Here is a 144,179-nt window from a genome sequence, read left to right on the forward strand (position 1 = left end):
AAATGTAATTATACACAGTAGGTCAGGGCAGGAAATTAAAAGGGATGTCATGGAATGGATCATTGTGGACGTATCTGCGAATCTCACACAGTGAACGAGAGCATGCCATTCTTTAACTAGCTTAGATTCGCGTTCCCACTTTGATCAAATTGATTGCCAGCTGACATTAAGTATTCTCAATGCTATTAAGCACCACAGAATGAGTTGAGGCATTTATTCCCTGTGCCTGGCTGCTAAACCGAAATAAACCTTGGGATAATTGCAATAGAAGTGTACGGGGGTGGCAAATTGAGGTTGTGCAGTGCCCTACAGACTATTTATAGATGTGCAGTGAACTGCCTTATGAAACTGATGTGGGTGTGCTTGTATGCGTGCTTGTGTGTGTGTGTGTGTGTGTGTGTGTGTGTGTGTGTGTGCTCACATGTGGGAGTGTGGGTATCTGTGTGTGTGTGAAAGTTATAGAGAGAGCGTGTGCAAGAGTTAATGTACAAATTAACACATATACACGCACACACACACACACACACACACACACACACACACACACACACACAAACACAAACAGCGCACACGTACACAAGTTCAAAAGCACATCTCAAAAATGTCCAGCTCTCAGATTTGCTAGTTGTAGTTTAATAGACGGCCACAGACACGTTAGATCAATATGAATAAAAAATCTACTGCTGTCTAGTTGTCTCCTCTGAAGTAATCAGCTAATTAAATTGAGTCGTCGAATGAGGAATTGATTTCTAAGATGCCAATGTGGTTGCTTTCCCCCCTATACTTCTCCTCCCAGAGGTCTTTAAGCTATGTCGTGAGACGCGTTCGTCCAATTTAATCTCACGCTGATTCAAAATTACATTTTGCTTTCACACCCTACTAAATTAAACTATTTCAATTGACTTTTCAATTCCCATTCAATTCATGATGTGGCGACGCAACGATTTACACCATCTAACAACAGAGCCCCCTTTTGGCTGTCTCGTTTTGTTTGGTTCATTTCTGTGGCAGAATTGAGGGCCTTGCGAAAGGTTTCAGGCTCGCACCATAACAATCGAGACGAACTGTACTGTACTTGTACATTTCATTTCACAAAGTGAACGAAAGAAGAAGAACACAGCCTGACTAAACTCACAATGGAAGTGCCAAGGTGACTGCAGCTAAATCAGTTATATAAATTGTGTTTGCATCAGGAAGTGACACTCGACCCATTTATTTGCTGTACGGGAGATGCCAAGAAACTGGTAAAGATTCACAAATATATTAACCTTTCATGACAGAAGATAAAACAGTATGTTATTTTGCCACACCGTTTATAAAACCTATTAAGTGAAACTGTAACTTAAGTGTTCTTACTTTTGTATCACACAGCACAGTATTGGCCAGCCATCTAGGCATACTATTTTCCATCACATACTGTGTCACACTATAAAGTTTTCTAACATTCAAGTAATTTGACTTCTCGCATCATGCTGATGTCGGCTAAGAAGACGTTTAGGGATTATACTGTATTTATAAATTAATAAACTGACAAACACTGGTCTCGCAGGTAAGCATCTAAAAATGGACGTTTAGCCGCAGTTACCTCCCTTCACCTTAACTCACTCCGACTCTATTCAGCCGACGTACATCCCTACCTGCATAAAGCTTTCCACAGGCACCATAATAAACAGCGCCGCCCCGGAGGAGCTGGGAGATATCTCGCTGTGCTGTCTTGCATGAGACTGTTTTAATTTCACTTGCTCTTCCCTGTAAGATACATGCCAAGTGAGATAAAATGAAAGCAACTATTCATGTGATGGTAATACTTTACTTTTCCCTATGGGCACAATTAATAAGTGAACAAAAGAAACAATTGCATTATTCAAACGACTTGAAAGGTTAAAACAATTAGTGTGATAGCAAGCCCTGTGGTCATGGGGACAAAAGTAAAGACAAATGTGAGCCCTTGGCTTTGAAACAGACACAACGCTTCTTTGTCTTTCCAAACAAAAACACAGACCCTTTTCCCTTCCTAGTCTCTTTCTTTTTACCTCAAGATCGAAACTCAGATGGGTGCTGCTGAGAGAGCTGCCATTGCAGAAGGGCGGAACGATCCAACCTGAGTGAGGATGAAGAAGAGGAGCAAAATACAACAGTCTTGTGCCGATCGAATTGACTCTTACCTTGTGCAAGTGTTTTATCTGTATTATTATTATTATTATTATTTATTATTATTATTATTATTATTATTATTATTATTATTAGGAAACAATGGCTAAACCACACTTCAGTAATATTTATAAAAATATGTTAATCATTGATTAAATGCACAATGCTGTGTGGTAATGCAAAGTATTAGATGGGCACAATATATGAATCTGTACTAATCATTGTATTACCCTGTTATTACAAGGACCAAGGCATTAGGATAGAAAATGTTACCCAAATAACTTAATTACTTAATACTAGTTGTCATTGATGCAATGTAGCGCTCGGACTGAAGGTCCAGTTTTCCATGAATTTGTGACCTCCAAGAACTCCATCCGAAAATAGGCAATTTACGCACAGATCATGCCTTCGCCCGTCAATGCCAAGGTGATTTTGTACGCCTGTCAGTTTTAGTTTGTGAGCAGTTTGATATGGAAATCAATACGGGGATGGGCGTCTATCAAGCTGTTTCTTCTGCTGTTCGAGTGGATGGAGCTGTTTATTAACGCTCCCGAAAAAAAGATGAATATATGAGTAAGACAAAAACAAAGGAACCTCGGCCGTGTGTCTTGAGCACGATAAGGAGTAAATCGTCAGGAGGCAGCACTCGCGCAGCAGACGACATTAATGTGCACAAGATGGCGCGGGCTTATTCATATTTCATTGTGCCTACTTCATGACTGACATTTTCTAGTTTGGGTTTTGAGAGCTAGTAAGGGGGGACGTTTCCTCCCAGACTGCCCCAGTGCCTGCTGTAACCTCGAGTCTTGAGTGGGGATACACAGGAAAAGTCATTGTTTAAGACCCTGACTCTGGTTCTGGGGCCTGTGAATCTTATTACAGAACACTATTATTGGACATGGCCTCCAGCTCTGCATACTAATACACAACAAACTCAAAGAGCAGGACTCCCACAATTGCTAAGGAAGTTGGATGAGATTTGTTTGTAGTGATGGCCGCTGTTGAGTGATAGCTGTCCCCAGGTAGCGTCCATCATTACTGTGAAATACGCTGTCAATCAGTTTTAATATGTCCAGTCATGCCACTGTGTCATCTAACACTTGTTCTCATTTCACAAAGTCTGCCATGTGTATCCAGTAGAACCTCGCAGCAGCTTGGCCATGAAATGTACTAATAGGGAGTTGTTCGTCAAACAGGTGTGTGCGTATAAACACGTCCCATGCAACACAATAAAACACACTCTATTAGAAGCTAATTGAGCGGCGAATGAACAAGTCGTAGATTTAGATTAATGAGAACCTGCTGTGAAACTTTGACTACAGTCGCCGAACTTCAGAAAGTGTGTTTTCATCAGTCTAACAGCCGTTCCATTACAATTTATACCCAACCTATACAAACCTCATACTAGCAAAAAAAAAAAAAACACAACGGATAAATCAATACAGGCAAATAAGAGAAATCTTCTCGAGAGTGCTTCATCATTCTTTGTATTTACCAGACTCGACTGTGGACGCTCCGTATTGACACATTTAACTCTCATGGATTGCACCAGATCTATGTTCTGCTCCTTTGAGAAACAAGCCTTCTCTGACCCACTAAGTGAACGCTGACTGGAGGAGACTTATCTCAATATTCCCCATGTGTTATTGATGCCATGCGGGCACACTCAAGGCATCTGTCTTACTTTTCTATATGTTATAGAGCTGCATTCAGCATGTCACCAGCTCAGTGGACACTTCAGTGCTGAGAGGTAATACAGTCTCCTCCGATGACTGACTCAGTCACTGGAGTACACAAGAGTAGAGCTAGCACACTTCTTTTGTCCAATTTAGACTTTAAACTTTAATCACAATACACAAACATATCGGGGGTGGGGGAGGCTGCCTGCATGAAGACACGTTGTTTTTGCTGTGGCACTTGGGATGTGATTGGAAATGTGGGTAATCTAGGCGCAGCTTTTGTTCATTTGCGTGTCCATTGAAAGTCTTTTCAGTGGATGTTGTACGATGACTGCAGGGATTAAAAAACACCTTACCATCCTAAAACTCTGTCACAGACACACGTGGTGGAATGCAATACAGCACTCTATGACACCATGATGGAGAGATTCCTTGGTGGGGACAATTTAAGATTTGGATTTAAAAAATAAAATAAGTATAGTTATTCAGTCATTTTCTAAAACTAAAACGTGTGATTTTACATTTACACTCCTGCTGTTGATGCAAAAACATTGTGACCCACAAGGTGAGTCTCTCATAAGAAGAGATGAAGATAGCATTTAAAACTGCTATAAGTCTCATAAGAAGAGATGAAGATAGCATTTAAAACTGCTATAAGTCTCATAATAAGACATGAAGATAGCATTTAAAACGGCTATAAGTCTCATAATATGAGATGAAGATAGCATTTAAAACTGCTATAAGTCTCATAATAAGACATGAAGATAGCATTTAAAACTGCTATAAGTCTCATAAGAAGATGAAGATAGCATTTAAAACTGCTATAAGTCTCATAATAAGAGATGAAGATAGCATTTAAAACTGCTATAAGTCTCATAATAAGACATGAAGATAGCATTTAAAACGGCTATAAGTCTCATAATAAGACATGAAGATAGCATTTAAAACTGCTATAAGTCTCATAAGAAGAGATGAAGATAGCATTTAAAACTGCTATAAGTCTCATAAGAAGAGATGAAGATAGCATTTAAAACTGCTATAAGTCTCATAAGAAGAGATGAAGATAGCATTTAAAACTGCTATAAGTCTCATAAGAAGAGATGAAGATAGCATTTAAAACTGCTATAAGTCTCATAATAAGACATGAAGATAGCATTTAAAACGGCTATAAGTCTCATAATATGAGATGAAGATAGCATTTAAAACTGCTATAAGTTTGTAATGCTTCAGAGAGAAGCTGTAATCACTATCTCTGTGTGACCATTAATGAAAAGAAGTGGAACACTGATAGTGCACCCTGAATGGGTTTGTCCTTCAGGTTTGCTTCGAAGTTCAGCTTTCAGTGGTTCTGAGAACACTGATACTCCCCCCCCCCCCCCCCCCCCCCCCCCCCCCCCCCCCCACACACACACACACACACACTCATGTAGGCCATGTCACGGTATTGATTTGCGGGGAAGAAAATACCCCGCAAAATTGATAAAATGTGAAATAAGAGTTTTTTGGTCTGACAGACGAGATGCCGTTCGCTGTCACCCTTTTCCGCAGCCTGCGCATCTGCCAGCGCCGTCATTGACTGTCTGAGAGCCAGCGGGGTCACGCAGGGGTCACGCTGCCCACTTGGCTCTGGCATCTGGCGCGGTAAGAATGCGGAATATTCCGCCAAAGAATGCATAGATTGCTTGACCAGATCACGGTGCAGGGGCCGGGGCCCGTCACCTTGTGCAAGGTGCAGAGACTACAATTCCGGCTGTAAAAATGAGAAGTGACAGTATATTGATTTACTTATCGCCACTCTGCAGACGTGCAGGCATAGAGGGTGAGTCGGGGAGGGGGGTTTGGTTATCAGACGTCCACCTCCGATAAAGAGAGAGAGAGGGAGAGAGAGGGAGGGAGAGAGAGAGAGAGAGAGAGAGAGAGAGAGAGGGAGGGAGGTAGAGGGAAAAAGAGAGGGAGCGAGATCTTGACTGATTGGTTTGGGTGGTAGCACTCGTCTAATTTGTTACAAAAAGTTATGAGTTTGTAAATAGAACGCAGGCTCTCGGTGCTGATAAGGTTATTAGAGAGTGCCAATTAAATGTAAAAAGACTTATATCTTCATGAGGGATTGGTCAGTATTCCATATAATTAGATATTTCGACTTCACACACACAACTTTGCAGCGTTATCTTTGATAAGATGAATTCAGTCAATAAACATTAAATATATATTTGAACACATCTGAAATCCATGCAAGATATGAAGCATGGAGCAGGGTCGAACACATGACGGAGGAGATTGCATGTAGCTCATTTAGGTGTGTGTGTGTGTGTGTGTGTGTGTGTGTGTGTGTGTGTGTGTGTGTGTGTGTGTGTGTGTGTGTGTTGGCAGCACATGGGCTATCTGCATGTCATCTTCCCTGGCCTCATTTGCATATTTTTATAATGGATTTGGCCTTAGTGCTCTTTGATCAAACAGAGGACTTGGCAGAAATATCAGAGCTAAGAAAATAGACTTGGTCAGTGCTTCAGGTGCTCTTCCTAATCAACGTGAAATGGAAAATGTTGGAGATCAATATCGAGTCAGTTTGCGTGCCCGTCTCAATTCTTTTCTATTCTTTTCACCCACATAGTCATTTATTTTTTTCAAGAAGCCAGACTTTAAGAGCCTATACAAACATGCAACATGGCTTCAGTTAGGCCCTTGATTGCACAGATACATTCTGTTCAGGAACGGACTGGGGGAGAGATGTTGATTATAGATAATGTTCCATTTTAAAATGCAAGCCAGAGCAAAAACGGTTTTGCTGTGTGAACAGTGGACAACAGGAACTCATTACTGAGCTCTTTTTCGCCTCCGGGTTTTCACTCGTCCCCTCACATTCATTTCACTTCCCATTTGTTTGATAACAAATAGAAGTTCAAAGCCCAAATGGGCAATGGCACCATTAATGAAAGCTCCGCCGTGGCACACACCAGCCCATGGACACCCACGGTGTCGGCGCTACATTAGCATGGCTAAGCCAGCAGAGTTCATTGTCTTTGCCTCCCTTGTCAGAAAGGAGGACATTGCTTTTTTAAGCAAACTGTTAAAACACAGTACCTTCAATGTTGAAATAGCTGATGATCCACTGAGACGTATACTCCTCCGTCTCTATCATTATGCAGCAAGGGGAGGCCTTAGCAATACTTCCAAATCAGCTGTTTGCAAGGTTAGAGAGAGGGCTGGAGAGGGGAAAGCCTAAGACAAAGAAATATCATTAGAGGAATCTATTCGGCATAAAAAAAGTGTCAAAACAAAATAAAGCAAACAAAAGAATCCTATGAATATAATTACAAAGGAAATCAAACTTCAAGCATGGTAGTTTTCCATAAGCCTTATCTAAAAGTGTATGTACGTTCTCCAACTGTAATTTCACACATTCTGGCTTTTGCTTCCGTTGAAATGATGTTTTAGAATTCTATTTTATAAATTCATCTGTACCAAGCAAGAAGCATATCCTCTTATAAAGAATACCCTGTGTAATCAGGGTCTGTTAAAGAATTCTTGTATTTCAAAATTCCTTTGTCTTTTTCAATGGAATAGCTCCTGCTGTATCCCAACCTAATCAATGTGCCTGTCTACGTAGAGGGTAATTAATAGGAATTGTGTTAACCATGTAAAAAGGAGGGTCAATAATGTCAGAAAACTCTCAGATGATCAACTCCTCTTCCCACCTCCCTAACCCCTTGATATGAATACCCAAGAGATGTGCCCCATCTTATCATATCTGTGGATACAATTGGATTAGATCAAATTGGATACCAATACAATGGCATCTCTCAGTGCAATAGTCTAACCTTAGACAAGTAGTAGGTATCATTTACATAAGCGACAATCCACATTCCATCGCCATCTTATTATGAACCAAAGTGTTCAGACCACTTCACCTCACGGCAGCTCTCAAACGTCGCAATGACAAAGAGAATACAAATGAAATTATGTGCTTTTGAAACACAACGTTCCAATATGCTGCTCAGTCTTCAGCTGTTAAAAAAAAAAAAAGGTGAGATCAGCCACCTCTCACCTGCCTGCCTGAACGTTCACGTTCTCACAAGGTTAATCTCCGAAATCTTTGTCATTGAGAAAATAGAGTTGTCAGCCTATTTAAAAACTCTAAATTGATCCCTCAACCATTCCGTTAATAGAAAGATCTCGAGGACACAGGGGAAAATGGGTATGAAAAAAAAAAACACAGTGGGCTGATTAAATCGACTTCATTTACTTAACTTGCAGCTAATATTTCAATTAGAGCATCTTGAGGCGGAGGTAGGGTAGGGTTAAAATTGGAGCAGGGTAGAGAATGAGTTCCTATGATTAATAGGAGGAAATGAAGACTCCCCCCCACGCATGATACTCCCCTCATCCAGTTCATCACTGCCACTTCCACCCTCTCTCGTGTCACTCAGCCTAATACAAGATGAGCCTTTATCATTCTATTTGCTCCGTCCCGCAGCCTTTCCAATGAGACGACTTTCGGCTGCGCACAGCTTTTCAGAGGTGCTCCCCTGCTGACAAGTTGTTGTGTGTTTATGTGTGAAAGTGAGAATGCGTGTGTGTGTGTGGGTGTGTTTTTTGTGTGAAAGTGAGAATGCGTGTGTGTGTGTGTTGCAGGGCGGGGCGGGGGGAAGGGGGGGGGTGGTATGGAAATTTGACAAAAAACACATTTGAGACTTCCTGCACAAACCATCCCCCCCCGTTCCACCCCCTCCCGCTGCCTGTCCCCATTACCATAAACCCACTCACTCATGATATCCATTAATGCAGCGTCTTATTAAAAACCTATCAATACGCGTGCTGCCAGCGCACTAATGGCCAGGAATTCCTCTCAGTTAAATCTCGACTTTCGTCTCTCGCTCCGGCCCTAATGAGTGCCATCCCTCAGCATCTCTTTGGGCTAAATCACCTTTATTTGTATCTGCCTACTCGCGCTGCCGCTAATTTATAGAAGTGTGCACACTGGGAGATGCATTACGCCAGGGCCCCCGGGCCCCTTCGGCGCTTACAGGGTGATTCAGCTCCGCGCGGGGGCCCCTGCGGTGAGCCCCCTAATTGTTCAGGCCAGAGCTGGAGCCCATAAAAAGGGCACTTGCCACCACCGCCGTTGCCCATTGATAAAGCATTGTTTGCTTTTTTTCAGGCGAGTTTATTTTTAAACGCAGAGTCAAAGGGAGGGCAAAGTTACCGATGGCCGACTCATGGTGGTTTGCCCTCTAACTCAGGGGAGGAATTGGATATTGCTCTATCAATCGGAGCGTTTTACGGCGCCGGCTCTCCCGGCGTGAGAAATGTGGGGGTGTATTTACACTGTCATTTACAGTGCGAGTCCGAGGCAGACGTCAGCCTCCATAAACTTGGCCGGGAGTCAGCAAGGCAAGACATTGCAAAAGCGGCCGAGACACACTCCTTCATAGCAATGTCCACCGCTGAAGGCACCTAACACAGGCATAAGAGTGGACAAGGGGGGCATGGGACACAAATAAAATCAATTTAAAATCCTGCCTGCAACCGAGAGAGGAACTTTTCGACTGCAGCAAAGAATTTCTATGTATTCACTCTCAGCGTTAATGAGTGATAGTTAAAAGGCTAAATGGGGCCCTCGACTTGAAATATATAATTTCCATTTTTCAACAATGTCACAGTCACCTACTGCATGGCATTCCGGGGGGCAAAGAAAAGTACATTTTGTTGGTGGCAGTAGTCAGGGTGAGAGGAGATTAGCGGAACCTTTACTTAAACTGTCAACAATGACTGGCTCCAAAGACATTGGGACAAGGGTTGGGGGTGAGGGGGGGGGGGGGGGGGGTGGGGTGGGGCTCACTGGCAGCGATGACAACTTTAGCGCCGGCGTTCACTCCAGGCTTCTGATGGAGTGGAATGACCCAAACAAGTCATTTGTCTAGCTTAAGCCTTTACCTGTGGCAACGTGCAAAAGCCTCCGGGAGATACATGTGCGCGGGCCCTCAATATCCTCGTAATAACCCAGAAAAACAAGCCTATAACTGCCTTTATGTTACAGCCATCGCAATCATCATCAGTTCTGGGGCCACTGCGAGCACACAGCCAGGACGAGCTCTTGCCAGCAGCAGCAGCAGCAGCAGCAGTAGTATAAATGCTCTTTGAGGGATGGTATGGATGGCGTGCGCTTGGACAGGAGCCAGACACACATCCAAAGCTACTAAAATCATGGCCCTCGCTGACTCAGGCAGTTACACACATGCATTATACATACGCTCTTTCTCTCTCTCTCTCTCTCTTTCTCTCCCTTCTACCTCTCCCGCCGTCTCTTTCTTCCTCTCTCCATGTTCCCGCTGCATGCTTCATCATTATGTCCCCACAAAATGCTTGTCTGTGTGAATCAAAGATGCAATACAGACAGATGTAGAGGAATGAGCGGAACCTCGCCTGAGACTTGACTTTGAGAAACACCAGGGGGACGTGAGTGTTGGTCGGAGGCAGGAGGCGGGTAGGTGTGTGTGTGTGTGTGTGTGTGTGTGTGTGGGTGTGTGTGTGTGTGGGTGTGGGTGTGGGTGTGGGTAGGTGTGTGTGTGTGTGTGTGTGTGTGTGTGTGTAGGTGGGTGTGTGTGTGTGTGTGTGGGTAGGTGGGTGGCAGCGGGGGTGGGGGGCTGGGGAAGGTGGCGAGCTCCACACACACACACACACACACACACACACACACACACACACTTGAAGGCGGAGGGCTGGGGAGGAGCAGGCACTGGGGGGCAGCATTGCAACACTGAGGCTCTTGTGGGGGAGCTGCTCTGGAGGCTAGCGGTCATGTCAGAATGAACCATCGCTCAGTCACAACACATTAGGGATATGGAGGTGGGGATGGGATGAATAAAAAGCCCAGCTTGAGCTGACATTTGGAGTCAGATTGGGGAGATGTACTCTAAGTAACTTCCCTGGTTTTTGTCTGCGCCGTGCAAGTCCTCTGAGTGTTTTATTTATTAGTGCATAATAAGTTGATGGAAGCGCAGAGGCGACGAACAGACACTCATTAACCACTGCCTGTCTTTATTTTCCGGCTGTGGGAGGGAGAGGATTTGACAACATTTCCTTAAAGATGATACCATGTAATAAACTGTCGCAGCAAACCAAGAAAACAAGTACGTATTGATTTTAATGAGCACCTTGCTGCCTTTTTTTTTTTTTTAATTGAAAGGCTTCAAAACGACTCCTTCCCAGCATCGCATTCACGAGCATAATAGACATCTCTAAGAATTTAATATTTTATTCAGGCTCAGTTTGATATTGTGCTTCTGCCAACTGTTACTATGCGCCGGCTCTCAGGGAAGCTGTGTCCCCACTGTTTTAATTCCCTGCCTATCGCTATATTTTATCTCGTGGCCAAGTTAACAGAAGCGAGGCTGCAGTCCCACAGCAGATTTGTAAAACCTTTTATTGCAAATGTATGTAAGGCAGTTAGAGCTTGCAGATGAGAAAGATCCTATCCGATGGGCTGTAAAAGTCCCAAAATGCATAAAACAATCCCCAAATGAATATTTTGGGACCGCATGCGGATGAGCCAGATCACAATGTGCCCTCAGAGCCTCGTAAGCTCCAGTAAATGTCGAGGCTGTCCATAATGTATTGCCACCAAACACACATACTGCATATTAAGAAAGCATCACAAATTTAGTGGACATCAGTTGCGAATTAGCTTGTGCATTATTGCTGTCGCGGCAACCATAAATTGCAGCGCTTAATTTGGGCTGCGGCGTTCGGCGCCTAATGCTCGGGGATCCTCCTCACCCGCATGCAGAGGTCACAGTGTGACATTGCGCCGAGCCGCAGACACATGGGCTCTGAAATGACTAAATCCCTCTGTCAGTGTCTCTGACCCCCAGCGTGGCTGATAGCGCTGAGGCGTCCACACTCTTTGATGTGCCCCTACATGGGCCTGGTCATTGGGCTCGTCTGCGGATTGATCTAGTGCTGCTGAAATGCCCAGAGGTCTATAAACCTCCCCCTCCCCAACACCAAACCCACACACACACACACGCACGCACGCATGCACCCCCTCCCCAACACACACACACTCACACACGCACGCACGTCCCCAACACGCACGCACGCACCCCCTCCCCAACACACACACACACACACGCACGCACGTCCCCAACACACACACACACACACGCACCCCCTCCCCTCATTCGCTTGATTTGCCCATCGCAAAAGGGAATCATGGGAATGGCACCCTGATGCAAGTCCTCCTTCAGCACTCTCACTCCCGCTGTTGCTTCATCTCATCCTGCTCGGACGCCCACCAACACTCACACAAGGGCGGAGGGGGGAAAAAATAGTGCAAAGTATGGAAATAAACAGCATGTGAGACATTAACACATTTATAGGGCTTCAAATGAATGCAATCAGCATCACATTAGTCTGGGTGTGGAGTTTCTCGTCACGAGCGTGGTTCTTGTAAGTAGAAAATGTGGGTCAAATCTTCCATGCGCTAATTGTAAGAGATGGACAAGCTTGTTTAATGGTGGCATGTGGGTGGAATGATGACATCCGTCAGAAGAAATAGCTGTCCAGTGAGTGAGTGAGGTTTTCTAATCCAATCTAATGCACTCACGGACACTTTCATACTTAAATCTGTCAGCTAAAACATGTGCCCCCCTCCTCCATACTTAATAACAACCCTTAAAAGGCTTTAAGCAAAAGGAAGACAATACATTATATCACATCAAGAATATGTACAATGATTTAATGGGAAGAATGCTGCAATTACTGCTCTCTGTTCTATTATTTCATTTAGCTTCATAATTAGATTTAATTATTTAGATCTATCTTTAATCTGCTTCCTTCATTCCTTTATTTCCCCTTCAAATTAACACTGTGAATTCCTATCGGTGCCTGGTTTGATCTACATATCTGCACTCGGTGACCAAGCATGTTTTCTTTCATTCTTGGGTGTATAAAGTGGCAGATGGTGGCAAAATATCCTGCATACCAACAGCACACACGGCCTCTTTCCCCTGCAGATATAAAAACAAAATAATCCTAAAAAAACGCAAAAGCATTTTCATGTGGCATGCTTGTGGCACCGCCACCTTCACTGTACTGTGGAGACATTTTGATTGTATGCGAGACATCCAACTCAATAAATGCCAGTGTTTCACGAACATTGTATTGTGTCTTGAATGTCAAAGACTAAATGAAACTAATTAAGAGAGATGGGGGAGAAAGAAAAGGTGTAGGCATTTGGTTTTTAAAATATTCAGCAGACCTTTGGCAGCCCAAGGGCATTTCATAACAAGCAACATCCCCTGAAGGTTGCCATGGCCTTCAGCTTTGTGCCTCAGGGGAAGCGTAATATACAGGAGATAATGAGGAATGACTTATCATACCTGTGGCATCAATCCCCACACTCCGACCAATGCACCAGTGACACGCCTTAATTCCAACAAGGCACCATGTTTAAGACACTCATTTAAAATCCCCAATAGACCCAAGATAATTAGATCTTAATCAAGACACAATCTATACTCTGCGTGAGACATTTCTGAGAAGTGTACCGTTGACATACCATGTGAAAATGAATTATTCAATTATAAATAAATCAATTATTTGATCTTTTAATGTATTTATTATTTGTCTCTTGGATCTGCAGTGTTTCTGTTTTGGAAGCAGCCATTTTCTTTATCGCTGCTCGACACGCTCCGGCATAGTCTGACACCGTTCTTGGTTCTTCAGCAGTGGCACGGAGCTCCACCATGGAACGTTCACCAAATCCCTTACTAATTGTTTCCGTCTCCTAGGTAGCAGGGCTCGTCTTTGATGTTCAAACCCTCCGTCCTTACAAAGGGAGGCTGACTGCGGGAGCAGAGAAGGAGCCAGATGGGCCGCGACAGGATGCGGCGAACCTGACGTCTCTCTTCCCCTTTCAAGTGCTCCAGTTCAATCAGCCCTCACCATACAAGCTGTTGTGGAGCACCTTTGAAATCAGAGCGTCTGCACAATAGTCTTGACTGCTAATGACTTCTTGTAAAGTTCCAAAGCAGCTCTGATTACGCACCCTAACAAGCGCGGATGAGAACACATATGGCAGTGACGCTGCACGTGCACACACACACACACACACACACACACACACACACACACACACACACACCAGCAGTGTTTCTCCGGCAACACTCATAAAACCATCATGAGGATGCTAGTAAACAATTAATATGTTAATTCCAGAGTCAATACAGAGCACTGAAGCAGGTGCAGCATTGAGGAGAGAATGGCACCGCAAAAAATCCCAACTCTCTCCATGCTCTGCCGAATTTTTCCACAGCAGACTCTATGGGAAGATACCGGAGCCCTCAACGGATGAATATGGGAAAACCACACACACCACGTAAATGCATTCCATAACCTTAAGCCACTGACCCAATACGCAGGTGAACCTAATGAGCTTTATGAAATTCACACAGCTGGATGAGGCTAGTGACGCGACAGAGGACCTTTTTTGGACTCCAGGTTGCCGCCCTACGACACTGGGGGCCGACCCGCCATGTTTCCGCTTCGATATCCCACCTCCATCTCTCAAAGTCACACACTCTTTCTGCTTCGATATCCCACCTCTATCTCTCAAAGTCACACACTCGCAGATGTGTTGGTCTGTCTCCAGACGTGATAATACTCTTTCCACCCGAGGATCATCAGATGGCCACACAGGTCTACAGAGGCAACTCATCTTCTGAGCGAGTGCCTTCACTGATCGCTACTGAATACCAAGTATCCGACCCTAGTGATCAGACAGTGTGTGTGTGTGTGTGTGTGTGTGTGTGTGTGTGTGTGTGCGTGCGTGCGTATGTGTGTGTGTGCGCGCTTTGACTAGGGATGGCTCGTTATGCTCACATTGCGTCATTTCCTTTTTGACACATACGATGCAATTAAGTGTTCATGACAGTTAATTCTATGATTACAAGCCCATATTACGGTGTATTGAGTAAGCGGGGCATTGTTGGACAGTCCGTCTGGTCTATTCATCTGGAGGAAATACTGCATGCTCCCACTGTGTGATATGCTGCCATAAGTCAAATTTGGATGTCAGTAGTAAATACACGGTGAAAAACATTACCCGTTCAAATATCAATACAAAAGCAACCAATGTCATATCAGGGATTTAAATCCATGGGATACGAATCAAACATGCTGTTGCCAGGGCAATATGTGGCACCTTGAATTGAGTGTCTTGAAAATAGAAATGCACATGGCTACCTTGAAAGGGCTTTCCTCTTTGGCCAAAGCTTCAAGGACTCTCTAAAATTGGGTAAAGGAAAAAGGGTTGGGAGGCTGTGAGGAGAAAAGGAAAAGTGAGTGAGCGGGAGACGGAGAGAGAGAGAGAGAGAGAGAGAGAGAGAGAGAGGAGAGAGAGAGAGAGAATTACCTGCTGTCCTCAGCACTTGAGAGGTTCAGAATTCCAGTCTTAAGCTGATAACAGAATAAAGTTAAAGTACTTGTCAAAGGGGTTGAGAGTCAGAGCCAGGGAAGAGTGTACATAGTGATCTGGTGGTGCAGTGGGCAACAGCTGACTGCCTCAAAGACCCACTCCATCTGTGCTGCCATCTTCTTTTAAAAACAGAAAAGCAAACACTGTCATGATGGACAAGTTCTCCTTTTAGAAACAGAAAAGCAAACACTCTCATGATGGACACGTTCTCCTTTTAAAAACAGAAAAGCAAACACTCTCATGATGGACAAGTTCTCCACTAACAGCCTCCGCCAGTAGGGGCGTAATCAACATTCTTTTGCCGAGCCAAAGATGGAGACAATAATCACATGGCATTTTAAACATAGCTAATAGTGACAACAAAATTCTTCCCGAAACGCCCAGTTGGTCAGACGTTCTGTCTCACACATTCACTGGTTCACGCTAGCATGGAATATTTTTTCACACAATCAATTCATCTGTCCATTTAATGTTGAAACAACTTTCGGAGCAAAATCGTTTTTGAACCCCCGGGAAATTCAATTACATTGCTCAAGGAGAAAGTAATGATTGATGTTAAGACTTGCCAATTTGCAGTCATGTGTGGGTGTCAACAAGTGAGGCGGCATGAGTTAACTAATGCCAGACCGAACACATGAGCTTTGCACACTGTAATTTATAGCCTCAGTTGTACTGTTGACACGTGAGAAGAAAGAGAGGTCCACAGACTCCCAACATATTACCCTTGCAATTGAGTGTGGCCAATTGCAGCCATTTAGTCATTCATCCTGGTTAAAAAGGGTAATTAATGGGTAGCCTGCATAAAATGAAGTCTTGGAACAACTGGGACACAACCTTTTATGAAACCCTGACATGTGGGGGGGGGGAGGAAGAGGGTGTTTAAAAACAACTCAAAACACAAATATCACTTCCGACAGAGTAATGCAAAACAGCAAACAAAAACACTGATTTGACTTAGTGAATGTCAAGCTAAGGAGTATTTATTTCCCCTGCCTCCAAGGCTTTGGGTGCTGTCAGTGTGATGGCGGTGCTTTTCTCTGCTGCACCCTCTATTTCACAGAGGTGCGCTCCTATGGTAAACCAAGCCAGCTCAATAAAGAAATCAGTGGTCACCAGAGGAGAGCTCCTGCCAAATTAGTGAACTAATTACCTGTGACACTTGTCTTAATTTATGTTCCTCTCACTGCGTGTAGTAACAAAATATCAATAGCAAATACCTTAAGTGAATAGAATCCCAATAGCACCCTTCCTTGCTGTGGAGGAACTAAATGATTCAATCTTGATGCACCAGGCACTGCGACTGTGTAGCAGAGCACTGCTGGAATTCTAGGCCAGTCCCTCATGCAACATTGAAACAGCACAGAAGACGATGGACACGCTTTGTCTGCGAGGGCAATGAATGAGCCATAACACCAGACTGCATGCGTATCCCACAGCTCCGCTCGAGACAGGCATTTCACACGATGAAACAAAACTCTCTGAGCGTTTTGTCGTGGCCTAAAAAAAAAAAGAGTTGGACCCAAATAGCCGAGTTTCCTGATTAAAATCTAATTACTTTCTCTCATTATTTGGGGAAAGTGAGGGCCCAGGAGTAAGGGGATATCACAACGAATGTGCACCATTTGATATTTGCAGTGTTGTGGAGAAAACATACACAATTAACAGCATGCTGATAGACCAAATTAATACTCTTCCTTTGAAATAAATGTATTACCTGCCAGCACATTTAATTGATTTCATGCCACTGCATTAATTTGCTGGACTTTAATTTTGTGGTGCAAAGAATGTAAATACACTCGATTTTTAACCTTTCCCCTCCCCATAACAGTGAATGTGAAGATGGAATTTGACTTGGCTAATTTAGCAATACAAAGCCCAGCATGTGTCAGTTTTGCCTTATAGCGTGCTGCTGTGCAGGCAGTGCTAGCTACTGCAGTCACACCAAGGCACTGAGCATGTATCTCCTTACAGATCTCTCCATTAAGAGAGAATATATATATATATATATAACCATTCCTTCAGTACAAAAATACTGCAATCATGTTTTTAATGAGGTAAATAGACCTCTGTCTTTTTTTCATTCTCGGAGTCCATGAAGAGCAACACAGACAAAGAGGCACAAACACTGCAAAGCCAACACATGCTCAAAGCTGCACAGGAAAATGGCTTCTTTAGATATGTGAGTTTAAACTCAAAATGGATACGGGTACATGATGTACATCCACATATGTATGATCAAATAGGTGGCCAAATACACTGTAGGTATTCTGCGATCAAACATGAACACCATGCACACAGTCTGCCTTTCTGTAGACACAGCGAGCCAATGTTTTCATGTTAACATAATGTAGCATATTGCTCTGAGGAACACCAGACCTAGTGTTGCTGTGAAACGAGTGAACGAGGAACAAGGCCAAATAGCCTACGATTCACTAGCGAATCAATGAATCGAGCCGATGAAAGGGTTAAACGAGTGAAGTGGAAACATGACCGTCGTGGGTGTAATTAACAGAAAATTGGCCTGGTCTGCTCTTTGAGTGATCACACAGTGGCCTATCGTCATTAAAACAATTAGGCGTCATTTTTCACAACTTCCTGCACTGTCTGATGGACCTCTTGGTGAAAAATATGAGTCAGGCTCCAAGACCAATTATGCCACTCGTGCCAGATGTTCAGACAGCTGTATTCACATCAATGGCACAGAGGGTTAAATTAACCAGCGTCATTGAATAATAAAGTCAAGGCCTCTAAGTGTTTCCTATTGCCCTGGCTGCACATATTTAATCGTTAAAATAACCTTTTAAATAAATAAAGCAAGAAATGAATATATTTGGCAAGGATGGGTGTTGCAAAAATATGTTAACATGCTATAAGTGCTTACATAGGTCCTTAAATGTAACTGAAATAAATACGAGGCAATGAATGATACACTGTGCATTCATCAGTATGGATGGAAAAGGCTGGACTATTGTTTCTGTTGGAGTATATGCGTCATCATGCGCTCCGTACAAACGCATGGAGAGAGATCCTGGTGAGAGAGGCTTTGTTTTGTGCTTTCAATAAAAACTCTGACCCCATTCCACTTCCTAAACATCAAAGTTTACATCTTGCTTCAAACCGCAACGCTATTTTCCAGCAATTAGCTGAAACAACCCCTTAGGAGGAGCAGGCTGTAACAGATATCCATTTTCACACACACACACTTAAGGGAATGTATTTCTTAAAATCTTTAATTGAGATGGATCAGGTCATCCAATTAACCCAAACACTCTTGAGCTTTCCACCATTTGGTAATTTGCTCGCTCGTGGGTATTGTCTCCATTCTCAAATCGCCGAGCAGCGAACGATCGTTCTGTTTTTTCTGTTAAAGTTAAAACAGCCCAAAATCTCAAGCAGGTCAGATAAAGAGTGAATACAAGCATTTCAACACCTGCAGGTGCTAATGCCACAATCAATCTAAAAAGCAACAAGACATCTAACCAGAATTGTGCATTCATTGATTTAATCAGGGGTAGTAGGAGAGAACTCAATAGTCAAGCCTTTAGTATAGAGCTATGTTTTATTTTACCAGCTGAATTTGAAAGGGTGAAAGCTGCCATGAGCCATGTCATTGTATCTGGGGTAAAAGTGTTCTGGGCTGGCTTTCTCTTAATGTTTTATGAAGACTTGAAAGGTATACCTTCCTAAAGATGTTTACTTTTCTTTGCATTTCCCAAACCATCTCTTAAGAGGTCCCTTAACAGAAACCTTCCTACGTACCTTAACTGGCTGAATGAATGTTTCTGGCATCGGTTATTGACATTCATGTAGGTCTGAGCATGCATGAGATGAGTTTCATGGGCATGACTCAGATTTGGAGAGCAGGTGAGCATTATTAAAAAAGTGAAAAATGAGTTCAAGAATTCCAAAATAAGGATGACTGTTGGCTCGATGTTACTCATAGATTTGTATTCACAAGGGATTACAAATTAACGGCTAATTAATTCATACCAGTGTTGTTTTCTTTTTATTTAATGAAGCACAAAATAAATTGCCACACATATCTTGGTCTTACACTGCCGCCAGTGCATACATCCAGGCAATCACACAACAATTTTTAGCCCTAAAACATTTGTTTTATCTGAAAACTGTGTTAAAGTATAGCTAAGAGTGGTCCAGACCAACCATACAAATTATCTCTAAGTAAACTTAGCTAAGGACGTCCTGGGAAACACCTTGAAACGTTAAGGTACAGCCTAAGGTTTAACTTACGAATGACGAAGTGTCAAGAAGGCTCTGGGAAACCTACACAGACCTACACAGCAAAAAGGTTCCAAAGTAAGAAACACTTTCACAAGAACAAATTTGATGGTCTTCCTTTTCTCTTTTAACAGGGAGACCTTGACAAGTTTCCTGCACATATTATTGAAAGTATTTTAAAGTATTTATACTTTGTAGTCCAGCTGGCATGGATTTCGGAAGCTGTGCCATCTAAAGCGGAGTCTGGCTTGTCTAGTTGTAGAGGTAAAAATGGCCCTTGAAAAATGTTATCGCCTAGACAGATGTCAGGACCTGACCAATTCAAAGCACAGGGGAGTTTCTCCTGTTCAGGACACCTTAAAGGACATTATTTTGCTTTGCTCAAAATTATGACAGTTTAAAAGATATTCTGTTCATATTTCCACCCAAAGTGCGCTTCTGGGATTCCGTTTCCCCTTTCATGCACATTTGTTGTAACATTATTATTATTATTATTATTATTATTAACATAGTCCAAGTCCATTACTTAACACTTTTGCTTTTCTTTGTCATACAGACTATTAACACAGAACAGTGGGGTAATATTTTGTAATGGGTTAATTATCAGTCAACCAGTAGGCTGCAAGGACATGAGCTATTACAGCTGGAAATAGCTGATTTAAAATGAGTCATTAGTTCATACAAAACAGCAAAGCCCCATTTTAAGCAACTATTACTTTGTATCCTAATGCTAAAGTCTTAGCTCATCCATGAATACCAACATACCCTTCTAATTGTGTTAGCCTTCACTAAACCCATTCGTCTGTTAAATAAATAAATGTTTTTTTTCCCCCTTGGACTGCAAGACCTGGCTTTCCTAAATGTAGTTTTTGGTTCAAAAAGGCTGTCCAGTTCTGTTGTGAAAGAAGAGGGCAAAATTGATCGAAGCAGAAGCTGAGGGTCCAGATGCACGTATGCTTGAGAGGGCCTTGGGCTACTGCTGCTTCTGAACCGCACACAACTAAAACCTGTTTCAAAGGAAGGGAAAAGAAAAGCTCAAAACGGCCAAAAGGACGCAGGAGCGGACAGTGGATAACTAGGCAAACAAATATTAAGGTTGGATGAGTCCAAGTGTGAGGGGGGGCATGGCTCAAGGAGTAGACAGCATGATGGAGGAGTGTGTGATGCCTTGTGCTAGGCATGGAGGAAGATGTTAGAGTCTTGGGTACCGGTCGAGTGGGAGATTCATACAGAGTTCAAGAAATAACGAAGCAGAAAGATTACTTCTCTATTTTACAACGTGCCATACCTGATGGTCGTGTTTTGATTGATGCAAGTTTTGCCATGTTGCAGGACTATCATGAAGCATGCTTCTAAGCTAAACAAACCTATTTGGTAAAAAAAAGCGGGAACCCAAAGTGCTGTTTTTGATAGACTGACGTGCACAGTAATCAGATCTGAACCCTACTGTGGTCTTGTGGGAAGAGAAGGACATGCTACAGAGGGCATTGGTTGAAATTTCCCCCCAAAACTGACTACAGGTCTACAAAGCTGTAATTGCAGCAAGCTGTAATTGTGCCTCTGACGAATACGAAGTAATAAATGACTGTATTAAATAAACTGAAGGTTAAGAGGCTCCCCGCCAGGCTACCATTGTGAAGTATCCCATTTTGTATTGAAAACCTTTCCAGTTTTAGGGTGATCACAAACTTTTGAATGTAAGTGTCATTGAGAATATACCACTGCAGTGTTCAGACACTGCTTCTCATTGTGTCCTGTGGCTGTGCACTTGTAATGTACATTTGCACATTTCCAACGAACAACATCCTCTTGTGTATTTACAGAAGTATTATATAGCCCTCATTATATTGCAACAGTACATTATTATCTGCGTCAGAGGTTTGATGCTCTGTCCTCAGCCTGTCCTGATACATGAAAATAATGAACACCTGCTTGACAATCAGAAACAAATGGCCATGCCAAGGAAGAAAAATGTAATCACAGTTTAAAGGTGCAATGAGCAGCATTGTTCACAGTGGCTGACGATCATCCAGTGACTGATGTTCATGAGTCTTCCATTCTTTGGTTCTTCTTCCAATCTCTGTGCCCACTATTGTGTTTCTATTAAAAGAAATGCCAGGTGATCTGGCCTGATGTCGTTCTCCCGGTCCTCTCCCCACCTCTTCTCCGCCTCGCTTCCTGTCATACAACTTCACTGTCCTATCCAAATAAAGGCATAAAAAGCCCAAAATAAATCTTAAAAAAAAAAAAAAATGCCAGGTGAATGTTTAGAATGAGCTTGAATGAACACATTTTACAGCACACTGACAATCAACCCATTGAACCATACTGAAAAGTCCCTCAAAACCCTCCCAATCCCAGTCCCTGATAAAATCACACATTTAGAACCTTGTGGAAGGTAAGGTTGCATATTTTCCCTGGCAGTGCAAAGTGTCTTATTTCTGGAGTTCACCATTCAAAGGATGACAGACACCACAGGCAACTGAAACGAACAGGCACCAGAAACTAACAGGCAGCATAACAACTCTCACAAACATGTAAAATTTGTGCATCGACTTGTAAAAGGGCGTCTACGTATCTTTTCAGCACTGATGTTTCCTCATGCATTTATGCATGCATGACTGAGGGAAACGTTACTTCAAACAAAAGTCTTTCAGTATAAAACAGACATGCTTTAACCATCCTCGAATACATATGGAACACAGAACTTGATGCCAGCACGTATCTACTGCACCAATTAGGATTTGGGAGCCGATATTTACGCTGTATGAAATGTTTGCACCAGACTGAACATAGAGACATAACGTCATTTTGGTGGAGGGGAATAAATGACTATGACTGCAGTGACTCTGAGAAAACCCTCATATTCAAGCCAATTTGCAAAAAGGCCTCATGAGATTAAAGCCAGGTCCCACCCAAAGGTCATAATTAACCCCACAGCCTGGTAATGACGCAAGATTTTTGATTTTTTTTTGGTTGATCCCAAGCTTTGTACATTCTCAGAGCATTGGGTTAGATTCCATGTGTCTATGTCTTCGACAGGCTATGGCTCCTATAACTGATTGCAGGGCAGAGAGGTCTAATAATAACTAGTGGTATAGGTTAGTCTTTATGCTGATTGTATGTGTGCGTGGATGTCTTGCCTCCGTGACCACTGTAATAAATGGGGAGAACCCATATAAGCTCTGGGTGTCGATGGCTGGTTCTGTTGTGCTGTCTCCCAGGTGAATGGGCTTTCCCCTTCGCCCGTCACAGGGCACGTGTTGAGACGCTCACCCCAGGTGAGACGTGCACGAGCGCACGCTCAAACAAGCGCAGGCTTCGTCCCCAAGACGCGGCGGAGACATAGCGGGATGAGAATGAGACGGTGAACTGCTGACGAGTGAGGGCCAGTGGAGAGGCCTTAAGGTGACCGGAGCTGACGATGAAGAGGATGATGGATGATCCACTTTCCTTAACAACCAGGAAATTAATTCATAAATGCACAGATATGAATTGTTATTGCACTAGATTTATGTCAGAATTGTAGCATGCGGTTCAGTCTTGCAGTTTATTTCAAATTTGATCAGTAAGATTCCAGAGGAGGATGCCATTCATTCATTCATTTAATCAAAATGTCACTTATTCAGGATCAATCCCCTAAGCAGAATATGGTTCCATATCCCTACCGTAGTATAGGCCACTTCAAGGAATAAACGGAATCAGGAGAATACAGAGGAATGTATCAAACCCCTAAATACTTTAAACAGAAACATAAAACAGTTTTAATCTCATATTTCCTAAACTGAAAAACATGTTCATAAAAAGCTCAAATTCTGCACACAAATGTATTACCGTAGCCATAGTGATGGTGGTGGTGGTGGGATCCATAGTCATGGTGGTGGTGGTAGCCATAGTGATGGTGGGATCCATAGCCATAGTGATGGTGGGATCCATAGCCATAGTGATGGTGGTGGGATCCATAGTGGTGGTGGTGGGATCCATAGTCATAGTGGTGGTGGGACCCATAGTGGTGGTGGTGGTGGGATCCATAGTCATGATGGTGGTGGTGGTGGGATCCATAGTCATGGTGGTGGTGGGATCCATAGTGGTGGTGGTGGTGGGATCCATAGTGGTGGTGGTGGTGGGATCCATAGTCATGATGGTGGTGGTGGTGGGATCCATAGTCATGGTGGTGGTGGGATCCATAGTGGTGGTGGTGGTGGGATCCATAGTGGTGGTGGTGGTGGGATCCATAGTCATGATGGTGGTGGTGGTGGGATCCATAGTCATGGTGGTGGTGGGATCCATAGTCATGGTGGTGGTGGGATCCATAGTCATGATGGTGGTGGGATCCATAGTCATGATGGTGGTGATGGTGGTGGTGGTGATGGTGGTGGTGGTGGGATCCATAGTGATGGTGGTGGTGGTGGTAGCCATAGTGATGGTGGTGGTGAGATCCATAGTTTACTGTGCTACATTGACTGGGCTCAAGTCTACATGAAATCTGAGTTTCCTTTTAAGAAAAACACGCAAGTAATATCTGTTACATCAAGTCCAAAATAATTCTGGACGTAGCTATGACTTTACAGATGTAGCTATGATTCATTGCTAAAACACATTTCCTGCACTATACTTTTCCTCATCACATTGCAATTAATACAGTAACATTGCAAACCATATATGTTCTTAGACTGACTGCATGTAGAAGTGTATGTTGGATAGAGTTCGCATTCTGTGAGTACTTGCTGTTTATACATGTTTCATTTTCCTATGCTCCTGTTTCTTTTCAGTTGAAAATAAAGTTTACTACGCGACTAAAATAACGAATGCACTTCATACTGCTGCAATCATAGTTTTATCAGGTCAGATATTTTCAGCCAAATAGAAAACAGCTGATCAAATGGTCTACACTGCTGGAGAAAATGACTGCTGTTTTAAAGGAATTTTATAAAGTGGGTATTTGATTTGATAGTCAGAAAATAGCAGTGAATGGTGTCTAAGATGTCTGTCCTATACCTATCATTCCTAAGACCAGATGAGTGGGGGGGGGGGGGGGGGGGGGAAGCCTTCTCTGACCTTCGACCTCCAAAAACTCTAGCCATATTATTGCATCACTGGATCAGCTGTGTTGAGGTTACAAGTGGTCATTCTCTGTGCAGCTGCCTTTCATGAGGCTAGACACCTGAGCACTGACCAAAATATCCTGTCCAAATTCTCAACGTCCAAAAATGCATTCTAGGATCTAGTTAGTATCACTGGAAAGGTTTTACTGAGAAGGCACCGAAGAGCACCCAAGTCTAATGACATATTTGCATATACTAATTATTCATATAATATAATAATGTGAAAAAAATCCATATCCATCCAGCCAAGTTTCGAGCTTGGTGCAGCAGTCGACTTAGCCTTGGAGAATTACATAATCAAGACTATTCATTAAAGTCAGTTTATATACAGTACCTTGACTTATCACAATATGAAAAGACTGAATGGCCCAGCTTCATTCAGTTCTTTAGCAGAGAAGTGCTTCAACACATTGATTTGAAGGATCTTTATTTTTTCTGTTGGTGAAGAAGATGGATGGTTTTGCCGAGCAGCCTCTCTGTCTGTGACACTGTCACTGTCATGGACTGAGATTAACATAAAGGCCTGAATGGGTCCCAGTCTAAGCCAAACAGAGCTCTCACCACCACCCCCTACCTTTCAATTCTCTTGACTCAAAGGCTGCCAGAGAGGGGCTGCTTTTGATAACAGCAATTCGAAGAAAGGTCACATGCGTCAAGGAAATAGGAAGGATGAGCCAGAAGGTTCTAAAGTTGTATTAATGAGCACCCCTCACTGGCACAAGCCTCAGAGGTCAGCCCATCACCTAAAATGATAAAGATTTATCACGAGGAGGGAGGCTGGTCAAAGCTTTCTCTTATCTTGTGCCTTCCGTTTTATAAAAGCTACCACTGTCAAGCCCCTTGGTGGATGAAAGCTATTCCATCGCTGTTGCAGACCTCAAAGTGCAGGGGAAACATCCCAGATGTCCGTAAATATTTTATGCAATATATTTTGTACTCTTTGAGAATTTTTTAAGAGTAGTGAGACATTATGCTGAACTTTGAAGATCTCCTCCGAAGAGGTGGCATATATAAGACGGTAAACTTTTCAAGATAATAAATGGATGACCTTCCTTGGTGGGATTTTGAATGTATGTATGCATTTATTTATCTATCTATTTAGAAGGGGGTGTAACTTGAGGTGGCACCATTTCAAATTCAGGTAAAACTCAAAACACGAGCACAGGCTTCAAATCATTTTAGAATAAGGACAACAACAACACTATTGCTATGACTGCTACTGTTGCTGCTACCACTACTGCTACCACTACTACCACTACTACTACTACTACTACCACTACTACCACTACTACCACTACTGCTACCACTACTACCACTACTACTACTACTGCTACCACTACTACCACTACTGCTACCACTACTACCACTACTACCACTACTACTACCACTACTACCACTACTACTACTACTACTAATAATAATAACAATGCCATGTGCGGATGAAATAATACATAATGATAGTATTGTGTTCATGGTCTCTGAAAGCACCCTGATGCTAGTTAAATAGACATGTTGGTTTCAGTTACCTGCACTGTGGTATACCGGATGTATTGCAATAAAAGGGGTTTGTAACACACACACACATACTTGGGCCTATGCTGATGTTGGCTAAAGTAAACAGATTGTTTGTTTGTTTGTTTGTTTGTTTGTTTGTACGTTCCTACATGTAACTGATTTACTCAAGGGCTCAAGGTCCCATCATCTTCCATCAGTCAGGTGTGGGGAATACAACGGAGTCCAGCTGAACAGCACCAAAGACCAGTGCTCGGGCTACAGATGGCTCTCACCAGGACCAGAGACCAGTGCTCGGGCTACAGATGGGTCTCATCAGGACCAAAGACCAGTGATTGGGCTACAGATGGCTCTCATCAGGACCAGAGACCAGTGCTCGGGCTACAGATGGCTCTCATGTCCCACTGATGTTTGGCTTCTGACTCATGACAGTGTGATAATCCACTGTAACGTCATGAATGGCAAAAAAGAGAATGGGTGTGTATCGCTAAAGCCTAATACATTTAGGATTTAACATTGAAGTTTTCTTTATCAGTAGTAGTTAATGCAGTAATTCACATGAACATTTCATTAACCATAGTGTTAATAAACCAAAAATAATCTTAAACACCTTTCACACATTTCATATTGACTTTGGGATAGCACTTAAAAAACCTTATTTTTGAGACCACAACCGTGATTGGTCCGCTTGCCTAATGTTTGAGGGTGTGTTGCCAAAACATTTGCTAAGATAGATAGATAGATAGATAGATAGATAAATAGATAGATGGATACTTTATTTATCCCGAGGGAAATTCTTATTTCATTTAAATAATTCATTTAATTTAATTTTAATGCAGACGTTATAGTGAGAAGTCAAGAAATAATCATGTTGCTATGAATCGCTCTCTCCTGTTTGACTACACTAACAAGCTGTTTACTTTGTGGGTAGTTAGTTGCTAACATAAGCTAACACACTTCCATCAAGGGGCCAGACAGTGGAATGTGTGCAGTGCAGTGCAGTCTTACAAATATCTAGGGACAATTATTGATTCAAAACTGAACTGTGAAGCAAATTGTGAAGCTGTGTGCAGAAAGGGGCACCAGTGTTTGTTCTGTCTGAGAAAACTATACTATTTGCCTGCTGACAAAACCATGATGACCTTATCCTACCGTGGTTTTATTGAATCAACTTCATCCTTTTCTTTGGTGTCATGGTTTGAAAAGCAGAAACTCTCAATCAAATTATGAAATGGTCTAGTAGTCGGCTGATTGGTCAGTCACAACTAACCTAGAGTCCCTGTACACCAGACAGTTACACTGGATAACAGGTTACATTTTCAATGACGACTCTAAGTTTTAGCTTCCCTGGACAAAGGTTTACGGTAGAACAAAAATGTATAGAAATAACTAAGCAGCCATTGCCCACATGAACAAGTCGTAGAAAACATTGCACAGATTATTTTATTAATTTTATTTAATGAATTGATTGTATTCTATTTTTAAAACCGAGTTAACGGTTAGTTTTAATGTTTTAGAAAGAATCGGGACCCTAAGTACTTTTTATTATGTGTATCAAGTATGTGTGTCAAGTGCCTGTGTTGTTTGTAAAATATTTATTTTTTCATTAAACCAAATCTACCTATGGGTACAAATAAAATAACCTGAACCTAACATGCTAACGTTGTTGGACAGTTGGCTGGCAGACGCCTCGCAAAACACATCAGATGTATTTTTTTTGGGTACAACAAAGGGGTTATCAGATTGTACAGTTTTTATTTCTCTGTATCTTGAAAATAAACTATGTGAAAAAAAGCCTAACAAATTACATTTCTATCCAAACACGGCCCTCTATAGAGTTTTGTAGGCTATATAGGCTATGACGTAGAATCTGACATAGGCTATGACGTAGAATCTGACATAGGCTATGACGTAGAATCGGACATAGGCTATGACGTAGAATCGGACATAGGCTATGACGTAGAATCGGACATAGGCTATGACGTAGAATCTGACATAGGCTATGACGTAGGCTATGACGTAGAATCTGACATAGGCTATGACGTAGGCTCTGACGAAGGCTCTGACGAAGGCTCTGACGTAGAATCGGACACCTATAAATCATCCTTAATCAACAGTAGACACCAAAAAAGTCGACATCATTAAATGTAGAAGCTTTAGTTAAATATTGAAGCTAATCTCCAATTATGAATCCATGTCATCATTTCTTCTCAGTAAAGTTTGCCAGGGTGAATTAGTCTCAGTATGAGGACATTTGCAATGGTAATGCCTCTCTGCATCCATCCATTGCCTTTACACCACTAAACTTTCATGCCTGGTCTTAAATGCAGTCATACTAAGTGATCTTTATTTTGTTTGAGGTAGAAACCCCAAGGGGGCAGGGATAAAAACCATAAATCCATTGTTGACATGGCAACCATTAAACCTGAATTGCTGTGTTCCAGCATGACGCCAAGTCACAGTATGATAAAATGTGTGAAAGCAGTTTCAAAAACCAATTCCAGCAGCAAACGTTGTGTCCATAAGCATTGGGCTCGCCGAGGCAGAGATGCAAGACAAGAGTTTTCCACAGAACAATTGTTCTCCGGCTAAAAAAAGCATAAAACATGACAGATTGTCAGGCGGAGGGAAGGAAAATATTTACACATGCATTTTGTCTCTCCAACATCTCTCATATCAAAGCCGACTTGCAGACAAGGGCAGGTAAATGTGAAATGAAATGGTATAGCTGGGGATGCTCAGAGACGTTCAGGATGGCGAATCCTATATGTGGGCAAGGTTTATATCCGCAAATATTGGATCAGGTTTAGTGAGCTGGTCAGACAGTAAGCTTAAGAAACAGAGCTCACCAGTATGTGTGCAACAAAGCAGACGTAATACACAGAACAAACGTTTGGTGTTGTATATTGATATTGAACAAGACTGTTTTTGACATGAGTTGAGATATAGTATAGTTAATGGTCAGTGGAATCATTTTCATAGGATTGACTGACCAAAATCTTCACTCTTAGATGAAGATGTTCTTACTCTGAACATTGAAGCTAAAGCAGAGCAATCATTTTCAAATGGTTTTAAGGTCATGATTGTATAGGCTCTCTCCCCCTGGATTCAACTGAATTTGTTTTTTTACTAAACATAGTCAGTAGTCCTTTTCTGGGGCCCAGGGCAAAAGGAATTCTTTGTAATCAAGGATTGATTACTTTTGTATTTTGTACCTGTGTGGGTCTCCATCATAGCACATTGTATGGGACTAACTATTGTAATGCAAATGCTGGTTTGAAAGTAGAGGTTCACTACACTGCTCCACATCCATCCTGTGCTGTGTGACAGTAGAGGTTCACTACACTGCTTCATAACCATCCTGTGCTGTGTGACAGTAGAGGTTCACTACACTGCTTCATAACCAGCATGTGCTGGAAACAGGTGGTGGTGGTTTGGGGTTTGAAGGAGGGGCCCGCTCTCTAAACAGAGATACGCCTCATTCTTACGGAGAAAATATTTCCTGTTTCACATTTAGATGTCATGCGATTCAAAAATGTGAATTTACAGACTTATAATAATTAAGACCTTTGTCAGGTTTTTAATGGCACACACGACACACTGGAACACACACGTGCATATATGGAGGCGACACAGGACACACACACACACACACACACACACACGCAGGTAGGCCTGAGGTCGCGGTGAATTTATTTTCTGCTTTTTTCCCATCCTGGACCGTCCTTCCTCAAGGACCTTTTACAAACTGCTCACCGTTTGTGACCATCCCTGCATTTCTTTGTGGATTTCTGACACTTCCGTGACACAGCTTGATTTACAAATGCATTTTTTTTTCAAAAGGACATTCTCTGCAGCTTATCAGATGTCCCTTACAATTTCAGTCAATCACACGCACGTAAATTCATGTGCATGACTGAATGTGACCACACTGTGATACATCTGTGCAGTGTCCCATTACCTGGACTACTGCACCCTAATGGACATATGCATGCATTAAGTATAGAGTTGGGGTGAGGTCCAAAAGTCTGAGGCCTTATAGCCGCTGGGTGACTTTTGCTTTTACTCAATTATGTAACAAGTTAAAAACTAAAGTTGTTATTCTTTCATCCACCCTGTTCAGCAGTTTTTCAACATGCACTGAAAAATGGTAAATAAAGGATTGTATCAACTTTAAACATTTTAAAATCCAGCACAGACATCCCCTTTGTGAAATGATTGAATGACGATGGATACTACTCATTTTTTTTTTATAGCTAACATTAGCTAATGTTTTATAATGCTTAGCATCGAACAGAGCTAACATTTAACTAGTTAAAAGTCATATAGTGTTATCCTGATGTAAAGCCTATTTTCAAAGTGTCATGCTAGTCCAACTGAATCACTGAGATTCCCAAAGTCTTGCTATGGTACAAGAGCTTCTCTAGCCATTTCTGGCTAATGTAAATAGTGATTGATTTATATGTGAGTCAGGAAATACATTTGTGAATCGCGTGACATTTATTTGTGAATTGTGTGAAATTTGTAACCTATTCTTACTCCATTCATTCTTTAAACCAGTGAAATCCCAATGCGGACGCAACCATTAATCTGCCATTCGGTGTGTTGGTAGCCTGGATGCCAGACGAACTTAGCCACGCCCACAAATTATTTGGTCGGGAAGTTCGGTCTGGTGTCGCTCCGTTGGGGAGAAATGATCTCCTCACAAAAATCTGTGAGGAGATAGATAGACCAATCAAATTGTCAGGGCGGGCTTTATACGATGATGGACAGATGATCAACCCTAACGTAATCAACCACGTCACCAAAGAGCTTTTGGGGTGAATTCGTTTTCAACAAACATGGCTGCCGTTGGAGAGCTGAAATGTGGAAATTCGAGTCTGTTTTAGAAGACATTGACAGCACATTCATTTTGAAAGAGGAACAGAGAAACGCGATCAAGGCATTTGTCGATCGAAAAGATGTCCTTCCTACGGGATCCGGTAAAAGTTTAATGTATCAGCTGGCCCCATGGTCTACGTTATGGTCATACTACGTTGCTCTGATTGGTTCTAGATATATCCAATTGAGCGAAGAGGCATTTTTTTTCCTGGTTCGGTTGAAACACGCCCCATAATCACAGTCCAACGGAGCGGTATCAGACTCATATTCTGACTAGAATTATGAGTATGACATCGTCAGGCTAGTGTGTTGGTGTGCACCTGAACATTTGATGCTAAACACACAGCCTATTTCATGCATGCCACTTTAGTCCTCTGATGAGGGAAAATTCCCTCACCACACTCCCATGGACATCCTTTGGTGCTCAGTGATGTGCAGGCAGACTGCACACTAAGCACAACTCCCACTCCAGCTCCCAGCAGCACACCTGCACACTGGGTGTGAAATGGAGATAGCTTTAGAGGCTTGTGTCAAACGTTTTTGTCCACTACCTGGCTGTGACTGCCAACACAAGCCAATGCATGTCTGCAGGTGTCAAGTTGCTGAGGATGTCCTGGTGTCAGGTAGGCCCTAATGGGACTTCCTTGGGGGGGGGGGGGTCGCTCAACAGCTGATGCCCTCTCTACATCTCAAGAGGCAAAGTACAAGCACAGCATGGCGTGTGCACACATGCACACACACACACACACACACACACACACACACACAGACACAGTGGAAGCACTGCAACAAGAGGCTTGGTTAAACATCTTGCACAGCAATTCTCCAACCTTGCACGGCAGACTTGATTGTACAGGTATGGAGTCTCAGTGTGGCTTATGTCCAACAAAAGTTGCATTCATAAAATAATAATATTCTTTATAATAATATTCAAATTGGACACAACTCTGAGTTCTAACTACCTTCTACAGTCTGCATGATCACCTCGTCCCTTCTCAGGGATAGAGGATCCTGAACCATATGAGGGCGGGGCTAAACAAGACGTAACTCAATGGCGATTACAGAATGGGCCCTTGTCTTGTTTGAGAGCGAAGGCGGAAACGGCAGCACGTGTACACTGAGAGGTGGACTGAATGCATCAGATGAGATTACAATGTAAGAAGATGCCCCCAGTAGGCTACTTACGCTATGGTGTGGTGATGTGAAAGAATAGTCTGAAACATTCACTGGAACAGCATATTAGGTTTGTCTCAGGTAATACTGTCCATCCATCCCTCTACTGGCTATACTAGCCCCTTGCACAGACTGAACAACTTATATCTCTTTGCACTATCCACACACACACACACACAAGCACAAGAATGTTTCACTATCCACACAAGCACATGAACACTATCTCTTGCACTATCCTCACTTGCAGCACAAGAACACTTTCCTCGTGGGCATCAACACTTTACCAATCTATGCACAATGTACCATAGGGTCAGATCCATTCCTGTATCTGTAAACACCCCACTCCCTGTGAACATGTTCCCCCTATGTGTATGTGATTTATGTATGTATGTCTGTGAGTAAGTGTATATAAGCTACTATGGATGACCTAAATTTCCCTCGGGATTAATAAAGTATCCATCTATCTATCTATCTACTATGGTATTCAATGCTACTTAGAGTTAAGTGTTATCCTTTACATGGCTTTTTTACCCAATTTACTTTACGGGAATTATTCTGGGCACAGACTGTAGGCTACTTCAATGCAGTCAATGCATCCAGAACCCCGGCAGAGCCAAGCAGGTGAGTGAAACGGAACCCCAGCAGAACCAAGCAGGTGACTGAAACGGAACCCCAGCAGAACCAAGCAGGTGACTGAAACGGAACCGCAGCAGGACCAAGCAGGTGACTGAAACGGAACCGCAGCAGGACCAAGCAGGTGACTGAAACGGAACCCCAGCAGAACCAAGCAGGTGACTGAAACGGAACCCCAGCAGAACCAAGCAGGTGAGTGAAACGGAACCGCAGCAGAACCAAGCAGGTGACTGAAACGGAACCGCAGCAGGACCAAGCAGGTGACTGAAACGGAACCGCAGCAGGTGACTGAAACAGAACCCCAGCAGAACCAAGCAGGTGACTGAAACAGAACCGCAGCAGGACCAAGCAGGTGACTGAAACGGAACCGCAGCAGGTGACTGAAACAGAACCCCAGCAGAACCAAGCAGGTGACTGAAACAGAACTGCAGCAGGACCAAGCAGGTGAGTGAAACAGAACCGCAGCAGAACCAAGCAGGTGACTGAAACAGAACCCCAGCAGAACCAAGCAGGTGAGTGAAACAGAACCGTAGCAGAACCAAGCAGGTGACTGAAACAGAACCCCAGCAGAACCAAGCAGGTGAGTGAAACGGAACCCCAGCAGGACCAAGCAGGTGACTGAAACAGAACCCCAGCAGGACCAAGCAGGTGACTGACGGCCTGTTTATCTGAGGGTTGAGTCAATGGGAGAAGGTGGACATGTATTCATTTGCATACTTCTGCTACTGGTGACAGTGTGTGTGTGTGTGTGTGTGTGTGTGTGTGTGTGCTACTGGTGACAGTGTGTGCGGATATACAGGTATCCCAGTGACAGGGAGAGAACCTGAGGCGTAAAACACAAGAGCAGCAGTGGCGAGTAGTCTACATATAGAATGGGGAATGCATAAGATATGGGAGGTTTTGAGCTATGCTTATGTTGATTCATTTGAACACGGGGACTAACTTAAATGTCATCTCTTTCTGCTTTCCGTTATGACCAGAAATAGAGATCTTGTCTCTGAATGTCTCTGGCATGTGTCTAATTAGACTATAATATGGGAATAGAGTAGGGTTCAAGAGATGTCATATATTACATCATGAGTGACATTCGTTTACTGCTGACTGCACATTTAATTCAAGTTGCACAAATTAGACAACTTCTTTTTAAAGACCTGCCAGGATATGTGTCAACAAGGATTTCTGAGATAGATGAATTGCGTTAACCCATAACACAGGGTTGTGCCTCCTTTCTTGCTAATACAGAAATATGTAGGCATAATGTGCCACTCTTCCAAGAAAGGGAACATGATTTTTTTTGCCAGATGGATACATCAGACTTGAGCAGTGATGGCTTGTGTTTGTTGCATTCAAATGTTCCCTGTCAAAAAAGAATATGTCGCCATGCCAGTATCCAAAATTCCTGCCTAGGCGGCATTATTTATTATTGTTTATGTTATTATTTATTTATCCCCCTGGGCAGAATATGTTGTGTTTGCCAGTTTCCACCGCCAAACTAGGGCCCATCATGTTTTTAACTGAATTTACCAAAAGTATTGTTATACTAATACTAATGTTATACTAAATTATAAATCCCTGAAAATCTTCACATAGTCAAACACAGGATAACTTGAATGGAGTTGAGGTCCAGTGGTTCCGATAAATATGCATATTTAATGAGCCAATCTTTAATGAGCCAGATCCTTCAGAACACCTGCCATTCAATTCTTCAGTGTAGTCACGCTTTCCTCAAAGCACCACAGTCTGTATGAATAATTGACAGCAAACATTTATTTTTGGGTTGATGTCCAAAGGTAGTGTTCATGTGTCATGAAAACTCACTGTCACTCACAGATTGGCGGCAGTGCATAATTCATGCAAATTGGTTAATCGCTGTGCAATGTACGCAGAATTGGTTAGGTTAATCCAGGAGGATATTGAATCGCATTGACTATAACCAACACATAGAGTCTGAGGCTTTAGCTAAATGTGATTAGGTACTATGGGCTTGCTGCTTCACATCATGAGTCATCTGCCAGTGGGGGAGGGGAGCGGAGGGGAGGGGGGGGGGGCACTGACACGGCTCCGTGTGCCACAGACTGTCACTTCCCAGACTGTGAAAGCAAAGGCATGTTTGTTTTGAAGATAGGGTCTGCCAAGGAAGCGGGGCGATCAGATCTCTAAACGCTCAACTTTCCAACAGGAGCCGTTCAAAGCGCAGGAGCAGCCACTGCCCACTGGGAAATACGTGCGGATTAAAGGGGCTGAAAGACTGAAAAAGTAATTTAAAAAAATAATGGGCTTTTTAATGACTAAACCTGTGGGACACCCAGATGTGCTCTTTGTTAATTTTCACTTGTGTAATGTAAAAATTCCAACTGCTTAATTACTCCAGGATACACAAAGCAACTGGTTTTAACGAAGCAATTATGGAAACAATCTCTACATTGCACCAAAGCTTTCTTGAACACCACTCTGTTCTGTGGACAAACGCTGTCATTAATGTAAGGAGTTCATGTTTTTAAGCCTTTACAGACCCTTCTAGAAGAGACCACACATTTTATTTGACTATTGTGTTTGAATATATTCCCATTCTAAATAGAAAGAATTCATAAATCACCATCACAAACATACTCCAGAGCCCATCATATATCCTACACACATAAAGGCTATCAGTTACCACTGCACTGAAGGCTCCCCAACATCCCACAAGGCACTCAGTTAGACATTTGGAGGATAATTGTAACCCAAGAAGAAAACGTTGAAAGCAAAGTGTTCTTTACTTTCCAGTTGAAACACTGTGTCAACTATGGAGCACACAGGTATGAGAGAGACGAATAGATTATCTTCCTAACATTTCTGATGTTTCTCTTCAGCTGCTGAAACATTTCCTCTGGTTTCTCCTTGTGTCAACTAAAACAGATAAATGTCCATTCCGCAGAAAATGGTATAAAACAACTCCTCTCTTTTCTCTCTTGATTTTTTAGATACATTTCCTCACCTATACTCAAATGTAATTTGCAAGACACTCAATAATTATACGTTTAGATTATCTACATCTAAAGTGAGACGTATGGAACAGCAATTATCCTACTGCACCAAAATCTTCATAGCCTAATTCTGCTCACATTCATTGAAGGTTTTCTATTCAGGAAGAAAAAAACCTCTCCTATATGACATAAAATGCAGCACGTGTTTGTCAGAGAAAAGGTCAAGCGAGCAGCAGCTGCTAAATATCATCGTAACATTAGATGCTTTATCTCCAGGTTCTATGAGCTCTATCTGATTTCTCTGCTCAGGACATTAACATTTTAGCCAATCAATATAACCCCTGGTTACATGTTTTATGAGGAGCATTTTTATAATGCCTAGAGCCTAGTAATGCAAGATTTATGGACAGGAGCAGCGTTATAATCTGTAATGCCAAGTGTATGGAACAACTAGAGCTACAGCTGAATATGCTCCTGAGGAGAGACTCACTAGGTTATCTTCATTCCTGATTAAAAAAAAACAACAATCTTTTAGTCATGTTTGAAATGTTGTAAAAAAAAAAGCAGGATACTACATTACCATTTGTTATGACTAGTTTATGTAAAATTGTATTTATCATTATTGGTATTCCCCTCATTTGTGACATTTCTAGATCTTTGATAAAGGTTCAAGTCTCTTCGGGTTCTCTTTGATAAAGGTTCAAATGACACCCACTGCAGCTTGCAACTGGTCGCACATTGTAAACTCACGTCTTTCACATGTAAATTCTTGAATTATACCCCTCTTTTTGGATCTAATATGCTAATATACACTGAGTGCTTGTGGAGTGTCCCTTTCAAGGATGGAACTCACAGACACGGACCAAATGGCAGAGCACCTGATCAAAGGCCGGCCATGTCATGAATCCCCCCAGAGACCGGAAGGTAATGCACATCCACTGACACATGCATATTCCATGTTGCAAATGCGTGTCATAAGGGCCCCAAAACACAATGACCTCATTTACCATGCATGGAACAAAGATATGCTTGGAATGTGAGCCTTACAAAATGCATGAATTGCCTTTCATTCACGCTGGGGAAATGTACGTGCAAGAGGTGCATATTTGAGTTCAAACACACACACACATTTACACAATAAAGTGGCTGCTAAAGTATGTTCTATTTCAGAGCCTACTAATGTAAGACAATTAAACTCTAGACCTTAAAACATTGTGTTCATATCTCAGCCAGTGCTTTTGAAAAAAAAAAAAATCATGATTTATCCTTGTTTTTATTCAATTTTTCTTTCTCCAAACTTCCTTGATATAGGAACTATATGGATTAATGGCACTAGTTACACCAAAGCCAAAGGCCCCTGCAGTTCTGTTAATAGAGCCTATCAATTCATGTGTCAGCAATTGTGGGTGGCGAGATTGCTGGGAGTAAGTGTTGGATATGTTGGATCCATATAACATGCCACTGAACTTCAAATCTCATTTGAGTTGACGGACTATGGTGTCTGCCTTAGGATTGGAACCTTTTGTCGCAGTCTTTTTTAGGGTTCACCAATCCGTTGTTGTTTCTATGTGGGGTACCACATAAGAGCAGCCTGTAGTCTCACAGAGGAATAACACAATAATGCTGCATGCATTGACCTTATGATTCTGCACGCTGCTGCACATGTTGACTGTATGATTTCCTCAAGAGCTATGCCACCCTCACTCACTCAGGAAGCAGAATGGGCGCACACAGTCAAATCCATCCGATTAATTAGAGTGCACACAGCTGTCTTTTAAAACAAAAAGTCATTACTTAAAGGCTGAGTCCACGATTCTGGTGAAAGGTTGTTGAGATTTGAGCTCAACAGTCAATCTAATGGCACCTCTCGCTTCTGTGCTCCTGACGCAGCGTGTTAAGCACATGAGGACCGTTACGCTGAATTTAAAAAAAAAGAATACTGGATTAGAATTAGACTCTACGCTTAGCTTTGTTTTAGTTTAGGCACTAGATGGTGTCAATGTGATTGCATTAGTTACTTTGCAAAATAAACTCCTGTTTTTCATGATAGACTCTCAGATTAGTTTTGTTTCCATCCCATTGGCTTCTACTGATATACTGTATGTCAGCTGTGATAGGCTTAGGGCTGGTCTACCTTTGGGCCATCTAGATGTATGCATCTACAGAGTAGAACTATGCTACAGTGTCAAATTATATTCATCCATATCCATATCCTTATCCATAACACGGTCTATAAAACTGCACTGGCCAAACAGTTTTGAGCATTGTTCAAAAACTTTTGCCATGATCATTGCAGGTGGATTTTGTGTGCAGAGACATCCTGTAGAGCAGAGCAGGCAAGGAAGAACAGGAGAGAGGGGGGGGGGGGGGGGGGGGGGGGTTAAAGAGGGCATGTGGGGAAGAATGTGACAATCACAAAGCTTTGAAGGTAGAGCCAAATGTGTGTAAGGAATTACAGTATATCCTGCCCGAGAATATGAGCCGCTGCGACCACCAAATGTGGTCACCATAATCTTCCAAATGGTAATGGTGCCAAAGGGAGGGTCCACACCTTGCCACTGCTTAGACACCTGGGGTCAGGACATCAACTGAGGCGGCAGCGACAGCCACCAATTGCAGTATGGGAATGGGGGTAGGCCATTGAGAACCATCTCAGGCAAAGGGTCAGAGAAACCTAAGTTTCTTAAAGAAATAACAATGGTTTGCCAGACCAATTTGCATTAGAAGCCTAATTCATTTACAGCCAAGGAGGTATCTTAAACCATACATATGGCTAGAGTTTGAGATGCTGGATAATCCAGAGTATGTTCCACGTGCTTCGTTACCGCGCTGTACCAGGAATAAAGACTGATTGCGGCATATACCCCGAGAAACGTCTTTTATTTGTGCAGACGGAGATTCATTTGGCCCGTATGCTTTAGTTTTGGCCCCTTGTAATGGCTTCCACAGCTTCCACCGGGTACAATCACAGCAAACGGTCACAGATGTAAGCATGCATTCGCTAATCTTTATTCATACATTATATTGCTGATCTGAATCTCAGTTCCTGATGTTAGAGGGGTACAGGGCAGTACAAAATAACCCATGAAAAACCCACAGAACGAGGGGGACATGATGACACGCAGGTGAAAAAAAAGGGATGAAATGGAAAATAAAAGATTTAGTGTTTGCTATGGTTTGGCATTGGAGCGGCTCACTGCTAACATTACACTGGTGGTGCAGCGTTGATTCAAGTTGATGTTGGTTCAACTTGCCGAGCATATTGCAACGTTCATCAAAGTCAGTTTAGCGAAAGGAGGGGGCTACAGCTTTCAAAAGTCTAAGGGAAGTCAAAGCCAACAGAGGCTTGAGGTGTGGGGGCGGGATGAGAGTCCACGTCAGGTGGCCTTGTTACTAAGGCCAATGGCAGCCGGGAAGAAGCTGATTTTGTGGCGTGAGGTTTTGGTCCTGATGGACCGCAGCCTCCTGCCGGAGGGAAGGACCTCGAAAAGTTTGTGACCCGGGTGTGAGGGATCGGCCACAATCTTACCTGCCCGCCTTGCCTCTAGGACCCTGAGGCGGGCAGGTAAGATTGTGGCCACCTGACGTGGACTCTCATCCCGCCCCCACACCTCAAGCCTGTGTTATGTTAACACACACTACATTGCACACTGCACATTGCACATCCACTTTTGCACTCCTGCCCTGCTTTTTGTATTGTAGTACTTATTGTGTTTGTGTAGTACTTACTGTGTTTTTATGTTTTATGTTATGTGTAGTACTTACTGTGTTTGTATGTTTTTATGTTTACTGTATGCACCTATACATCAGAACAAATTCCAGGTAGGTGTAAACCTACTTGGCAATAAATACTATTCTGATTCTGATTCTGATTCTGAGGTTAGCTAGGACTTCACCATAAAATAAAACCTCTTAAATGTGGAAATGTTTATAAGGCTGCTACATTTGGACAAAACCCTGTGTGCATCCGTTTGCCAAGCCTAAAGAGAGAAAAGATGACAAGACAGGTTGCTTCACTTCCTCTGGTGGTTTTCTACAAACTGATTATCAAGTTTAAATGTTAATTCCATTTTTTTGTTTTTGGGTTTGTCTAAATAAGGTAGCTATGCATTAAAAACAATTAATGGTAATCCCAACTGTTGTGCAGCAGAAAAATATATACCCATAAGGTAAACAAGACAACAATCCAGTATGATAAGCACTCTAATCTGGGTTGCGTAACCAGGTATGTGCCTGCTTGTACGGCGCGTCCATTACCTCTTGGTACCTTCCACCTTCTTGGTACCCCTGAGATTAGTAGCACAAGATCTTGGTACCCCTGAGATTACTAGCACAAGATCTTGGTACCCCTGAGATTACTAGCACAAGATCTTGGTACCCCTGAGATTACTAGCACAAGATCTTGGTACCCCTGAGATTACTAGCACAAGATCTTGGTACCCCTGAGATTACTAGCACAAGATCTTGGTACCCCTGAGATTAGTAGCACAAGATCTTGGTACCCTGAGATTACTAGCACAAGATCTTGGTACCCCTGAGATTACTAGCACAAGATCTTGGTACCCCTGAGATTAGTAGCACAAGATCTTGGTACCCCTGAGATTACAGGCACAAGATCTTGGTACCCCTGAGATTAGTAGCACAAGATCTTGGTACCCCTGAGATTACTAGCACAAGATCTGGGTACCCCTGAGATTACTAGCACAAGATCTGGGTACCCCTGAGATTACTAGCACAAGATCTTGGTACTCCTGAGATTACTAGCACAAGATCTTGGCACCCCTGAGATTACAGGCAAAAGATCTTGGTACCCCTGAGATTACTAGCACAAGATCTTGGTACCCCTGAGATTACAGGCACAAGATCTTGGTACCCCTGAGATTACTAGCACAAGATCTTGGTACCCCTGAGATTACTAGCACAAGATCTTGGTACCCCTGAGATTAGTAGCACAAGATCTTGGTACCCCTGAGATTACTAGCACAAGATCTTGGTACCCCTGAGATTAGTAGCACAAGATCTTGGTACCCCTGAGATTACTAGCACAAGATCTTGGTACCCCTGAGATTACTAGCACAAGATCTTGGTACCCCTGAGATTACTAGCACAAGATCTTGGTACCCCTGAGATTACAGGCACAAGATCTTGGGCCATCCAAGATTTTGTGACAGTCAGACATTGACAGAATAGAAAACTCTGTTTCTGAGAGGGCATAAAAGGAGGAGCTTCTGTAAGAGCTAGGACAGTGGTGTCCACAGAGCCTTAACCAGGAGACACACTATGGAGACACACTATGGAGACACACACACACACACTATGGAGACACACACACACACACTATGGAGACACACACACACTATGGAGACACACTATGGAGACACACTATGGAGACACACTATGGAGACACACACACACACTATGGAGACACACACTATGGAGACACACACACACACTATGGAGACACACACACACTATGGAGACACACTATGGAGACACACACACACTATGGAGACACACACACACTATGGAGACACACTATGGAGACACACACACTATGGAGACACACTATGGAGACACACACACACTATGGAGACACACACACACTATGGAGACACACTCTGGAGACACACTATGGAGACACACACTATGGAGACACACTATGGAGACACACACACACTATGGAGACACACACACACTCTGGAGACACACTATGGAGACACACACACTATGGAGACACACTATGGAGACACACACACACTATGGAGACACACACACACTATGGAGACACACTATGGAGACATACACACACTATGGAGACACACACACACACACTATGGAGACACACTATGGAGACACACACACTCTGGAGACACACACACTATGGAGACACACACACACACACTATGGAGACACACACACACTATGGAGACACACACACACTCTGGAGACACACTATGGAGACACACACACTATGGAGACACACTATGGAGACACACACACACTATGGAGACACACACACACTATGGAGACACTATGGAGACACACACACACTATGGAGACACACACACACTATGGAGACACACACACACACTATGGAGACACACACACACTATGGAGACACACACTATGGAGACACACTATGGAGACACACACACACTATGGAGACACACTATGGAGACACACACACTATGGAGACACACTATGGAGACACACACACACTATGGAGACACACACACACTATGGAGACACTATGGACACACACTCTGGAGACACACTCTGGACTCTGGACTACATATGCGTCTAACTCTTCAGACACTTCAGGTCCCACCATATCAAGTGCTAATAGGAGCTGAGAGACATGACTGACTTTGGTCCACAAATGTGAAAGAATACAGACAACTTGAGAGCTGTGACATCACCCTTACGACAATCTCAGATGGGTCTATAATTTTTATTACTAACAAATTGCCCCATGCAATGTGATTTTTAGAAAGCCAGCTTACATGAGCATGAGGTGTTTTTCGATTAAACCTTGAACAATAGCAGAGATATCACACATGCGTGGTTAGATACATGGACAGGTGGGTGGAAGAGGACCAGTCACTTTTTCTATTTGTTTGTTTTGTTTGCTCGTTTGTGTTCTGTTTTGTTTTTGTTTTGTTTGTCTTCGCCCTATGTAAACCGTCTTTGAGAACCTAGAAAAGCGCTATATAAAATTAAAGTATTATTATTATTATTATTATTATTATTCAATCGCTACCCCCAGTTCCATTGTGGGAAGCAAGTGTATGAAAATCCTGAGCATTCTTCATTCTTCCCATCACCAACCTATCTTTCTCAGTGAACCTTTTTAGCCATTAACCACAACTTCTGAAACTTTTCATTTGGATATCCTTTTTCTTCTACTTTCTCCCTCTACCACCCCCAACCCACACACACACACACACACACACATTTACACACACACACACACACACACACACACACACACACACACACACACACACACACACACACACACACATTTACACACACACACACACACACACACACACACACACACACACACACACACACACACACACACACACACACACACACACACACACACACACACACACACACACACACACACAAAGGTATGGTGGCAAGCCCCTCTGCAGCCTGTCACAAGCAGGCATTCAGTGGTCAGCCAGATATCCACTGGAGACCTGGTTAGTCTGCTTTGGCTCTCATTCCACAATACCTCCATGTTCACCATATCTTCATGAGGGTTCTTTACATGGGAACTCAAAAGGCTAATTGGCCCACTGAGATCAGCCGTGTTGTTAGTTCTGCTTGGCTTCCAACATCTCAGCCCTGCCATAGGAGTGGCTAATCACCCCCAGGCTCCACACCTGACTTAGCAGACACTTTGATTTCCAAAGAGTGCCTGTAACCAGTCAAAGATGTCTCTCCCTTGCTTGTTCTCTGAATGAAGGAAGATGAAGTGGGGCCCTGGAGAGAGGAATGTGGGGTTACCCTGAGACCGCTCAACCTGAGGGAGCGCGTGGCTGACCTCCCGGAACCTTCTATTCCATCTCTCTGGCTGTCAGTGGATATTCTGTAACACATCAGCGGGTTGCTTTAGGCCCCCAGGCAGGCCCATACAGTCCTGTACATGTTTGATTTTGTAATTTCCTACAGTTTGTTTCTTTAGTTTCAAGTTGAAAGTTGTTTTTGTGCGGATCATTTTGGGAGTAGAATGTACCAGATGTGTCTCTCAACATTCAACTGTTTAAACATGTGGATTGCGTTAGACATTTACCTATATAAAATGGTCAGATATTTATTTCCATAATGTCTGTATAATGGTCGAAGAGTTGAGTTGCCTTTGCTCTAAGGACTTTAATTTGTTCACTTGTATATTGATCTTTTCAGCAAGTGATGCCAGGCATAAATACATTACAGATTTCACAGATTTAACTGCTAAGGGAGAGGTATGGTGAAAATAGATAGAGACAATGTTTAGGACTGAACATCAATATTTCTGAATGAATTCCTAATATTTGCAGTTCAGCCTACATTGTCTAAATTAAATTAAATGTACTAAATTACTGAACTGTTTTAAGCTATCATTCAAAACTTCCTTATTCTAAGATGATGATGTGACCCTATTTTGTTTTTAAAACCCTTCATTACTCTAATTTTCCCAGTATTTTTTATTACAATAGCAGATACATCAAGGTACTATAAAAAAAGGAAGGACAAATGATTGGTCCTCAATCTTGGCCTTCACTGCCTGTGCTCTTCCATGCAGTGATCACACTGAAGCAAAAGATGCTTTTAGTAGCATGACTCATTGGCGGAAGATCTCCCCTGAGGGTCTTGCTAACACCGTCATCACCAAATCAAAGGTTCCTCAAATGTCAGTAAGCTTCATAGTTCTGTCTGTCATTCCAATTTGAATACACATCTGATCTGATAAGGCATACAAGAGCTATTCCATTGTTTTGTTTTTTTGGTTGTGTAGGATTTTACTTTGATGTAGGTGCAGAAGAAAAGGTTACATTATCTCTGAACTAGTGTTTTTATCTCAACCTTGTTTTTCTATCTTTTTCTGTGCAATACAATACAATATATACGCTATCACAGAGCTTATAATGACAGTGCAAGATTGTCATCGGGTGATTCTGAAGGATTCAAAGGATTCTGATGCATCCTCAAGAACGCTTGTCACAGGAAGCTACATTATCAGATATTTTCCCATTTTCATTTTTTGTTTTATACACCACCTTTTTGAGGATTAAACAATGTCATAAACAGGGCTTTGCATAATGACAGCCAGTCTTCTTGCTTCTGTGTTCAATATTTTTCTGTTTGGTGTTTTGTGTTCCGGGCTATGTAAGGCTTATGGCGCACACATTTTGAACCACAGAAAAAGGTTACTGTTATCTGCACTGGTTTATTAACCGTTGACACTTTCCTATGAATCATGAAAATGACCACACATTAAAGTCAGAGGTCCTCAGAAGGAGTTCCTGCCTCAGTCCTTACAGAGGCAATTTGTAGCCTTGGAACAGTCATGTGTTGTAAGTGTTAAATTATGCACGAGCCACTCAATAACCCCATTGATCCATATATAATTTAATCAGTAATGCTCTGATATTAATCATTAATATTTATAGCAAAATCTTCCTTTGGGAATACTAATGAAATCTTTAAAACATAATAGAAATGGTCATATTTACATAAGAGTTTCCTGGTACAGGTAATATAGTAATTGGACTTTTCAGTTGAAGATCAGGTAGAACCTGTTCCCAGTTCTAATTATTTTAGTAATGGCTCTGTACAAACATAAAGAACCCACAGAACATACTACAGACCATTTGGCACGACTACTCAACCAATCCCTACTCTATATTACATATATTATTCATTAATAAGTACACTTAGTACACAAGATTTAGGCCGACTTGAGGAGAGGATAAGGCTAGTGATGTAGCCTATTACTGCCAATACATGTAAATAGCATTATTAATCACATGAGTTCATTGTAACACCTAGGTTCTTCAGTGAAATAAAGATACATCATCATTTCAATACCCCATCTTGTTTAGATTTTTTAAAAGCAGGAAGATCCTAACAATTCTTTCATGAAATAATTCACATGGTTCTAATATGAGCCATTGGCTCTCGGCCATCTTTGGTGCCAAAGCTGAACAGAAAGGTGTTGGGATGCTAGCATTCATTATAGCTATGTGTTGTTTCATGAGGATGCACTTACATCATACACATTTATTTTTTGGAAGGTTCACCATAAGTCCCAAATGTATATAAAAATATATAAGGGCAATCATAACACAAACATATTTTATGGGACGTCAAAAACAAGCTAGGCAATTAAATAAATAAATGATCCTTCCACCACAGTGGTCACAGAAATTGCCAACAGATTGAACAGAGGCATTCATTAAATAAAGCATAAGGATTATTAAGGGAACTAATTAACAAATTGAATGAAACACCTGAACTTCAGAAGAAAGTTCAACCTAGATAATTGCATACACATTTATAATATAATAATAATAATAATAAAATGATAATTGCATATACATTTCTTTGAAAGGTGGAGTTGGGTTACAAAGATAGCATATTGTAGGGGCTCCCTGCAGTATTGATTAATATTCACAAATTAAATGAATCTCATAAAACCAAAGTTGACAAAAAACGCCATATGACATGTCTCCAGAGAAAAAGATAATACGACACAAATCCTCGGTCTGGCCCAAAACATCAAATAAACATAATTTTCAATATTTATACAAATTATTACTAGCAAATTGTGTGTTCTTAAGCAGTACAAGTTTCAGGTTTCAAAAAATCAAGGTAGACTAAAACATTTACGTATTTGGAAAAATGGTGTGCATTTAGAAACGGTGTACTCAGAAACATAGTAGGTATTCTCAGTTAAGCCTTTAAGGGTACAAGGCAGATATTTAAATTCATTTTATTGTTATTTTGAGGTGATTGCATGTGGAAATCTGAGGACGGTAATTGCTGAAGGTAGGGTGAATCTAGTTAATGAATGTATGTTATTTAGCATGAAGAATAGCCGATAATTATTACCACGCGATCACCACTGATTAAGTACATACGCCCTAAATGTCATCAAGGGAACAAATTAAACATCAAATCACCACTCCAGTAGAACTTCAATAGCCACCTAGCATTGTAATCACGGGTCTATTCAAAATGGTCACACCTTTAACTCTCCTCAGTCTGAATATGTTTCCTGTGAGAATGGCAAACATGTTTCACATTGTATGCTCGATACAAGTTACTTTCTGACTGACATCCATATTTGTCCCTAGATTACACATAAGTGGACATGAGTGGAATTGGATTCAACTGATGTACCCTTTCCACAGCACAACCCAGTAATTATCTGCCCTCCATGCAACATTGCAGTATTCTAGCCTGATTGGTCTTGAAAAACCCTTACGTGATTGGTTATTGTGGCAAAAATGTTCCGGGAGTTTAGAAGGATGATCTCTAAACTTGCACAGTATTTATTAGTTGCATCCCGGATGCAGACTGCCACTTCAGTGAGTGAATTGTGGGTGTGTGTATACACCTGTACACATTTACTGAATAGAGTTTTCTTTCAATTGGCAACTGCAAACGTGCTTAAGCTGTGCACAAGTGTAATACAGTATTAGATGTTAAGAAGACAGAACGCCTCAACTTTCAAGAAAAATCCAGCTATTAAAAGATACTCCTCTGCTTCCCATTTCCTAGCAAATCAAAGGATTATGAATCTTATTTCCTCCCCATAAAGATTATATGAAATATCTTTGCTCTAATGGATAGGCCTATTTTAATCTACCACATTAAATTTTTACTATGCAGGATATTATTGTTCTATAACTATGGCTGTAATTACTTTTGTTTCATAATCTCAGTCAATCCCAAAATTGCTCACTTGGTTAATACTGTATCTTACTGAGAGGTCCATAATTACTCCTGCGGCAGGTCTTGCTCTTGTGAAGGGGAAAAAACGATTTCACAGAGAAGGAAAAAATGATCTGCTTTTCTAATATGTCATCAATGTATAGAAATAAATTAATTATCGCCTCGTTTTGTAACCTAGGATGTCTTTAGCTCACCTCTTCATGTTTGTTCATGCCATCCTGTACATTCACACCGCATAATTACTCATGGTGGGTGTCACATCATTAGAGCCTCTGTGTATATATGGCACAACAGATATTCTAATTACCATTTTATTTTGATACAGAACATAGGTTAATCTGAGGTGCTGCTGCTACTGAAATTCAAACTCCTGCAAAACCACAAGTTTGTCCACCAGTGACAGAGAATGCATTGTTTTGGCAGTAGTGTAGTGCCCCACTGTTGTAAATGTGCATAAAGGGTTGTAAATTAGATAAAGGGTCAGTCAGGTAATCGGTTGCCATCACTGGTTTGCATGCATATGCTCATATACACAGGCAAGAGGCCTGAAAGATTGTCTATGTGTGTAATTACTCTGTGTGACTGGTGCAGACTTCTGCCCAACTGTTCTGGCAGTTTTGATACTAATTAGGCTGATTTACTGCATAATATGAAACGGTCTGTTTCCATAGTTATGTCGTGTACGTCGGCATCCATCAGGGAACAGCTGACACCTCCATTAGGGTGCTGCCTGTGTGGTCTGGGCAGGGGAGCACTTGTTTAGTACTCGGTTCTATTAATACAGAATATGCCGTTTTTGAATGTGAAAGTCACAAAAGTGTGCTGTACAATTAGCAACAGTTTGTGTGACAATTGAGAGCAAAAAAGTGTTCTACAAAAGGTTGAACAAACAAATAGACCAAAATGCCTGAGTTATGTTTCCCCCTTTTTTCCTTCTTTCAAGATCAGAGTCAAATGGCCAAGCCCTCATTTCAAATTATTTTCCAAATCCGGAGAATATTTAAATGCTAATATCATAAGCTCACAAGTATAATATGATAAGCTGACAAGCTTATTATAAACTGCAAAGTTTAAAGACTTTCTCCCATTAGTTATCAGAGGGAGCATTAAATGGCATCACGGCACTAGCAGGTACAAAGTTAAATTCTCTTTTAACTTGAAAGGAGATTATGTTGACTGTGTGTGACAGTGCCATAGACCAAGGGCTGCGGTTTATCTGGGTTGTAAGTGAAGCACAGGTGGTTTGGTTGAGTAGTAGGAGACGGGTAGTGGCGATTAGCTGACAGCCCATGATCCATACTGAGGTGTCAGACTGAACAGAGACAAACTACAGCTGTGCCACGCAAAACATCACCATGGAAACTCTGTGAACACAGCTTGGTGAGCAAGAGCACCCTGGCTGACAGTTACATTAATTCATTTAGCTGGCAGGTCACAGAGACATCCTACAATAATGGACACACAGACAGCTTTAAAAAAGATCTCAAAGTCCATTTTCTAATTTTAGGCTGTGGATACAACATTTACGCTTACATATTATACAAAAACTCCATTTGAGAACTTAATGGTGACTTAAAAAGGGTCTTCAGGGAATTGTTAAAAAAAAAAAAATGACTAGCACAAATCAATAATGCACATTGTAGCTACATGCTTGCCAAATTGAATATTGGTATTGTAGGTAAACGCTACACAAAACAGGACAATTATTCAAATGAATTAGTATGATGAAATCTTCAAGTGTATTCTGTTCATGACAAACCTTGTGTTATTAAAGCCGCCCTTTAAAAAAGCCACTGTATATGTCTACCTTATGAAGTACCTGTAGTGCCTACCTTATGTGCTGACTCTTTCATTGTATTAGTTTTAGCTTTATGTCTTTGGCAAAGTTTACAATACATACAAGGTCATTGTTATGAAAGTGGTCAGTTTAAATAACCTAGTACCATGACTAGTCCATCATTTTGACTGAGATAACAAGCACTGTGTGTCTGTTCATTAACAAGTAGCCTGCATCTAGAGAGGTTAGACAGAGACATTTTGCTTTATTCAGAACACAATGGGACGCTACCAAACAGACCGCTAAGGATGTAGTGTTGAAAACCGGAGGATATTTTTGGGTTATGTGATTTTGAGATGCAGTAGTTCTCCTCTAAAGATGCTGTATATAGTTTTTTTCTACAAGTAACTGTTCCAATTCTAAAATGATTGGCTAGGCCATGTTAAACTACTTAGCATATGCACCCTGGTTTTACCGCACATCATAAAGACCCTTCATAGAAGTGTTTCTTTGCCCGTTACCATTCGAATCAATTAACACGTTCTTAATCAAGGACTGGAAAGCAGCACAGGGATTTGAAAACAAGCCTCTCCACTCATATCCTTTTCCCTGTTTCACCCAACCCATAACATGTGTTTTTGTGTTTGACATTCTGGAAACCAGATCTCTGACTAGCTTTCTCTAACCCTCCCGACCCTGAGAGCCGCAACTCCCTGTGAAACTTCAGATGGAAAAATATACTGCTGTCATGGTAACTGTTAGCATGAATTAAAGTGCTAACGTTAATACAAAGATTTAGCATTTGTCAACAGTGACATTTTTGTCTTCAAAGTGCCTAAGTATAGTGAACAGTACGTAAGGGATAATGTATAGAACGCCGGTCATTATCGGGAAAATAAGCCCCGACAGGGCGAACAGCACCCCGACGCGAAGCGGAGAGAAATAGTTCGCCAAAGACGTTGAACTTCAAAGACGTTGAAGATTCTTTAGAACACAGTTGCTCAACTGTCAGCTGAAACTCAAGATCAGATCAGCTGACGTCGCTAAGCAACGGAATACACTGAGGTTGATAAATTACCGGACTACTTGCGGAGTGCTACGAAAGACGTGAATCCGAGGCAAAAAGGCCACTTCCCTTGACAGCGGTCAATTATGCATAGCAACGGTCAAATATGGAAAAATAGTTGACCACAGAACGTTGGGAAGCCCCATTCAAGTGAATGGAGCATTCTACAGCATTAAGAAGAGCCGTGTAATAAATAACAAAAACGAATAAAGTAGCAACACTGAACATTTACGGCCAAAGTTAAGTAATACTCTATAAGTAATACTTTATGTACTTAATATAATAAATAGATAATACATTAAGTAATACTATCCAAATTGTTAAGTTTAACCAGAATGATTTTTTTTCTCCTCAGAGGGATTTTGACCATCTCTCCTGCTCTTTTAAATAGCCATCTCTTTTGTCTCCTTCCCCCGAGGACTGTGTGAAGTAACACTCTGCATTGACACTCCTGAGGCTGAGGGAGAGTCCAGAGGAGATGAAGTCAACGCTGTCCTTTTCGAAATGAGCTGATCATATGCCTTATAAAACCAGTTGGTAATCACTTGCTCCAGTTAAAAAGATCAAGGAGTGCAATCAAATTCACTGCCTTTGGTGTTAATACCTAATCAAAAATAGTCCTCTGCTCTCTTTGTTCTAAGGACACGCTAAAGGTCAGTGGACAGCCAAAGCATTAATGTCAGACAGTGTCAGAGACGCTATGCACAGGGTAGTGCAATTAACAAAAAGACCATCCCAAATATATATATCTAACGGACAAATGAATTAATCAGAAGATGATTGACTCTCCATGTTAATAATACTACATTTACTTATATTGTTGTGATGGTGCAATTTTGTATTCATTTGGTAGATGCTTTTATCCAAAGGACTGAGGATCTACAATCAAGCTTCAGAAGTTAGGAAACCATTATTATGGTGTTAGGAAGAGATTCTTTTTTAAAGTTTTATTTTGGGGCTTTTTTTAGAGAGAGATGGGGAGAGGGAGAGATGGGAAAGAGAGAGATGGGAGAGATGGGAGAGAGAGATGGGAGAGAGAGAGATGGGAGAGAGAGATGAGAGAGAGAGATGGGAGAGAGATGGGAGAGAGAGATGGAGAGAGAGAGAGAGATGGGAGAGAGAGAGATGGGGAGAGAGGGAGAGATGGGGAGAGAGAGATGGGAGAGAGAGATGGGGAGAGAGAGAGATGGGGAGAGAGATGGGGAGAGAGAGTGATGGGAGAGAGAGAGAGATGGGAGAGAGATGGGGAGAGAGAGAGAGATGGGGAGAGAGAGATGGGAGAGAGAGGTGGGGAGAGAGAAGAGAGAGATGGGAGAGAGAGAGAGAGATGGGAGAGAGAGAGATGGGAGAGAGAGATGGGAGAGAGAGAGATGGGAGAGGGAGAGATGGAGAGAGAGAGATGGGAGAGAGAGATGAGAGAGAGATGGGAGAGAGAGATGGGGAGAGAGATGGAGAGAGAGATGAGAGAGAGAGAGATGGAGAGAGAGATGGGGAGAGGGAGAGATGGAGAGAGAGATGGGAGAGAGAGATGGGGAGAGAGATGGAGAGAGAGATGGGAGAGAGAGATGAGAGAGAGAGAGATGGAGAGAGAGAGATGGGAGAGAGAGAGAGAGAGATGGGAGAGAGAGAGAGAGATGGGAGAGAGAGATGGGAGAGAGATGGGAGAGAGAGATGGGAGAGAGAGAGAGGGATGGGAGAGAGATGGAGAAAGAGAGAGAGATGGGAGAGAGAGAGATGGGGAGAGGGAGAGATGGGGAGAAAGAGATGGGAGAGAGAGATGAGAGAGAGATGGGAGAGAGAGATGGGGAGAGAGATGGAGAGAGAGATGAGAGAGAGAGAGATGGAGAGAGAGATGGGGAGAGGGAGAGATGGAGAGAGAGATGAGAGAGAGAGAGATGGAGAGAGAGAGATGGGAGAGAGAGAGAGAGAGAGATGGGAGAGAGAGAGAGATGAGAGAGAGAGAGAGAGATGAGAGAGCGAGATGGGAGAGAGAGATGGGAGAGGGAGAGATGGAGAGAGAGATGGCAGAGAGAGATGAGAGAGAGAGAGATGGAGAGAGAGATGGGGAGAGGGAGAGGGAGAGATGGGAGAGAGATGGGAGAGAGAGAGATGGGAGAGAGAGAGAGAGAGATGGGAGAGAGAGAGATGGGAGAGAGAGAGAGATGAGACGGAGAGAGAGATGGGAGAGGGAGAGATGGAGAGAGAGATGGCAGAGAGATGAGAGAGAGAGAGATGGAGAGAGAGAGAGAGATGGGAGAGAGAGAGATGGGAGAGGGAGAGATGGGAGAGAGATGGGAGAGAGAGAGAGAGATGGGAGAGAGAGATGGAGAGAGAGATGAGAGAGAGAGATGGAGAGAGAGATGGGAGAGATGGAGAGAGAGATGGGAGAGAGAGAGATGGGGAGAGAGAGAGAGAGGGAGAGATGAGAGAGAGAGATGGGAGAGAGAGATGGGGAGAGAGGGAGAGATGGGAGAGATGGGAGAGAGAGATGGGAGAGAGATGGGAGAGATGGAGAGAGAGATGGGGAGAGGGAGAGAGAGATGGGAGAGAGAGAGAGAGAGATGAGGAGAGGGAGAGATGGGGAGAGAGAGATGGAGAGATGGGGAGAGGGAGAGGGAGAGAGAGAGATGAGAGAGAGAGATGGAGAGAGAGAGAGATGGGAGAGAGATGAGAGAGAGAGATTGGGAGAGCGGGATGGGAGAGAGAGAGAGAGAGAGGGAGAGAGAGATGGGAGAGAGAGATGGAGAAAGAGGTAGAGAGATGGGGAGAGGGAGAGATGGGAGAGGGAGAGATGGAGAGAGAGATGGGGAGAGGGAGAGAGAGATGGGAGAGATGGGAGAGGAAGAGATGGGGAGAGAGATGGGGAGAGGGAGAGGGAGAGAGAGATGGGGAGAGAGATGGAAGAGAGAGAGAGATGAGAGAGAGAGATGGAGAGAGAGAGATGGGAGAGAGATGAGAGAGAGAGATGGGGAGAGCGGGATGGGAGAGAGAGAGAGAGGGAGAGAGAGATGGGAGAGAGAGATGGGAGAGGGAGATTGGAGAGAGGGAGAGATGGGGAGAGGGAGAGATGAGAGAGAGATGGGAAGAGGGAGAGATGGGGAGAGAGATGGGGAGAGGAAGAGATGGGGAGAGAGATGGGGAGAGGGCTCGAGAAATTACCTCAGGCTGGGTCCTTGTGTATGGGACGCCAACGCTACCGCTGTGCTACGGCTCCCCCCATGATTGTTGACATGGACAGGGACACCCCTGCTCTGATAGCATTTAGTAGGTTGCTCCACCATCAAAGGAAGTACAGATGAGAACAGTCTGAACTGGGATTGCCTTGTGTGAAGGGATGGCATAATGACATAATGCCCTTCTTGAAGGAACACACTGGGTGAGAAGCGTAAGCTTGTATGACAGAGATTAGGCAGATGGTTAAAGATCCAGTAGTCACACTGTAAGGAAGTATTAGTGACTTTTTGAATTGAATGCATGTGACCATGTCATAATAGATGGCATATTACTATTTTCAGTTAAAAGTAATGAGATTTTGTATAGTTATAGTTATAATTCAGTTATTTAGCAGACTATTTTGTCAACTTACAAATGATTAGACAAAAAAACTGTAAAAACAACAATTGCAAAAATTAAGAAATACGCATAATTAAATTAAATTCATAAAACGTTGAGTATAATTTCAATTTCAAAGTAGCACCATTAATTATAACTATAATAATAATAACAATAGCAAATACTGAAACTTTGATTTAATTTGTTAAGTGTGCCTCAAACAGATTAGTTACTAATTAGTAGCTCATTCCACCACCAAGGTACCACAGACAAAAAAGAGTCTTGACTGCCTGACTTTTGGTGCTGAGAGAACAGACGCTCATTGGAGGAGTAAAGTGGTTGAGGGGGGGAAAAGAGCAGAAACAGACGCTCATTGGAGGAGCAAAGTGGTTGAGGGGGGGAAAAGAGCAGAAACAGACGCTCATTGGAGGAGCAAAGTGGTTGAGGGGGGGAAAAGAGCAGAAACAGACGCTCATTGGAGGAGCAAAGTGGTTGAGAGGGGGAAAAGAGCAGAAACATAGCAGTTAAACAGGCTGGTGCTGATTTAAATTTAATTCTAGAAGCTACAAGGAGCCAGTCAAGGGTGACTAGTGAAGGAGTTACATGTGTCCTCTTTGGCTGATCAAAGACCACACCACGTCGCACAGCCTCACCACAGATGCAGGCAGTTAAAATGGAATTGCAGTAGTCTAGTTTAGAAATAACCAGGGTCTGCACAAGAAGTTGAGTAGCATATTTTGTGAGGTCTGATCTTTATTGAATATTATAGAGTGTGACCCGACAAGACCTTGTGACAAAAGCTACATACTCAGAGAAAGTTGGTCATCAATCATAAAACCCAAGTATATAGCTGAATAGCCGGATTGGCTGGGAATACCAGGAGCTCAGTTTTCGAAAGATTGGGCTGAAGGTGACGGCCCCTTATCCAAACTGAAATATCACTGAGGCATGCCGAAATCTGAGCTGATATTGTGTCATCCGGATGGAAGGACAAGTACAGTTTTATCTGCATAACAGTGATAGGAAAACCAATGGAAATGGATGATCTCGCCAAGGAAGTGGTGTGTATAGAAAATAGGAGGGGTCCAACTACCAATCCCTGAGGTACACCAGTGGAGAGGTGGTGAGATTTTGACACTTGTCCCTGCCAAGACACTGAATGAGCATTCACTGAGGTATGATTTAAACCAACTGTGTGCTTTCCCCGAAATTTCCAGTTTGGACAGCGTAGAGAGGAGGATGCCATGATTCACTGTGTCAAAGGCTGCTGACAAGTCTAGTAGAATCAGAACTGATGACTGAGCAGAGGCTGTTGCTGCTCGCAACGCTTCAGTCACAGACAAAAGAGCAGTTCCAGTAGAATGACCACTCTTACAACCAGACAGGGTCTAGCAAATTAAACTTCGACAGGAAATCAGAAACTTGCTTGAAGAACACTTTGTCAAGAATCTTTGACAAAGTAGGAAGAAGGGAGACAGGCCTATAATTCTTCACAACAGATGGGCTAAGTGAAACTATCTTAAAGAAAGGAGTATCTTGAGCCTGATTGAATGATGTAGGAAAGTTTCTCGAACTGAGTGAAGCTACATGCGCGTAGCAGGTGAAATTGTTAGCAAGAGACTGCAGAAGGGTGGTCCCAGACAAGGAACATAGAACTGCCTGCGCACTGATAGTGGTTAGCACTGATAGTGGTAAGTTTTTCAGGAAAGAAGGTTGCAAAGTCATCAGTAGAGAGGGCGGTAACTGATGGCAGAGGTGGAGGTGGAGAGGGAGAGGGCGGTAACTGATGGCAGAGGTGGAGGGTTAAGGTGTCCTATTTTCTGTGGCATTGTCGACCCTTTCTGGCAGCCGTGACTGTGAAAGAAAAGGCAGATAACAGAGACTAATAGTTACCGAGATCATTGACACTTCTGGATGTACACCAGTTTCTCTCAACACATATTATCAGTGAGCCAAGGGTGACCGGGTTTCAGTTGAGCAGGTCTTGTGGATAGAGGACATACAGTATCCAGACTAGAGTGTCCACATTGTCCAATGTAGAGCAAAGAGTGTCCGTAGCATCATTAACCTCTAGAGACAAGTATGAAGTCGTTGGAGGTAGAGGTGATGCAACCAAGGAGAACTCATTGCTCGAGAGACTTCTGAGGTTACAGAGGAAGCAAAGCCGCAGAAGGAGGAACAGTATTATTTCTCAGGAGACGCACTAAAAATATAATAAAGTAATGGTCAGAAAACATGTAAAGGAGTGACCATTAGCTTTTCTGTAGTGCAACTGCACAATAGAATGAGATCCTTACCAGACTTGTGAGTAAGAGGGCTGTGAACACATTTGAGAATAAATGAGTCAGGACAGGACAGTAGTTAAATTAAATGATAAAATACCTTAAAATGAAGTGATCATTGGGCACAAGCCATGGAATGGATGGGATAATAGTAGCCTATCAAATCGCTCTTTTAGCAGCCCATCTCTTACATCAAACAGTCAGTGAGATGCAAAAAGTACAATGTCAGCTTTCTACAAGTACTGCCACCAGTATAAAACACATAACATAACATAAGGATAGACAAGAAAACCACATTAAAATAGAAACATTTGAAGGCATTCATAGATCATGTTATTGAGTTATGAAACTATGCTATTGGGTCATGACGAAACAACTGCATACATAACATAACAGACATAACTATAGACAAACCATAACATGTGTTATTCCAGATAAATACCCCATGCAATTGCTGATCATTAATGACCTTTGTGACATATTTAACCTTAAGACACCTTTCGGTGGGTAGGGATGTCTGGTATTATTTTCGATTTTAGATCAGCAAGTAATGTTCAGTATTTGACCTACACTAATCACTGTAAACATACATGAGAGTTAGTTCAATGTTCAGTAGTCTAAGTTATACCAGAACTTGGCTGAAATCCTGATGTGAAGACACATTTTTTTTGAATGTCAATTCAATTTTGATACTTGCACATCTTTGAAATAGTTCCAGTTTTTTTTACCATACTACAGTAGCCTATCAGTTAGGCAAGAGTGTTCCAAAGTGAATTCTTTGTGAAAAGTTACAAATGAATGTTGCGTTACAAAGTTAAAAATGAAAGAACAACAGGGATTTAATAAACAACATGTTTATTATTTCAGACATAAGTTTTATGACAATTGTATCTGAGCTAAAGTCTGCAGTGATTTAAAGAAGGCTCAGCAGAAGGCAAAATATTTGCTAGCTTATTAGAGACGTATGTACTAACAACAGGGCTTTCAGTGCTTCTAATGACAGTTTTGGTGGTAGCTAGAGAGTGACATAAGAGGAATAATGGACTTCATACAGAAAATGATGCACTTCGAGGTGTAACAGCTCTACTTCGCATCACCACATTACCACCTCAGTGTGCATTTCTTTTCTGACACCATCCCATGTCATCCATCATCTCTTACGCTGAATTCACATACAAACAAATATCTGTATTCCATTATCTATGGAGGCCCCTAAGTGAGTGCAAGAGGAGGCGAGATGGTAGAAGCACATTTCTCCAGGAGGAGCCCAATCAGATTGTCCATTGTGACTTTGCCATCATAAATGGTTTGAAAATGGAGGGTCTTTTGTGTCATTTGAGCTTGGAGGACCATGTCATGGATTGATGTTCTTTGTAGGGAAGATATGTAATTGTTGTTTTCACTAAATAGAATAGCAGTTCTGACGTAAACATAAGTGGTAGGACTTAAGATCCAGGACTGCTCATCATCACTCTTGTGAAGTGAACATTGAACGGATTCCACAGAAGGAGATACCAAACCTTTGTTTGGTCTCAGACACAGCCTGTACAAAAAATGAAATTTTAGACATGGGATTTCCGGGAAAAATTGAAAGGGAATTAAAGGCCATGGGTTAATTTGAATTATAATTTAATAAAGTAGTTATTCATGTTTGCATATTAAACACCCCAAATGTTTTAGATGAACACGGAAGCAGGCTCCTAATTAATTGTGATGATGACAGCAATTAACCTTTTGTTGAAAGCACCTGCTTTGACATGAAGTCCTGATTGGCCCCTTCTGTCAGAGATAGGGATTGCACTGGGAAAAGGTGGAGGGCTTTTCTAATATGGAATCGGTTAATCTGCCTTGCTTTCATTTTTTTGTTGTTGCTATTTTTGTAACTTTGAAGTAACCTTTGCTATGAGTATTATTTTCTTTATTTTCATAAAATAGTTTCTTGCTTTTAGTGACAAACTTAGCAATTAACTTAATTCAAAGGCCACCAGCTCTTGCCACGTTAGAAAAAAAAAAAGTGTCTGTGAGGCCTCTCTCTGCCCCGCGTTCTGCTCTCAATTAGTCACCAGTACTGCATCTAACAAACAGCTGGCCGGCTTTGTCTGAATAATCTCTCTCTGCAGCTGTGCTGGAGCAGACAGCATGCTCTGCTAATAAGCCATGTTGTCTCTACGGGAACACACAGTTGAAGGGTCTTGGATCAATGCTACCATCCTTATTCATGCCTGCTTTTATTATGCATGCACAATACAGATCACGCATCCCCGCACACTAGTGTATGGTGTCTGCCTGCCGTTAAGCTACAGAAAAAAAAACCCATTCAGAATTGTCTTTCTTTAAAAAGTGTTTGTGTGCCTGTAAATACTAGTGTTCTTTTTAAAGTCAGTTGCCTGACACCAACCTATATGAGGGAGAATGTGTGCATGATGGTAAAGTGAGTGAAATGCTGGTTATTCCAATTATTTATTCACTAGTGAACACTATCAAAGCATTTATGTGACATTAAAGTTTCATCAGCCCCATGAACAAAACATGTTTGCTGCCCTCCTGACGTCAACATGCCAGGGAAACCTAATAGTCAACCTTAATGCTTAAACCTTAATGCTTAATACTTAATGCTGATATTACGGCTCCATTATTTTTTTATAAGTTCATGTTAAAATGAAGTACTCCATGATGTAATGGATTGCAAAATTAGATGCTTAATAGCTAAAATGCTCCTAAAATCCTCCAAAGTGCAATACCTCTTTCTGCGACAGAACATACTCGACAAGGACACCAGAATCTAAAAGCTTCCGCGGTAACCCTAGGTAACGGGACTTTTCAGATTGCTTCTGAGACAGCAATCTATTTTGTTTCTTGTGGAAAATGATGGTGTCATTGATATAACCCCTGCAAGCCTCTAAGCACCTGATTATTAGCAGGCTATATATGGGTCACAGACCTGTAATAAACAGGGAGTGTGTGTATAGGGAAGGGGGGCACAAGACTATTTGGGAGAATGTGTGCTCATGCAGCGTTTGGGAAATGTCCAGAGTGCTGTGCTAAATTATTGGGGTCAGTGACTCTGTCTGCTCCCTTGATTTGTTTGAAGACACACCAGGCTTCTTTGACATTGAAGGACATTTCTTCCTAGCACAAGGACTGTAAATTAAAAATCTCAACTGCAGAAAGGTGCCAATTTCGTGACAGCACCCGTGATTCTGTGCCAAACAGCACATACAAATGGAACCATCTAGGAAAAATGAATATCATCACTTCTTCATATGGGACATTAAGTGAATTTGAAAAAAAACAACACACACAAAAAAAAAACATGTCCATATATAGAGGCAATTATTTGTGCTTCTTTGGGTCCTTATCCTTCAAACAAAAGTTTGAAGAAAGCACTTACATTTGTTTTCAGACACATCTGAAGACGCTAATACGGTTAGACTTGTTGTTTTCCTCGTGCGAGGTGTCTATCCTTGTAGAGTATTACTAAACAGGGATCCGCAGAGTTACACCAGTGTAGCTAATCAGCTTAATGAGGCAAAGATTGCAGCAGTAATCAGGCATCATTAGGCTTATGAGTATTTATTATCTGAGGCTTAGATATAATAAAGCGGTGTCACTCAGTGATCGCACACAAAGGAGAGGATCCTGCAATCTGTTTATTAATGGACTGCTGTCAGAAGGCCACCACAACTCAACAATGCACGCCATCCATCATGGCTGCGCTCTGACACGAGGAGGACACATTTACTTCCCTCGTTCTGACCTGAATGTTCTACATTTCAAAGCCAAAGCAGGATGCCAGTAAAAGTTCAGAGTGTCACGTAGGTATCCACCCCCCCCCCCCCCCCCCCCCCCCCACACACACACACCCACACCCCGAAGCCCCTACGTGTTTTCCTATGCGCTACCTCCCTGTGTTAATATGGGAGTGAAGAGAATAAGAGAAATAGAAAGAGAGAGGGAGAGAGAAAGAGAGAGAGAGAGAGAGAGAGAGAGAGAGAGAGAGCGCAAGGAGACAGACAGACAGACACACAAGAGTGCCAGAAAAAAGAGGTCTGTTTGTGAATCTCCATGTTGTATTTCCCCCATGTCTCATCTTATTTGCCTTAAAGCTGTGTGCTTCATGCAGTTTGGAAGCAGTTATGCCACAAGTCAAGAATCACATGCTTTCATAGAGCGCTCCTTGATGTTTCCTTGCTTTTTGCATCCAATTCCACGGCTTTTATGGCCCAAATTATTCATGTGCATCAAAGTCTCCTTTGGTAGCTGTATACACGACTCACTGTTCTGAGTGTGAAGGTGACAACAGGCTTTGTAGCTGAAATAAATGTGATTGTATTAAAATGTATTCAGCATTGGTAGTAAGTGATGTGATTTGATGTTGCATTGTAGCAAGCATTTCAAAACATTACACTTAAAGTGAAATTATACCAGCAAAAGCAAGACTGAATGGGATACCGAATAATACCTAGATTTTACCGCAAAGAAACCTTAACGCAACGACATGTCTGGACTGATTTGTCTTGCCTCTCTAGTGCAAAGAGGAAACAGGCACAAGATCAGTAAGTGAGTATTTCTGAGGGTGCAAAAAAAAAAAAAAAAAGCTGAGATTGAGCATTGCTGAATATTCCAAACCGATAGTGTCGGTTCAACGCAGCAAACCATATTGTTGTTGTGCAACACTCCACAGACCCCAGCTCAACATTCAAATGATTTGAAAGATTGTTTTAATAAACCCCTTTCATTTCCCCCTCAGCCTGGTAAATGAGAGTATCTACCTCGTGTTTCCCCCTAGATCCCTGATTTACTGAAGACGCCACCCCATTCCCTATGACACTTCCACGCCAAGTACTCGACGAGGAAATGTAAAATTAATTGAAATGTAAATAAAACGGCAAGATCTTGCATTGTCTCAGCATGAATTGATTTCTTTGTTTGAGGGAAAGGAATTCTTCCCCATGGCTTGATGCTATGCTCCGCCGTCCTCTCCATTAGCCACCATATCTAGTTTCAGATTGTAAGGATTATCTCGTGGCAGCAGAGATGGATTTGGGTTTCCATAAATATGCGTGTTATCTAAAAATCGATAGTTATGTAGCATGCCGCCTGTAAAATGTCAATTAGCGCGTTGGTGTTGTTTGAAACATAATCGTTTAATTTACAGAAAAAACAGGCCTCTGCAAGAGCAACTGTGCTACCACAGCCTGGCTTATCAGTTACTGCTGCTTTAGGTATGGGGATAAAATGGTGTGAGCCAATTGTAAATCTGTGTAGTGTTTAAATGGCCTGATTGGCCATGGAGCACCGTCACACATGCACACATGCACACATAGACACACATACACACATGCACACATACACACATGCACACATACACACATACACACATGCACACATAGACACGTACACATAATCACACAGAGTTATAAAACTGTAACATGTTTTCCATTGTAAGCTATGAATGAAGGTGATGTCCATGTTTGTGCAAATACCTTTTCATTAGTCATCTTATTGAATCTTTTGAGTTGCTAACCAGTTAAAGTTCTCTATATATAAAAAAAAAATGTACTGCTTACTATCACGATCAACACACCACATAATCTAATTGAAGAGTTATATTATATTTTATATTGTGCGTCCAGAAAACAACAGACCTTTGACCATTGGTCTAGAACAGCAATACTTTTCCTGACTAAAAACCGTTAAAAGGGACCACTTTGTCACAGATATTGCTTGGTCTGACTCTAGGACAAAAGGCATTGCCTGGAAGGTTTGCGAGTGAGAAACCCACCCATTCCTATATCCATTGTCTCTTAAAACACACTTACATTAGCTGGGAGTTATTTCACAGGGACAACCAAGCAGAAGATATAATTCAAACGCTTGCTTATCAGGAACACTGGTGTGAAAGGTTCAACAAATGATTATTCCTGAGTCAGTGTCAGTGATAACATAACTAGGGTCTGTAACTGGAATGACTTCTTCTAGTGAGATTCTGATCCGCTGAATGAATTGATACCCCAGCAAGGACTGATGGCGACAGGCGTGCTCTGTTCTCTTGAAGAATGAAAACAAAAGCAACGAAGAGAAAAGGAGAAGGCACCATCCACTCTCCTATTGTTTAGGCGTGGGTAATTGAAGGTCAGTTTATCAAAATAACATTCTGACCAGCAGCAGACCACCATCAAAGAGGACATCCATGAGACAAACCCAGCATCTTCACAGATCTCTTCCTTTGTGCCTTCTTGTTCATTTCTAAACTGGCAAATGCCATTTCATTTCAAATGGAAGATGTACAACACTGTTGTTTACTCGTTAACTTTATTTATTGTATTAGTTGAAAATCTTCAACATTTGTGAATATTTGTTCCTGTGACTGAACTCTCAGAGCACGGGTGTGTGAAAGTTCCTGTGAGTGAAAACAGACAGACTCGATCACTTTTTTTTTTCTTTTTTTTTCAAGCTCTCTTTTTTTCCGTGACTTGAAATTCTCCTCACATGTGTGTGGAAATGTAAACATACAAGTTCAGATTTTTGTCCTACAAGTTCTCACATTGTTTTCCACATTGTACACACTATTCAAGTGGAGTTGAAATTAACCAAGTATTTGTCTGTCAACCAATTTAAGAGCCTTTTAGATAATAAGGATGTGCCTCAATGTTGTTGTTTTGAATGATTCTCTGATTTAATTTTTTTTACTTTATGTTATTTTATTTATTTATTTTTTATGCTTAATTTCTGAGTTGTTTGGTGTGTGTTTTTTTTTTAAATGTATTTTGTCTGTTTCGTTTTGTTGTGGTTTGTTTATGTATTGTTCTTCTGTACTATGTAGCCTCAATCAGGGCATTGCTGCAAAAGAGCCCTGTGCTCAGTCAATTTCTCCCTGAATAAACAATGATGATGATGATGATTCCACAAGTTCTCATACCGAGTCTACAAGCTTCATGGCCTCCACACATTCATAATGTTAAAGCTCCACAATGGTGGAGGTTTAAAAAGTTCTCACATTGTATTCCACAAGTTCTCATACCGAGTCTACAAGCTTCATGACCTCCACACATTCATAATGTAAAGCTCCACAATGGTGGAGGTTTGAAAAGACACATAAAGTGGATATTCAGTAAGTAAGTCAAATGAAGTGTAGTCTCAGGGAGCTTCTTCACTAAAAGAAAACAAGATGCAGCACAAGATAAAAAAGGATCTGATGATGATAAATGTCACAGTCTGAATCATGTGCTTTTCCTTGACTTATCTGACATGTCAAAGCATGATTTACGAGCTTGTAGATTATTTGTATTTTCAGCCATGAGGTTGCAACACATCCAAAACCAATTCAAACACAGCTGGCCTGCTTAGGGAAATTCATCCACCTTCATTAAGAATGCCAAAGTGACTCTGAAGATGCAATTCATTAATCCCCAAACCCAAAGAGTGTTCTTCATATTGTTATGGAAAATCAATGGAGTTGAGCTGCAGAGCAACCAAACTACTCAGATTTAGAGTCCAGTGGGATAGCTATAATTAAAGCAGCTGACGTAGCTGTATCAGTTAGCACCCTAAAAAAAACATAAACGATCCGTTAGGCCAGTTTGTTCAGATTATTTCATCATCGGACCTGGGCCAAGAATAGAAAATCATTTTGTGGCCATCCGAAAACAAACCGATGCCATTTTCACATTTTAACAGTAAGCTGCTAATGCTGACGGTAAATATCAAGTCATCTTGCACTTTGAAGTTAAACAGGCATAATGACTTTAAATTGCCAGCAGAAGCTGACTGAGAATGGAACCTATAGCCTTAGCATTCCTGTGCCCTCGTGTGTGAGGGTTTCTATAGAACATACTTTTAAATGATGCCTATGTAATGTCCTACATTTCCCATGCAGTACCACACTCACTTCTGGTAAGTCAAAACATTAGGGGAAATTAGCGTAGGGATGTAGATGAATGTGCGTAAACGACAGGGTCTTTAATTAACCTGCTCAAATATACAACTAGCCATGTGTCTCTTCAGGCTGGCTTTATGTTGAGGGTGATGACAGAGGGAGAAACTGCTAGAATGATGTGCAGCTTTGAAACCATCACATCTGGTTAGATTTCGTTTAGTGTCTTCCAATAATGTCAAAACAGCTGTTGTGTTCGGCTGCAATGTCACCATGCATTACTAAATGGCTCAAACATTCCACAATCCATAAGAATTGCCCACAACACTGTTCCATTCAGATGTCATGATTTAAACATATATATATATTTTGGCTTAATAATATATTTTTTTATATGTTGGCTTTAATATTTTAAACAAATGTAGCTGTGCAATATGACCATGAATCACTATTCTGTGTTTGCAGCTCAACTGACTAGTCTTAGGGGGTTCTACCTCAAACCCCTTCCCTACCTTACCCTGGGTTCATACCCAACTCCTACCCTTACTTTATCCTTGGTTTGTACTCCTGAGGGGGCCAACACCCCACCGCTTACCTTGGATAGCCATAGTATGATGAAATTGATGTTTAGTTTAGTAGATGTTAAGCCGTGCATCGTTTTGTGTGTGTATAACTAATATTCTATTTACTAACGCTCTCTGTTCTCTAAGACCTTTGCCTGCAGGTGCCCATGGCTGTGATAACATTGTTCCTTATCACCATAACCTATCATTTCACATACGCATATAAGGCAGCCTAACTCTGTTCACTCACTTTGTCTCTTTTCTTCCTCTCCTACTTTAGACTGTCTCCACTGTGGGATGCTGCTGCAGTCTTTCCACCTGATCTACTTGCAGAAATCCTCTACTTACAACTGCCCATTACCACCCAACTGTTCTGCACAAATTCTACCAATGATATGATACATTAACATAATGTGTGCCCGCTTCTTTACCCATGATATAAACAAATTATTATTGACGTAGTTATCTGCTTCATTGCTCTGCTCGACCTAGTAACACTAACCTTATGAGCTCACTAGACACTGTGTTCCCACTAAGCTGTTCTGCAACAAATACCCTATATTTATATCTTGTATGTATCATGTGCACATGCCACATGTATGCTGTTATGGTTTATCCTGATGCATGTATGCATTCATCTGCTTCCTTCTGCTTCCTTCCTCATCTCCTCTCCTCTCCTCCCTTCCGCCCCCCCCCCCCCCGCCCCCTCTTTTTCTATTGTTCTACCCAGCTGGCCCCAAGCAGATGGGTCCCCCCTTTGAGCTGAGGTTCTGTTCAAGGTTTCGTCCTGTTAAAGGGTAGTTTTCAATTCAATTCAATTCAATTCAATTCAATTTTATTTATATAGCGCCATAACAATACAATTGTCTCTAGATAGGAAAGGGGGATGGGGGGAGGGTTGTGTGGCAGAAGGGGGTGGGAAACAACAGGTGTTGTACATATCCTGCAATTGGTAGGTGTACATAATATATATACAGACATCCGGTGGTAAATACATGATACAAACAAGACCAGTTTAGTGGGTATACACTGTGCTCAAAGGTTTACTGTTACAGGGGTAAGTTTTCCCTTGCTTCCATTGCCTTAGTGCTGGCTCTAGGGGGGCTCAGGCTGTGTAAAGGGCCTCAAGACCATTCCAATAGTTATCGATACTTGTGAGGAACCGGGCAGTCACCCTACGTTATTTCGGGAGGTGGCGACTGGACTGGGTGGTATAGTCGGGAAGAAGGGTGCAGGAGATGGTGGCTTTCATATAAAAATATATTCTCATTTATTTACATGGGGGATTCTTTGGTATCCACCCCGAAACATGTATATACAATACAACAGTGTTGTAAAGGGCCTCAAGACCATTCCAATAGTTATCGGTACTATATGGGCCATTTCACCGAATTGGTGCAAAGTCAGGTTGGAAATATTTTGAAAATTTGTATGTTTTATTCCCAAAACTTTGTCCGTATATATATTGTACCATATCTAAAGTACACATATCTAGTAAATAAACCGTCAATTTTTATATTGTATTTTCAGAATGTGTTGGAATGTTTTTCCTCTCCCTAAAATTGTCACTACCGAAACATGGTAATAAACTATAGTAAAAACGTATTATTATTAACCTGTTCAGATTGTGTTTCCTTCCCTTCTCTGAAGAGTATTTTTACAAATATTTCTTGAAGGTTTTCACAATGAAATCAATAAAAATGAAATTTTTACCAAATTTCAAAGTTCAATTTATACAATTCATCAAAATCTAAGTGCAATATTTCTTTGTAAAATGCAAAATACTGATCATATTGATTCCAGAGTTGATGATTGATGAAGTTGAACATACATTAAACCAATCAGTATCATAACATTTTAGTTGATAACTCAATATACTTTATTTTTTACAAAACATCCAGTGTTTCGGTAGTGACAGCACTGTTTCGGTAGTGACCACAGTATTTTGTTTGCAAGGTTGTATCATATTTCCTCAACCTTATTGCTTAATCTTAACTCATACCATGCTTTAGGTTGGGAATATTAAAAACACAAATGTTTTGTGCTTTTGCTGTCTTTTCCTCCATGATTTTCTGACCTTCTTTTGCTCCCTGTTGGATAAATCACTGATACATTTCAACTTTCCTTCTTCCTTTCGTTTCTTATTTCTTTTTCTTTCCTTCCTTAAATATTCTTGGTGTTTCACTGGGTCATCCCTCACTCTTTGTTGGTATTCTCTCAGCCTCTCTGCTCCACTTTTTCCTTTTGGCATTTTGGTGTCTTATGATTCTTTCTCTCCCGAACAATTTCAGATAGAAATCAGCATTATCTACATCTTTACCATTTAGTCCACATAACACATTTATTTCAAAATGATGGGATTGAACTACTTACCATTCCATTTTGTCACTACCGAAACGATCATGTCACTACCGAAACGATCATGTCACTACTGAAACTTTACCATATGTTTTGGTAGCGACTGTTTCGGTAGTGACTGTTTCGATAGTGACAATTCTAGCTAAATTTGAGCATAAATAAATTATTCTAGCAAGCACATGGCTAGCAAACAATTATTTGAAGAGGTGTACACACAAACAAACATAATACTTTGCATAAAACCCCAAAAAGTTTACTTAATTGAAAAAAAAAGGTGTTCGGTAGTGACAATTCTTAAGGTTACACACTGATTTTCAGACTTTGGAACACATTTAAATCAAAAGTATGGGATCTAGCTACTTACCATTCAGCCATGAGGGACAAGGATGCAGTATCACTGCCTGGTTATAAATGCAGGGGTGTGGCTAAAAAATAGGCTCAGCCAACGTACTAAAACTCCTGTGTTTCGGTAGTGACATGAAAACTATGGACATGATTTTTTGAGTATAGTTTTTTTTTTTTTTTATTAAACCCACAATAAATCTAACTCTTCCAAGTTCTGTTTAAACTTAATCATAAAGATCTTTGAAATTAGATCATTGAAAAAAATCAAAAAAATCTAAAAAGTGTTATTTTTGATAACTGAAATTTAGATGTCAGGGTTGTGGACAGCTACTTCCCAATAGAAAGTACCCTATAAATGATGATGTTGTATATATTTAGCTTATCCCTATCTCATTTAATGTCTTGTGTTTAAATAGACCATAACATGTTCTTAGTAAATATCTATGTCTGAATACTTAATTGTTTTGTAAATAGTTTTTATTGTTGTGGGACCACACTTTGCACCAATTCGGTAGAATGGCCCATATAAGTAAAGTTTAAATGAATTGAACTGAATTAGTTCAACTTGGAGACAAGAGATGGACCTAACATGCCTGAGTGTTTCTTATAATCATCTCATGTACACCAAAATGGAACCTTTCAGAAGCAGTGAACTTCCATAGAATTTCCTTGACAATCATTGTCCCTGAACCTGGTAGCTGTTTTATCACAATGACACCGACTAATGCAAGTGCAGTCATTCCAAGAAAACAGTCAGACAATACTGACGCAGGAGAACACCATGATCACTTGTAACTAAATGTACCCCTTGCGGTCTGTGTTAATTAGTTCAAATTAGTTCTCTCTGGCAGAGAGATGACGTGGGTTTATGGGGCCTTCAGCCTTGACACCATCAGACAATTGAGACATGGAGTGCCGGTCCAGACAAAAGATATGAACGCCACAGGGAGCTGGAGCCTGACGCGCCAATTTGAGTGTGTCAAAAACTGCAGCACTGCTGGCTTTTCATGCTCAGCAGTTTACGGTGCGTTTCAAAAATAGTCAGAGACCCAAAGGACACACAACCCCTGACAGGGTGGTGTTTCAAAAATGAGTCATTGAGGAAGGGGGTCCAAGGAAGCTGACGATAATTAAGCAGAGCCAAAGATGTGCAACAGTTGACAGTTGTCTGACAGTTACTATTACATGTTGCTCTGGACTGTTGCAAAGGGAAAGGACCTGTTCCCCATGTTCTCACTCATATGAGATGAGGGGAACTGAATGTGAATAAACTGCTAACTTTTAACATTTTTATTTGTTGTTTGTTTCATTTCACTTTCCTTTCATTGTTGGTATTATTCTTCTTCTTTGTGCGCGTGTGAAAAACCTCAGAAGACTCACAAGGCTGAAATAGGTAATAAAAACAGCCTGACCTGAGTATGTTCTGAAAATTGCAATCTCTCTTCCTGGGTAAACACATATAGTCAAATGTCCTTGAGATTGTCCCCAATAAATAACAAATGGAGTTGCACTGTTTGATATTTACTTGCAATGAATGACTGACTAGAAATGTAAAACATTTTGGATTTCACAGTGTATGTCATTGGAGTAAGACAAATACAACATGTTGTCTGGTGCTTTTTTTGTATCCCAGACCTCTAAGTGGATCAATTAATAAATGAATGAATGAACTCAGCAATAAAATACGGCTCTATGGAACATCAGACCATGCTGAAGTCACTCATGTAAATTTGAACAAAATGAACGAAGAAGTACTATTGACTGTTCTGTTAAGTAGGTCATTTTTTAAAGCATAATGACTAGACTTTATATTGCACACATGACCTTCACACATATATAGAACATATATAAAAAATAATTAAAAGGGAAAGGGTACATACTAGAGTCAAACTACATCAATAACTGTTTTAGTAAAACTGTTAATCATCATAATCAATGACAGGGCACAAACACGGCGGGATGGTGTGCCTCCCCGCTGGATTTAAAACCACGCAGGGACAATAACAAGCGCCGCGGCGGAGTCATAAAACAGCACACACACGAGGCCTGCTCAAGCTGTTGGAGATATCCTCATTGGATTTCACACTGATATAAACACAGCCGGATTAACTGAAATGATGTTCTAGAAACAACAGCAGAGCCTGAAGTCCAATCATTCAGACTGGGGGAGAAACAGGGGTGGTATCGTTCATGAGCGTCTGACCTTACAATTATACTCTCCTCTCACAATTAAACCGGCCGAGAGACATGGCATCACCGCACGTTGATATGAAGTGTATAGATAGGTTTATCCACGTATGATTGCCCAGGATGAAAATCAATAGAAATCCATAAACTATATTCATGAAAATGTCTGTGTTGACATGGGGGGTCTAACCTATTTGTTTTGGAATGCTCAAGAAACTGTGAAAGTGTATGTCCCCCCCCCCCCCCCCCGCCCCCCCCCCAAGCCTGATTCATGTAACCACCTCTCCACACATCCATTTGCACTCTCACTTCTCCTTCGTCGTGCTCTCCAACTATTGATTTCACTACCTGCCTCCACATTCATCCATATAGCGCCGCACTCACCTACTCCATCTGTGTCTATCCAGCCAACTACTTATCAGATTGAAATGGTTCTATTTAGCCATCCAGACGTATTGTCCATCATGCCATTTGTCTATCTGACCTTCAAATTAGTCATTTGTCTTCATTCTCATGCAGCGAAATCTTCTCACCACATTTACTTTCACCGTTACTGAATAACCAGTTGTCCAAGGCGACAAAGAAATATTTAATTATTGAAAATATTTTAACAAGTACTGCTGCCAATTAATAAGTAAACAAGATACGACTTCTGTTGACTTAGAATAAGAAACTTAAAATGAGTATTGTGCCTTTCTTCTCTAACCGAATTTAATGGTCAGGGAATTTGCAGAGAAAAGGTTTCAACACATAATAGCGATGTGATGCTTGCTGGAGACACCATTTTCTAAACACTGTCTATTTAATTACAGAAAAAATAAGACTCTACTCGTTGTTGCCATTGATCCTGTAACTCGTATATGTTATGTTAGCGTTGAGAACTGACAGGCTGTGGCTGAAAATTCCTTGATGTTTAGCTTGCCTTTGGCATCGCTGACCACATAATCATTGCCTGGCGCATCAGGGACAGGGCTTGATTTTCAAAGACTCACGCTCCACTGATTTGCTGTGCATCCGTGAGATTGATCACAGTGGTTTATCTGAAGCAACATGTGCTCTATCCCTTCGGATTTAGGAAGTAGCCAGTGAAAGCGGTCGTGTCCTTGCTCCAGCGCCACTGAAATGCCACAAACAGGAGTCAGCGAGGGTGAGATTATGACAGCCAAGGAGCGCCAGGAAATCATGACTTGCTTGTGGCCCTTTTGATTAAAGGGAGGGGGGGGGGGGGGGGGGGGGGGGGGACAGATAACATCAACTGTTGCTTCAAAAGGAGGCAGATAACGGTGCCCTAACATTCATTAGGTCTTCAACTCAATTAAAAAGAAATTTGTTTCTGTCATGTCAGTAAACTGTCAATAGATGAAAAGATTGAAATGTTGCAGTTGTGTGTCAAAAATATTTGGAAACAATGATGACAATGGATAAACCTGATTCTTGGATGAGAGAGTACATGTCCATGCATTGTAGATACATGAAAGGCACTGTCAACAAGTACATTACAATTAATAGTTATTTACTATACATACTGTATATATATATATTTCTATGGAAAACATAAAGGATAAAGATAAGACAATGTCCTCTTGCTTATTTCATTTAGCTAGTTTAGGAATAACTACAGACAATGTTAGACTTCAAAAACAGATGGCCGGTTTTTAATGGAGCTAAAACTCCATTTGGCTTTGAAAAAAACAAAATCTGAAAAAAGTCATATTGGCATTGAAACACTTGTATTGAAATTAACGTTGGGCACTAAAATCATGTTTTGATGTTCTTTTGTTTGGTTTATTCTGCTTTTTCAATGACAATCTTTTCTTTGTGTCTTTGTGTTAGCCCTTTTCAGTGCAGGTTTTTTAAATGTTGCAGGTCTTTTTTTCGTGTTTTACTTCTCAGTGTCAACTTACTGTCTCTGTTTTGGTGTGGAGGGGGAGGAGTTTGATGGGAGGGACAGGAAATCCATTATTTCCATAGATCCAGTGGGCAGCGCATCTCTGAACGTGGGTGTGGCCGGACGTATGGGGATTGTAGAAAGAAGACAAAATCCCACGTAGGCCTGTTGGCTGGCACTTCTCATCCACAAAGAAGAGTTTCCATCGATAATGTGAGACGCTACGATACCTAGTCAAACTGGATACTTTCAGGATTAGTTCATGTCCATACATTGTGTAAGAATGTCATCATTTCATCCTTAACACCCATCAGCCCTCTATTCGGCTGGATAATGTTATGATGGCAGACTGAGGTTAGCTTTTTAGAAACTAAATGTGTGTTCGGTTGATTATTTCTCTGTTGTTACAATGCTAATTGGCATTTTATTTTATATCGTTGGAAAGCCTGTTTATTTACCTTTACAATGATGTCCAACTTGTAAGGATCATTCATTTGTGGGATGAGCAGCACAGATCATTATGTGGGTCGTGGCCAAGTAAAATGTGTGAAGCTGTGTATTCTCCTGTTGGTATTGACTCTTTGAGCTGTTTGGTGGATTGGATGATTGAACTCTCAATGGTTTTTTTCGATGCCAAACTAAAAGTCTCCATCCAACCTCCATATTTTTCTATTGAAGATCAGGGCCAGATCGAAGCTTTTCCTTGGGCTTACGCAACGCATGAATAGCCTCTGTATTCTGTTTCCAATAGGAGTTGTAGTATCGGTTGCCAATAGCAAACAGAAAACATCAATGCTAGAAACTTCGGAACATTGCTTAGCATTGGTCGCGCAAGTACACCTAAAATACATTTAAATGACCTTTAAACATGTCATAAAACTGTTGGAAACGGTGTTGTTGATCATTTTGCAAAGTTTTGATTTATCCTTAGATAGTTTTTCTTTACAAATACAAGCTGCCATTGCTTGGCAACGCAAACCAATGCTACCTACTTGTTTTTAAATTTCTCAGTTTTTATTGTTGCGTTGTATTCAATTCCAGAAGTCCCTAGTTCATCCCTTCACTCCAGGACCCAAATGAGGCTGTTTGGGCTATGGCCCTGGGCCTCCGAGAGGGGCACACACAAAGCCCAAGCCCAAGCCCAAGGCCAGGGTAGGGTGGAAATTGAGCCAAGATTGTCTGGAGAGTATGTGGGTGTCTTAGAGCTGGATATGTTTTAACTCACAACTTAACAAACTCACCCACAATCCACCCTTCATACACAACAGTCTTTCCTTTTAATCCCGACTGGTTTGTATGGGTCAGCTGTCTCTGGGTTTGTGTGAGGTCCATACAGAGGGGGTGTCAGGTGCTGGATGGGCATAGTTCTGAATGAAATCAGTCGTGTTTAAGTGGGTCAGGTGCTGGATGGGCATAGTTCTGAATGGAATCAGTCGTGTTTCAGGGTGTCAGAATGGCTCGTTTGGATTGGCTGAGGCACCTGGGAAAGGGGAGGGGCATAGAGTGAGGACTGGGAGGTGTCATGCTCAGGTGGAAAGAAGACAAAGATGACAGTGTGCAGCCTGCAGCCTTGCCTGACAGGGGTCGGGTATGACAGACAACAGTTAAGTACACAACATAAAAAAACAAAGTCACTGAACCCAAAACAGTTGAGAATGAGTAAGGAGGGACTGGCTGTTGCCTTTGGTCATTCGTTACATTCCTCACCTGTTGCACCATCAATGATGCATTCATAGGTCTCGCAGTAAACAACCATTTATGGGTCTCGCAGTAAACAAGCGCTGGTCAAAACACTATACTTCAGCCAAGCCACAAACCAGTGTAATGCTTGTCATGCTTCAATTGCTCTCAGGCCTGTTTTGTACACAGGAAAAGATTCTTTATCCATTCCATTATTTTAAGCCACTGAAAAGTATGCTTATGTGTAAAAATGTCAAACATAACAAGTGCCATTAGTAAGCTTCAGATTGATCATAGTCAACATTATTTTAAAACACACAAGCAATTATACATCAGCTAATTCTGTACAAATAATTTAAGTGCCGATACTGAGCATAACACTCTTGGCTCACGTCGCTCTGTAGTCATACCCTGCAGTAATGTATGTCGCTTGGCAACAGGGCCTTCAAAGATGTCGTATGGTTTAATTTAATTTAACAATTTACACCAAGAAATGATAACAAACTTGTGAAAAAGTCTGTATTGATTTGAAAAAAAAAAAATGATTAAAAGTTGATATCTTCTACTGGTATGTAGTGCCTTGCTGTATTCATGTGATGTAAACTAACAGGGGGACGCCATACTAGTTCTGGTAAGACTACAACTCAGGTGAGAGATGTGTACTAAGCATAACTGCCTCATAAAGAGGCAAAGTGGTGCTGTGAAATGCTGCTTCTGATTCTAATATGCTCTGTCTCAAGTTGCCATGGCAGGCACTGTCCAGTTATGTAACTGCCATGTTGCCATGATCGCTCTTAAAATGTTATGCTATGCTATGCTATGTCAGTTGATTACAATATGACAATTATAGGTAACAGTTACACTGTTGTAACTAATGACATGATATGTACAGATGCGTACGGGATATGTACACAGATATATATAATATACAGATGATATTCAAGTGACTGTTTTATGGCAAAAGCAAGTTAAAGTGTTACACATACTTCTATTTTGAATCAGTTTCTACCTTAAAGCCCAGGCAGAGTTTTTCACATGTACAACATATACATATAAACTTTAATATAAAGTTGAACTTTTTCAAGCTATACTTCTGTGTCTTGTTAATAATTATCCTTTCTTAGAAAGGTAATAAAGGGTGTAAAATGTTTTATTGTCTAAGATGATTTTATTGTCACTTATTGCACTGTATGGCATTCTTTTTATTGTTTCCTCATGTGGAAGATTCTTATGCAGTTACTATGGACTACCGGCAGAGGACCTCCATGGTATACGGCGGTAATGAGACGCCTTGTGCATTATGACAATGTTACAAAGAAAACACTCTGCACAATTGCACACGTTCATATATACTCCTGCAGACCTAGGAGAGGCTGTTATTTCCACAGAAGATTATACTTTTTTTGTGCGAGTGCTTTCAGTTACAATGGACCCCCCCCCCCCCCCCTTTTCTTATTTTTAAAGAGGGAGTCATTCTAACCAGTTAGACTCATACTCTTTGTATGGAGTACAACCATGTGCTGAGTTACATCTGCAGTGCATGTAGACATGGGTAAAGTAGTGGTATTCTGCCAGTTCTCCTACTTTGAGGGAGTGGTTTGGCTCGCCAGCCAAGAGGGTCTTATACAATATAATTTAGATTATACTTCCACTGAGCATAGTTGACACTGATTAGACAATCATACTCCGCACGGTTGGCAGCTGCATACTCTAAGGTCACGCAAATATGCAGCATATTAATATAATTATGCAAAGTCATCGTCTGAAATGTTTTTCCAGAAGTGACATGCTATACTCAATTAAAGACACGCTGGTTCTCCCAGGAAATAGCCATGCATTTGGAAACCGATTTAGGCTCTAAGGGCACAAGGATATTATTACAGTTTAATAGAGGGGCAAAAATGCATAAGTTGGCAATCTAATGAAGCCAGTTAATCAGTGGATCTCTTTTCCGACAATATTATCATCCTGATTTATAATGTGAGGATGATGCACTATAGATTATGCAGTGTAATACAGCATATTACAGCTTGGCTACGCATGACATCCTCAGCGCACTTTTGATACAAAAACAAATCACTCGAGGAATACTCAAGGTCATGCATTTTTTGCATTTTTTCTCTCCACTTTCTCCTAGAATGTATTTGAATCTAAAAACAAAGCATTTATATTCCTCCACGTGATGAAATATAATGTCAGATTGTTTTAAGCCAAAAGGATTCATGAGTAGTAACTTACACTGTCAAATAATGATCTATACTGGTTGACAAGGCCAGGACTCAAGGCTTGCACGTTGCACACTCTGCAGTCTCTGGGACAGATACTACACTATACTAACGCGTTGCTGTGATATGTACAAACCGACCATGCATTCCTTCAACTCGCATTCTGCATGGCGCAGGAGCGCACATTGACTAGAAGTTTTCCTCCTCATGCATGAGCATTCATGGGAGGGTGGTGGGAAAAGTGGGAATTCATGGGAGGGTGGTGCGAAAAGTGGGAATTTCAGGAAAATGCGCACAGAGCGGCTGATTAGGTATTCCGTTGTATGTTTGAAAACTGCGGGGAAGAGCATGCGTCTATTGTGCAGTGACATTTTGAATGCATGCGTAGAGAAACTCCCAGGGAGAATGGAAGCACCGTCAGGAGCACCATATGAACACCATATGAGCACCAGTTTGACTCATTTATGCCAGTGGTAAAAGCAACCTATTCTTTTGTTGGCCTTTTTAATGTGTTCTTATGCCATCTCTTGTTCACTTCATCCACTTCCCTTTGTGTAGCTGCTATAGCATTGATTGTGTTTGTAGCTGCTATAGCATTGGTTGTGTTTGTAGCTGCTATAGCATTGATTGTGTTTGTAGCTGCTATAGCATTGGTTGTGTTTGTAGCTGCTGTAGCATTGGTTGTGTTTGTAGCTGCTATAGCATTGGTTGTGTTTGTAGCTGCTGTAGCATTGGTTGTGTTTGTTATAGCCGCCCACATAGGTGGAGTTCTTTTTTGATTGAGAGTAGAATTAGGGCCCGGTAACATTTCTCTGTTTGATGACACCCAAACAGCATGTATATCTATGTCCTGACCACTAAACTCCAACACTCTTGTATCTAACCCAGACCTGTAGCTTCACAAAGTGCTCTCCACAGACTGCACTTTCCTGCTGGATTTGTGAAACTATTCTACCGTGTGCACAATACCTATTCCTCTGTGAGGAGAGTGTTTCTGTTCCATGACCAGGATATTTAATAATTAAACCTACGCTGACTCTATTGCAACATCACGTCTGTGGGTGATTACTTGAAAAAGCTTTGTTTAGAGCAAACGGTCCCTAATCTAGCCTTTTCTTCCTGCCCACAGGGTCAACAAAAGGGCGGAGATTGCTCAAGGGGCAGTCAAGTGGGAAGCTTGCCAGGGTGTCTGTGTGATTTGTTTGGAGTAACACGTATGAATGGTGAAGACAGAAAGTATAAAAGAAAAACATAATTAAAAGAAAAGAAATTGTGAATAAAGTAAACATTTACACTCCTCTATTTCTCCCCCTCATTTCTCTTTTCTTCTTTATGTTGGATCATCTCTGAAAACTGTTAAAATAACTGTAACTGTAAATTAAAATAGTAAACAAAAATATTCTAATTTGTATAACCCATATTGGAATCTGATTTACATCTCTGACGTAACTCAACATCCTAGTTGAGACCTAGTTGAGTGGTTTCATGTTCATATATAGGCATGCACATGTTCATATATAGGCATGCACATGTTCATACTGTGAATGAAAATGATAAGGGAACTCTGGGTAATGTAGTCTATGGTGAGACCACCTACAGCATGCACATGTTCATACTGTATATAGGCATGCACATGTTCATATATAGACATGCACATGTTCATACTGTATAAAGGCATGCACATGTTCATACTGTATATAGGCATGCACATTCTCATACTGTATATAGGCATGCACATGTTCATACTGTATAAAGGCATGCACATGTTCATATAAAGGCATGCACATGTTCATACTGTATAAAGGCATGCACATGTTCATACTGTATAAAGGCATGCACATGTTCATATAAAGACATGCACATGTTCATACTGTATAAAGGCATGCACATGTTCATACTGTATATAGGCATGCACATGTTCATATAAAGGCATGCACATGTTCATACTGTATAAAGGCATGCACATGTTCATACTGTATAAAGGCATGCACATGTTCATATATAGACATGCACATGTTCATACTGTATATAGGCATGCACATGTTCATATATAGGCATGCACATGTTCATACTGTATAAAGGCATGCACATGTTCATACTGTATAAAGGTATGCACATGTTCATACTGTATATAGGCATGCACATGTTCATACTGTATAAAGGCATGCACATGTTCATATAAAGGCATGCACATGTTCATATAAAGGCATGCACATGTTCATATATAGGCATGCACATGTTCATATATAGGCATGCACATGTTCATACTGTATAAAGGCATGCACATGTTCATATAAAGGCATGTACATGTTCATACTGTGAATGAAAATGATAAGGGAACTCTGGGTAATGTAGTCTATGGTGAGACCACCTACAGCATGCACATGTTCATATATGGGCATGCACATGGACAGTATGCAGGCTACTATTTACGCCCAGATATTAACTCATTAGGCCTTTTCTCCTCAAACAGTAAATCTCATTTCTTTAGACTGACAAGCATAAAATAGTTTGAAGAAAGGCAGTCTTTGGGAGCGCAGAAAGGTAATAATTCACGTTATCACAATGAGATATATTGACTGTGCTCATCTAATGCAGCAGGTCTGCTGGAGCAGCCTGTCTTGGCCTGTCATCTCTGCCTCATTTTATTACCTGTAAATCACAAGGCACCCCCCGCAAACCTCCCCCCCCCCCCCGCAACCTACACCTGCCCCCCCCGCAACCCGCCTCTGCCCCCCACAACCCCCCCCTGTCCCCCTGTGGTTTACGCACAGCTCAAAGGTTGGAGCGAGCGGAAGTTAACTGACACCTATTCTACTCACAGAAAGGGTGTGTTGTCTCATTTGAACCATCATTTGGGGGTGCGTCAGAGCCCTGTGTACCGAGTGTTTATCGCACCGAAATAGGATTCTTTTTCATTATTCTTTTTATTCTTAAAAGGGATTCAGCAGCTTCGTGTAAAAGCGTGGAGAGAAAAAAAAAAATGAAAGCGAAATGAGCCGAACATTGGGAACTACCTCCATCTTTTCCGCGACTTATCTATGCATGAGGTGGGCCCGCACAATCACTTCCCTGTGTTTTTCAGATTACAATAAGCAAATTCACGTCAGCCAACATAATTCTTTGTGTTGAAAAGTCCCCTGCAGATAATTTTCTCGGATGCCTCTGTGTACATATCCCCCTTCCCTCGCCTTCTATCAAATGTAATCAGCCTCTGCCTCTCTCGCAGGGAGTGCGGTCAGTGGAAATACAACACAAGTGACAATGTGGGGAGTCTATTAATTCCTCCACCAACACTTTTGCTGACAACCCTATGGAATATTTGTTTTAGCTGGAAGACAGAAACCAAAGCAGAATATAAATTGCATGGAATGTTACAGAATCCTTACAGAGTATTCCAGATTCCGCACATGATGAGTTCCCCTGTGTCCCTTCTTTGTCTGGGTCTGTGGAAAGGACACTTAGAATACCGTGTTGTTTCTAGGTCAAAGCTTGTTCATTACTGTTTTTGTATGATAGCTTTTACTTATTATTTTTTTGTTTGTTCTATTTTGTGGAAACACTAATGTCTGGAAGCATTATTATCTGAATAAATGTAATTGAAAAATAATTTAGCTTTTGGTTCCTACATCTACAGCAAAGATATATATATATATATATATATATATGCCTTTACTAAGTCTCTACATTCCTTTTCTGTTGTTTCAGAATTATCTGGAATTATGTTAGTAATGAAATTGCTATTTTTCTATGGATAAGGCTGTCCAATAAGACAGAGATAATTTCAGTGCATTTATTTCGTTTTAAAATAATGAATTTATGATAATTCAACAACACAGATTAGTTCATGGTATTTATTGCCATATGTAACGGACATTAGGCATCCTAAACAAGCATGGTGAATAGTAGAATATACTTCTTTCATTTCATCAGCAATGCTGTATCTATAAGTCTGGAGCTTCCCGCTGTCCGCCTCCAGCTTTTTCTGTCGGGCCCCTTCCATCTGACTCTTCTCTGGATCTACAAACTCGAATGTTAATCCCCAACGCTGCATCTCTGCATCCCCTGTCTCAAGTTTCTGTCTGGTGCTCTGCACCACTGTCCAGTACCCAGTCTCCAGTTACTCATCTCTACAATACAGCACCTCTATCTCAGGCCAGGAGCAGCCTTGAAGGCCAAGCCGACCATCTGCCATCTCACATGAATTGGACATCCCTAAACTTGAAGATCTTACCACTGGCTCATAGTTTGTGAAACTTGCCCTTACATGCGTTCCAGACTATTGATACGCATTCACCATGCAACAACTTCACAAGACTGAAACAACTTTCAGGTCCTTATCTCCAGTATTCAGGTAGGCTCTGTGTCAAGGTCTTCCCCTCTGGCATGATGATCTGTTAAGGCCAGTGTCATGCTCGTCAATTAGGAATTATCCTTTAGTGGTGGCTGGCCTTCACTTGATAAAGTCTGTTACACCTCTCCGTCCGGAGTGAGCTTTTATTACAAACAGCTACATTCCGTCTTGTCTTTCTCATCTTCTTTCAGAATGTCCAGAGACTATGCCCGAGGGTAACCAGGGAGATGACCCTAGAGCACTCCAGAGGGTAACCAGGGAGATTACCCTAGAGCACAGTACACTTCAATGTACCCCACGAACTGACATACACCCCTTCCCTCACGTGTAACTTATGTGTAACTCATAACCTGTGATGTCAAAAAAGCATAAGTTTAGACGATGAAGGGGAGGTGATAGGAGGCCATATCCTGGCTCTTCTACCCCCCTTCCTGAAGTACTAGGGTAGGATGTATTTAATTGACTCTTGATGGAAAATAAATTGTTATCAATATGGCATTATAAAAAGTCACACATGCAAAATCAACATGTATAAGGTGCAATAAAATAAATCAATGAAAAGTTTTTCAACCCACATATCATGAAGCTGACATTTAGGAACCTTTGAGCTGTATGTAAAAATGGCGACAAGTAACTGAAAGACTGTTTCTAGTCCTTCAGATGGAGCTGAAGTTTACATTTCTGGGTATATGTAACATTTTGCTCTTTCTCCTTAATCCTTACATTTGACATTGATTTTTTTCAAGCTTCAAATCACGAGTGAACGCAGTACACTGTAGAACAATAGCAAAGCAAGCCAACCTTGCTTGTTTACCAAAGAAGTGCAATCAATCATGAATTTGAACTTTCATCCTAAATGCCCTCTACATAAACCTGACCTAAACACTGTTAGTAGCACACAACTTTACATATCTATGTAAAATGGGCAGTAAGGAATTGAAAGCCTGTCATGGTGTTTTTTCAGCATTAATGTTTTAATCGTTTTCTGTCCTAATGAAAAAGTTGATAAAGAGCCAAGACAGTGAGTTGCAAGAAATAAGACGATGTACATCTGAAACCCAGAATAGTGTGCACACCGCAGTAATATTCTTTATTTGTCTGACTGAACATTGTAGGTGTTTTTTTGTACAGTCAATGGCCACCTTTATTATCAAGGATGACTCGAATAACAACTGCTTACACTATGTATTTAGGAACTGTATCACCCACTGTGCCAATTTCAGCTAATTGGACCTCCTGTAATTTGACCTCATGTTCTTAAATATTTTCTAGGCAAAAAAGGTCTTGGATGAGTGATCTGATTCTAATATGAGTACCAGCATGACCCCATTAACATTTTAACTTTCATTTCTCCATTTTTGTCCTCCATAAATGACATTACCTTTTGCCTTCGGTTTTCTCAGCAAGCTTAGTTATGAATGATTAATGTATGAAAAGATAAATGTGTTGTGTTATGCCAGGCCTGGCTAACTCTAAGATTAGTGTGGGCGAGTGTCAGAATTCATTTGAATGGAGGTGACACACTGCACAGGCTGTGGATGTTGTGCAAAGAATCGATTTGATAAATATGGCCCCAGGAGTCGTGTAATTTGTAAGGTGATACATTCTCTGGGGCAGAATCATTTTCTTGCTCTGAAAGCATTGGTAAATATATTAGAGCAAATCACCCTGGAGATACCTTGTAATGCATGTGACAAAACACACCCCACTGCTCCCAGTGCCGTCTGTGTGTGGGTTCAAGTCGAAATTGTACCAGTAGGAATTCTGATATTTAGATTAGTTTATCATGTAGACACCCATATCAGTTCATTTGTGCTCTGAGCCACAGTTTCCCCATGCCTTCCCGAGGGAATAGACTTACATGGTGGTTAGTTACATTTATGGACATAAATTGGATAGAAAAGCAGGTGGGAACGGCCCATAGAACCGAATGAAACCAGTAAAGGGGCCAAGCGGAGGCTTCCCAGGCATCTCAAACAACAGCAACAGCTCTGCACATCTCAAAGTTGTGATGCACTGGCCTTAATAAAGATGTGACGCTGAGATCCGTCTTGCCACTGGACATGCTAATGCACCTCTCGGCGACTGCTTCTTGCACCTAGCGCTGGATGAATAAATAATCTTCGGAGGAGTAGCATTATAGTAATAGCTTTCAAGCATCCTGTGGCAATAGGTGCAGCTGAAATCTATCTCTTTAAAAATGGATGCCTTCAATAAAAGGTTTTCCATTATCTAGCTCCAACAGTCCATTTCACCTTGTTTCCCAACCTCACGCATACAGGCTATGAAAGGTGGATTAAGATGTGTTCCTACTCTCTACCCACAGTAATATGTGTATAAGTTAGGGGATCCACTTTGAAATCCATTTTCACTTTTTCAGAGTTGTACGGAAAACTTGAAATAGGTATGGAACATTTCTTTTAGTGTCGTGTCTGTTTTATTCATATTTCCATATTATAGACTACCCACCTTCATGAAAGTTCCTGCTTCTTTTCCTTTCCTTGTTTTCAGCTGATATATATATTTTTTAAATGCTATAATGCACCAATATCCTCCTGGGAACCAAGAAAAAATTAACAGAATAGCTCAAAAGAGTAAGAGGATGTGCATGAAAAACAAATGTCAACTACAGAGGACACAAGTCTATGGGTTGGTTCTCAGGAGGTTACGGAGAGAAAGGTCTTGGATGAAGTGTTGAATTTGTACCAACTTAATCTTCAGGTGTGAGTTTCAGATTTTCCTTTATTTCAAGTTTTGGGACATCACCCTCTTTCAGAGAAGAGAGTATAGACTTAAGCTGTTTAACTTTTATTTGAAATTAAATTCAAATTTAATCTCATCATTATCATCATAATACACACACAATAGACAATATTTACAATACTTTAGTACTGGTGTAATTAAAAATAAGTGCATTAAAATGTGTTTTATATTTGCTAGTAATGAAGCACAATAAAAAACATTTCAAAATACTATCTCAGGTGAATTTCTTGCTGAGCGAGGAGTGTTGCACTTCAGCAGTGTTTGTCTGTGAAATGTAACGTTTGGCTGAAGCAGAACAACAACATCAGTTTAGCTGTAGCCCAGACTAACGTTTTTTTTTGCAAATAATCATCGCAATTAAAAGATAGATCAATTAAATATCAACCAATTCACTTTTTTGTCAACTGACCTGGACAGGCTATTTTGCTTGCGTATGATGTCCTCTTCAACAGTGAGTAACATGGCTAACTAGCCTTCTGAGCCACAGCTTTAGCATACTCTTGCTTGCGTATGATGTCCTCTTCTACAGTGAGTAACATGGCTAACTAGCCTTCTGAGCCACAGCTTTAGCATAAACTTGCTTAGGGAACCTAATCCTACTGTCTGTTTCTGCACAATTCTCTCTTCCATTTTTGTCCCTTTTATGTATTCCATTATGTATAGACGTGCAACAATAAATTGATCTACATGTGCTTTATTCACGCACATTTACAATGGCAGTTCATGGACTAAACTCAATGGATATCATTCAGTTTCGTTCTGATTGGTTTACTGTATGTTTCATTAATTTTTCTTCAAGTGTAATGCCGGCTCCATTTTTAAGGCGGTGTACATGCCTAAAAGAATAAGCTTCAAAATTCTGACCGCTTGCCTTTTTATCAGCAGCATTTACTTGCATTTTTACTTTCAATACTTAAGTACATTTAATATCAGAAAACTACTTTTGGTACTTAAGTACAGTAAACATCAGATTTAAATTATAATGCTCTAATTTCCTGGTAAGATATATGTACTTTCACTTAGGTGTGGCTTTCAGGTGTTTCATTCACCACTGCTGAGTTCACATGAGTAAGGCGAAAGGCTGCTATTGTTTGTTTGTTTGTTTGTTTGTTTGTTTGTTCTTGAAAGGCAAGTAAGTTGCGGGTAAAGAGAGAGCAAAGGATGATAACAGGCTATATGTGAATGGTATTCATTCCAGTTGTCACTTCCAGAGTCAAATACCAGGCCTCATTATATGAGTCACGAAGTGATAGTTTTATTTGATGTATGACGGGTGTAGGATGAGAACTGAATGATGACAAAGTGCTGGAGAGAGAGCGGGTAATTGTGAGCTGAAAATGAAGGATTTGTTTTTGTGCTGTATATATATTGTGACAAAGTTGGACCTTGGATACATTACTGTTCGCTCTTATCTCAATTGCTCAACAGTGCATGACTGATGCTTTTCACGTCTACAAATATATCGCACAACACAAGCACCTGGTGCCTCATTTACGTCCTACGGTGGCCAACAGGCAATCAGCAGGAACTATGCACACACAGTCACAGATTTAAAAAACCATACACCACCTCCTGTGCAAAACTCCATTCATAAATGCCAACAAGTATAAAATTGAGCATGGAATGTCTGCGCCCTCTCCAATAAAATCATTAACGGCTCTAAATTGCCTTGTGTTACTATGCATGACCTGTGAGAGGCCATGTTTCATGCTATTTCTAGCGGTACCAACAGTAGAATGTAAAACACAAGGTGCAGGTATATAACAAGAACTTAACCGATTGCGAAGGCAAAGAAATCCCCATAGTTGGAAAACACGATTTCTTTGGCCTCTAAAGCACATAAAGCAATAACTCAACGCTGTGGAGGGACTTTACCTCAGCTGTAAACGCATTGACCTCTGAAATGTGCAGTGCTGAAGAAATGAATTGGAGATTTGACTACAACTGTGATGTGAAGATGTGTCATTTCATTTTCCAATTAGTCCCGCCAAACAAAACATATCAGATTTGTATATGCTGGGCACTTGGTGTCGGCCTTACTAGTGACATCTAGCATTGGTATCCTGTGTTCCCTTTGCCTGGTCTCAGCAACAATGTGAAAACAAGGGCCTTCCAACAGACTTATTTCCCTCAGAAAACTGTTTTATTAATACACGTAAGTAAGATTTATAATGAGCAAAGCACATGACATTGAACATGCTATCTATCAGTGCTCCACTAAAAACATGTGTTTGTAAGGATTATTATTTTTCTTTTACACATTGACCTATGGCTGAAAAAGCCAAATAAAAAGTGAAAGTGTACAAACAGCCACTTATTCTGCATCTTCCCCTCACAGCCCTTGTGGATTACGGCTTTAATGAGGATTTTGCACGCAATAATTTACAAAGAACACAATTTAATTAAGCATTAGTGGCAATTATCATTCTAATGTTTGACTCGATAAGTGCTCTGCTGGTTTGTGTTATCACTATGGTAAATTTAATGAAAAGCATATTCAATTGATTACTTCAAAAGCAACTGTGCTGACATTGTTCAGGGTAGCCATGGCAGTGTGCACTTTCAGGACAGGTTTCATTTTCTACAGAGCCAAAGATATGTTTAAAGAATCATGCGTGTTTAGTGAATAGTGCACAGATTTTCCTAGTCTGTAACAGGTAGTGTTTACATGAGGTAACAGGTAGTGTTTACATGAGGTTACAGGTAGTGTTTACATGAGGTTACAGGTAGTGTTTACATGAGATGAGGTTACAGGAAGTGTTTACATGAGGTTACAGGTAGTGTTTACATGAGTTCCTACAGGTAGTGTTTACATGCGGCCCTACAGGTAGTGTTTACATGAGGTCATACAGGTGGTGTTTACATGAGGTTACAGGTAGTGTGTACATGAGGTTACAGGTAGTGTTTACATGCGGTCCTACAGGTAGTGTTTACATGAGGTTACAGGTAGTGTTTACATGAGGTTACAGGTAGTGTTTACATGAGTTCCTACAGGTAGTGTTTACATGCGGTCCTACAGGTAGTGTTTACATGAGGTTACAGGTAGTGTTTACATGAGGTTACAGGTAGTGTTTACATGAGTTCCTACAGGTAGTGTTTACATGAGTTCCTACAGGTAGTGTTTACATGAGGTTACAGGTAGTGTTTACATGATGTTACAGGTAGTGTTTACATGAGGTAACAGGTAGGCTTTACATGAGGTCACAGGTAGTGTTTACATGAGGTTAAAGGTAGTGTTTACATGAGGTTACAGGTAGTGTTTACATGAGGTCACAGGTAGTGTTTACATGAGGTTAAAGGTAGTGTTTACATGAGGTTACAGGTAGTGTTTACATGAGTTCCTACAGGTAGTGTTTACATGAGTTCCTACAGGTAGTGTTTACATGAGGTTACAGGTAGTGTTTACATGAATTCCTACAGGTAGTGTTTACATGAGGTTACAGGTAGTGTTTACATGAGGTTACAGGTAGTGTTTACATGAGGTTACAGGTAGTGTTTACATGAGTTCCTACAGGTAGTGTTTACATGAATTCCTACAGGTAGTGTTTACATGAGGTTACAGGTAGTGTTTACATGAGGTTACAGGTAGTGTTTACATGAGTTCCTACAGGTAGTGTTTACATGAGGTTACAGGTAGTGTTTACATGAGTTCCTACAGGTAGTGTTTACATGAGTTCCTACAGGTAGTGTTTACATGAGGTCCTTTTTTGTCTGTACAAACTGAACATTTTCATTAAGTTGAAAGATGCACCTTCTCCTAACAGCTCAATTGAAATGCTAATGTGGCCAAATATTGATTATCTAGGCTAATCCTAGGCTTATCCTACAGTCAAATACAAAAGATATTTTTTTCAAATACAACAGATATATATTTTTAAATAACCCAAAGAAATAACCCAGCAATCTCTACCCAGCATGATTTAGAGAGCATGTGTTGAAGAGAGTAATAAAGAAAGGCATGACGCTAGAAAAGGTGACAGGACCTAAAATAGTTTTATCTTTTCAGTCACCTGTCACTTCACATAATGACAATGTGACACATAAAAGACATTAAATATTGGATTATGAAGAATTATTTGTGACCTTACCATTTACGAGTGGGACTAGGCTGAAGAGTGGATCTCCAAAACGCTGTTTTCGATGGGCGGCTGAACTATTTGTCAGGGGAGAGTGGAGAGGGGCAGACAAACAGGCCACAAGACATAATAAGATAGCAGACGGGACTGGAGATCCAGAGAAGGGGAATGAATGGCATGTCATATTTTCTCAAGACGCATGAAGGCTACAGCATTTACACTTTTGGCTCCTCAATTAAATGATCAATAAAATAAGAAAACAAGAGCATAGAACCTCATAATTCCCCTTACTGCTAGCTGCCACAGTATAAAGATAGCAAGTGTTAGCACAGATGTTACTGAACTTCAGTTAAATAGCGAAGTTAAATGAGCAAAAGAGTTTCACACTGCTAAATCAAGGTCGCTTCAAAGTGGCTCTGCGTCATTATGTGTTTTTGCTCAAGGATATTAGAGTCAGAGATGGTGGCAAGTGTTCTCACAGTGAAAATGATTATAGCCAGTTCATATGACTCAAGACAAAACCCACTTATCAAGCTAATGCTATGACTCAAGACAAAACCAACTTATAAAGGTAATGCTAATGTAAAGATTTGAAAACAAAACCTCCTCATTTGTCTCTCTCCTGTTGTGCCCAGCCCAACACGGCTGCTCTGAGAGACTCAGATGCCTGCTGAGAAAGGAGGATAACTCTGAAGTGCTGTCCAGATGGTTGTGAGACTGGCTCACAGAGGCTTTGCTTGGATGCATGTCCCACGTCAAGATGTGCGTTTCAGCACTTCGATCAAATTTCAATCAAAACTTCCTTTAAATATGAAAAAGTGGTTAAGTCAACTAAAGTATAAGAGCTGCAGTCTTGCTGGCTTGGCACAATCATAATCATGTTATGCTCACCATCGTTACTAGAATCCAAGTGTCCTTGTTTGAAAGGCCTTGGTTGCTGAGAATCAATTGAGAATCAATTGAATTGAACTGTCTCATCACACCAGTAGTGTGCATAGTTAAAAAAAGTATTTTTTATCTTTAATTTAAAAATAAAAAAAAAAGACAAATGAGCTGAAATATGTCCACGTGAAATGCACCCAGTAGATAGGTGACCTGAAAATGTTTTAGTTTCTTCCCTTGCTGGATTCAAGTAACACTAATTTACCTACTTGTTCTGCTTATCCAGGAGCTGCCAGTCAAACTCTTGTAAGCCCAGGTTTGTTGGGGAGATAATAGGCCTCAAACTGAACCAGGTGCTCTGAGTGTTTTGGTGTACACCCATTAGTGATGTCCTTCTCCCAAACAAATACACATGGTACAAATAAAAACACTCAAGACCACGAAGTACAGAGTGAAAATGTGTGGGAAGGCCATTCTGGGCAAAGAGAGGCTTTGCGTGTAGAAAATAAAGGCTGCCATTTTACACAAACAACGAGTTACAAACATCTGAAGGACTGATGGGGGGGGGGGGGGGGGGGGGGAGTAGCCCTTTCACAGAGAATTTGCTTGGAACAAAGTTTCTATTAACTCATGGTTGAGTGTGACTTTGGTAAGTCTTGCACTTCAACTAGTACTTAACCTTCACTTAAAGTATTTTTTTTCTATTTCTTATGTAAAATAGTATTTATTGTTAGACTAGGTTTCTATTGATCGTAGCTTCATTGTTCTCTCCCTTGTACGTCGCTTTGGATAAAAGCGTCTGCTAAATGACTAGATGTAAATGTAAATGTAAGTCTGGTTTGCATAAGTGGGTATACTGCGATGATTTCCCCCACCCCCCCCCCCCCCCCTACATGCACACACACACACACACACACACACACACACACTGTATGTCTGTTTTTGATTCCTCCATCCTTGTTGCATTCCGGCCTTGTTTTCTTCACATTCTTCTCCAAGGATGAAAGAGAGAAGGTCCAAATGTTGTCTACAAGATATTTGTCATTGCTCAATCGTCCGTTGAGGGTGAAGCAAAATCGTTAGAATCCCGTTTATTAGTGAGAAAAAACACATTCAAGTAACTTTAATTACAGTACATTTTTAAAAATGTTTTATTTTACTATTAGTTATTGTTGAAAGGTTGAACCGATTGGACGGACAGAGGGTGAAGAGAAGGAGCGAGAAACTGCATCTGTGCTAATTCAGCTAGCTGTTGGCTAGCTAGTCAATCAAGATTTCAAATTAAGAAAACCACTTAGACACAGTAGACATATCAGAAGATATAATTAAATACACATATTGCATATCCCCTGCTGTTAGAGTAATACTTATGGGCTAATGAGCTAATGTTAATCTGTATGAGATATGTTTAGGCATCAGTTGTGAGATTCTCAGTACAGGCTCCTTTTCTGCTGCCTCAAGATTGAAAGCCAGCTTCTGGCTTTTGATGATGTCATTTCATAAACTCCAAGAGTGTGTGCCTGCAGCAGCAGGTTGCAAGTGTACACACTCAAGGTTTAAAATGTGCTCCTTGGTGCTCAGGCTGAGTGAGGTGAGGTGAGGTGGGGGGTTGGAGGGAGGGCTGTGATTGGGCGATAGGCGTGTTTGGTCAGATTTGGCGATGTTTGCTCAGATGGCTGTCACATCCCCCCAATCCAGTGTTTTTGCGAAAACAAATAGCTCATGTGAAAATGCCCCCACAAAACTATGATGACATGTATCCTTGGACATTCTTAAGTGGGTGTACTGAAATCTTGGAGCTTTCTAAGTGGGCATATAGCGTATATATGTTTCCTTTTAACAACCTATTGCCCTCACATTACATCACACATTAATGTCATCATATGTCTGTGTTTGATCTTACATCATGTAATGATTTAATGATTTACAAAATATGGTTACATTATATTCAAATGCACATGCTGGAGCACCCTGTGTGCCCTAGCAATGTAGCTTAGGGCAATACTGCTCTCAGTGGTGTGTTTTCGTTTGATGCATCTGTCAATAGAGGTCAAAGTTTATATCTCAAGACAATATGATACCTACACTATGCATTTTGTATGTAGAGCATGTCAGGTATGCCATTCTTAACATATCACTTAGATTTCTCTAGTTGGACTTTTTTTTCTGGTTGGATAATATGAATATGCAGCTGGGTGCTCAATGGGCTTAATGAGCTGGGTACTGAACGACTTAAGTGTAGAGTGCATATTGAAAGCACAAACTCCTTCAATACATAATTTTGCCTCATTTGTTTATAAATGTCAACAGATGTCTGATCACATTTGTCTTCTCAAATGTGGTCGTTTTAAAGGGTCGTTTTAAAGGGTCGTTTTAAAGGGTCGTTGCCAATTAAGTGCGGCACAACAGCAGCTCGGAGACTCACTTTTGACAAAAAGGAAATATCACACACATCCCTTCGACAAGCTTGATATACATTAACAATCTGAACGAGGCAGTAACAATAGGTGTCTGTCAGCCTTTGCTGAATAAAAATGTCAACCCTGTCAGGGTGTATGTTGGCCAAAGATCTCCCTCTCTTGACAGAAATATAGTTTGACAATTTGAAAGGAGGGCTCCATTTCGTTCATTATTTAAATATTTTAGCGATGCATTTTAGAGTAAGACACAGCCGATCCCTCTGTGAATGGCTAAAAATGACACTGAGTGTAAGGCGCCTCACCAACAAGTGCGGGCTACTCTTAAACATTTATGCGGGTTATTTCTACTTCAGGGAATTTTATTTTTTATTAATATATTTTAATGATGCAACATTGTGCAAATTCAGTCTAGTGAATAATTCATTAATTGAGAACTAAAGCTACAGAGCATGGAATAACATCTTATCCAACTATTAATGGCAACTTATGTGATGAAAAATACCCATTTTGCATTTTTTGGAGAGCCAGTACAACTGACTGCTGACAAGAAGGAGACATTAAGGGAGGGGAAAATAAGTCAATGTTAATTCATAAACTCTTATTATTATTTCACAGCATTAAGCAGATTCGTTCTAAATGGTACCACAGAGCATTGTACTTTGCCCCAATGCTTTTAAAAGGGATGGGAAAATGCCATTAGGTTTGCCTTAGAGAGTTGACTTGGAGGTTTTTCTCATTTAGTAGCATGCAAACTGCCGCATAGTTATCACCTCAGGGATAATTGGATTGGTTTACTCATTAAGTATCACAAATTGCTTATATTGTAGATTAATGTTTCACAAGATGCAGAGCTAACACAGAGCGCATTCATCTTGAAACATTTCATTTCTAAAGGTGTAAATTTGGCATGCAGATGTTACATTTCAAATGACACGTTCAAATGTCATCACCATCATACATGTAGTTGAGAACCTCATTTTTAAATAGTTTCCACATTTTTTAAGGCATAACGATACTCATTCAGAGCAACATGATGGCAGAACTGAGGCCATTTGTTTTATCTGAACAGCAGCAGGCTGGTTCAAACAGCAACACAAACTCGAGTCGGCAAAGAGCTGTAACTCTTAAAAGAAGCATGAAGGTCAATATCAAATTGTGTTAAGGTAAAGTATTAAGGAAACTTTGAACCTGGTAAACAAATAATTTATCACTTAGCAATACATGAGACAAATGTATTTTTCAGTACACAGTGAATACTAAGCCCAATCCTCTGCATATAAAACACTGTGAAATCAATGACAAGGGTTTATTCACATCAACATGTGAAGGAATCACATTGATTTCAGGGGGAAAAACCAGGTTGCTTCTCCCTAAAAAATAAACAAACAAAAATCTTCATTGCCATTCTTCAGTGTCAATAGTAATAAGGTCATAACAAAATAAATAGTTCTTCCTGAAATGTCGCATTGTAAATTGCAAAATTACCCTTTTTAGCTACTGAGTTTTATGATTGTCTTTGTTTTTATTGGAGTAAGAGCAGAAATATGGTGGATCTGTGCTACAACTGTGTTGTCCTTTAAATAATCTTGTGCCATTACCCTGCCAAAAAAAAAAACCTGATAGGGGATGAAAGCTGTTCTATAGATTGGTGGGTGTGGGAGGAAGGTGAGATTATATTGTGGTAAAATGTGTGGCAACACATTTGGCCATTCTCTCTACTGAGCTTTGCTCAGGCGCTGCCATATTGCCCCAGGTGGAAAGAGATGACACATCAGACACAACATGACCTGACAATGCAGAAAATATTCTCACCATTTGAATGCTGTAATGAGTGAATATCCATGGATAACCAGTGCTAGAAAGGGTGTAAAACATGCCATGAAGCTGCTGACTAAAGTGTCACGGTCCCAATAGCTCATGACAGGGACTCTGTTGAAATCCTGGGAGACTTCCAACCGGCCCCATTTACTGGCCCACAGATATAACGCTCACGCCTTGACATTGAGTAAATCACAGTCACCTCGCTTTCTAGACAAATGCGACGTTTTCATGTACACTGGCTTGATATTCTGTGTTGATAATGATTGATGTATGTTGCCTCAATTTCCCTGCAGTGCCATGTCAGATAAATACAGGAGCTAAAGATTGGAAATATGCTCCTGCATTAAGGTGGCATGTATATGCGTTTCACATGGTTTGGGATTTGTCGAAACAAAGAAGTCTCTGGTTTTACAATGAAACATCTCCCCCGGCTACAAAAACACAAAGAAGTCTCTGGTTTTACAATGAAACATCTCCCCCGGCTACAAAAACACAAAGCAGTCTCTGGTTTTACAATGAAACCTCTCCCCCCGGCTACAAAAACACAAAGCAGTCTCTGGTTTTACAATGAAACCTCTCCCCCCGGCTACAGAAACACGTTGGTCCAGCAGTTCAGCAGGTTATCTTTACCCAAGTAAGATTTGCTAAGATGGCCGTACATGAACGCTTTCCTCCGCACTCCTCTGTAACACGGTTGCAAAGGTGAAGCATCTGAATTTCCAGCATTTATTCTTGACAGCCGTCCTCGTATTCCTTTTTTGGGTGTGCACTTTACACAGACAGTCTCTTATCTCCCCTTATTTTATCTTGTCTTGCCTTGCCTTGCCTTTCACCCCCCCCCGCCCCACCGCCCCTCAAAACCTTGCTTGTGCTTTGAATGCTTCAGTGAAAGAGGATCAGCTATGCTTTCCTGGTCACACATATCAAATGTCTCACACCAAGACCCACAAGGACTCTCAGCATCTACTTTGGTCTCCAAATTAGGATAAAAATGCTTCGGAAAGAGGCTTATTCCGCCGAAATATCCTTGAGCTGACAAAGCAAATAGAATTATGTGAAATAGGTATGCTGTGTATTAAGAAGATGCTTCAGCTTCCTATTCTAAATGTTTAATCAGACATCAAAAGAGATATTTGCATCTAGTCTGCGTGTAACACAATACAACTTGTGTCTCATTCCTTCAGCATCACCACGTGAGTGCCATTAGCAAGAAGAAACACTTGTGTACCTAGAACACACGACAGGGTGACAGTGATGTGTGTGGAACAACCAGCCTGGTGTGTCATTTATGCTTTATACATTTATGCTATACGTTTGAATTAAAATAGCTGCAGAACTAGCATGGTGATCACGAGAACTGGAAATTCGAAATGCATATATTACAAAGTAGACTCAGAGACAGAACGATGCCATTGGATGGCAGAAGAACACCAGGATATTTACAAACAATGCGAATGCTGAGGTATTACATATGGTCGCTTGGGTTTTATGATTAAAGGAATCTGTGATCTTATCTTCACATATGTCTGTCCTTGAGTGCTTACAACTCTATTCCTTTAAAAGGCTTTTGAAACTTTGGAAAGCTCGGCAACTTGCATGATTTTAAATTACCTACCATAGGTCATAATGTCTTGCCTTGAAGAAGTGAGTTTATGTGACTCCTGTCTATCCTAAGACATTAGTTGGTTTGGCATAGGATTCTCTAAATATTAATTTAGGACAGACTTTTGAATAATGAAAGTAATTGAAGCCCTCCTCCCTACACCAGCCTTCCCTCCTATGCTTTTATCTTGACTGCTTTTCAATTGACATGCCAGCGCATCTGAGAGGGGCCTATAATAAATGGCAGGCCATCAGCCTTGAATGAAATGGATCCTCCCGCTCTATATTTTCCTCAGTGCTTTGGTCAACTGTCCTAAACTGCCAGTGGACATATTTATTTATTTATTTTGTGCAACCCGTCCCCTGGGCCAAGGTCAAGCGAATGACCGATTAGAGGGCGCTTTTGGTAACACATTTAGGCTTTTATCTGTCTAAATCACTGCCTTAAGGCTGCAAATTGTGAAAACAGCCAGGGTCTCATTTCTAAAACCATTTCAGCGTTATACGTATGAACCTTCCAAAGGCATTCCTCTGCTGATCTGACAGTCTGGAGATGAAGTGCACAAACAAGCACAGAGAAATTTTTCGGACCCCCACAGTTCGGTGAATTGCAAACTTGCCTCACCAAATACATCAGCAGTTTTCCATGCTTGGTATTACCATAAAATGTGGATTTTCATCAACACAAACCATGTTGTGAAAAGAAGGAAAGGGCGCACCATTTTGTGTGACCTTCAACAAGCTCAAGTTAAACTGAGGCTACTTAGCATGTGACACATATTAAAATTGAAAATCTTTTAACGGATACAATATCCCTGCAGCAATGTATTGTAATTATACACCAACATCTTTCACACTAAATCGAAAAATAAATTGTCAATATGACATGACTATTGTGTATATAATTAACATACATGCCCCGATATCTCTGATCTTAGATTGTTATTCTTTTAAGATACGGCAGAATTAAGCAAGGAAATTCAAATCCACGTGAGGATAGTACCCACACACCGTCATTGTGGAAGCCCATCTTCTCGGCTGCGTTTGCTGAATGTGACTTTCTGCTGCATCCCATTTGAAACCCGCGGTCATAATCAGCTCCATCGCCTGACCTACGGCTCTGCCCATGTACATACACTGCAACACCACTGGACGAGCATGAGCATGTTAAGCATCAAGCCACTCCTCTTCCCAAACAAGAGCCTTTCTGCAGACACAGAACCTTCAGCTGGACAACAGGGAACTTTGGGGAGTGATTCATGCACTCACCTCAACAACCACCCTGCCTGTGACCCATATACACAAAGGATTTGTTTTGTCTGCTCACTTTACATGATCTTTTAAGGGGCTGTGTGAGCCTCACTCTGGGGGGGGGGGGGGCGCAGCGCTGCCATGTTTATAGCTGTCTGGGCCCAAGAGGCTTGAACGGCTCACATGTGGCACCGGTTTATCATTAGATACGCATTGCTTTGGAACACATGCTTGAACAGGCAGCACAATTATATAGCCAGTTCATGCGAGTAGCTAATTAAACCATTTAAGTCTGTGCTTTCCTGCCATGAGACTGGCAATGGTTACTCCTCTTGGGTGTAACGCTGTGTTGTGATGGCCCCAGAAAGCATCTGAGGAGCAGTAAAATAGACTCGCCTAGCAATTAAACGCTTTGGATTAAGGAACATATTTCAGGACAAAGCGCTTCAAAATGGATCACATGGTTTTGTGAAAGGAGGGCCAGAAAACTAATTTCAAATGTCAAGACAGAAAAAAGCCAAATGTTACGAGATCAAATTCTAGTTCAGGTACCCGGAATTGTTCTTGATTGTGGTCAGACATCTGGTCTGGTCTGGTCTGTGTCCGGTCCCAGATCAAGCTATAGTGAATCCAGCAAAAATGAGTATTTCGTTCACAGCAGAACAGTCACCCTTTTCTATATCCAGGCCTTACATATTCTGGTTGTTTTTTTCCATAGAGGTTCAGTAAACAGTTCCCTAATAATTAATGACAAAGGATGTCTGTACTCGTGCCCAACTCTAACATGGATCCCTGTACTTAAGTGAGGACCACCAACCTGATTGTGGTTGTTGTCTGCTCCACAGAGTTGTTATGTCCTACTGAGAGTGTTGTTTTATCACACATACACAAACACTGGCACAACACATAGCGAATGAGAGAGACATACAACAGTACATTCACTCCAAAAGGCTCACAGCTTGATAGAACGCATCCTTTCCCATGCTAGGGACCAAACTGAATGGACTAAACTCACTTGTCAAGGTAGACACTTTTCTCCACCAGTCTATGGCGACTGGGTGACTTGACAAGCTTATTTTACATGACAGAGAGACATGGGCTTTGTTGCATTTCACTGCGAAGACACGGTGGTGTAAAAACCAGAGGAATTTAAATGCAGTTAAAAGAATATTAAATACAAGTTGTTCGCTTTTGATATATTCAGCACTTGCAGCAGGGAGGCAGAGTGTGTTCTTGGACATCACTGAGCATTAGAAGGGACATAGAGAGTGTGTGTTTCAGTTGTGCAGGTCAGACAAATAAGTTCTGAAGCAGAAAAGCAAGAGGACATTAGCAATGTGCTCACATTTTCTTAATCTCCTGTGATGGATTCAGGCCATGATTTTCATTTAGCCCAAAAGAGATAACCATACTGTCGGCTACGTTGCAGTATTCCTTTAATCTTTGCCCGGAGCCAATAATCAGTCTGCAACCCAAACACCTCTGTCAATTGTTAATCTTTTACTGAAGTCATTCAGATGCCAAACCTATCTGCTGTGTCAGTATAATCCACAGCAACAGAGATAAAACAGGATTAATAACTGTATTTGTTTTCAGTGTCCAAAAAGTGATTCACTGATTTAAAAATCAATACTGTTTCAATAATGCTGGGCTCATTTTTATATAAATTAATTTGTATTTGAAATATGAGCATTTTTCAGTATGCAAATCATCCATTATTTTAACTCAAACTTTAACAAAACATGTGTGTCACAACCACACAACCATAGCAAGTTAAAAGATTGAGCAAAATGTACTAGTAACCATGATTCTATTTTCTTGTCTTATCCAGATTGCTAGGGGGTAGTTTGGTTGTAAAAGTAATCAAACAGTCCCCCCGACACCTCAACCCAAGGTGATGAGATGCTGTCTTTATTCAGTTGATCCGGGAACCGATGGGACGGGACCGAAATGGCTTTTGTAAAGTGTTAAAGTGTTAAAGTGTTAAATCAAAACTGGTGCAGTGACAATGCACCAGGTGCTGTCTATTTGAAAATCAATTTGAGTGGCTCTTAAGGAGGACGTGAAATCAGCCGTTGTGAAAAAGCCGAAGTCACTCACACACAGCCAGTTATTTGGCCTCCACACTGAACAAACATCTGCGGTCAAAAAAAGCCAACAGGTGTCTGTATGGGCTGATAAACTCCACAGCTCCAAGAAGTGGGCTTCTGTTTACCGTGCTCCCCGCGCAGGTCACCAGTGTGGCAAAGCAAATAGCATGCTGCTATGTTCACAGCCCCAGAGTATGTGTTCCAGCAGAGCCAGCTGAATGCTGTCTGGGTGGAACAGAGGTGTGCTGCGCACCATGGCGGAAGTTGCCAAGCCTGAGACGAGTGGAGAAAAGGTGAAAACAGACAGCAGGCACAGCAACCACTAAAGCCCGAGAGTTGAGAAATGTTTTAGAGTGTCCGGCAACATTTTCTCGGAAGATAAATCAATACAGAAACCAGCACAGTGGATAGCAGAGAGACAGGTGGAGTTTGCTGCGTAGATGTTGGTTGGTCTTGCTCTTGGCAGCCAGCAGGACCAAGGAAGATGAAAGAAGTTGTGACATGCCCACATCACACGGCCACCAGGTGACAGACTTTAGGACACCCATCTTTCGCCGAGTGGGCCACTAGTCCAGCCTCAGGCGAGTCATTACCTGCTGGTCTAGAAGCGCTGGAACTGAATTTATTAATTTATCAGAAACCTTGGTGAGATTAGGAAAATGCGAAACATGAACGTGAATAAAATAATTAAAAGATTAGACTTGGAGAGTTTCTGTTACTTCACAGTGCAGGCAGAGAATATTACACAATGTGTGGAGGAGGAAAGTAGTACATTTAGAAAAGAATCAATGTTCTGTCTTTTTGTTTGGCTAGACCTTAGCCTATATACATTAACTTGAAAAAAGGGCCTTTTAAATGTGAAGACTAAAATAGACGAGGGACAAGAGGCAATGGAAGAGTGGCAGGAGTGAGTGGTAAAGGCATTCAATAGGTAGAGCCAGGCTGAAGTTAATTAGAGAAAGGTTTGGTTAAAGCCGACCAATAGCATTGTCAAGCAATCCCATTCAACTGAATGCGTCAGATGAGATTACAACGTAAGAAGATGGCAAAATCACCACGGGCTCTGGCCAGTGGGCACCAGGAATGAACCACACTGGTACTTCTGTTGTTTAAAACGATTACATTCATTGACACATAACTGTAGCTTGTCAGACCTGTTTTAAAATGCCCTAGCCACAGACCTTTCAACTGGCTGTTATGTTAATCAGAGTATGTGATTTTGAGCCTGTAAAAAAAAAAACTGAAAGTGTTATGCTCCCTCAGATTCAATGACAAGCTAGCATTATTTTTGTCAATATTAATACAGCCCACCTCACATGGGAACACTTGGTGCAGTCGATGCATCCAGAGTCCCGGCAGAGCCGAACAGGTGTGGAGTGAAAGCCTGTTAAGCTGAGCACTGGATCACCGAGAGAGAGTGGACATAGGCAATAAAGGTATTAATTTGTGTAACACAAGACTACTGGTGCCTGTATGTGTAGATAAACTGATAATACGGAATATCCCTGAGACATGGAAAGAAACGGACGCGTAAAATGAAAGAACGGCAGCGAGTAGTGACCAGTAGCCTACATCAATGGGAAAAGACATGGGTGGTTGAGAGCAGAGCAATGTTTATGTTGATGAATTTCAACACCTGGACCGACCTGAATGCAATCTTTATCTGTGTTCCATTGTGGCCATGAAATTAGACCTTTTGTGGAAAATACGCTGATGCGGCGCGACATTTCTTCTTCTGCCCTAGACTGCTGGCCTGTAATACTACAATATGTGATTAGAAATAACAGGAAATGTCATTGTGTATTTACATCATGGATGCCATTCGTTTACTGCTGACTGAGCGTTTAATTCAAGTCAGACTACTTCTTCCCAGATGCCAGAGTCTTTCAAGGGGTTAAGCCATTTAAAACAAACATTTTATTCAAGCCTGTCAGGATATCTGTTAACTTAGAGGATATCCGAGATAGAATCATTTCATTAACCCATAATACAGGTTTGCTTCTTCTTTGCTAATACAGAAATATGTAGGCATAATGCGCCACTCTTCCAATGAAGTAAACGTGATATTTTTTGCCAGGTAGATACATCAGACTTGGGCAGTGATGGTTTGTGATTGACACATTCAAATGTTCCCTGTCAGAGATGAATATGGCGCTACTCCTATATCCAAAATCCACGCCTCAGGCGGAACGTTCCGTTTATCGCTGGAGTTTAGACAACCGGCCCAGGTGGGATAGGCTGTTTCCGCCAGCCGTTTTCTCCGTCAAAATAGGGCCCAAGGTGATTTGAACTCCCAAGCCTTCTGTGCATCTCCGAGCACAAAAGGCAGCTTTGCTCCAAGTAATTGGGTATAACTCCTCAATTAGAATAAATACAGCCAAGATGGATGTGAGGTCAGAACTGACAATCTCTCCAGTAATTATATTAGCATGGCCTTCACATTTAAATGACAAATCTTAAACGCCTTCACATTTGCTATTTGCCTTCAATGAGATGCGTAGAATATAGGATATGCTGGGGCATGTTCAAACAGAAGGAAGGCAACACCGCTTGATTAAAGTTTATCTTTCAGGGTGGTAAGTCTACCAGCATCCATTACCGCTTGTCAGATTACAAATGGTCTTGAGGAAAATTATGCAGGCTCACACACATATGGTCAAGGCGATGATTTACTCGACTCTGTGCAACTCTCTGAATCCTGTTTATCCTTAATCATTTGATCTAGCAGATGTTGGGAGACAACAGTCTCGGAGCTTTAAACGACATAAAAGAAAAACCTATCGGAGTTAGGCACACCTGAAAGCCACGTTAAGACAAACGAGGCAATGAATAACCTACACATCGTTTCTGTTGACCAGATGGATCATCTGATATGGAGGGAAAATAACACATGGCAGAGATGTCTCTGAGGAAAATCTTTCATTTACACTTTTTATGGAAATGGTTATTACAAACCGCCATAGTCCAGTGATGTAGCACTGGTTGAGTTATAAATGAGCCCTTAACAGTCTTGTATGGGATGAATGTACGTCTTTGTAGAAAATACCAGAATCAAAGTGGTTCTGGAAAGCAGCTGGCCAGCTTAAGTGTGTAAAACCTCTCTTAAGCTTCGAGGAAGAGGATTGGCTATTAGTTTTCAGACCATGAGACATGCACTAACAGACCCATGTTTGAGCATTTACATTGATTTTATATTCGAAGTTCAGCAAACAGTTGGGCAAATATGAATTTCGAGATACATGGGCCATCACGGGTTGCTTCCTATGTGATCTTTATTTTATATAAAAACAGACTGCTTTCTGGAAGCAAAGAAATCATATCGGCATGTTTTACTGGGGCGGAACTCGAATGCTTTAGTTGAATATACAGCATTTCATCCATCGTTACTTTAAAGTACCATGTACTACGCATACCATTAAGTTAAATATCTGGATGTTAGAAATGTAGAAATCATGTTAGAAACACAAACTCACTCACAGCCTTTCCAGCAGTCCTCAGAGGTGATGTTTGTATTTTATCACTGAATGAATGCTTGTGACTTCTATATTACGTTTTAAAATGTTTCAATGTCACACTCAGATACACACAAAAACATGTCAAAAAATGAACACCAGTGAAACCACCAAAACACACAGACAAAACACTCCTCCTCCTCCTCCTCATCCATGTCGCTGTTACTTTGCTTTATGCTCTTGTGTTGTCAGCAGCTGAGTTGTGTGAAGAAAATGCCTTGCACCCTGACAACAACAACAACAACAACAACAACAACGACGATGAGTGAAGGTAAGAGTAGAGAAAAGTAAACGTCCTGAGCATTCTCTATGTCTTTCACAGGGTTCTGAGGAAACTGCACACTGTAGATCACATAGTATGCATGGGACACAACTAATGCACTTTTCAGAATTCAAATCAGTCCATGAATATGGAATCGCTCCTTTTGAATTTCTGTTTTGTTGAGCGGCTTGTCACTCACGCTATCGGCATCTACTTTGGCTTCACGTAGCTGAGAAGCTCAGAATTCAAAAATATGATAAATGTGATGTCGGCTCTCTGACAGTGATGCACAGCGCTGACCTCTTTTCTGTGTTCCACATGTTTGAACATTTCTGATCCACTGCTCCGAGACAGACACATGCCCTGACAAGGGAATATGTTGTGTGTTTTGTATGCGCCTTGTAAAAAAAGACAAAATTATTTGTTGTTCTAAGAAAATCGTCATGTGAGTAACTAAAGTACTATGCATGAGAGTGCCATAGAAAGTCATATATACTGTAAAATATAAATACAAAGGGGAAATACTAATAACTATTCAGAGCATGCATATAACTGTTTATAATGTGCATATACACATACATACAGACACAAGCAGCATTTACACTGGGGATGTCCCCACTGTTGTTTGCGATCACCAATACATAAAATCACTACAATGAATACCTTCTGAAAGTGCTTAAACACCAGTTTATAGATGCATACAATGTATACAATCACCTTTGTTCCAGTGCATTATGTCTAAAATGCATTTCTATCGAATGTCAGAAACGTAGGCCTATACCTTCCTAGCATTATGTGGTTTTAAATAGTTTTTCATTGTTTAAAAACCTATTCTGCTTTAGGTTGTAGGTGCCTGGCATCCAGACTTGATCACATGATACCTCAACTTGAACTTCCCACTTACTTGTGAAATGGGTAGGGTGGCTGACACTTACACCAAGGCGGTTATGGTTATGGGCGGGTGTTAAGGCAATACTGTGGTAGAAACACAAATGTTTTTTGTTCTCATGGCTTGTGGCCCCAGGCCATTAGCCCCAGTTGGCCCGAAGATAGTCCAGACTCATCTCATTTGTAGTTCCACGTTGGTGGAATGAACTACCTAGCACTACCAGAGAAGGGGCGTCCCACACTACCTTTAAGAAGCTTTTGAAGACCCAACTCTTCAGAGAGCACTTCCCGTCCTAACTGGCACTTCGACTAGTGCGTAACTTGCAATTACAGCAGTTACATTTCTGCACTTCTTTTTCTTTTTTTATTTCATTTTGTTATATTCTTATGTAAAGTAGTATTTATTGTTACACCAGGTTTTATTGCTCGTAGCTTGACTATTCTCTCCCTTGTACGTCGCTTTGGACAAAAGCGTCTGCTAAATGACTAAATGTAAATGTAAATGTAGATAGCCCTAGCTCACACTGGCCCCATAGGGGAAACACAGCTATTGACCCCCCACTGAATCATTGCATATCAGAAGTGCCCCCTCCAGCATATGCAGGCCAAGGATAGCCAGATCTGGGTAGAACTGCCACTGCTTGGGTGTAAATTCTGTTGCTGCGCGTCACTAACGAAAGAGACTCAAAATGAACCCTACCGAATCAAAATATCTGTAATTATGGGGTTGATTATTACTGATGGGGAAAAATGAATCCTTACGGTATCGAGACATAGTATCGGTATCGGAGACATTCTGCAGTACAATTCTACAGTATCTGAGACATTCTGCCTCCAAATCAGAATTATGAACGCCCTGAACTCACCCACCCATTATAGTAAATATGTACTTTAGAGGCCTAAAGTGGGTAAATATGTACTTTAGAGGCCTAAAGTGGGTGCCCATCATAAAACAAGACACAGGGCCTCTGCCTGCTATGCTTTCTCTCGCTACGGCTAGCTCTCAGGTCAAAAAGAGCAAGAGCCATTAAGTATTCTGTGCCCATTGGAACCCCAATAATTAGAATCATTCCACATCCTGTGAACTCAGAGTGACCTGTTTTTGCAGGAGAACTAAGGCTGTAGGTTGTACTTGGGATATGTCCAATCCAATTCACTGGATGGAAAGTGACAGAAGCATAAAAGCTCATGGAGCCATGCTGCAGATTCTGAACACGTAATTAGGCCTGTCCCAGGAGAGATTGTGGTGAGTCTGCGTATTTCAACGGTGCATTAGCGACGACATCCATCTTAGAGCCTGGTGTGCTGAAGTGAACTTTTATATATTACACGGCTCCACTTATTTATTTATTTATTTATTTATTTTGCTACACGAGTCCAAACGGTGCTTTGGGGCAGTTACAGATTGTACACATTTCCTGACAGACAGCTGGAAAGAGTACTAAGATAAACACATTCACCAGGCTTCGGAGGCACCTCCCTGACCTAATACATAAATAAATAAATGAATAAATAAATAAACAAATAAACAAATAAGGGGCAAATTACATAGCATGGCAGATTGATTGAGTTAAATTAAAATATTGGCACTAGCTCGGCACCAAACTTGCATCAAGAGATATGGCTCCTTGAAAAGCAATCAAATAGTAATTGTTCCACTCTTTGCACACATACAGAAGCAGATTAGTATGACAGCTACAATGATTATGTATTCATTAATTTCTTTGTTAAAACCATCTGTTTAATTAACAAAAGATGGGTTTGATCGTCATCACTATCAACCATCCAAAAGTACCTGTCTAAATAAATAAATTACGACAAAATTTGTGTACACACATATATTCTGCCATATTCCTTGAAAAAGAACTGAGCCACCATTAAACCTGTTATTTTGACCATCTGCACTTCTTTGAAATCAAAGCTAATTTATTCTAGCAGGCAGGAATGTAATAGCTTTTGACAGGAGATGTGAGGGGCCATCCCTGATGGAAACTTTGTTTTGCCCAGGAGAACACTGCCTTACGGTGATGTATATCTGAACATTTAGCTTGAAGAGGACTTTATTCACAAACTTGCCACATTCTCATTCCAGACTGTCATCTAGTAATTTTCTACCTGACAAAGGCTGAGGTTAGCCTCAGAGTATGAATATTAGAATGTACATTAGGTGTGCAGGGTGCTGAAGGCATCTCTCTCAGTGAGTGACAGGATAGGGTTAAACTGAGATGGAATTCATTTGATATGAGTGAATAAAAGTACATTTGTGTATTAAAATGAGAAGAAAGAGCAATTGGAAATCAAAGAACCAAAAAGTGAATGCTCAGTCTAGCATAGTGGACACTCCTGCACAACTCATCCGAGTGGATTTCACTAAGCTGCTGAATACAGTTTAGGGCTGTCAGTTAGAACACTCAACAAACGAACACATCACCATAGCGATGGTGAAAATCTTCTTTTTACTTGTTTCACTTTACTCTTTAATACTCTTTCATTTTTTATCATTTTATTTGATGTATTTAAATTCTTTATTGTCTTTCCTGTTATTGTATATGTAAAGCACATTGAGTTGCACATGTGCATGACATGCGCTATATAAATAAAGTTGCCTTGCCTTGAAACAATAATGACAATAATGACCTAAGTCCTAATCAATACTGCTCACCAAACAGCTTTTAGAAAATGAAAGAAGTGATAAGGTAAGGTTTTTAAAAGCTCTACATTTCAATAAACGTTACTCTTGTTGCGAGCTTGTGGCATGGCATGTGCCTGCAGGTATACTGCCATAGCAACACTGAACTACAATTAGTATTTGTCTCAACACTCTACTCTGCGCTCAGCTTGAGTTCATATAAATAGCAGGGCTTATGTCAATATCAGATGTCAGTCTTAGTTTGGAAACAGAACAAACTGAGTTCCTGAAGTTATTGTTTATACACCTTCTTCTCAGCCTGTTACCGATGCCCTTTCAGCATTGATAATGCATGAGGGCATCTATTTTCATCTGAAATCTTAACAGCCTCTCTTGGAGATGGAGCCGCCAAGGTTCACATGAAGCACACGCATGCATACCTGTTGGTGTTGTTGTCTGCGATGGATTACATGAACTCAGCAGGGTGTTTGCTAGAGTTTGTTTGGGAGGGTGAACATGTTCCAGTGCAGTTATTAATCTATGTAGGGCTTTGCCTGCATGTATCTTAGCTAGCATACATTCCACAGCTGCTGCCGCTATGATTGTCTCCTTTGCTCCAACCAGCAACAGACACGGTGTTGTGGGAGAGACCTGGCATTCCTCCTTGTTCCATTTGCTCAACAGAATTTCCCAGAAGGCCGCAGGGGGGTTGGGGGTGGGAGCAGGAGGCGGTCGGTCCTGTCGCCACACAGAGAGCAGGTGTCCCCTCACTCCCCCCTGAGCTCCGTGGGGGGGGGGCTCTTGAGTAATTGCTTTCTAACTCCAGACCACTGAGGAGGTAATATTAAATTGTTCAGGACATTTTTTTTTTTTTTTGGAATGGTGTTAGGTCCTACAGGATCACCAGGGAGGTGCAGGCAGACGTCGTGTCCAGTCCTTAGTGCCATCACCGAGGCTTTGAGTCGTAGTGAGGGATGGGGGGAGATGTTGGGATGACGGATTGGCTACAGCTAGGGTTGACAGAAATCACCTTGAGAAAGCTGACACAAATTTTATGGAAGACTGAATACTAGTCATTTTGTTTCTTCTTTTATCTCCCAGTTTGCATACATTGCACTATTACTTATTTCACCTCTGTTTGAAATGATTAGACTCGGATGTGTGGACAATATGATACCTTCTCTGACACAAAGCACTTTCACTTCACGACTTGCAGGGGACTTTGTTTTGGTATTAAAGTCCTACTGGTAAATTTAATGAAATGTGTAAATGGCGACAGGTAAGAGCAACATATTCAATTATACTTATCAATATAATGACATAAAGAATACATTATTTATGAGTTATGAGCACAGTATTTAATAATCTGATGTGAAAGGCCTAATAAAAAGTAAGAATGGCCAAACACATTTATTCTCCCATTCTCAAAGATAGCACCGTGCTCCTTAAAAAAGACCATCACAAAATATTTCAAAAGCATTTCAAAGAACATAAAAAAAAAAAAACACAGAGTAAGAAAGAAGGACAAGGCTGTTACTAAAGCTTAACACCGTTACCTTTATGTTCTATAAATGAACAGACTGCATGCTTTTAGCACTTGTCTAAACTGTCTCCTGCTTTGACGCTAATACTAATCCAAGGTGTTAAGAAAATTCAACTTTCTGTCCATATAACAGCAAAGAAACTTAGAGTGTTAACACAACCTCAAGTCAAGGTGAGGGTGTTCTTTACTTTAAAAGTATGTCAAAGTAATAACCTAGTAATATTCCCTCGTTGTGCCAGCACATTCCCCATGTAAACCTTTTTCAGTCCTCAGAACAAAAAACAGCCCATTTTAATGAACTCTATATTTCATGACAGAATCATTTTGCACCAAACCTGTCAATTGTGCTAGACGATAGTGAATTAATTTACTCCAACTATGATGCATCTAAACACATAAAGAGTTTGTGTACAGTCAGGAGTACTATTCAGGAATATTGCACACTGAGCCGGTGGGAACGTGTATCGGTTATGCACACGCACGCACGCACGCACGCACGCACGCACGCACGCACTCACAGCACGCACACACGCACGCACTCACAGACACACGCACACACACACGCACACACACACACTGACAGACACACACACACACACACACACACACACACACACACACACACACTCTCAAGGAGCAGCCTGCATCTGGAGCCATTTTTAATATGCTTCAGTCTGCACTATCTCCAAAGAGTCCATCTCCCTACCAGAAGTGATGAATAAATGAGAGCGTCTGACAGAGCAGCCATAGTGAAGATCAAAAGAGAGGGAGATAATTAACAGAAGACTAATTGGTACCCACCCTGAGTTTTCATCAGATATGAAAAAGACTGAAGCTTTGCTTCATATTAATTGGAAGAGAATATGCATGAAGTATGTTCTGAAGTGATATTCCATGAATTTGAGCATAGTCCTAAGCCAAAGAACCTGAAAAGATGGTGAAGAAATATAAGAGACACATATCCAGTTCATTTGAACCGAAGCTGAACTTTGAGCTTTAACACTGGAAGCAAACAAACACCAAACAACAGCCTCCAGAATAATTAAGACTAAAAGGCAGTACATGTCCACAAAATCTCTAAATCCAATTAAAGTCACAAATAGGTGCACATATGTTTGCAGCCCTTAACCACAACTTAATGTCAACAAACACATTCAACTTGTCTGCTTACCTACTAAGCAGTAATAATAAGAAAAACAAACTATATTTATTGCTCTCGAAAACCCTTAAGACTCATAAGGGGGCAAGCAAAGTTGAATTTTATGGTTACAATATTTTTAGAGGTACCCTCTAAATTAACTCAAGGAAGTTGTTGGAGTTTTTGGAAGTTATAGTCCTTGAAGAATGTTTTTTCTGTCAGGATCCTAAGGTGAAAAATACATAATTAATACTAATAAATTGATCATATGACAGAGAACTTGTGCAATGACATGTGAAGAAAAAACATTCCATCTGAATGAACTTGCGAATATAAATATGCCTTGAATATTGCGAATGTGTTCACAGTGTGCTGCCAATAACCTTGCAAATACATAAGATTATTGTTTACAAATGGCAACACAGCCTTCCTGAGTTGTCTCTTTTAAGTCAACACATTAATCAGCTCCCAGGAGAAAGTTTCTGTTCAATTTGAATTGAAGTGCAATATTGTGCAGATGATTCAAGCACAAGTGGAAACCTAAGTAGTACCCTCTGACAGTGAGTTATTCGGCTGCAGGTACACACAAGCACACCATTACATCCTTACAATCCCCACAGGGACCAGAGCCTCTATAAATAAAAGGCCTAACAACACACATTCGACTCCCTAGTGGGCACAGATGTCTTGAATCTGTGTTTAACTGCTCAGCTCTCTTATTTGTTTGTGTTTTGTCCTTTTTTTCTCCCCTTTGTGTATTGATTTATTCATTCTGTATTGTACAAATTGTGTGTGAGGGTTCATTTTTTTTTTTAAATAAACATAAAACAAGTTTTTAATGTATCCACATCAGTGATCCTGACACTTGAAATAAAGGAGAGAATGCCTCCGAAATCTGATGGACCATAAAATGCCACTTTCCCTGTTGCCATGGCGCTTTGATTCCGTGGGACTTATATGGTTGTTCAGGTACAATACGAAACAGAACTGGAGATGCCAACAAGTATGCATGCTGTAACAGTTTAAGCTCGAAAAGTGAGAGGATGGTGTCATTTGCCGTGCTTTGCCGTTACTTTGGACGTTCCAGATATGTCTGCTCAGAGGCAATGGATGCACCATGTACCAACTATCAGCCGGGACACATTTCCCTCCCATGAGCAAGAACCCCTCTTATTGGTTGCTCTGCCACTTCATGCATTGATAGAGACCAAGATTAAGGCATGAGGAGTATATGGCAACAGCCCTGGATCAGTCTTCTGTCAAGTCTTCTTTCCACTTTGGACTGCACTTTAGGCCATCCTTTAAAATATGTTGATTTGCCAAATTATAAAAAAAATTGGGTAGGTAAATGGACACATCCCACACCCTAAATTCAAAACACATTTGTCAGTAGAATTTGGTTCTCATCTAACCTACTGACGGGAGCCAATTAATTCAGTTTGCATTCACATAAACGTTGTTATGGCAGCGTTTATCAATGACCCAGAGTACGTGATTTTGGTGATAGCGACGAGTTTCCCATCATAGACAAAAGGACGGGCGGAACAATGCAAAAGAGGAAGCTGAAGGATTATTTCATAGGGGAAATGCCTGTGCTCGTAAATTTCAAATGTCCTAAAGCTTTTATCAGTAGACTATTCCTTGAACATGTTTTCTTCATTCTATGGGTGGCACTGTTGGATCTTCAGGCTGATGCAGACTAGTGTACTCGACGCGTTCAAGAGCCTATGTTCTTAGCTAAATTAGCGGGTAATTCAAATTATAATTGTTTTACTTCATGGAGAACAATGAGTAATCATCAGACAAACATTGACTCAATATACTATATTGAGAAGCTGGCTCAATGTTTCAAAAGCAGCATCAGTGCAGCCCAAGGACCCAGTACTGGCACTGGTGAGCTAAGCAGAGGATCCAAACCAGGATATTATACTGTCATGTCAGCCTGGACCCTTGCTCCATTTACGTAAATAGAGTAATAATCATTTCTGCATTGACAACACAGAACTCTCTTAAAGTTTTTACTTGTGGAGTGATGGATCTGTGATTGACCACTATTCTGAGTTGCAAAATGTCTTTCAAACTAAATCCAGACCTGTATTTGTACTATATTTTGATGAAAACATGTAGTGTTGTTAATAATAAAATACAAATGAAATGCATACCTTTGTCTTAATGTCTCCGGATGTGATCTGGGGGAACACCATTGCCTACTGCATAGATTTGGTGTGGGTTGCGCATATGCTCAGATGCCATGGTAGCTCTATTGTAGACAATCACTTTCATTGAAACGTATATAATTCTGTACATACCAATCACTCTTTAGCATATAGGTGCACAAATGTACAGTACATGTAACATGGAGTAACATGCGATATACAGTAACACTTGACCCCACCAGCCACCAAGGCTATTCTATTTCTAGCTCTGTGGTCTGGGATGGAAAAAAAGCTTTGACAGCACAACTTTGCCAACTGTATCACCAAGAGACACCAGTTAGCATGATAGTAAAACTGTATCTAGTCTGCCAACTGTACTGTTGTTGGTGTGGGCAAGGCTTTTGCATGCCTTTTAGGTAGACCTGTAGAGCGATATAATAGAGCTGCATAATATCAGCCAGAAGTATCATCACACAAAGCAAAGGCTACAGCTTGTTTTTACCCCCTCACCACAACCTGTATTACAGCAGCAGCTGTGTGTTATGTTTATGTTTATGTTTATTACAACACGCCATGTACATGTCATATTTGTGTTTCATTTTCCTGTCCCATACATAGTTGATCAACTTATTAAAATACGCCATTCTGCCAGAGTGGCAATTCTTATCGTCAGAATACAATTTGCAATACATTTCCATATGCTTCTGGTGCCTTGCAGAAAAAAAAAATCTGTATTATTTGTGTGTGTGTGTGTGTGTGTGTGTGTGTGCGTGTGTGTGTGCCTGTTATTTTTCTGGCATGCATTCCTGTGGTCTCCCCTGTCTTCTGTGTTTATGTTGGTGTTGTGACAGCAGTGGGGCTTCAGTATTAAAAAATGATTGAACAATGAAAATGAATGGGCAAGCGATGCTTCGGCAAACGCTGTAGTAGCAGAATCGCTTTAACAGGGTAACAACAACAACAGAACAGAAGACTACTTAATCGCGTTCTAAGAATAGAAGCAATTTACTCGGAGAATATAGCCCAGGTTTCGGATGGATGATATATTGTCAAAGACGTCTGTGGTGAAACAATGTCTGTACAGTGGGTTCAATGCTGCAAAATTTGGAAATGATAATTCTCCTCACTGACCAATTCCACACACTGCTACATGACATTCATCTAATGTTGTTGTCTGAAGAAGGAAGTGGTGGAAAGCCTCCGTCACAAAAACAGCCCTTGACACGGAGTACGGGATCAGCTTCCAGAACACTACATACACTGTGGCTGCTTGTCCTCTTAATTGTCATACACACGCCAAAAATAATACCCTCCAAAATATGCCCCCCTTAGTAAAACAGTAAACTTAAAATCACCTCTGAATCTCTGAGGCATATTGGCAGTCCTGCGTTGTACGCTTCTTCAATAGTACAACTGAACATTTGGCATTTCAGACAGTGAATCTCTGAGGCGTATTGGCAGTCCTGCGTCGTACGCTTCTTCAATAGTACAACTGAACATTTGGCATTGCAGACAGTGCAATAGAAGGCCTGCCTCAAGTTTACACTCGATGAACAAAATGGAAATCATAGAACTTTAAATACTGTATAGAACATATATTTTCAAAACCTGCAGCGTGTCTAACGTTATGCACAATAATTAGGGAAGGAGGCCCAACAAGACTTTTTAGCCCAACGCAAAGCTGGGGGCTGTGACTGTGACCTTTGAACCTGCCAAAGGAAGTGCCCTGTAATGGGCCAGGTATCACAGATGGGTGAAGACACATTTAGTTTAAAAGGACGAGCAGGAGGAGTCCTGGGGAGGCTGCAAAAGTCACACAGGCGTGTTTATATAAGGAATTACAAAATTACCCAAAAAAAACATTGCGGCCAATAAGCTCTGAAGACCCCAAATATCGCATTTGGAATTTTTGCTTTGATATTCATTATATGTGTATTCAAAATTTGAATAACCTTTTAAACCTATACTTTTCCTCATCATTCTACCTGGATCAATTAGCACATTCATCCGTAGTGCTCAAGGCCGTAATGCTCCAGGACAAACTCCATAAGGGAAGGAGCCGTCTGAAGCACAACTCTCCAGTGTAACTCTAATTATCAGAGGGATTCCCATGTCCTTACATCACCAAAGTTCATTGCAGGAGCAGAACAAGCCAGTGAGTAGTTTTCATAAAGTCACACACAGACACAAAGTGATGGCAGTGAGTAGTTTTTTAAAAGTCAGACACAGACACAAAGTGATGTCAGTTTTTCTTCAGACAGTTTGGCATCAACAGGGAGGGAAGGCTGAGGCTTAGCCAAATCATATTGTTCATATTGTTCAATCCTGAACGTCAGCAAACAAACAGAAATAAAACATGCGAGGCGTGTGTGTTCTGCTTTCACAGTTTAAACAAAAACAGCCAAAGCAGCAACTGGGACGGAGGAGTTAAGAAGGCAGTTATGAGATTTGAGCTCATTCCTCTGATGAGAAAATGCCTTGCAGAACCAATTCTAAACACCTGTTTATGTTTCTCCTGTACACCGCCCTGTAAGGGTGGAGTATGAACTGTTTGTGTTTCTCCTGTACACCGCCCTGTAAGGGTGTGGTATGAACTGTTTATGTCTCTCCTGTGCGCCGCCCGGTAAGGGTGTGGTATGAACTGCGGCAGCCATCAAACCTCTGGCCCAGAGGGCTGGGGGAGTCCTCACCACTGACACACCCCCTAGGGGGTGACTAAACCTTTGTGACAATGACATGATATTGAGACACAACTATCTGCGAGAAAAACACTCTTTGAACACATAGTGTAAGAGCAGTTTACTGTGGTATGAAGTGAATGTTTAGCCAATGTTTGGTCTTTGGGTTGGGTGGGGGGGGATGTTAATAACTGGACGACCCAGATGAAGCACCCTGACGTATAGAAATGAGCCGGCCGTAAGTGGACGATCTGGTGCACTGAGCCTCTGAATGCTTGAGACACGGTGAGGACAGGACAAAATACAGAATTATGGGACAATAATACAGATTGCTTGGTAACAAGGTTAAATGTTGATAGGATTTGTGGAAAACCCTCATGCTGTGTATTGTCCAGGGGTGACTACAGTATCACACTTTGGTAAAGAATAATGGGTTTCCTTTCTGGAGGATGTGAAATTGGATTGCTCATACAAAGTGCTTGCTGAGAATAAACCAGTGTTATCCAATTACCTCACCAAACTACATTAAGAAAAGCTTTAGGTGGCAAGTCCACGCAACCTTGTTACTCAGTGGAAACACATTCAGGTTTCGCCACTCTGAAGATATATCTCTTGAATTTCCACCGAATGATTTTGGTTTGGTGCTTCTGAGCCATACCAGGTTGGAAAAATGTTTTTTGTTTTGCTCAAAAACACATATTATCAGACACCCATCATATATTATAATGCAGCTGAGGGAAATGAAGAGGGAAAACTTTTAAGACCATAGAGACCATCTGAGATATATTTTCAGGTTTTTAGGACACTATTACATTAACAGAGAAGCATTTTTCAAATGCAACAGAATGATCCACCAATAGAGGGCAATAGCCCATTACTTTACATGTTTCTCAAGTTGAGAAAAAAAGTCTCCCAGAATATATTAATACTGTGAAAACTATTTAAGATATGATCAGCCGCCACTTATACCATTCATGTAAAGGGTCCGGCCGCTCCCAGATACAATGGGACTGTGTGTGTGTGTGTGTGTGTGTGTTTGTCATAAATGAGTTGCCAGGGTCGGAATCAGCCTATAAAGCACAAGATGAAAACACTTTCATCTCCGTGTCCTGTTGTTTCACTCAAATTTGGTAATTCCCTACAGTGTTACACAGTACAGCAAATCTGTGCACACTATTTAGTATTTTTGGTGGTACTAGTCTGACACAAAAGACACCCCGAAAAAAGCCTTTGATTTCAGCTATGTAGCCTACAGCCACAACAACATTGTCCTGAGGCAATCCTCTACATTTTCCAGCTACTGCTTTGGGTGATCATTTCAATTGCCACCATACTTCCAAGGTAAAATGATCAGTGAATAATAACTTGGTTAAAAATGGCTTGAGAAAGTATTATAATTTATTAGAAGTATTTTAATCTTAGTGAACATTGTGTTATCATGTACAGAAATGGTGATGCACCTCTATGCACTGTAAGTATAACAAGCATATGTATATGTTATAAGTAGTATTTATAGTTAATTCTTATTTTAATGATGAAAAATGTTTTAATATGCTGGCCTGATCTGCTCTCAGATCAGCTGAGAATGGGATGCTGAGTTCAGGCAGCAGAAAGGGGAAATGAGACCAGCTCTGAAAGATGAATGTCAATGAATTAGTCATTTGCCATTGGCTGCCAAACTCTGCTTTTGGGGGATGACTTCGAAAGAAAGTGCAGTATAGAAAAAAGTAAGGCTGTGTCCCTTCATGACTCCTTGACAAACCTCAACCTTCATTTCACAGTGAAAGTAAACTGATATATATATATATATATATATATATATATATATATATGAATGCACAAATAAATAAATAAATAAATATATCAACAGTTCCCTGAATATGAACGTTTCTTCGGCAGTGCTGAAGCACAGCAATTAGTGTGGATGACACATAGAGCACACATTCATTAATTGTGTAAGTGTTTTGTCTTTTAAAGAAACATCCGGCGGCTAAGCACTGACACCCTGGGTTCTCACCCCCCTCGAGGGCTGTACAGCGACAGCATTAAGCTTGCGACCGCGCTCCGTGCCAAGCATGATCGAGGGGAGAAGCACAGCACTGCGAGGAGCTCTTTGAAGGACGCCCAGTAATGACCTGTCCTCCCTGTATGGCCTCTGGAGGCTGCAATCTGCCGCTGTGATGGTGCTCACAGATTAGGCCTGCGAGCGCCAGGGTTGCGCCAGAGATCACAGAGTTGGGTCACCCCCTGTCAGTGTGGAGCAGCACCATCACGCTGGGCCACTGACAGGTCCGGTGGTGCTGGAGGACGCCACCAAGGGACCCAATAAGTGGCCACCAGCGCGTCGTGCGCAGAGCCGCGCCGGCTCGATTCGCGGGGAGGTGTCCCAGACTGACGCGTCTGCATGACAGAGTGGCTGCGTCTCGCGAGCCGTGAAGCTGATAGCTCCTGGCAGTGAGCATTTTTGAGCGCACTCTCCCGTGCCTGTGTTAATTTGGTGACAGGGGCTTGCCAGCTGCGGGGTGGGGCGTATGCTGGAATTTCATAAATAATATCACTTAGTTAAACCATTACACGGGACAAATGCAATGTGAAAAGAAATGGATCACGGTGAAATCCAGGAGGATATGGAAAGGTGATTCAAATTTAATGAGTTGCTGTCAGGTTTCTAACTCTATTTCTTTTTCTCCGTGGAGGATCAAGAGGAGTGTGAGGCACACAGGGGTTCCACGCGTTGTCGCAATTCAATTCAGAATAAAATAATGGGAGAGAGAGATTCCAACTAATAACTAACATAGATTCAACTTCATTGTCATTGTGCAGAGTACAGGCACAAAGCCAGTGAAATGCAGTTAGCACCTAACCAGAAGTGTAAAAGAAAAGTATTATTTACAGATGAGCACAGGTCAAAGTAAGAACTACTGTATAAGCAATGCTATATCTTACAGTATGTGCAGTGTTATTGACAGTGGTGAGCAAAATTTACAGAGATTATTACATATTTTATAGCATATTTAATATGATATACAAGTAAAGAGAAGTTGGAAAGGGGAGTATATATATATAAGGTTTGTATGTAGAGTATAAACATAAAATGTGCAGTTGGTTGTATGTACAATATGAATCATAGTAATCTGAATAACGTGAGCGGTTCAGCCTGTACAAGAATGAGCAGTGCACATATAACAGTACTGAGACAGTGCAGTAATGAGTGCAGTAATGCTTAGTGCTGTGGTGTGGAGTTCAGCAGAGTCACAGCCTCCTCCTGAGCCTGCTGGGGTGGGAGCAGAGGCTCCTGTAACGCTTGCCAGATGGGAGGAGAGGAAAAAGTCCATTGTTAGGGTGGGATGCATCCTTGATGATGCTTTTTGCTCTGCCCAGGCAGCATGTATGGTACATGTTCTGAATGGTGAACAACTGAGTGCCAGTGATCTGTTAGGCAGTTTCCACCACCCACTGGGGTGCTTTACAGTCTGATGAGGAGCAATTGTCATACCACACTTAGATACAGTTGGTGCATGTGCTCTACAGCTCGCCAGCATCACAGCAGTATAACCCCACCAGTATCCTGGGACACAGGTGCGCTCTCTTAAGGCTCCCCAGGAAGTAAAGGTACTCTCGTGCCTTTTTGATCAGGATGGAGGAGTTCAGGGACCAGTATGACAATTCAGACACTTTTCTCATAAGGACATTTACTTCAACAATGTTGTACTGTGCATCAGTGAACTGCTAGTCTGAGATGGATAGCAAAGTTAAATTAGAAGATTAATTTCAAAGAAATGGCATATTCTCGTCTCTTTCATTAATTATCGGATACATTGAGCCACAAGTCATTTGTGTCATTTGTAATTAAGTGAAGAAAAATGGACATAGTTAAGATGTCCCCTGTAGAGTACAAAACCATCACAGACTGAACTGTAAGTGCAATTGTGTACCTACATGTATATAGAATAGGCAGGGAATGACAAGAAAGAATATCATTTGGTTACATCAGGCTTTGACTGAACTTTGAGCACACATGCTTATACATACTAAAACTGTAATTTCTATTGGGAAAAGACATCATAGAAGCCGAGAAAGTTAAATGAAAGAAACAATTTATGCCGCACATTAATCCAATTCAAACAAATTGTAGCAATTAAATAATGGATTGGTTTCTTCTATCAAATAAAAAAATTGAAAAGGAAATTGAATTATTTGGGTGCCACTTGGGCTTGTAAAGCAGGGGGTGGGGGGGGGGGGGGGGCTCTTATAGCTGAACATTGGGTGCAGCATCACTCCACTCTGCTGTTGAGTCGTCAAGGGCTGTTAATGTAGTCATTTCCTACTGTTTTAATTAGCACTCGGGAGCCTCGGCTGCCTATGCTGTCGCGTGCTGTCAATTCACATGAATCTCACCACCACAACAGGGCAGAATTAATGCTCATCTAAAAAAAAGTCAAGAAACACTTTTAAATCGGGAGTCATTCGCACCATAGCCACGAGGGCTACAAAGAGCTTGTGAAGCTCTTGTTTGCTGTGCCCATGAACTGCGTTTTCTAGGCACTCTTTACCCAGTGAGGATAACCGATGACAAAAAGATGTTAGAGTGTGTTTTCAACATGGCTTTCAATTATCCATCTGTTGACAGGTTTTGATGATCTTCCTCGGTCCCTAATAAATACAGAATGGGCGGAGCAGAGGGGGTTCCACACTGATCAAGGGGAACCGCAAGCGATCGCATGAGAAATCACAACAGATGCGTTCATGGTCAAGCCTGAGACTTTCAAAATGCTGTCATGCATATTTATGGCCACACTTGACGGCATTTTTAAAATCATGTTGATTGGCCATGTTTTTTCCAACCTTGAAGTGGATATATTTACATTGAATAGTTGTAGAAAAACCCCATTTATTCCCATCCAACACTGATCTTGTAGCTATATCCTTTACCAAGACGACAAGGGCCATTCATTTGTAAACATACAACACACAAACCTGGCTAAAACGGTTACTCAATTACTACATTTCATACACAGGTCTGCAGAAAAAAAACTCAATTTGGATTAATCGATCGAGCGGTTAAGAGGTCAATTATTTCTGAATAACTGAGAACTTAAGTGAATAATTGACTGCTGCCATGGCAACCAGTGTTTGTCACCCACTCTAAGAATGGATTTCTACTGGACTAAAAGCTATACAAGTAATCAAATTGTTTCAAATTAAGCCCTTTATTCAAATATTGATTTGTTTAGCAAGTAGCAGTATCATAAAGACAACATGCAACCAGACGAAATAAAGGTCATGCTTGGGTCTCGATCATGTTTTATTTATTCATTTTGCAACAAATGACCACCTTATTCTGCCTTACTTACATAATTCCCACAAGAGGTGATTTAAGCATGTTGGAGAGGTGGCCACAATTGCTATTGTTTTCAACTACTGTCAATGAATTAAAGGTTGAACAGCTTTCAATGATGAGGCTGTAAAGCAGTTTGAACTTCGCCTCAGAAAAATATGTCTTATTAATAATTAATGATTCTTCCTGGAATAATATTTTGAACACGTGATACTTCAGGGGCAATCGTGAGTATGGTTTAGCATGCAGTGGCTGGACCATAACAAACCAGCGTAGACTTTTAAGTAGCCTACTGGAGCAGCACTTATTCTATATGCTATATTATAGCATATGTTTCTTTCTAGACACTTCAATGATGTTGAATGAAGTGATGTTCTCTGTGAGCTTATACGATTCAGAGAGCCTGAGGACAAACACAAACTTACTGTGTTCTTCAGCCAGCAGACAGAATGTTTATGGGGTTTTGTACTGATTAGCTGACAATATGGCCAACCTGATGGCCAATATGACTGGCGTAGGAAAGGGTAAGAAAAGTGCATGAACAGGGAGGCTTCATTCCAAAATACACAATAATTGTCTTGTTTGTAAGAAGCCCATCTGAGGATGATTTAAACAATTCCCTGTGTACAAACAGTTACTTGTTTGTTGATGCTGAACAGACCACGTAAGACTTCAGAGCACATTTAAAGATTTGATTTTAACAGTGCAGCAAAAAAACAGCAGTAGGCAATATTGAAAATTAGGCCGTCAACAGACACATGTTGTGGTCACCTGGCAACTGTAAGTTCAGACATGGGCCCGTACTGGCATTGCTGAGAGAATTCTCCTCTGCTTTCCAAAAAGATCATTCTCTGAAAACCTCAAGACACCCAGGGCAAAAAGAAGTCTTGACAAAGAGGATGACCTTGGGGAAGAGAGCCAGCTAAGTCCTCAGAAAGCGTGGTCACTCCAGGATAATTACATTGCTTTGACAGATTTTTCTGAAATGTTTACCCCACAACGCATTTTCAGCTGAACCTTCACTGAAATAAACATTACCTGAAAAGCAAGGCTAGACATATTTCATTCTTTAGCACTGTGCCAGAGTCAATGTAAAATATAAATACCCCCCTCTGTGTGTATGAAATTACAATGAGTATGAAGATATTCGAAAGATAGGACTGGATTTCATCAGCATGTTCTGCTGTAAATCCTGGCTAAGCAAGGCTAGAGTTTATCACTGGCACAAATCTGTCCCCTTCTTTAACTTGATCCATTCACTGATACGCAAAGGAATTCAATCAGCTTACCAACATGAAAAGGATTTCACATGGCTGTAGAGGTTCACGGTACTGAAACAACTTCAATAGGCTGCCGAACCTTTAAGGATGGTCTTTTGTTGAACAACATTAAAGGTGACCCCAGCCTTTCTTCCAGTGATTGTAGAAACACTAATACTCATCACTGGACAGTATTGAAAGATTGCCTGGTGACATCTTAATTCACTGAGAACAAAACGGGTTATAACCTCTTCTCATTCTGAGGGTGTCACTCTGTCTCATCCAGTCCACAGCGTCCATCAAATAGCCTGCGGTAACTACAGTCCACCCCATTATGTACCCCCCAACAGACAGCTGTCCAGTGTTACGTCTGCAAGTAATTAATTTAACTTTTACCATTATAACTTCATTTTAAACATGCATAATCCTTAAAAAGTAGCCCTGTGAATCTAGTGTCTGGCATAAACTGCTTCACTAATGGCAAATGTAGTAAGTCGTTTATATTTTCATAAATACAATGTACCTCTATACCTACTTACTGATACACTTACAACAGAACAGTCATACACATGACGTTTCTCTTTTTGTGTGTATTTTTTAGCACATTGGAAGACAGATACAATAAAATGCCCAAAGAAACCACAGAGGAATGGCATGCATGGTTAATATTGGGAAATACTCTGTCTTGTGCCTGAATTACTTCACTGTTGTAGGTCTTGGGGTATTGAAAGCATTGCCATTTTTGTCTAAAACTAACAAGCTAACTTGCTACCAGCAGACAGACTGGCCCTGCAGAGACCAAGACAGTTGCCACTGATGGCACTACATGGTTTGCCAAAGCACAGAGCTACACAGTGAATAGCCGGTGTGGCTAGTAGGAATGACCAGTGTGTTTATCTCTCATCCCTATGACCATATCGTTTAGTCTCTTCCACATGGCCATATCGTTTAGTCTCTTCCACATGGCCATATCGTTTAGTCTCTTCCACATGACCATATCGTTTAGTCTCTTCCACATGACCATACCGTTTAGTCTCTTCCACACGACCATACCGTTTAGTCTCTTCCACACGGCCATACCGTTTAGTCTCTTCCACATGGCCATATCGTTTAGTCTCTTCCACACGACCATATCATTTAGTGCACTAATATTATACAATTATATAATACAATGTTATGTTGTCAGACATTTCTTTCGTGTCCCTCGTCATTTCAATTTTAGGTTTCGAATGACTCTCAGTTCTTCCACATGTGACACACCATACTGACAAACCTGGGCATAACGCTTAGTCCAGTGTGTTAGCTTAAATACAATAGCAACATGAAGATAAGTATATTATCAGAAAGCTTTCCATTAATACAAACTGTTATTGGCAAGTCGAATATAACTCCTTTTCCTTTCATCTGAAAGCTCGAAACTCGACAACACGATTTCGACAAGGCGCCACACGACTGAAACAGCATGTAGCATTTGTCACCACATGTACAACACTGAGCTGCCGCACCCTAGTCATGAAAACAGGATCCAATAATGGCTCAATTAACAACAATGAGCAGAGACTGAGGAAAACCTGTCGGTCTTCAAGAAGCCATGCTGAGTACACCTCCAGATTGATATTGGTTTTGACGTACATTGCTTGAACCATAAATTATCTAAATAATAATAAGTATTTTGAAGACATGATAACGGACAAGTCAGCTAATTGTGGCATCTTTCAAACCCCACCTTCACCAAGAGAATGCAGATAGAGCACTCTCTGTATGTCTATGCACACACACACACACACACACACACACACACACACACACACACACACACACACACACACACACACACACACACACACACACACACACACACACACACACACACACACACACACACACACACACACACACACACACACACACACACACACACACACACACACACACACACCACAGCTGCTATTAGTCTACAGACAAGGGAAAAAACTAAAACTAAAATTCATCTCAGATTCATGCATGAGAAAAACTCCACACCTACCCCTTCAACTTCACTGTTGAAACTGCATGTGTGCCCACACACACACATCAGGGTAGGGGTAGGTGTGTGTGTGTGTGTGTGTGGGGGGGGGGGGGGTCTATGAAGCAGATAAAGCAGAGCATGGCATGAGCATGACTACTGTATATAACCAATATATCATTTAGGATTGTCATTTATTTAACATATAGTATGAATAACCTTATACCATGAATGACATTCTATTCCTTTATAATTATATAGTGGATGCAAAGCCTAGATTGCATGAATACAATAACATATTTAAAGCAATACTGATTCTCCATTACAGATACAATCTATAAATACAATTTCATTCAAGGCAGACTACTGTATTAACAATCCTTCTATAGTTTCTACGACCTGCTGAAAATATGAGGGGAAAAATGACATATCTGCAAGGCTTGCAGCAAAGACTGGTAATTCATGAATTTGACCAACATCTAGACAAACTTAATCTTTCAGCCTTTATCATAAACTTTTGTGTATTTCACTGGCTTATCCTTTCCGAATCATTATACTTTAATGTGACAACTCCCAGAGGGCGCAAATGTGCTGTGGTGGTTAAAGGTATCCCTTATTCCTTGTTTAATAAAGTGCAGCGATAAGATTATTTTACTCTGGGGCAAAAAGGATATAGCCTTCAGTGAAAAAAATGCTGCATTAAGGTTGGCCTAGGGGCCCAGAGTACTTTGTGACTTCTCAACACTTTTTTAAAGGAAACATTTCCTTGAACAGAGATGAACTGCTTTTGATCAGTGTATTTGAATTGCAAACCTTGTTACCTAGAAGTCATCCTCTGAAAATATTAGCTTTAACATTACAGTTCAGGCCATTGTATGAAAATGAAAAAGATATCAAATTATAGTTCTATGTTTGAGATGTGTTATAACTGCAGTGTTGCATTTAAAATTCTGCTGTGTAACATCACTGAGGAAATGTACCTGCGCCCTGATATTCTGTTCCGATCAGGCAATATGATCAGAAGCCTATGAAAGTACCAATTAGGCCCAATTATCATAACTAGGCCATTGTTGGTTTATCTAAAATCTTATCTAAAAGAGTATCCTTATTTTCAAGTGCATGTGAACATCTCAGTCCAATTATTTATTTTAAACTACGAATGTCTCTTTGCATCATATGAGTTATTTTACACCGACTCCATGGTGATGTCCCCCAACACGGACTCTAATCCCTTTTTTGCACACTCCTGCTGTAACTTAATATGTGTATTGTTTATTGTTTATTGTGTATTGTGTATGTTTATTGTTTGCACCAACGTACCACAAAAAATTCCTCGTAGGTGAAAACCTACTTGACAGTAAAAACCTTTCTGATTCTGATTCTGATTCTGACGTGGGCTATCTGTATCCCACTTCGACAGATCTTTAGTAGTAAACAGGACATACCCATATATCTGTAGAAATGACCAATTTTTTGCTGGAGTAGTCTATGGGAATTCAAAGTCAGTATGCTAGCTATCTAGCTATAACTGCTAAAAAGTTAGCTATATACCTACAGATAAAATATCAGTAAAAGACCAAAGTAAGACATAAGTCAGTCCTAACTTTCAGTTTTACACTAAATAACAAACTCACCTCATTCTCTCCCTGTGCTAATCCTGTATTCCTTTACTAGGGACCATGGACCACTGAATGGTGAGATGATAATGGATCCTTCTATTGTTCAGCTGCACAGGAAGTCAGCTCTCTGCCATAGGTCAGACATAGTTGCATTTTGAGAAGGTTCACAGGTTGAAGTTCACCTACTTTAAACTTTCACAGAGCAAAGAACGTCATCTCTTTGCACACATACAAGCCATACTTCACAGCCCCCGCATTTCAATGGGAAAGAAAGATGAACCTCTTGTGATCACTACATAGGGCCAAAAACACAATGTATTCTCTCATCTCCTTTGGTGCTGGAAATCAGGTGGATATCAGGGACCTTTCATAAACACACTATTTGCCTAATAGTCTAGTTCTGCAACGGCATTGCTTTTGACCAAGTTCTTTCTGATTGCAAACCTGCAGTGGAATCTGCCCAGTTCCAAACAAATCATCTGTAACATTTAAACAAATAAGAATGTTGATTACCTAACTATACATTTCTTCATATGTACAATTAGAGCTTCCATGTCCAGCTACAAGCCTTACCCTTTTTTCAACATGCCTAAACTTTCAAAAGTTTTATAGGATCATAATTTTCTCAACATCTGTAATGTAACTTACTGCACTGCTGGATTTCCAGTCACGTTCTACACCCACAGATGACACAATAACTAACAATGGTTAGTTGCACACATAACACATACAGATGATGTACTGTAAAAAAAAAGTTTACTCCTTAAAGTGGGCTTTTCTTTAATGCAAATTTGACAAAATTACGTCCAACGGCATCAATTTTCTATGTACAGTAAATGACAATCTAAAATGAACTAGAAGTATGAAGTGAGTCAGTGGGTTGGTGATTTTGAGGATAACCACTGTAGCATACAGAAGGATCTGGAAGAGTAGTTCTCCAGCATATTTTTGGTTATCCTGTGTTGAGATTTTACAACAAAAAGCTTGGATGTGGACGTGCCCCAATGTGCTGCTGAGTCTGGTGTGTGTGTGTGTGTGTGTGTGTGTGCGTGTGTGTGTGTTTGTGTGTGTGTGTGTGTGTGTGTGTGTGTGTGTGCTGCCAGATTGGCTTCATGAATCTGGTTCTGCAAACCTTTCAACCATAGTGCACTGGTGTGTCTCCAGACCTCCCATTGCACACACAGTGAATTGCATGAGGCAGAAAACGGCTGAAACTGAGGACAGGAAATTGCAGGTAAAATATTACAGACGTATGAGGATGTTCTGATGATTTGTTCTGATGATTGTTGTTTAAGTTGTTTTTGTAAGGCTTGATATTTCTTGTATCAAGAATGTCATTCAACCCACAGTATTCTGATCTGTAAGTCTGAATGGGCTCTTCGACTCCAACCCACAGTATTCTGATCTGTACGTCTGAATGGGCTCTTCGACTCCAACCCAGAGTCATGTGGATGGATCTCCTTTGAGCTCCCGGTGTATAAACATCTCATAAGGAAACAAGAATAGGCATTGCAAAGGTGAACAGCTGTGACAGACTGACAGTAAATAAGGTTTATGTGGCAGAGGAAATGTGGCGGCTTCAGTCACCAGGGAAACGGTATAAATGGTTGAGCCCTCAAGATTACAGAACTGCCATTTCCACAGTGGGAACTTTTTTTTTAGTTCAAGTAGCATACCAAGGTAGTCAAATCTGATCAAAATTACAATTACAGTACGTCAAAACAGTTATTTCTTCTTGTTCTGTTGCTATTTCTAAGTTAATTTATGAATGTTTTAAACTAAAATTCTTACATTCTTACATATTGCACCTTTAAGTTTGGCATTGAAAAAAACAACATCAGCAATGATTAAAACATTTTTTTTTTTAAAAACCTGCAAAATAGAACCATTGAAACGCTTGAGTTGAAACTAACTTGAACTGAAAAGAGTTCCACTGAACCAACAGACAGTCATTCAAAGAATACAAGCTTCTAATAAAGAGCATATGTAACACACTAGATCCTTTTTTAATCACACACTTGTGTTGTTATGTAAGGGATAATGTATAATGTATAGTCCTCCGGTCAGTATAGGACCCACAGGGCCCCGACGAGCAGCTGACTTCAAGTTACACTGAATATCCGTCAGAAAAAGTGAACGGACTCCTTGCGGAATGATATGAGAGATGTGAATTAGAAGCACAAACCTAAAGGCACGGTCATTAATATTTTGCAGCTATTCATATAAAGAAATATCAGACCTCCGAACCTTGATGGTGGCCCATTCAAATCAATGGAAACATTCTGAGGAGCTGTATAATAATTTATGTTAATTGTGATTCTTGCTTATTCTGATGTGCCTTTTCAATCACAAGTGTTTCAATGGCAATGTTCTATTTGCTGAATGAATGAATAAATTGTAAACCACTTATGATGTCAAACCCACCAAAACCACTTGTGTCAAAATGTTAAAATATGTCCCACAAAAAGTATTGTGTCCTCTTTTGTCTTGTGCTCTAAAGCTTTTCCCAATGTTTGAACTTGAATTACCTGTTGGTATGAAATTTGCTCCATAAATAGAATTGCCTTGCCTGATATTTACAATAAGTCTGATTCGTCACATAGGGTCTTTTTGTCCAGCATGCAGTATATAACTATCAGGGTTGGAGCAAACTCAGAACCCCCATGAACCATTATTATATCCCTCATGTGCTCAGGCAGCACCAGTAATACTCCATAATTCTCTAAAACACGGTACATTAGTGTGTGTTTAAACAGGAGAGGCATTTGTGCAGACGTACCAACTGTAGAATCTATGTAAATCCAACTAGTCCCCAAGGTCCACTGTGTGGGCTCCTCCTTGTTGATTAATCCTTGTTTGACATGTCTGTTTTCTTTATTTTTTTTAAATCTCATTCAAAGGACGAGGACTACTGGGCTCATTTGAGCCATTCGTTCAGAGAGAGTAGGATGTAGTCACTTAAATGAGCTCGCTTGATTTGAGTAGTGGTGACATGTTTTATTTTTGCACTTACAGTCCAGTGTGATTGTAGAAGAGAATCTCCTCTGATATCCTTTTTCTAAAACTGTGGTTGGAGAACAGCACTATATAATGCATACATTGCCATGAGTGCTTCAGGAAATGGTGAAACAGATTAAATGCAACATATATTTCAGTTCGATGACCAACATCCATTTCACACATTACTGGTTAACAAATCAAACGTCATGGGTTCACATTCAATGAAATACATGGTAACTCAGACATTTCTCCAAGTTTCATCACATATTTTATGTCCAACTGATCTCTCTCTCTCTCTCTCTCTGTGTGTGTGTGTGTGTGTGTGTGTGTGTCTCTGTTTGTGTCAACTGACACCCTTACTCGAACTTTGATTTCAATGAATAAAATCATCTTAAAAAACAACACAGGGAGACCTCAAACATGCTTTGCTGTTTTGAGTTTTCTGCCTTTCTAAGCTGCATGAAGAGACCAAAACAACCCTTATCTGTCTGCAACTGAAACATCTGAGTTGTGGGATTCTGCTCTAAAGAAGGCAGCACAGCATGACATTAACAAATTGTTACCCTTCACTTTTCACAAATAAAAATCATTAATTACTTTGACTAGAGGCTAAAGAAATACATGCAAAACTGCTTGTCCCATAATACTGATTGTTATTCAATTTCTGAACGGTATTCAATTTCATTTCTAGGACAATTATGTCAGGATAGAACAGGGAATAACAACAGAAGCCCTGAAATGCAAGTGATGAAAAAACTGACCTATTTTTAATTGATCCATGATAGCCGATTAGATCAATTGATGAATTTATTTTGGATTTGTATTTTGTCATTTTGACTCACTCTGTCATTATAGCAAAACAGTATCTTGAATGAATGTGATAATATCTGAATTTTTTGAAACATTTGGAAATGATTTGCGTATCTATAATCAGCCGTCTGTGATCTGTACCCCAGTGGCCAGGACCCAAACTTTCCAAAAGTATTGTAAGACTAATTAGACTCTCGACTGAATCTTCTGAGTTATCAAACATTTTTGGATTGCTTCTTGAAAACTTTTAACTTAAGTAGTACTTTAAACATCTGTAGAAGTGCTCCAGTACAGTAATGGACGGTTAAGTACATCCCAAAGAAGAGTTCACTGAGGTCACCACGAAGATGTAGAGAGAACTTGCAACTAACGATCAGTTTGTCAGTGATGCTCAACTATATATGTGTGTAGCCTCTATTGTAGTCAGTCGGATCTTTTTAGCGATGTAAAAACATGAGGCCTCTCATAAATGTGAAGTCATGAGGGACTGGCTGCTTCTTTGTCATTTTTAGCATAGGCTACATTCAGTGGACTACAAAAGTTCCTTCAGCGAAAAGAACACTACAATAATGAAATGGGCAAAAATAAGTTAATAAATCAAACCAGAAAACAGCAAAGTCAAAAGAACAAATGCATGACTTCCTGTGGTGCATCAAAACCAGCCGTATACAGTGTATGCCTATTTACTAGCTACTTTCTGTGCCATCTTTCTTGACTTCTTTCTCAACATCCACCCACTCAGATTCTTCACGGACACAAAGGAGCAGCCCTTTCTTGCACCACAGAGGCCTTGGGTTTGAGCTAGCATTTACGGCTATTATTAACTATTTACAACAGAGGCAAGGTGTCCTATGTAGGCATGTCATGCCATTAACAAGCTGAATACGGTGTAATCCAAACGTTTACAAACCAGTACATGAATCATGTATAAAAGTTTAACAAGAAGTTGTAATGTTATATGTTAATAAAATAAGACAATATTTCAGCACTGCTTCTATAGGCAGCATCTGTAAAGTAGTGCTAAAGAGAGGTGCACACACACCACATGCTAAGTGCATAAATAGAAGTCACAAGTGCACACACCACATGCTAAGTGCATAAATAGAAGTCACGATCAATAGAAATAATTCACTTCCTTATTGGGAAATGAAATCCAGATTTTTCAGCCAGAGATCAACCCTGTCTAAAATAGTTTACACACAGACTTGGCAACCCTCTGGTCTATAGTATATTTCTATGAAAACATGAAGACTCATGTTTTATGCTTCATAGAAGGTCTGATAGGTCAGAATTAGATTGAATTTTGGACGCTTTCACTGGGTTAAAATAGTCAGATAATAACTAAACAGTTTAAAATGACAAGAAAATGTATTTATGAGATGTGAAGACGAAACTATCAAATAAGACCTCATATTAAATGAAAACAACAGGATTTAAAATAATGTATTCTTTGTGGGGTAATTAGTGGCTAGTTACTTGGGACAATGATCTATGTTTTACTAACGACCATGGACAGAAAGACAGCTCTAAGCACTAACATAACCAAAAACACTAGACAAAAGCTGAGGTGTAGACTGTGTACAGACACCTTGGTCACACCCCAGCATATAGTGGCGAGCTGCCAGAGCCACTATCAGTCACATGTTGTGGATCCAAGATGTGTTGATCCGGCCCAGGAACAACAGCACCAGGGCAGGTTAGAGCCCTTATGTTCACAGTCATTCCAAAAAGGCTGGTTGAAAGTCATGGGGATAAGATTCTCTGGATCTCCCAGACACAAATACACATAAACAGACATTGTGATCATAGACAAGGAGAAAGAGAGCTGTAATGATGATAGTATAAAAAGCAAGAAAAGATTTCATTTGTGGCCCCCATCAACAATGATTATACCCAATCTCTCTCCCCCCCGGCCCTCATAGGCTCAGGCAGCACCAGTAATACTCCCTAATTCTCTAAAACACGGTACATTAGTGTCTGTTTGTATAGGAAAGGCATTTATGCAGACGTACCAACTGTAGAATCTATGTAAATCCAACTAGTCCCTGAGGCAAATAAACATTAACAGACATTGTGACCGTAGACAAGGAGCAGAGAGCTGTAATGATAATAGAAAAAGCAAAAAGTGATTTCATTTGTTGCAGAGGAGCTCAGAGAACCGTAAACAAAATTATCCAAATGATCAAATTTTCTCCATTTAGAAAAGCATAGTCTTAAGATACTGCATAGAACAAGTGTCCAGTATGTGGAATGATGAAACAGATCCCCCCCCCCCCCCCCCCATATAAACAACAGTAACATTGTGTCCTTTGTGTAACACAAAAAACACCTGATTGTTTGATACCTTACCTTTACATCATATTGTACAGTGATCAAAGCACTGGCAGATGCACATTCACTCACGTATGTAAATCATAGGAACATTGGCAATACATACAAATGGGAAATACTGTTTATGGCAATAGGGAGAGAATGTGCTGCATTATTATGGGTCTCCAAACTAGCCTCCCTGACAGGGGAAAGGAGACAAAAAAAAAGAGGGGAAAACTTTTAAACCCCGGCCAATGTATTCAACTACACATTTATTTATTTTGGTCATAAATCATTGTAATAATTCTGTTGGGATTATGATCTAAGACAGTGTTAAATTATGCATGATTGGCAATGAAAAGGGTATAATGAAAAGACCGAATCTGTTTACAACCCTCCTCATTTGATATGCATTCGCTATAGATGTGTAACATAAAACAAGCGCACCGGTGGTGTGGTGGCTTCTAGGCAGCCTCTGGCCATGTTGTAATGAAAGCCTGCCCATTCCAGACATGCCTATCGAGTGGCTGTGAAATAAAAACAGCCAAACCTTAAAAATATAATTTGATAAGTCAGGTGTGCCTTGATCACTATATCACCCGACGCCTTGTTTTTAACTTTATTATTTATTAACGACATTATCACCACGAGACCGAGACATTATTTTGAAACTTAATAATAAAGTCAAAGAGAGGAGGTCGACGGTTTTGCCAAAGCACTAAGTAAAGTCATACGGTCACTAGTGTTCTGATTTGCACAATACCGTCATCTCAAAGATGCAGAGATCGGTCCTCAACATTACTACATCTCAAACCTCTCATCATTTCAGATTTCATTAGGTCACGTTTAATGAGTCATTTGATTAACTCCCAAACACTCTGCATCCTCCTCTCGTGACACTGCGTCACCATATGAAAGGACAAGTGCCAGAAGAGCTGTGTAGAATCCTTGAGATGTTAATTTGTTGGTTCATTTACTGAGGACAAAATATGCATGTCACAGGTCACACTCCATTTTAACCAGACTACGGCATGGTGCACTGAGGCCAGCTGAGTAATTACGGATGTTATTTGTGCTTCGTGTAAGTACAAATTGCTTCACATGACTAACTAACGGTTACGACTAAATAACTGTTGGGACAAATTGTAACACCATGGACTTATGTAGGGAGTACATTGTGCATTTAATATTGGTATACAAACATTGATCGAAGTTATAATGGAATTCATTTTAATTCTTTTGAAATTGTGTTTATTGCGACGGATCACCCAGGGCGTGATTGACAACTGTAAACCAAAAGGGAAGTTTGCCGTGCTTTTTTCCCCCCTTACATTTACATTTGCTATTATCCATCCAGCCAGTCTATATTCACATGAATTTAATACAAAGACTATGAGATTTGTCAAGCATTTCAACTTATGTTTTATACATTTGACAAGCTTGCTCAAGCATGCTTGCGCATATATTACAGACCTAATGCGGACCTAAATCACTGTCAGTGTGATAGTAAAATGCATTGTGTATGGATGTGCAAGCACAGACAGGATTGACTTTTATTACCAGGCAGAAAATAGACATCATGGATATTCAGACATTTCCAGGCTGAACTAATAAAAGCAATACCTACATTTCAGGAATTTGTTAAGGAGGAGCCACCATGATGAAATACATATAATTATATTACCATCATATCAGCAGGTGATTATCTAAACCAATTAAGTGGGTTCTAGACTCATCTAATTTGCTTCTGGATGACCCTATCTTTTTTACAAAGACATTTTACATATGACCAAGGCACTGGTATACACCGAGGTGTGAAAGATAGTACCTACAAGTACCTACAGCAACAAACCAAAGCAATTAACATTGGATATTGAATCATCAAATACTACATCAAATAGATTCACAAGTATTTATATGTTAAATGGGAACGTCTTAGGGAATACAATGAGAGGCTATTGAGGATTAATTAATTTAATTATAGACATTATTTTAAGACCCCTAGATACAATACCCTTTTCCACGAAAATCCCTGCATTTGAACAGCTGAAAAAGGCCTTCATCGCTTCACCTCGACAGAATGATTCACGACAGTGATTGACTGAAATGTGATTGCAATGTGCGTTTTCTGGATCTTTCAAATGCAAAGCACGGCCCTCCCACTGCTGTACTGTTCCAGTATCCATGGGGACAGGGCAGTACCGCCCTTGTAGTATGATGCCTTGGAGGGACAAGGAGTCATTACAATACTAATACTAAATGCAACCACATGCACTAAAGGCCCTGATGGAGCAGTCATGACACATGGCATTGACATTGCACTGGTTTAATCATTTCCATTACACAGCAATGACTAAGATGGGAAATCATTTCTGATCCTATAGGACAGTAAGCTTTCTCGTTTAGGTTATGGCCATGTCTACACTCCTTCTGTCGGTATCCGAGCTGCAATGACACGAAAATCCTTTTTTCATTGATTAGCACTCCAAACTCAAGCCAAAGTCACTTTCACAGACAATTTCCATAAGTCATCACAGCGTCGTAATGAATTTGTATAGCCCGTATCCTTCTCAAAAACCTCCATCGTTATGATATCACATAAATAATTAGGTAGATTACTTGCTTAATTCTAATGCTATAAGTAATATATGCATGTGATGAGCATATAGTTCACAATGAAACAGTCCATGCTCTAGGTGTCATCATTTATAGCACTGTTGATAGATACAGCTGCATTATGTTCCTGTAATTAAGATCCACATTGTAAATAAACAGCTTTGTTTACATTCACAAGTTAGCATAAACCCAGCTATAGATGTCTTTGGGGTTACAGGGTTAAAAGATCTGACAAGTCATGTTTTGAAAGCTGCACTGTTTATATGATTGAGCAATTTTAGCGCAACTTCAGGACCTTGACACTGCTAAGCAAGCAAGCACTCACAGGGAGCAAACAAGCTAGCAGAATTCTTCTTGTAAACCCATGTTGCATTCAAGACAAAGACTACACAGGGTGTCACTGAATGGCTGTTTCAAGACCATAAATGGCATCTCAGAACATGCTGTATTAGTTCTCACTTCCTCCAACCTTTGGCACACTTCATGTTTGCAACGCCAGGGCAGTGACATTTAGTAGCAATTAACGTTTATGATGCTTAGTCCCAAAAGAGGACAGTGATACTCTGGATATCCACTTTTGTGTATTAGGTGGATGGGTCCAGTTTGTCTTTGTTAAGTGTATTAAAACAAAGTACTGACAGACTTTTTCTCTGTCTTTATCTCCAGTCCCTGGCAGGATCCAGCCCTGTTTAATTCCAGCATATTTCATGCTTTATTCAGGATATGGTCAGAGACAGATGACAACAACAACAACAACAACAACAACAATGAAGCCTCGACAAAACAGCTCATCCATGAATCGTGTTATTCTTACCAGCCCCTCACAAAACTCCTCCCTCGATTTCAAAGTAAGCACCCTAATGCCCTTGTTGCCCTGTTTACAAAACACTGCTATTCATGGATAGAATAATGACACATTCAGTCATATAACAATATAGGGTTTATATGGATGTATTTTTAATGAAAGATAAAAATAAACAATGTATGTTTAAGGAACTGCAGGTGCACAAATTTCATTAAAAATATGACTTCCCAGCGTGTTCACAGCAGTTACATGAAAATAAGCTTTACAGTGTGTCATGAAGTGTTTTTTAATTTTTTATTTCATTAAATATATCCATTTAATTTAATGATGACAAATCAACTACTATATATATATATATATATAATCACAGCATGCAAACAGTATTCTTGTTCCAGAGTGTATTATACCTCTGCACTATTTCTCCTTGGTTTACAACACTGGGCACTTTCAAATATTTACTTCCGTCTCACAGTCTAGCAGTGTTTCTTCCGTAGGGAAATATAAACATACTCAATCAATCAAATTTTATATAGCGCTTCTCTATATACCCGAAGTCGCTTTACAGAGTCCAGTAGTCATACACACACAGTCATACCGATGGTGGTAAGCTACCTCAGTAGCCACAGCTGCCCTGGGGCAGACTGACAGAAGCGTGGCTGCCAATCAGTGCCAACGGCCCCTCCGACCACCACCAACATTCATTCATATTCACACAATGCAATGCATGTCTTTATGATGGTGGGGGAAACCGGAGTACCCGGAGTAAACCCACGCAGGCACGGGGAGAACATGCAAACTCCACACAGAAAGGACCTGGAACGACCTGGAAGGACCGGGATGCGAACCCAGGGCCTTCTTGCTGTGAGGCGACAGTGCTACCCACTGAGCCACCGTGCTGCCCGCATGGAAAAGTAATTTCATTAAAGACAATCATGGATTACATTTCAGCACTTTGTGCAGATGAACTGAACACGTTAGCGCCTGGAACGTGCACCTAAAAACCATGGCATAGTGTGTGTACAAACAGGACGCACATTGCCAAAATTCTGCCTGCTACAGTTGCGCTCTTCTGACTTACGCATATGCATTTGTGGGAGGGTCGTGGGAAAAGTGGGAGTTTTGGGAAAAATGATGAGAGGAGAAGTGCAAGGAGCGGCTGATGACTGATGACATATTCTGTTGTATGTATGTAAACTGCCGGGGGCTGCACACAGTGGTGAAAATGTTCTGCCTTTTAAAAGCAGGTGTAATCCACATGCATGAGTAGGATAAACACCCAGACACAATGGATCATTATTCGCAGCAACAGTTGTGCTCATGTGTGCCATGTTAAAAGAGCACCAGTTGCGCTCATGTGTACCATGTTAAAAGAGCACCAGTTGAGCTCATGTGTACCATGTTAAAAGCAACCCTTAGTTTTGCCTGCCTTTTTATGTCTTGCCATCACTGTTTCACTTCCTCCACTTTACCTACGTGTAGATGCCTGCTACACTATTGAATTGGTTTATTATAGTCGCACAAATGGTCAGCGTATTATTGATTTGAGTGATGTAAAATGACTGCCCTGTACTACATCTCTACCCTCCTGCCTTTGATGACCCACTCAATAGTGGGTGTCGCAAGTTATAGTTAGAGGGCGGTGACATGCGTTGATTACGCGATCAGCCGCGGGTTTATTACATTCAACAAAAAGTGGCCAAGGCCAAACCGCTGTTCACGCTGCGCTCTCTGACGTACATGCATCTGCTGCTGGGAGTCGGTCACAAAGGAATGACTAGGGAGAGGTACATTTCCTTTTATAACCATCAAAACCTGCTAAACCCTGTAGGCTTTGCTCATTTCTCAAGTGTACAGTCCTGGATATTTCAACAAGAAACGAATTAGTACATATAGAAATAACTGTTTTGAATGTTAGATAAACATATACCCCTGTTCAGTAAACTGAAGCAGGTTTGTTAGAGGCTTTGACCGAAAAGGGACGAGGGATTCTCTATAGGGCTGAAGGTGTGTGAAGGTATGGGGTGGATTAATGCCAATTTGCATTAGAGGAAGAGGAAGCTATTTCAGTGTGTCAGACGATGACTACAAATATAGTCGTCTCTGCACCCAACAATTATCTCCCTTTTAATTAATAATTTTCTCATAATAAATTTGCACATAAATAGGAACAGAAATTATTCAAATGAACAGTTCTCAGAATGACTGAAGGATAATCATTCATGAATGATAACACTGACACATCCTCTATCCAGTGCGTCTGGAGTGTGTCTTCTTCCAGGACACAGATTGTGAACACCCTGTTTGTTTGTCAGTGGAGAAGATAAACAAAGAGGAAAATACTCATAATGCAGTGGGCAATTCTGTATTTTGCTGACTTAATTAAAGTCTTGCACTTTATCATCAACTTCTTTCTGTGCACAATCGGGTATTAAGTCAACTTACTGATTGCCAACAGCAGTGTGCCACTGGTCTTTTTAACAGGGAATTCTCTTTCCTTTTCTCTTGTGTTTGTCTCTTCCCTCTCTTCAGACACACTCATCTCCAGCTCACTTGTCCAGCCTAAGCCCCAGCGTGTGAGCGAGTGAGCGCACTGTGATGAACCTATGGATTTGGTATTCTCCCTGTGTTCTTGTCAGGAGTTAATAGTAGTATAAGTATTACTTCCTTTGCCCACCCTCCCTACACAAACAATGTACACTAAACCCAGCCTGTACAGTGATCACTGGAATAGGGGCGATGTGCACTAAACCCAGCCTGTACACTAATCACTGGAATCATGAGAGAAGTGCAGTGGAGTAGGGGCGATGTGCACTAAACCCAGCCTGTACACTAATCACTGGAATCATGAGAGAAGTGCAGTGGAGTAGGGGCGATGTGCACTAAACCCAGCCTGTACACTAATCACTGGAATCATGAGCAATTCATCAGCGTCAAGCAAAAATGGGTGGGGTTGTGTTTCACATCCATCTCTTATTAAAGGATCTGTGCCCTTTCTCTGTTCATTAATGACTGCACTGACAAGGGGAATACCAAAGTTAGTACTCTCTTCAAGTCAAATATCTTTCCTTTTAACTTCTATTAGTAGGGAGACAGTGTTCAGTCTATATATTTGATGGGCTTCTTATTCATTACAATGTTAATAATAATATAATTTATATAATAGAAATTACAGTAATAGCAGAGTCCTTATGCGATACATAGTGTAATTAATTTCCTACATGAATGTTAAGGTCAGACTTTTTAGAGGTGTTCATTTGGTAGAATTTTCCTGTTTAATAGAAAAATATGATTATGAAACACAGACATCCAGGTTGCCATGACCAGTTCAAACAATCAGCAGGACAACAGAGTTCTGTTCAGTTCATCACGGACCTGTCCACCTGTACTTCAGCGCTGCCCATTCTATTTCAGACCATCACAGACCTGTCCACCTGTACTTCAGCACTGCCCATTCTATTTCGGAGTGTAACCCTTGTGTGCAACAGGGAGTGCCACTCTTGAAGCGTACAGTTCCTATGCTGACACTCCAATCGACATGGTGCCTTTTAAACCTTGCAGGCTTCAAAAATTCAGAGCATTCACCACAGGGCCGGCTCCCCAGTCTCACTCAGTGGTTTGCGTGTGTGCTGGGGGGGATTTGCACACTGAAGACAGAGGTGAGCGAGAGAGTGTATTGGTTTGGCTGTGTGAGACTGAAGACATCAGAGGTCTTTCTTCCACCAAGCACTATTGAGGTTTATGGACAGTAAGCTATAATAACTAGATAATATCAGCCATAAAATGCTTGCCTCCCTCACGACTGAATGCATTTTTCTCTCAGGGACATTACTGCTGGTTTTAAAGCCGAATCAGATGGCATGCAATGGCTCTCTGTAGTTTCCCTGTGCAAATAAAACTTAACGGTTTTCTAAATGAATCCTTAACCCACATAGCCATGTTGTGGTGATATGTAAAACGGTCTAAATTTGAAGAGATACAGCACTATTTTGTTGTCCTTTTTATGCCCACCTTTAAAGGAGAATCATTTGGCTGTGCAGAACCAGTAATGGCTCCACATACCTCATAGCAAACTGTTTTGGGATCGTTGCCATATTACCTCTACCAACTGGCAAGGTTTGATGTTGCTCTGACACATTAACCTCCCTACTGGCAGAGATTAAGCCAGCCCTGCCAGTGAAATCCATTTTTCAGACCCACTAGTGAACATGAGCATCGAAAGAAATCTGAAAAATAGTTCCCACTTAGTTCAAGGCCAGATAATGACTCTCTTTTTCCACACAACTAGGAGAAAATATATGCCTGCTTTGTCAACAGATTTACTATTATTCCAGGAAAGATATTGCGTTCAGCGTCACAGATAAAGAGTACACTGTTGTAATATCAGTTAAAAACACTGAAAGCATATTTACAGAAAATTTAAATTATAGAAAAAAAATGTAGGCAGCCCTCAAAATCCCAGTCAAAAATGTGAGTGCATTATATGATTAAAGAGCCATTAGCACTTGCCATTTCAGTAGTGCTCACAGAGTCCTTGATGAACTAGTGTAGCACATAATCATTGACAGTTCCCATTATCTACATGAACACCATTTTACCACAAAACAAATCTCTCTCTCTCTCGCTCCCCACCACACACACACACACACACACGCGCGCGGCGCACACACACACACACACACACACACACACACACACACACACACACACACACACACACACACACACACACACACACACACACACACACACACAGACACACACACACACACACACACACACACACACACACACACACACACACACACACACACTTCCAGTGATGTTCAAGCAGGGAATAACATAGAGAGAAACCCCTCTCTACCCCATCCTGGAAATCACAGGAGACAGTGAATTTGAGAGGTGTCACCGTGCGTGAGATCCACTTTTTGATGTCAAATAAAAGAAAGTCACACACCAATGAGCAAAGCCATGCTATTCATTGAACCTTGTCTGGCCCTGGGCTTCCAAAGAGAAATGGCATTGATCACAATAGTTGTCTCTGCACTGAACTGAATTAACTATGTCATAATTGGGATACTTTGAACTCTCAAGAGACTTATCTCTTATTCTATCATCAGTGCAAGGTCAGTTTTTATTTCATTTGTAAAGTGCAGTAGCCCGATTTACTGCAGGCACTACATAGCATTTTTACACCACTGAATAGTTTATATAAACATATATGCCGATCCATTGATGTCTATACAGAAATGGAATAGTTGCCATGCATATTACTAAAGTTATAAAGGGCATATGGGCTCAGTAAAAATACTGTATATATTTTTATTGTGCATTAATATATTTTACTTTCTTGAAATTTCGACTTCAACCACAAGAGGAGGTGATGTCATTGCATCTAGCCTAGTCTTAACTCAAGGGCGGTCCCATAAATATGCTAGACAGAGGATGACACACACACACACACACACACACACACACACACACACACACACACACACACACACACACACACACACACACACACACTCACAGAGATGCAAATTAACTACTATGGCACCTGCCCAAGATAAGATATCTGAGAAACACAGCATGAACCAAATGACCGTACTGACCATGCAGTAATGGAAAGTAGGACAGGTGCTGGTTATGAGTTGTTAAAGAGGTTTTACTTTCATTTCCCAAGCTAGTCTTCATGGGCCCCGATGGCCCACTGCAGCCAAATAGAAGAGGACGAATCTCCAAAGGAAAATTGATCAGTTCAAGTTTCGAAATGTAGGATTTACTCTAGAGGGGAAGCGTGTTTGGCTGGGTCTCTGACCATGGTCCTGAAACGCCTTACAAGGATCATGCAGGATTCACTGTGCAACACCCGCATGTACAGCACATATTCCCCGCTGAGACAGAAGCCAGGAGATGATAGGGGAGGAGGTGTTAGAAGCAAGCATGCTGTAATCAAAATTGCATGGTGGAAGAGGCAAGCCTGGCATAAATATAATACTGGAGATTGATATGGGAAGTGGAGGGAAAGATACCTCCTGATGTTCCTGGCATTGGACTGCTGTGGGCTGTCGAGGCAATTCAGCGCCAGCTGGTTTGTGAAGTTCTAAATTTGCCTAAATCTAAGACCTCTTATTTACCTGGTGGATGGGCCTCTGTTGCAGACGGCCTCTATCTTCAGGTGTGCATGTAGGATTGCAGATGGCCTCTATCTTCAGGTGTGCATGTACGATTGCAGATGGCCTCTATCTTCAGGTGTGCATGTAGGATTGCAGATGGCCTCTATCTTCAGGTGTGCATGTAGGATTGCAGATGGCCTCTATCTTCAGGTGTGCATGTACGATTGCAGATGGCCTCTATCTTCAGGTGTGCATGTAGGATTGCAGATGGCCTCTATCTTCAGGTGTGCATGTAGGATTCCACTGGCAGTAACACAGCCCAGGTAGCGGACTTCTGTTCTGGCCAGTAGGCATTCCATTCCAGCTGATGGTCAGACCAGCTGTAACTGCTCTCAGGTTAGTGGTGGAGTTCTCCAGGTGTAACTGCTCTCATGTTAGTGATGGAGTTCTCCAGGTGTAACTGCTCTAATGTCTCTGGTGGAGTTCTCCAGGTGTAACTGCTCTCATGTTAGTGATGGAGTTCTCCAGGTGTAACTGCTCTCAGGTTAGTGGTGGAGTTCTCCAGGTGTAACTGCTCTAATGTCTCTGGTGGAGTTCTCCAGGTGTAACTGCTCTCATGTTAGTGGTGGAGTTCTCCAGGTGTAACTGCTCTAATGTTAGTGGTGGAGTTCTCCAGCTGTAACTGCTCTTATGTTAGTGGTGGAGTTCTCCAGGTGTAACTGCTCTCAGGTTAGTGGTGGAGTTCTCCAGGTGTAACTGCTCTAATGTCTCTGGTGGAGTTCTCCAGGTGTAACTGCTCTAATGTCTCTGGGGTGTGTGGCCAAGGAAAACAACAAGTGTCAGAAGTGTTTTTTTCTGACCTGACAGCTCCGTTTACTGTGTCCCATCGCCCCACAATGATAAGACCTGATCTCTTGTCTGGTAAAACCCTTTTCTATGCCTAGGTTCCCATGGCCAAAGGTGGTGCCCTTAGGGGCTTTTGGTCATGCAGCTTTGAAGACATCTGCTAGCAGGAAGGAGGCTTCCTCTGCGGTCTCCACAAACACACTCTTTAGTCCAGACCTGTGTATGTGCATGTTCACCCTTTTCTTAAGTGTTGAATATTAAAGAGAGAGAGAGAGAGAGCGAGACAGAGAGAGAGAGAAAGAGAGAGATTGAGATCCTCAAAAAAAAGTTTTTACAAAGTTCCACCCCCTGCAGACGCTTTGTCGCACTTCCCTGGTCCCCCGGAGACATGATTGACCAGCAGATTACAACCTGATTGGCCACCCCCTAGAATGTCCTTCCTCATGTTTTACTCCCTTGTTATAGTCTGGGTCAGTCACAGACTCTTCTCAGAGTATATGCTATATTGATCTCCGTCTAACACAAAGAGCATTTTCTTTCAAACATTACAAATACGTGTTCTGGATTAGCAATGTTGAGTGTACCTTCCACTGTTATAAAACAGCCCAGTAATTCATATGCAAATGTTTTGTAATGGTGGCTGGGATCGCTCTTTGCTAATCTGATTTGTCCTTTTCTGCAGGGTATCCAAGTAACTGAAAAATTCACCATATCTTTATATGTATTTAAACTTGCATATATTGCAGCTTCAATGAACAGCAAAATAGATGTGAAATCAATGCTTAACCAACAGTTTATCAATATGGTTTAGCTGTCAGTGACCCAGACACTTAACCTTTTTAATAGGTTAATACCTGTCTGTCCAGAAGAGCAGTGCCAGGATGAAATGTGTGACAGGGAAAAGCTTGAGCACATAATCTGGAGACCGGTTGCAAATGAAGTGGATAGAAATGATTTCTTGTGGTTTTGTGGTTGCTCTGCCCCCCCCCCTCCATCACCCAATAGAAGGCAAGATTTAAAATATTCCAGTACAAAAGCCCACATTAAATAATGCCTATTCCAATGACTTAGTGCAGTTCAGTTATGAGGCACTTCCTGTTTTCATCACTGTTCATTTTATTAAATGGCACATAAAAGTGGTGTCCTGATTGCCAACACCAGATGATGTAGTGTGAATCAGCACACCATAATAAAACATTTGTTTTCTTCAGCATACCACAGGGCCACATGAAGAGCAAATGTATCATTATCCATTCGGCAAGCTACTGTGTGTGTGTGTGTGTGTGTGTGTGTGTGTGTGTGTGTGTGTGTGTGTGTGTGTGTGTGTGTGTGTGTGTGTGTGTGTGTGTGTCCTAAAATGTGCCATGGAAAGCAAAACTGAGGGGACACCTGAATTTTGATGAGAAAACAATTGCCAAATTTCCATGTTAACTGGTTTCTCCAGCTCTGGAGAGCTTAATCAAAACCAGGGCACTTTTGGATACTTGAGCAGGGCCATTAGCACGGCTCTGCCCAATCCCCTCGACACTTAAATCAAAGCACTATTTTGCATGCAAACAATTTTTCCTAGCAGTGCATGTTTGTCAACACTTGACCTTTTGACAGACTTCTCTCGCAATTTGCAAAATAGATTTGGGTATTCTTTCAAATATCATTGCTCATTTACATTATTATTCCGTAACTATGAGTTGGAAAAAAAACAATAGGTGTGCATGTATGAAATTAGTAAGGCAAATGACCACTATAAATTGGAGATGTGAATAAAAAGTCAGATACATAACTCTATCAAACAAAGATTACGGACAGATTTCTGAAGTTCTAAGAAGTGTATGCTGTGTATAAACAGGAGCAGTCTCTCTCCTCTTCAATAGTCATGTACATGAGGCCATTTCATAAAGTTGACAAATTCAGTAATGTGTCTTCGGCGGTCTGATTGTATGAACATCGGGCACATTTAATGATTTACATTTGACCTTTAGTACACAAGAACAAAGCAATAGATGTGATAAGCCCTCGAGCCCTTGCCACAGAACCATTTCCTTGTACTGTTCAATAAAAAAGAATAAAAGTCAAATATGTGTGCTGAGAATGAGCCAATGGAAACCTCACAAGGCAAGTGAGAGACAAATGCTGGTAAGTAACTAAAATGACAGATCCAATCCTGCATGTATTATATAAATAGAGATGGATAGTTTCTGAGGTAAACCAAATATTAATAAATAGATGTGGTGCTTAGATGTTAGGCTAGCTGCAGCATTAAACCCATTAATCTTCCACTTTGCTCTTCCTCCTGGCTGTAACGTTTCTCATCAATCAGTGACTCCAATGTCATCTGTATCTACAGTATTGCAGAGAAAGAGAGAGATAGAATGCCAGTGCTGTCTAAGGAGGCCATCCCCTACACTGCCAATCAATGTCTGATGTTAGCTAATGGAAAACGGCACAAAAAAACAGTGAAAAGAAAAAGGAGAAATCAAATCCAAACATGCTGGGCATTATGCGTTACGTTTCAAACGGGCAATGGCTTTGTTTCTACGTACAAAGCTGCGTTCTGGTTCTTCTGAAAGGGTGTAACTGAAAACACTCTCTTTCTGTGTGTGTGTGTGTTTTATGTAAAGAAGAAAAAATTTGCGGTTGCCCTAATTCACCAAAAGACACAATCAAAACTATGGATTGATCAATAAATTACTGGTGGCACTATGGTTGAACAAAAACATGCCTCAAGACTTTGAAATGTACTATTCAGAAAGACAGCGATCCACGAGAAATTACATTGAATAGTTTTCCATAAAGATCTGCAGATAAATGTACTGAATGTTACTGAAGGTCCTTATACGGCTCCTCAGTATGCTGCAGAAAGTTCCATTGAATTGAATGGGCCACCCCAACATTCGGAAGTGTGATATTTCTTGATAATGATCACTGAAAATTAATAATGACCACTGCCATTGACAACAGTTTTGTGGTTCCGATTCACATGTTTAATATCATTCTGCAAGTATCCATTCACTTATCGTAACGGAAATTCATTGTAACTTAGAGTTAGCAAGTAATGCGATGCTATGCATTACCTGAAACTTCTCTTGGCGTGAAGAACTATTTTTATCTCAGCAAAAGCCACAAAATCATTCATCGTTTTGGCAGGTAACCGTATATTAAGCAGGATATTGGTCCACTGGTCATTCTTGAAAAATGAATCCCGACAGGACAAACATAAGCCCGACATGCCGCAGAATATATATTATCAATTACATAGTGTTGTATATGCATTGTGAAATATGTGCTTCTTGTCAGCCTAATATGCTAACTGTCCAGGTCATGAACATGTAGCCTTGTCACATCACGTCACATTAAATTAACTCAAATGAATGCATCTCTGTGAAGATGAATCTCTGACCTTCAGAGTACCTCACTGCATATACTGCTGGGTGAACTGTTCATGATTTTGTTGATGTGCGACTTTCCCATGAACCCAGTCTCTCTTGGTGACATTCTTCTTTTCTTATATCGACATTCATGTTGGCATGCGTGTCATCTTCCAACACATTGCATAACACACCTTTTGTACAGATCATTCATCACATCAGTACTGAATGGGATATCCACTACTGAAACAACAGACCTTACAATATACACTGAAGTTGCACACCTTTAACTACTGTACATGAAGTAAGTATAAGGAATGGATTTGTTTTTCCTTAAAACAGAAAGCAAAGTTTGTTAGTCTCTGTGTTCTCATATCTTTTAAATTGATCTGTGTCTTAATCAAATGAGATTCTTAAAAAGAAAGTTATATATTATATTATTATATATATATATATATAATATGTGCACTTGCAGCATCATCACATTCTAATTATTTTTTAATGAATGCAATTAGTTCCTTAAGATGAGTCAGCAATACTTGATTGACATCTAAAATGAGGATAGAAATTAATGATTTTGCATACCATCAGCATGCTCTTCATTTAAAACATAAAAGTACCAGTACACAATTAAAATGAACGACTTTCCAATTTGTTTTCTCTCCAGCCTACACTCGTTTATGATCATAACTTGTCATCCATAAACATTTGTTACTTTTAAAATACTGTATAGTATATTTGTACAAGCACTAAGTCTGCCCTTTAATCTGTGTGCTTTATTTTCAGTGCACACAGTCAGACTAATTTACACAATGCACCACTAGGTTTTATGTGATGTTAAGGGCAGATTCCATCATCGTACTACTTTTCCTAATTCCCAGACATTGGTTATTGCCCTGATTTATGCTGCACTGCTGCCCCTTTTCCTCATTTCCATGTGCCATAAATGATCAATAAATGCAGGTTGTTATGGATGGAATAGCATCTGTTCCCGTCTGAAATGGATGCTCTAGCCTGCATGGAGCAGTTTGTCTTTTTCTAGAGTGTTCCCAAGCATCTCCGTAAACAACTAAAAGTCACCAGCAAAAAGTTTTATCTTTTTGGATTGCTTTTTATGGAAAACATTACAATTACAGAAGGAGTCAATAAGGAAGGTGACTCGCTTTGTTAGGAATATGGGTTTTTACGATGAGAGATACCGTTTCAGACAAGTCTGGTACACTGACCACCACCACCATCGCCACTGCTCTTCATTGAACGCTGCATTTCTGTTGCTGAAAACATATACCACACACAAACATATGCCTTCCATGCTTACTTTATCATTCAGTCATTTGCCAACTGTTTATATGGTTATGAGAACAACTGTTGTCATTTCATTACTACAACAAAGCCATATCAGCAACTGGAAAGAGAAATTAATTATTATGCTGCTTTGATGTGAAATATTATCAAGTTGAACAAAGTAGGAAACGTCAAGTAAATCCTAGGCTACTAATATATTCAGATTGAACTGAAAGTATCAAGACAGCCACTTAAAGCCAGGCACATGATGCTCTTGACATGCAGTCAACAGGCCTATCTGAAAGAGTAACACGAACTACAGCAGTCTATTTGTATCGGCTAGGTAGATAAAACAAATGGGCTGTGAAACATCTTTCAACGTGAAGATCACAGAACTGCAGTAAAGTGTAGAAAGACAGTTGTTTCATTATGCAACTAAAATGCAGTTTGATCAGTAGGGGGGTTACATTGCAGTCTAACTCTTCACATGGTTGATGGACAGTAGTTTTTTCTTTTTTCACAAATACCTCTCACAGAAATTGCAATTGCATTAGCGGTGTGCATTTAGTGTCACAAATGCACTACTTTCCATGTGAAAGATCATTTCTTGCTTGTCAGAATCTTGGCATTCTGGTTTCACACATCACTCAAACAGAAGAATGCTGTGGGATTCAGAGACTGGACTCCTTGTTTGATGCCATCAACATTTTTATAGTACTGTCTCGCAGAAATGAGCAAAGGCAAATAGACAGGGTCTACAGGGAAGGTGGCGCACACATCTTTCACTATCAGTCAAGCAGAGGTAGTCTTCCCAGTTTCAGCATGTCATTCATCATATCAGGTAGAGCTGCTCTCCACCCACCACAAGCTTTGTGCTGTGATTTACCATGACAACACCCCATGGGAAAGCACGTTCATGCGGCAACTGCAATCCTTTATCAAAGCTCACTTGTATGTAATTATTTATACATTTTATGTATAGGGGAAAAAAAAATCACCCAGGCATAATACCTACCAGAAGTACTGTTCCTTTTCTTTGTCTGAAAAAAGAAAAAAAGATAATATCTGTTGAAATAGGCTCTGTTGCATATGGTGAGGGTTTCAATAGGTGTGGGGGCATCACCTGCCTCGGAGGCGTAGGGGGGTGTCTCCTATGCCAGTTCTGCTCATTATATAACCTGGCACGGAGCTTTTACACACAAACAACACGAGGAGCTGAATTAGATCACACTGTAGCTGCCAAATGGCGTCGGGCTGAACCGAAGTTCATAGAGCTGGAAAGAAGAAAACTCCAGTATGTTCAGTATTCAAATCAGCATTCAAGTCGGTAAAATGTAATTGCTTCTGTTTATGCATAGGACACAACCTTGTTCATAGCAACAAATGAGCATAGCGTCAAGAATACATTACACCCCCTACTCAACAGATCAGGTCGTCTTCTAAAATCTACAGCTACCTTTTCAATGAATATTGCTTCAGTTTTTTTATACAGTGAATACATATTAGAAGTTAACAAAAGAATCAAACGGATGGATGGGTGACTTGATGAATGAGTGAATTAACGAGTACATCGTGAGGATTCATTCCACTGACAAAGCCCTTTGAGACTTCGCTTTGAAAGTGGAAAAACAGACAAGTAGTGTCTGCACGATCTGCTGCCCTAGGCTTGCTTGCAG

The sequence above is a fragment of the Clupea harengus genome, chromosome 20, assembly GCF_900700415.2.
Source record: "Clupea harengus chromosome 20, Ch_v2.0.2, whole genome shotgun sequence".
NCBI classification, from domain to species: Eukaryota; Metazoa; Chordata; class Actinopteri; order Clupeiformes; family Clupeidae; genus Clupea; species Clupea harengus.